General features: G+C 36.2%; 13 protein-coding genes and 2 long non-coding RNA genes across 20 annotated transcripts; 11 read left to right on the top strand and 4 right to left on the bottom strand.

Moving 5' to 3' along the window:
• The first annotated feature begins 15,057 nt into the window (after positions 1 to 15,057).
• LOC121248652 (xyloglucan endotransglucosylase/hydrolase protein 2-like) lies at positions 15,058 to 16,948 on the top strand. Its single transcript, XM_041147190.1, has 4 exons — positions 15,058 to 15,277; positions 15,701 to 15,801; positions 16,114 to 16,307; positions 16,454 to 16,948. Exons 1-4 carry the CDS (start codon positions 15,088 to 15,090, stop codon positions 16,866 to 16,868), a joined length of 900 nt encoding a protein of 299 aa, XP_041003124.1. The 5' UTR covers positions 15,058 to 15,087; the 3' UTR covers positions 16,869 to 16,948.
• Positions 16,949 to 29,189: 12,241 nt separating this feature from the next.
• On the top strand, positions 29,190 to 37,871 carry LOC121250317 (GPI transamidase component PIG-T). The gene is made up of 5 exons (XM_041149415.1): positions 29,190 to 29,687; positions 30,338 to 31,594; positions 33,843 to 33,992; positions 34,080 to 34,260; positions 37,477 to 37,871. The coding sequence occupies exons 1-5, from the start codon at positions 29,436 to 29,438 to the stop codon at positions 37,656 to 37,658; spliced, it is 2,022 nt and encodes a 673-aa protein (XP_041005349.1). The 5' UTR covers positions 29,190 to 29,435; the 3' UTR covers positions 37,659 to 37,871.
• LOC121249298 lies at positions 37,658 to 40,283 on the top strand. The gene is made up of 3 exons (XM_041148007.1): positions 37,658 to 37,666; positions 38,826 to 39,354; positions 40,161 to 40,283. Exons 1-3 carry the CDS (start codon positions 37,658 to 37,660, stop codon positions 40,163 to 40,165), a joined length of 543 nt encoding a protein of 180 aa, XP_041003941.1. The 3' UTR covers positions 40,166 to 40,283.
• Positions 40,273 to 58,994, bottom strand: LOC121250076. 4 transcript variants are annotated; one of them, XM_041149000.1, is made up of 5 exons: positions 58,984 to 58,994; positions 42,537 to 42,850; positions 41,560 to 41,694; positions 41,094 to 41,189; positions 40,368 to 40,676 (listed from the first exon to the last, which is right to left on the bottom strand). In XM_041149000.1, the coding sequence occupies exons 2-5, from the start codon at positions 42,835 to 42,837 to the stop codon at positions 40,540 to 40,542; spliced, it is 669 nt and encodes a 222-aa protein (XP_041004934.1). In that variant the 5' UTR covers positions 42,838 to 42,850; positions 58,984 to 58,994; the 3' UTR covers positions 40,368 to 40,539. The 4 variants fall into 4 exon arrangements, with proteins under 4 accessions (XP_041004935.1, XP_041004934.1, XP_041004933.1 ...); XM_041149001.1 differs by lacking the exon at positions 58,984 to 58,994 and having other exon boundaries at positions 40,273 to 40,395; positions 42,537 to 42,960; XM_041148999.1 differs by lacking the exon at positions 58,984 to 58,994 and having other exon boundaries at positions 42,537 to 42,958.
• On the top strand, positions 43,129 to 46,938 carry LOC121249297. Its single transcript, XM_041148005.1, has 5 exons — positions 43,129 to 43,146; positions 43,196 to 43,484; positions 45,960 to 46,020; positions 46,594 to 46,707; positions 46,795 to 46,938. The coding sequence occupies exons 1-5, from the start codon at positions 43,129 to 43,131 to the stop codon at positions 46,904 to 46,906; spliced, it is 594 nt and encodes a 197-aa protein (XP_041003939.1). The 3' UTR covers positions 46,907 to 46,938.
• Positions 47,137 to 48,310, top strand: LOC121250077. The gene is made up of 6 exons (XR_005937700.1): positions 47,137 to 47,252; positions 47,403 to 47,472; positions 47,578 to 47,651; positions 47,748 to 47,843; positions 47,935 to 48,030; positions 48,189 to 48,310. It is a non-coding gene; the product is annotated as an uncharacterized LOC121250077 (long non-coding RNA).
• Positions 51,873 to 56,484, top strand: LOC121250074 (bifunctional riboflavin biosynthesis protein RIBA 1, chloroplastic-like). The gene is made up of 7 exons (XM_041148997.1): positions 51,873 to 51,995; positions 52,255 to 52,639; positions 52,724 to 52,945; positions 53,648 to 53,970; positions 54,065 to 54,194; positions 55,242 to 55,538; positions 56,150 to 56,484. Exons 1-7 carry the CDS (start codon positions 51,949 to 51,951, stop codon positions 56,384 to 56,386), a joined length of 1,641 nt encoding a protein of 546 aa, XP_041004931.1. The 5' UTR covers positions 51,873 to 51,948; the 3' UTR covers positions 56,387 to 56,484.
• Positions 58,826 to 66,167, top strand: LOC121250072 (ATP-dependent RNA helicase DEAH11, chloroplastic-like). The gene is made up of 4 exons (XM_041148994.1): positions 58,826 to 59,890; positions 60,913 to 64,051; positions 64,597 to 65,871; positions 65,956 to 66,167. The coding sequence occupies exons 1-3, from the start codon at positions 59,003 to 59,005 to the stop codon at positions 65,808 to 65,810; spliced, it is 5,241 nt and encodes a 1,746-aa protein (XP_041004928.1). The 5' UTR covers positions 58,826 to 59,002; the 3' UTR covers positions 65,811 to 65,871; positions 65,956 to 66,167.
• Positions 66,168 to 66,727: 560 nt separating this feature from the next.
• On the bottom strand, positions 66,728 to 67,366 carry LOC121249296. The gene has a single exon (XM_041148004.1). It carries the CDS (start codon positions 67,364 to 67,366, stop codon positions 66,728 to 66,730), a length of 639 nt encoding a protein of 212 aa, XP_041003938.1.
• A 4,087-nt stretch (positions 67,367 to 71,453) lies between these two features.
• LOC121250075 (RING-H2 finger protein ATL2-like) lies at positions 71,454 to 73,090 on the top strand. Its single transcript, XM_041148998.1, has one exon. It carries the CDS (start codon positions 71,706 to 71,708, stop codon positions 72,873 to 72,875), a length of 1,170 nt encoding a protein of 389 aa, XP_041004932.1. The 5' UTR covers positions 71,454 to 71,705; the 3' UTR covers positions 72,876 to 73,090.
• A 2,668-nt stretch (positions 73,091 to 75,758) lies between these two features.
• LOC121250073 (putative pentatricopeptide repeat-containing protein At3g25060, mitochondrial) lies at positions 75,759 to 78,948 on the bottom strand. The gene has a single exon (XM_041148996.1). The coding sequence runs from the start codon at positions 78,685 to 78,687 to the stop codon at positions 76,861 to 76,863; it is 1,827 nt and encodes a 608-aa protein (XP_041004930.1). The 5' UTR covers positions 78,688 to 78,948; the 3' UTR covers positions 75,759 to 76,860.
• A 3,458-nt stretch (positions 78,949 to 82,406) lies between these two features.
• On the top strand, positions 82,407 to 88,326 carry LOC121249880 (probable methionine--tRNA ligase). Of its 2 annotated transcripts, XM_041148717.1 has the most exons (14): positions 82,409 to 82,910; positions 84,098 to 84,242; positions 84,639 to 84,792; positions 84,934 to 85,089; positions 85,269 to 85,499; positions 85,648 to 85,791; positions 86,194 to 86,284; positions 86,459 to 86,565; positions 86,644 to 86,758; positions 86,946 to 87,064; positions 87,193 to 87,258; positions 87,363 to 87,491; positions 87,604 to 87,747; positions 87,855 to 88,326. In XM_041148717.1, the coding sequence occupies exons 1-14, from the start codon at positions 82,763 to 82,765 to the stop codon at positions 87,918 to 87,920; spliced, it is 1,815 nt and encodes a 604-aa protein (XP_041004651.1). In that variant the 5' UTR covers positions 82,409 to 82,762; the 3' UTR covers positions 87,921 to 88,326. The 2 variants fall into 2 exon arrangements, with proteins under 2 accessions (XP_041004652.1, XP_041004651.1); XM_041148718.1 differs by lacking the exon at positions 84,934 to 85,089 and having other exon boundaries at positions 82,407 to 82,910.
• Positions 88,327 to 89,437: 1,111 nt separating this feature from the next.
• On the top strand, positions 89,438 to 109,135 carry LOC121249879 (GPI transamidase component PIG-S). Its single transcript, XM_041148716.1, has 13 exons — positions 89,438 to 89,717; positions 89,892 to 90,552; positions 91,478 to 91,562; positions 91,692 to 91,781; positions 93,182 to 93,255; positions 93,499 to 93,583; positions 93,678 to 93,767; positions 95,127 to 95,257; positions 100,839 to 100,920; positions 101,037 to 101,084; positions 107,976 to 108,048; positions 108,170 to 108,273; positions 108,704 to 109,135. The coding sequence occupies exons 1-13, from the start codon at positions 89,540 to 89,542 to the stop codon at positions 108,821 to 108,823; spliced, it is 1,821 nt and encodes a 606-aa protein (XP_041004650.1). The 5' UTR covers positions 89,438 to 89,539; the 3' UTR covers positions 108,824 to 109,135.
• Positions 109,136 to 110,217: 1,082 nt separating this feature from the next.
• LOC121248973 (ankyrin repeat and SAM domain-containing protein 6) lies at positions 110,218 to 115,296 on the bottom strand. Of its 2 annotated transcripts, XM_041147612.1 has the most exons (6): positions 114,962 to 115,295; positions 113,673 to 113,734; positions 113,299 to 113,564; positions 111,712 to 111,786; positions 111,536 to 111,598; positions 110,218 to 110,457 (listed from the first exon to the last, which is right to left on the bottom strand). In XM_041147612.1, exons 1-6 carry the CDS (start codon positions 115,069 to 115,071, stop codon positions 110,413 to 110,415), a joined length of 621 nt encoding a protein of 206 aa, XP_041003546.1. In that variant the 5' UTR covers positions 115,072 to 115,295; the 3' UTR covers positions 110,218 to 110,412. The 2 variants fall into 2 exon arrangements, with proteins under 2 accessions (XP_041003546.1, XP_041003547.1); XM_041147613.1 differs by lacking the exon at positions 111,712 to 111,786 and having other exon boundaries at positions 114,962 to 115,296.
• Positions 115,297 to 117,582: 2,286 nt separating this feature from the next.
• On the top strand, positions 117,583 to 118,254 carry LOC121248975. The gene is made up of 2 exons (XR_005937557.1): positions 117,583 to 117,951; positions 118,045 to 118,254. It is a non-coding gene; the product is annotated as an uncharacterized LOC121248975 (long non-coding RNA).
• The last annotated feature ends 4,565 nt before the right edge of the window (positions 118,255 to 122,819 follow it).

Below are 122,819 nucleotides of genomic sequence, written 5' to 3'. Positions count from 1 at the left end.
AAGGATGGGAGGGTCCACTTCCGTGGAACAACTGCTTAACTGGACTAACCTCCCTTACAGTGAGGAAGTAATGGCAGTACCCCTCCCACCCAAATTTAAGGTTCCTTAGATTGACATGTATGATGGGTCACGGGACCCACTAGATCACTTGGAGAACTTCAAAGTGCACATGACCCTTCATGGCTTTCTCAGGGAAGTGACTAGTCGGGCCTTCCCGTTAACGTTAAAGGGAATAGCACGGGGTTGGTTCGGGACTTTGTGTCCAGGATCCATTAGCAGTTTCGATGAGTTAGCCACACAATTTCTAACGCAGTTCAGGGTGAGTAGGAGGCGCCGAAGGCCAGTCGGCTATCTACTCACTATCAAACAAAGAGAAGGAGAGAGCCTGAAAGCATATCTCACCCGCTTCAACAAGGAGTAATTGACCAAGGATGATCAAGACAAAAATATTACGCTAGCCGCCCTCATAGGGGGTATATGGCTGCGGAGCCCATTCGTGGTTGAGCTGGCCAGGAGGACCCATCCACCTTGAAAGAGTTCATGAATAGAGTAGATGAATTCGTTAACGCTGCGAACATGTTGCAGGCTCTTTTGGAGCCCAGAAAACAGGAAACAAAGTCGGAGGCTAGGAACTCAAAGGGCACCAAGGATAAGAAGACTGGGTAGGGTCATCAAGATGAGAGGTGTGAAAGATATTCCAATCAATGAAAGCAAGGACATTGCCTCATCCACAATAATCTAAGCGTGCAAGAAAACAACCAGGCGGCTTGGAAGGAAGCACTCCTGTCGGCGAGAGGGCATTGTTATTGCAAGTACCACCAGTATGACATTCACTGGACAGAAGATTATGCAACATTAAAAAATAGGGTTTCCAGCCTAGCGGGAAGAGGAGAGCTCAAGCAAATGTTGGCCGATTATCTCAAGTCCAAGAGAGAAGCGGGTCCCAACTGTGAACCTAGACAAAGCAGAAGCCCCAAATAACAGAAACAAGTGAGAGAACAAAGACACAACACCCTTAGGCATCCATGTGAGTCGGACCAAGCTCCTTTTGGGGAAATCCGCACGATAGTAGGAGGGTTCTTTGGCTTAGGTGCAACAGCATCTAGTAGGAAGGCTCATGCTCACAGAGCAAGGTATCATGGGATGTATATGGCGGGAATAAGCCTCCCAAACATCCCAGACTAAATTCCACCCCTACCAATTCGTTCAGAGACAAAGATTGTCAAGAGGTTTTGTACCCCCATGATGACGCCCTAGTCGTCACCCTTCTGATAGCCAACTACACCACCAGGCGGGTCCTAGTAGAAAACAGGAGCTCAGCCGACATTTAATTGTTGGATACTTTCATGAAAATGGGTATTAGCCCTGATAGGTTGCGCCCTTCGCCATCTCCCTTGAAGGGGTTCTCCAGAGAAGCTGTCCAACCCATGGGTGTGATCATTCCAGCACTAATGTGAACACAAAGGCATCTTGGCATTCACCTTGGTTCCTTTCCCCATGGTCGCCAAGACTCCCGCCGCCAACTCGGTTTGGATCGGCCCCATCTCTCCCCTCTTTCAAGGATGACCCGCACCCCTCCCGGTGAGTTGTGGAGTCCCCATCACTCCAAAAGAAAAGAGGGAAGGGGAGAGAATAGAGACCCTCTCTTGATCTGTTGGCGGGGTCTCACCCCCCCAGGTGGTCTCTGCTAAGGAACTAGGCGTAGAATCCTGCCCACCACAAGGTTCGTCAATGTTGGTTTTGGCGCCCCCAACTTGAGGGGCAATAGCGTCAGGCGTGGCCATCCCAGACACACCCATAGAGAATGCATTGTAAATGTGTTTGCAAAAATCTCACCGACACTAGAAATCGAAGTTGAGGAGAGAAGGGATGGGAACTCGAAAGGGGGAGAACCCACTGAACCAGACTCCAGAGCATTCTCAATGGATTTTTCATCTTATCCTTTAAAATACATCACCAAAATTCACTTTTTCTGTTTTACATACTGACTTTTACAATATACTATATATCAGCTTATCTATTTTTTCTTTACATCATTTAAATATTATACTTTTTAATATATTTTATTCATTTCAAATAAAATAAAAAGTAAAAAGTAGATAAAGAAATGAATAAAGAGTAAAAAGTAGAGAGATAAATGAATTAAATATTTATACAAGTGCGAATAGTATTCCATAGATGTAGAGATGGTACCGTAGCAAACTAGATATTAATTATAAAATACATAATCCATTGGATAGGCTATATTGAGCTATTTCCTTCAAATTTTACAAAAATATGGGTTTTACATAACTCATTAGGAATGCTCTTAGAGGGCAAGTCAAAGTCGATGGTCATCGCCATGTCAACAAGGGCTTGCCCCATGAGCCCATTGAGGTCATCAAGACCTAGTGATGTGGCCGGCGACACCCTCATAGGAGAGGCTTTGGGCGACTCACAGGAGGTTTTGGACCAAATTTAGGACCAAACCGGTATGTACCGGTTTTGCATTTTCAAAAACCGATTATGCACCGGCTACCCTATTAAATTGGTATCTCCAGTTTTACCGGTTTAGGTCCAATTTTTGGATTTTAATAAAATGCAAATTTGTCATAAAAAATCTGTTTATAAAAAAAATGCTTTAAAAAAATCCGTTTTATTAAAAATCTGTTAGAGTACTAGCATTGAATTATCCAAATGCCAGTCAAATGCAAAATTTGATTCATTTTACATAAAAATTACCTGCATTGGATTATTCAAATGCAAAACATATGCTTTTAGCTACAGTATATTATACTCGGCGGTCATATATGACTCTCTACTGTACAAACACCAAATTATATTTCTCTACTATTATATAAGTGGCTATTTAATGTCATTAGACGGAAATTCTTATTTTAACGAAGCGGAAAGTCTTGTTTTAATGGCTATCAAATGGAAGGTCCCATTCTCTCAAAGCTTCTCCCCCTCCTACTCTCTCGCTCTCTCTCAATCCTCTATATATTTTCCCCCTTAGACCTACTCTCTCTCAGCTATCTCTGTTTTTTGCCGATTCTCTCTAACCCTCAACCTCCATCTGCTTCTCTAACCCTCCTCAAACTCACTCCACCTCTCTCTTTTGTAATCTATTTTTCGTCTGAAACCAGAGGTCTCTCTCTCTGTCCTCACGATTCTTCAACTGTGTCTTTCAAACCTCTTCTTTACAGACGTTTCCCATGTTTGGTCTCAAAGAAAATGAAGAAAACTGCAGCCTAGGTCAGCCAACGAAGAACACGGTTGTTCTTCATGGGAAAGGTGGATTTTTTTTTTCTTCTTCTAGTCTGTCTGAGTTTTTTTTTTTTTTTTTTTGCTTCTTTAAATCTGAATGTGAGATTCTTTATTTTTTATGATGGCAGCATACTCCATGGGAATCTGCTCAAAGGCTTTCGATTCTTCACATTGTGGTTCTTCCCTCTCTCTCATTCTTCCCCTAGAGCTTTCGATTCTCATAGCTTGTCTCAAAATTTTTTTTTTCTTGGGTTTTGTAAGCAGACTAGATGCTCAGAGACTAGCACAAGCAAGCTAAAGACGTTTTGATCTCTCTTGGAGGGACTTTTTTAGTTTTAAACCCTCTCGAGGCGAAAGTTTTGGTTTCTTGGTCTTCACTATCCATAAGAGGGATTTTGGACGTCAGACGTCGAGGAAAAGCTTCCTCTTATAGTGGTGTATCTTTGGGTTCCTCTTCTCTGTTCTTGTTGTCGGTGTGCTCTGGGTATGATTTTTATGGTTTTGTTTTTATTTTCTCTTGGTTGGATGTGAATTTGTGGGATGGTTTGGATTTTGTCAGGCAATGAAACTGACGTGTCCTTAAGTTTCTTTTGAAGGAACCATTGATATAAGTAACTTCCTTACAGTGTTCACGACCATATACAGAGATTGACTTTGATATCTACTAATCTTATTGACGATTTTGTTCCAATCTTGGTATGAATAATCAAGCGGTTAAAGCTGCCCAAGATTCAGGAAGCTCTTACAAAGTGAGAAGAGTTTGATATAAGGTAGTTTTTGGATTTTGCCTGTATCGTCATATTTTATTGGCAACCAAAATATCAACTATTTTTATTTTTGTTTCTTGTCACGGAAGGCTTCATGACATATAACTTATTAAAAAGGTTTCATGACACATGAACTAATGATTAGGTAGTAGAGTGGAAAAGATCAATCCCAGGCACAACGGAAATGATATAAAACATCTTATAGATATTTGCTGTGTTACTCAGGAGATCTAGGGTACATGGGTGGGATGTACTTGGTGCTACCCTGCCCTTTTTTTATATGTATGGTCTACCCCCTTTTTGTACCCAGCTTTTGCCATTTTATAGCGAAAAGAGATGAAGATAATTGATTGTTTTAAACACAATTATGGTAATGAAAAGTGATGAAAAGTTTTTTTTTTTTTTTGTTGGGGGGTGGGGGGATAAGAGTATAACATTTTTAGCAGGTGCAGGTAAGAACAATTAGGTTAAGGTGAAGGCTTTGTATGCCCTCGGGAAGGTGTATAAGGAATCGATAGATTAAACTGTTGGTGTTTTCCTAGCTCACCTCGCTTGTTGAGCTAGGCCATACTCTGCCAAGTTAAAAAATGATAAAGTTTCTTGCTTCCAACCACAATCAACTTTGGACATTTCAGGGCTTGGATGGAGATGCTGTTTACGAGGTGTATTATTATGTATATTTTTCATGCATGGCTCTCCTCAGCATGACATTCGACTAATGTGTTTGTTGATATTATTTTTCTTACTATGTGCTTTTATCTGTAGATATATAAAGTTTATTATCATGTATATTTTCACGCACGGCTCTCCTCATCAGCATGATGCTCAATGTATATTTATTGTGTTTGTTGATTTTTGTTTACTATTTGCTTATATCAACTGTTCTTTTTCCTGAATCTTAGGAGGAGCCCTATATCAATTGCAGCAGCACTCATTTACATTATCACCCAGCTTTCAGATGATAAAAAACCTCTTAAAGGTTTATACATTGCACTTTGTTTGCCAAGGTTTATACAATGTGCTGATATTGTAGGGTTGAACAAGATGATCGAACTTGGTTGATACATGCACAAGAATATATATATGTATATATATATATTCAGATTCATAATTATTAACTTTCCTTTCCTTTTTATTTTTTGTTTTTCTTGCATCTTACGACATGATAATTCCAAATCTGCCCTATTATGTTCCAGGGTGTCTCTGCGGTGGAAGCCTTTTATGAAATTCTGAGTCAGTCTAAACTAAATGTGCTGCATCCTGAAGGAAAGAAGCCTATACTGTCATCGAATGGAGGGAGGTAGCGTCTCTAGACTTACTTGTTCTGGTACTATTCATTTCAGTCAGAGATAAAATGTTTGGAGGATATCGTTGATCACGACCAGGTGAGTAGCATTTGCTGTTTTTTCGTTCTTTATAAGTTGTTTGGTTGATGAGAGAGTGTGGGAAATGAATATCTATATATATATTAAGCCTTTTTTTTTTCTTTGAAGATGAAAAATCCTCCTTAATATTATCATATGGTCGTGTTTGATATCCAAAATTTTAATCGCTTGTACGTTTACTCATTAGGTGTTAGAGATAGTTAATGTTAGTCTGTCTTTAGAGTAAATGTTATCATAAAGAAAAATGATAATAAACTATGGGTAATTTGGCTGCTCCAAAAGGGAAGGAATGGAAAGAAAATGAAGCTCTAAATGCTATGATTTAATATTATCAGGTTTGATGACAACAATCATCTAGACCTTTTTTTTAAAAAAAAAAATCTATTTATGTAGCAGGGTTGAGTGATTGATTACTTTTTTTTTTTTTTTTTTTTTCCATTTTTTGTTTGAAATTTACTGTTTGTTTTGTTTTTGTTCTTAATTTATTTGGTTTTTAGGTGCTCAGTTTCTTAACTATGGCATTTTATTATTGTGTTTCTCTTTGTTTCTTTTCTGAATACATGTTTATTTTTCAAATTTTTTCCCTTCCGTGTCTTACTCTTGAGTTTCTTTTCTTCGTGCATGTTTCTTTTTTGATATTTTTAAACTCTTCTGTGTCAGCAGATTTTGAAATAGGAGTTTTTTTTTGTTTTTTTACATCTCACCGCGTTTCTGTGTTATTATTTTTTCATTTTAATTGATCTGATTTATTGGTTTATTTTTTGCAGGAAGTATCCAGTTTCTGGTTTGCAGTTCAGTTGCTTTGAGGTTTGTATATGATATTTTGATTCAGTTTGTATATTGTTTTCAAGTTGAGAACTTACCAAAAAAAAAAAAAAAATTGTTTTCGAGTTGAGTATATATTGTTGAATGTGTATATTTTGTTATTAATTTGTGTGTTTATGGTGTTGAGAATCTCTTATGCAGGCCATTTCTATATTTCTATTGATGGGTACCATCTTGGTTCCTATCGGCCTTGTTACTCTTTATGCTTCCCAAAGTGTAAGCGTTCTCTGTAGTTACTTTTAAGCTTATCATGTTGCTGCCTACATGCCCTTTTGTACCTTCATAAGTGCAATGATTATTTATTTGCAATTTGGCTTCTAGGTTGTTGAAGTTATGGATAGATATGATGTTGAATGCATACCGAAAGCATTTAAAAGCAATAAGCTGGGATATATCAAAGACAACTCAATTCCCAACAATTGTTCTCGCTTTTTAAAAGTGTTTTATTTTTTATTTTTTTTATTTTCTGTTTGCCACATCTCATGACAATTCATCAAGGTTGGTGTTAGGGATAATTGAGAGGTGGTGGGGGATCTAACTATTTGTTAAGGCTTTGATGGATGGCCTATTCTTAACAATGAAAAAAGCTCATTGAGATATGACAGATTTTGTTTTGCATAGTCCTTTCCCAAACCAAGAATCCCAAGGTTTCACTTAAGAGTCTGGAAAGGGGGCATTTCTCATGTATTTGGATTTAATGTTGGTGGCCCAGAGACTGTTGGAGCCTACAGAAAGTTGCCAACTGAGTTTGGAGAGGAGGGCAAGGTTTAGGTCGTGCATCTTTGGATGCCAAGACCTCCAAAAGGCTTTGGTTGACAGATTGAGTCCCTGCTTTTCAAGAAAAGGTGCTTCTCATTATCCAATTTGAATCTCCACCAGAATTTCATTAGCATGGTGTCCAACCCAAAACAGTGGGATAGACATAAAATTTACTCAACCTTTGAATCAAATATCAATGTTTTAATAAGTGCTAGATCCGCCTTTGTAATAGTCCAATAGATGAGCTTGGAGCCCCGTCTCACTTCAAATAATGCTCTGTCAACCACATTCATTTTAAACCTCCAAACCCCTAAAATAAAGTTGGAATGTTTGTCTTTGGAATAAATAAATAACTAAACTATTACTTTAAAGAAGGAACCAAGGACCAATTCTGTTTTGATGTGTATTGTTGTATCCAATTTGGTTATTTGCCTCTCTTTCATGGGCACCGGTTGCTTCATTTTCGTGGTACTATTTGTAATCGGCTGTTTTGGGTGTCTTGTAGTGCTTTCTATTTTCCTCTTTCTCATGGAAAATGCAGTACAATTTGTTGCATGAATTTTTATTTCGTATGAGTTTTGGATCTATACAGTGATTCTAATTTTTATATATCAGTTATATTTGTTTTAGTTTTAATGCTTTACATGGATGACTGCCTTGAGTGTTTGTAATATCTTCGTGATTATACGATCATAAGAAAATGTGTATATATGATCATATTGTTTTGCTAATCTTTTATCTGGGTGTTTGCTTATGATTGGCAGTTACTGGGTGGTTATTTCTAAATCAACCTATGCATACAACTAGAGTTAAACATTAGGTGTTAAGCCAACATATCTATCTATGGGTTGCTTTGTGTTTGAGGGGTTAGCAGATGCAAATGGAGACGCATAGAATTGATGAAGTCCATTTCTTTCGTGTCTTGGAAATGGAGATTTGAAATAATTTGTTATTTTATTCAAGGACTTGCAAGAAATAGGTAGCTTCAAATTGAAATTCCATTATATTATTGAAGAGGCATAAAGATGAACATATTGACTCAGTTAATTGATTCAACATGAAATTATGTTGTGAAAAGCAAAACTATACTTCTCTTTTTTTTTTTTTTTCCTGAGTTTAAACTTCTCCAAAGCCTTTTTTTTTTTTGTTTTTAGCCTTTTTCTGTTAATAAATGTGTACTTCATTTTAAATGTGTTTTCATGGTGGTTGTACATTGTGCAATGCTTGGCTGTTAAAATCTTGGTTGTGCATTCTTTGAGTGTGTGGTAGTATTTATTGTGGTGGCAATGATGCTATTTTAATGTCTATGTTATTTTAATGTATTTTAACTTTAATTTTGAACTAATTTTTTTGTTTTTTAATATATCCAAATATGTAATTATTATACTTTACTGATCTATCATTATTCAAAAATATTTGCTAAAATTTATTTTTTTTGTCTCTAAGCATTAAAGTATTCATTAATCATTTTTAAAATCATATTATTTTTGTAAAAAACCTATTTAACCCAATTAGACAAACGTGCTTTGCACGTTGCTCCCGACTAGTTATTGAATAAACGTCCCGTTTGACCTCTCTCTTTCCCTCGAAATTCTATTTCCCAACCGAGCTTCCTTCTTCTCTCCGTAGTGTCCGTCCTACTCTCCCTCTCATTTTCACCATTTTCGTTCTGTCTAGTGTCCAGAAACCTGTTGAATGATTTCTCTTATCGTCCCAGTATTTTTCTCGGAGTCCCAGGTGCGTGTGTGCTTTTCCTTCCCTTTGCTTTGCTTCATTTCTATTTTGGAAATTTTCTCTTATTTTGGGTGTTCGTCGCACGTGGTTACACCACTCAGTTGCTAACTCTCTCATCTTCCCTCATCTTCCCTATGTCAGAATCGACATTAACATAGTGAATCTACATCTCGGTAGACTTGCTTGGTTTTTTAAACAAAAGAGTCCCTCGCCGTCTTGCATATGTCAACCCAAAAACCCTTGGTAAGATATCTTGCTTCTTCCTTCTTGATACTCACGAATTGGCTTTTGATACTCGTTTTGATTCCCTGATTTTGATAGACTAGTGGCTGGACAATGATTTTTGCTTTGTGGTTTGTGGTTCGTGCTTTTTGGTTGGGTCGTGATTTGTGGCTTTTCATGGTCAACTGTGTGTTTGTGCTTCTTGCTGCTTCTAGTTGTGGTTTGAAAAAATTTCATGTTTTTCATATGCTTGTCGTAACTATAGTTCCTCTATAGTGTAATCTTTCAAGGGAAATTTCAATGTTTTTCATATGCTTGTATTTCGTTTGTAGTTTACTGAGTTATTGGTGGAAGTGAAAATTTTCTTTCGGTGGAAAGGAAAAAGAAAAGGAAAAGAAAAACGTGGGATCATATGATCGCAGGCTGTGCCTACGATTTCACCCTTTACAAATTCTAAGTTTTTGAGTTCTTTTTAGTCTTTGCTGATGAATCAGAGAAAATTAGAAGAGAAATTGAAAATCCAAGTGCGATGCTTAGAGAATGGAAACCCATCATGAAGATTTTTGAAGTTTGCAATTTCATTTTTACTGTGAAATTGTCAATGCATCATTATTTGTCAGCATCTAATTGTAAAGGATTAAAATGGAATATCAGTAATGTTATCTTGAATTACATGCTTGTTCCCAAATATTGAACTCAATGATTTTACTTCGGGCTGCTGGTTTTCTTCTGCCATGTTACATTATGGCCCGGGCCATCAGTAAATTATAGTGGCGAAGGCCAAGACAGGTTATCACTTGGTTCTTTTTGGAAGGAAGAGAATTGCAACCAAAATATATAACTTGATAATGGCTAGCTGTAGCAATGAGATTGGTTTGGGAGTCATGTGCATGTTGATCTATTGCTGTTTGTATATTTCTGTTTTCTTCAATAACAGTGGTTCAAGGTTAAGAATGGTTGTTCATGGTGGCTTGAGCTGAACTAAGTAAAAATTGAAAGCTACTTAAGTCGATCACAAGATTGAAGGATATATAGGAAAGACTTAAGAGTTGACTTTATAAAAAAAAATCCCCAAAAACAGAATTAACATATTTGAAGTAAAAGGAAACTGTTTTAAGAAGTGCTGCACTACGACTTGGACCACACTTATATCAGGTGTGTAGATGAGATTTCTATCTGAGATGGTCAACATTCATTTTGACTCTCATTACATTTATTTTCACCAATATGAGAGGAAAAAATAAATTGACTTCCATGCTTTGTTGGAATGAAAGTTTCATGTTAAACTCTGCTCTGAAAGAACATACTCAAAACTCTAAATGACATATTTCTAGTGGGAAGCATTTGTAGCTACTTAGAGAGGAGATTAGTCACCTTAGAAGTTCTGAAGGCTATCAATTGTTGATCAACTAGTTTAGTAGGACTAATTCTTGTTGAGACGTAGTTATAATTGCAGGGCAGGTTGTGTTATGCTCTCTTTGGGTTTTTTTTGGCTTGTATGAACTAGAGGTCCCATTTTGATGACCTTAAGATAGTGTTTTCTTTGGATGCTACCAAATCCGTGGTTTTCTTGGGGCCTTTTTTTTTTTTTTTTTTATGTGTATTAGTTTAAGTTTTGTAATATTAAAATATATTATGGGACAAATAATAGATGTCAACGAAATTTTGATAATGCTTGCTACATGGAAACCTGAATATACCTCCCCTTCCTTTGCCTGCCCCCCTCTCCCAGTGCAAGGTTGTCGGTTGCTTGCCATTGAACCCAATTCTATGCTTGAGGATGTAGTCCAATTTGTTCACTATGTTATATTTAGAAACATTTTTTCGTAAAATCTCTTTAAGTTGAAAGATACAACAAAAATTGAAAAAGTGTAAATGATTTTGACTAGAGAAATGGTTTGAGATTGTTTGAAGTTGCTGTAATTTTTGCTGATTTGCAGGGCAGACCACAATGTGCAAGATTACGGGCTAGAATCTTCCCTTTTGTAAGGAAAAAGGCCAATGCACCTGAGGTGGTACACTCAGTTCCATTTTCAGGAAAACGGAAGGAGAGATCCATCTCTCCATTTAGGGCCAGCATACCTAGAATAAAATGTGTTGCAAGAAAGTGTCTTCCTCCACAGAATTAACGTACTTGAAGTAAAAGGAAAACTGTTTTAAGAAGTGCTGCACTAAGACTTGGACCACACTAAATCCAAGTCTCATATTGTATAATATTAATATTTCTATATAGTTCTTAATTTAGAAAAAAAAAATTAATAGAACAAAAAAAATTGAAAAAAAAAATGTTATTAAATTTATAATATTTTATTATTATTTTGACTAATATATAGATAATCCAATGTGGGAATAACTTTTAAATGGAATAGTCAAATGCAAAATCATGTCATATTATACAAATTTTATATTTGCATTTGCATAATCCAATGCTAATGCTCTTATTATTTACAAAAATCTGCTTTATAAAAAAAATATGTTATGTAAAAACAAATCTGCTATAGAAAACTGGTATAAAACAAATAAAAAACTGCTATAAAATGTTGTTAATATATATATTTTATGTTTAAAGCATATGATCAAATAAATTTATAACATATGATTAAAATTTTATGTTATAAATTATAATAATATTATCTTATATATCATTATAATTTATATTATTATATATGTTATATATAAATTTTATATAATATAAAAAATATTATATATAATATTAAAAAAATTAATTTAAAATATATAATATAGTGAACTGGTCTAGTCCAGTCCTAAAAAGCATAAAACTGGAACTGGACCGATATCGGCTTTTGAAATTAATCGGACCAGTTTCACAAGTTCGGTCCGGTCCGGTCTTCCAATTAATTTTTATACCCCTACCAACATCAACGTTAGAATCAGAAGTCATGGCCCCTTCTGAGTCCACTTCCACTTTCACAACGAGCTCTGTAGTTTCACCCTCACCGCCTTTACTATGATGAGGACATTTTTGGGGATGCTCAGCAGACAAAGAAGCATGCCTCTTTGCCTGAAGTGTCACGACCTTACGTTTACACCCCTTAACGTGGGCGCGATCAGGCACCACGAGGAACCTGTTGATGTTAGCAGTGGTCAGGAGTTGCTTGGTCCCCAGACCACCATCATTTTCTTTAGTCTAGTTGAGGACTATATCAACGCAAGAGCGTTCTTTATCAGTTAGCTCTAGCAAGAGGCTTTTGTCGTTAGGGACGTTACCCCAATTCGCACTAACAAGAAAATCTTGAATGTGTCTTTTGAAGGCGGAAAATTTCCAACATCCACCAAAAATAAAGAAAACTTTTCTTTGCCATTGTTTGAGCATTAGAGTGGTAGGGCTCAAACGCCGCCAAATGTTGTGAACGAATGCGGAAACTACAGATGTTACCTGGTAATCCCTTAATGGAATAAAAAGATAAGAATTCCTTCGCGGTCAAGTCTGGGTATGTCTCCCCCAAGGGCTCTAAGGTCATGCAGAAGACCATGCACAAGCACAATAGAACACGCCACACATGCGAATGAAGTTTAGCAGGAGCCAACCTCAAAAAGTTTAAGACATCACGGACTGAGTGAATGAAGGGGAATCGCAAGCCGTGTGCTAGGGCACAAACCAAGAGGGCAACAGATCCCGCGTACCCTTCCTTATCAACGCATCCTCCTTCTGGAATATAGAGCTCTACAGAATGGGGAATGCGATAGGTGGACCTCAACTTCGTTAGGTCTCGCTCAGTATGGGTGGAACGCCAAGTGAATCCTTCAAAGAATGGAGGGGCTTGGCCATCGGAAGACTCCTCAGCAGTGTGGGAAGAGGCCCTCGCCGGAGTCTAGGTCGAAGGTTGGTTAGGGGTACGTGAAGAGTCGTGGTTAGCCATGAGAGAGGGTGCCAGAAGCAAAATGAGAGAGAATGTGAAAAAACAAGAAGAGATACGACATAGATGAGAGAGATGAAATTAATCAAGAAAATGAAAGAGGAGAAAGGGTAATAATGAAGAGGTTCTTGGGAAGCCAAACGGGTGACAACACCGATGGTTACCATTCTTTTCAATGGGAGAGAATAAAAGTGTGCGAACTATTACGTGACCACATTTTTGGGGTACGACGACAAGTTTGGATCCACATCTTAGTTAATGTGGATCCTCAGTGGGGTAGAAGGAAAGGAAGTCTGATGGGCCGCTTACTTGACCCAAGCCAACGGGGTAAGATGCCTTCACGAGAATTAAAAAGATATGAAATAAATTAATTCGCTTTGTGCCAGCACATAGGAAATTAGTAGAGTAATTGGAAAGGATATTTAGGTCCATTGGTTATAAATTCACGACTAGTGGACAGGTTCAACCTCTGGGCCCAAGACTAGGGGGCACACTGTCCAAGAGCCCATACCCCCACTGTCTAAGGGCCCATGTGACCCACGGGTTTAACCGTGTGATATGATAACGCCGATAGATTAGGATGGTTATCTCGTCCGCTTATTATGGAATAACTAGTGTTTATCTATATCTTCAACACCTCTATAAATAATACTTAAAGGTAACACTAAACATTAACTTTTGCTTATATGCGCATATTGAGATCACGTTTCTCTAACTTAGGCATCAGAGCACCCCTGGGCGACCAGTGCCGCCCTCTCATCTGTTGCAGGTCATCCAAGCAGTTGGTGATATGAAACACGTCCTTTACAATTGCATTAAGACAATTTATAAATAGAGAGTTACAAGAAATCATTTGTGAATGTCAGAGCCTATTGATACAAAGCGATCTCATTCATCCTGCATTGAGCCAAAATGAAAAATATATTATTTGTAATTTCAATTATAAAGATCCGTGAGTCGTCTATATATGTTTGCAGAATAAAAATTCAGTAGCTGTGGCCTTGTATAATATTGAGGCAATTTATAAGTTGCAAGCTATATGGTTGCTATATATCTAAACAATCTGATTATTTATCTGTACGATATTTTGTTCTAATTCTTATTTGTATTTTTATATGCTACTCATCATTATTTTTCTATTTTTGACGTGGGAAGTGTTATAACTACAAATAGATCATATAAAAATAAATTTACAAACTGACATAATTTCATATGATACGTTTAATCTATTTTATAATTTAATGTACTACATCAAACCACATTAATTTATAAATTTATTTTTACAAAATCTATTTATAAATAAAACATTTCTCTTTTCATATTTGAATTTTGAATCCGTAAAATATGTACACATAGAACCAATTGCCCTCCAACAGATTAGTATTAGAATAAGAGCAAATGCCTGGACAAAATCTACTTCAAAAGATTAAATAATATTATAATAGAATCGATATTTTGAGTGATGTAGGGCCCTCAACCTCTTTTTTTATTTATTTATTTTATACATGAGACGTGTAAGACAGCCCAAGCCCTAATGTTTTTGTGATGTCAAGCCCATCACGGTGTGGCCCTACACTTTACTGATTGAGGGGCATGATAGCACCATATATAATTTGCTTTCTTGTTCGATATTCTCGACATACTTATATATTATACTACTTTTCAACTATTTACTTCAAGACCATCACTGCAACAATCATGAGCTGAAGTTTCTTGTTCTCTTTTAGCGTCTATCGTCTAAAAACAGTCTGTCTTGGCTCAAATCCTGATCACACACGCATATACATATATATATATATATAGAGAGAGAGAGAGAGAGAGAGAGAGAGAGAGAGAGAGAGAGAGAGAGAGAGGTTTGCATATAGACATGACTAATTGACAAAGGAGAAGATCCTAGATAACTTATAATCTTTAGAATTGTACATGTTCTGCATATATTAATTATATATATATACCCATAAACTAGATCGAATATATATATATATATATATATATCTACCAAAATGATGATATATTTTGTACGCTTTTTCCACTTGAGTTGCTTCCAAAAACTGCTGAAATGATGTGGTTGGTTATGGAGGATAGGGTAGAGTAGTCAATAGCGTGTGGGTAAGGTAGAGGAAATGATGCATGCATGCAGGCTGATCATCACGCCCTTTTTGCTTTATGATATTTCTTAGGAGAATGCCGTTCAGACCGTGTGTTATATATACTATAAGCTTCACAAACACTAGCTAGCTATTAATCAAGCCGAAACACTCAGTACTAAACATGGGGTTTTCAGTACCCGCTTTCTTACTACTGTTCCTCCTACCACTCCTTGATGATCTGGTGCTTTCAAGTACTGAAGGCACTGACATTATTAGCTTTTACGAAAACTATAATGTTACTTGGGGTTTTGATCACGTCTTATCTCTAAATCAAGGGAGAGAAATCCAGCTCTCAATGGATAGTTCTTCGGGTTATATATTCTCTCCTTCTCCTTCTTATTTATTATCTATCTTATTATTTTGTAAATAGATATTCTAATTATCGATTAATTACCTTTCCTCACCCCTATGTGTGTATATATATATATATATATACACTCTATGCATATGCATGCATATCTGGCCTCGGTATGCACACCAGATCATAGCTTTCCCCGAAAGCAATCAAGGGTATAAACTATATAAAACTTCTAGTCATTACATATGGTCATGAAAACTAAAACTAGGTAGATGATCTCATGTTCGATATATATAGGATTTATTCAATCAGCACTATTAATTAATTCAATCACTTAACCGCGCGTGCTTAAATTAATTTTCTACACACCAGCAAATTAAAACGGTGGCTCTAATTGCAGCTTCTCTCTATTCTATGATGTTTCTGTATCTTGTAGGGGCTGGTTTCGCATCCAAGTTAAGCTATGCCTCTGGATTCTTTCATTTGAAGATGAAGCTACCCGACAGGGATTCCGCTGGAGTAGTTACTGCTTTCTATGTGAATCCTAAGACCTTCTCTTATCATAATTAATTAAAAGAAGTGTTATAGTAGTAAAGAGTTCATTTCATAAAAGTAAATTCACAAATTGGCATGGTTTCATGTGATACGTTAGATCTACTTTATAATATAAATAACTTTACAATTTAACATACTATATCAAGTCATATAAATTTGTGTATTTACTTTTGTAAAATTTCTATGCAAGCAAAGTATTTCTCATTAGTTAAACTATATATGTCATACACGATGCATTTGATTCTCAGTGAAAAATCATATAAAGGTGATCTGTATCTATATATAATTATGCAGCTAACCTCTAATGGTAATAAGCATGATGAGCTGGATTTCGAGTTCTTGGGGAATAGGGAAGGGAAGCCGTACACATTGCAAACAAATGTATTTGTAAATGGTCAAGGGAATAGGGAGCAAAGAATTCTACTTTGGTTTGATCCCACGGCAGATTTTCATACCTACAAAATTCTCTGGAACCAACACCAGATTGTGTACGTACGTAGGAACATTAACAAGATATGATCTCGTCTGTTGATCATGTCTTTCTGTCTATATTCTTACTGTTTGTCTGTCCGATCGATGATCAGTAATTTTCTAGACATGATCCTTAATTTCAGACACTGTGTACGTACTGCAGATTTTTTGTGGATGATACGCCCATCAGAGTGTTCAAGAACATGAAGAGAGACATAGGAGTTGAGTATCCATCACAGCCAATGCAAATCGAAGCCAGCTTGTGGAATGGAGATAGCTGGGCTACCGATGGAGGCCAAACAAAAACGAATTGGAGTAATGCACCATTTAAAGCACACTTTCAAGGATTTGAAATCGGTGCCTGCTCAGTTGATCATGATCAGATCAACTCAGGCGCCGACTTTGAACATTGTTATTCTACCGGGTATTGGTGGAATACGGAGAAGTACTGGGAGCTGAATCATAAAGAGCAACGAGAATACGAGAACGTGAGAAATATGTACATGAACTATGATTATTGTTCTGATAGGACTAGATACCCTACCGATCATCTTCCCCTCGAGTGCCTTCACCATTAATTAATTAATGAAACAAGAACACTTGAACGTATGCAAGATATATAATAAATTAAGTTTTAGACACTTTGACGAGAGAGAAACTTTATTATCCATGCATGTAATACACTTCACACGGAAACAAGTCATGCAATTTATAACCTTGAGAAATAACATTCTCTATATATACTCCAGCATTAACTTTGATTTGCTTTTGCTTGTAATTAACTTCGCTTTACGTCTACATGGTGCTAAGGTATCCCAAGTTCAGAGAACCAACTCTCTCTCCTAAGATGAGTGCTCTCTACCTCGTATGTTAGTCATCCCCCTCTTAGTAGTCAACCCATTCCCCTCCCCCAACCTCTACCAAAACTTCCTCCCCTCTACCGGAACAAACACAAACCACAGTCAAAGCCAAACCAAAACCAAGCGAAATGACTTCATCCTCGTCTGATATCAACAAGCTCATCACACAAACTGAAGCCCTTTCATGGAAAGATCTTTAACTGGAATTAGAAATCATCCCAGTGAATCACTTCTCAAACCTCACCCTTGTCGGTAAGCTGATATCCATGAAACCTCTCAGCAAAAACACCTTCCACGCAACAATCAGAGTAGTGTGGTGTTTTGTGATTGGCCTCATGATTGAAGATATAGACACCAACATGTTTTTGTTCACATTTCCAAGGCAGCAAGACAAAGACAGGATTCTAGCCAACCGTCCATGGAATTTCAAAGGATTCCATATGGTTCTAAGGCACTGGCCCCCTGAACTCAACATCAATAAAATTGCTCTGAACTTTTATGCGTTCTGGATCCAAATCCATGGGCTACCAATGGATATGCCCACAAATAAGAATATGGAGAGGATAGGCCAAGTCTTTGGAAACCTAATAGAATCTGAAAGAGCCTCCATTTTCAGGTTGACCTTGAGAAGATATATGCGGCTCAAAGTAGAACTGAATGTCGAGCAGCCACTATCAGAAGGTTTTGAGTTAGCAGACCAAATGGAGAAGTAAGAAAGATCTTGATACTATACGAAAGATTATCTGATTTCTGTTATGGATGTGGAAGACTTGGCCATATAGTGCAAACGTGTCCAACCTATACATTTCCTCCAGATTCCTCAAAGTATGGACCATGGATGAGGGCGAAGAACACCTCAGCCAGGCGAAGTGATCAGAGGGGATCCCCTCAGCCCCCTTAAGAAGAACCCACTATACAAAAAGAAGTTCCAAGAGCTGTGCTCCTTCCAGTTCATATCCAAGAACCAACTGTTATCCAAAAGCCTGATGCACAATACTCAGAAGGAACCTCGAAAAGCAAAGAAAAGGGGAAGGGGAAAATGTACTCAGAAGGTATGCAGTCCTCCAACACAGAAGATGCAATGCAGCCTCTGAAAGAATTCCCATGCATGAACCAACGAATCTCAACTTGCACTAGGAACAAAAGGCCAGAACTCTCAAAGATCGAATCCAGGAAACGGGCTACATGGTTTCATAATGAACAGTAAGCCATAAATAATCCAGTGGCCCCAATAAATATTAGCAGCCCACTTTCCCTTCCATCATCTGTCAACCAAACATTGAGCCCACCAACAAAATATCCCCCAAGTCGGTCAGCACCTCAGCACCCAAAACCATCACACCAAGAACACATCTCATTAACCACCAACCTAACTCAACATCTAGTCTCACACAACACCCCAACCTTTGGTAGAATGGCAATAAATTCTATCATTAATGGCCCTTCAGTCTACCAGCAGATCCTAACACACTTTGAAAATCTATCTAGACCCATCTTCCTCAATGACCAACGAGAATTTGTAACAAGCGTGGGCCTTAAACCCTCATCTGATTCAAGCCCACCCGTAGACCTAGCATCAAAACCCAAACAACCTACCTTTAGCCCAGAGACTAATGCCTCTACCATAAACACTCCTCAAGCCCATAAACAATCCCTCTCATCATCACCAATCCGCAATCCCTCGGCACCAAAAATCATTCCCCAACCATCCAGTTCCATACCAAAAAGTCAAAGCAAGAATACGAAGAGGGAACCCACTCACAATGAGGAAGAGATGCCACCAAAGAAGAGAGCTGCAATTACCAATCGGAGAAAAATCCAACGAAGGAAACACAACTCAATGAAGAAGATTCTCAAACATTGTCAACTATGCTCCATGCACAAAGCACAAGAAAGAAGAAGAAAAAACTCACAGTGAAAGCAAAGAAATCGTGGAGCCTCCCAGATAACACAACTCAGTCCAAACATATAGTAACAATTCTTAGTCAATTTCCCAGACTCTTGTTGATCTCACTGACATGGCCAAGGTAGCAGGGCCCATCCTGCCACCAAATCAGAAATGAGGATCTTTTGCTGGAATTGTAGAGGACTTGCTCGTTCCTCTGCAATTTGGGAACTACGGGCACATATTAGGGACTCACCAACCTGATCTAGTTTTCCTTGAAGAAATAATTTTGTCTAGTGTACATGTTGTTGGTGTTGTTAACATGTTAGATTTTTCTTTGTATATGCATGTCCCTCCCCTGAGCAAATGGGGAAGGGTTTTGTGTATGTGGCATTCAGGGTTAGACGTAGAACCTGTTTTAATTTCTAGTAATGCTATGGTTTTTATGGTTTACTCGGATCCTGCTCATATGCCTTGGTTGCCCATTCTAGCATGTTGTTCAGCACAAAATAGCCAAAAACTAAGCACAAAATAGCCAAAATCTAACTTTTTGGGATAGGATTAGCACAATTATAGAATCATTTCCAGTGCCTATATTAAGCATTTGAGACTTTAATTCAATTATGAGCCAAAGAAAAAAAATTGGAGGCAAGGCCTTTGCCTCTCCCTCACAACCAAAAGGCCTCCAACACTTCATGAACCAATATGGATTGGTTGACGTAGGTTATTCTGGACCAAAGTTCACATAGAATAACAAAGACATGGGATTAGACACATTCGAGAAAGGCTAGACAGAGGAGTAACAAACTTTATGTGGACAATGCTCTTTCCAGATGCAACCATCATCCACCTCCCCCATCAATTCTTCAGACCATGCCTCTCTCCTGTTAAATACTTCTGGCCCAAAAAATTCATCCAAACCTTTCAAATTTGAGGAATTCTAGGCCAGGGACCCTTCTAGTCTAAAAGTGATTCAAAAAGCTTGGAACATTATCATTTTAGGTAACCCTACCTTTCTTCTCACTCAAAAGCTCAAACATGTTAAGAAAAATCTCATGATTTAGAACAGGGAATGCTTTGGACATATTCAGACAAAGATCAAACAACTTAATACTCAGCTTTCTTATATTCAATCAAATGACCCTATAAACCAATCCATCAGATTAGAGGAAAGCCTAATTGTGTGTCTTAATAAACAACTTAGGAGAGAGGAAATTTTATGGAGATAGAAAATGAGACTGCAATGGCTCACCATAACAGATTTGAATACAAAATTTTTTCATATGTCATCCACCATGAAAAGAAGAAGGAACCACATTCATTATTTGAAAAACCATAATAACCAGTGGATAACAGGTCCCATCAACATCCAAAATATGTTCGTTGATCACTTTCACAAGATTTACTCCTCCACTGAACCTATTTTTCCTGAGGACCTAGAAAATTTATTCACTGAAAAAATTTCCTACCTGGATAATGAGAATTTGTGCAGAATACCATCTAATGAATAAATTCTCAACACCATCAAATAAACTCCTTCTTCTAAGTCTCCTGGTCCTGATGGGTTCATAGGTCTTTTCTATAAGACTTACTGGGACATCATCAACCAGGACCTCTTAAAGGCCATCAAGAATTTCTTCACTAATGGTAAACTCCTCAAAGAAATAAACACCCACATTGTCCCCATTCCTAAGACTGAATTACCAAACACAATCCACCAGTACAAACCAATAAGCCTATCAAATGTCTGCTACAAAATCATAACCAAAATCCTTGCAAATAGATTGAAAAACATTCTCCATAAATTCATCTCTCAAAAGCAATCTGCATTCATCCTTGGGAAATTGATCCAAAAAAAATACCATTGTAGCACAAGAGATTTTCCATCATTTAAAACACAAAAGAGGTCAAATGGGTCAAATAGCAATCAAGACTGAAATGAAAAATTTTTTTGACTACATGAAATGGAACTTTTTGCTTACTGTCTTAAAATGTCTAGGCTTCCAAAGCAAGTGGGTTAATTGAATAAAAGAATGTATAACACAGTTTCCTTCTCAATGGTTATTAATGGGGAACCTAAGGGTTTCTTTAACCCAAAGAAGGGATTGAGATAAGGGGATCTCTTATCCCCCTTCCTCTTTATCATTAAAAGTGAGATGCTCTTTAAACTCATCACTAGAGAAGAACAAAAGGGGAATATTAGAGATATAAAAATCAGCATAAATGGCCACAAAATCACTCACCTCGCATTTGCTGATGACCTTATCCTTTTTGGATCTGCCACTATACACAATGTCAAACAATTCCAATATTGCCTTGAGACTTACTCATCTTGGTCTGGTCAAGTCATCAATAAAAATAAATCTTTCATTCAATTCAACAAGAATTCATCTGGCCACATTACTAGAGAAATTCAAAACTCTTTAAATTTCAAAGTTGCCTCTTCAAAAATCAAGTACTTAGGTCTCCCTCTAAGCTATGGTAGGCCTAACACTAAACTCTTCAATGACATGATAACCAAAATTCAAGCCAAACTAGCTAGTTGGAAAGCCAAAGTTCTATCTCAAGCTGGTAGGACAACTCTGATCAAATATGTGGTTAGCTCCATACTAGTTTATATGATGTCTACTATATTAATTCCAAAAATAATCACGAAAAAAATAGACAAAATGTGTATGAGATTTTGGTGGGGCTTGGACTCACACAAATCTCACATCTTTACCCCTGAATCATGGAAATCAATCTGTCAACCAAAATCCATGGGAGGTTTAGGGCTAAGACTTACATCTACTTTCAACAAAACCTTTTTGAGCAAACTTGGATGGTCCCTTCTTATCAATCATAAAAATGTGTTGAAAAACTTGTTTTTTGATAAGTATGTGAAAGATTCATCTTGACTAGCCATACTTCCTAAACTAACTGACTCAAGATTCTGGAAATATCTTTTGAAACAAAGAGACTTCATTGCATCCAGCTTCTGCTTTCAAATCAACAATAGAGTTGACACTAAAGCTTGGAATGATCCATGGATACCCACGCTCTCACCACCTATTCCTGAGCCATCTCCAAACATCTTAAGGACAGAACCCCTCATGTCAGTATCTGAACTAATCCTTGAGGAACCTAGACGATGGAATACAATACTCCTTCAGACTTTTTTTACTCCATCAACTGTCAATGAGATAGAGAAAATTTCATTAGCTTAGCACCATTTCAATAATATAAGAGATAAACTCAAATGGATTCATCACTCCACTGGAAAGTTCTCTGTCAAGTCTACATATGTGGTACTGACAAATTACTCCAAAAATACACCATTAGTGCATTCCTCAATAACTTGGAAGAAGGTTTGGTCCCTGAAAATCCAGGATAAGTTAAAACTTCTTTTGTGGAAAGTCCTTAGCAATATTCTACCAACTAGATCTCTACTCAAGGCCTGCCTCAATTTGAATGATCAAATCCTTTGTCCTCTTTGTAACACTGATGAAGAAACTACGTCCCGTCTCTTTCTGAAATGCTCGTATTCTAGAATCCTATGGAGACAGTCTTGGCCATTAGACATTTCTATTGCAGAAAGAAATGATATCTCACGCTAGACATTGTCAATCCTAGATCCTATAAACAAGTTGAATATCCTATTGGAAGATCTTCACAATTTCTAACTGTATGCAACCATTACAATGGACACATTGTGGTACTATAAAAACAGGAGAATACATGAGTGCAAAACCATTCTCATAGATCAGTTTGTGACACAAGTCCACAATACTTATAAAGATCACAACAAGGCATGGGAGTGGAAAACAACAGTCAACCTACTTGAAAGACCCCTCCCATCACAAGAGCATATCGCAATCAATTTTGAAGTGGCTGTAAGACCATGAGGCAGCATCTCAGAAACAATTGACATAACACACAATGGCTCAGTCCAGTTTGTAGTGACATCATTTTCAACTAGCAGCAATCCACATCTAGGAGAAGCAAGGGTAGCACTCATAAGAGTCCAAGAAGCATTATCAAGACAACAAAAAAAGATTTTCATAGTAGGAGACTCACAAAAATTCATAACAGCTCTACAACAGACGCAACCAAACACTAATTAGATAATAAATGGCATCATTAGTGACACACAGGTTCTACGAAGTTTCCAAGACTGGACCATAATAAAATTACATCATTTTTAGAATTGATGCACGCATTCCATTGCACAATGAGCAGTAACCAACAACTTGTTAGGTAGCATACCCCTGAATAGGATCCCCCAATGTCTCTTAGAAATCCACAGTGGAAAAGATCCACCTTTCTAAGTTGCTTACGTTATTTACTACTACTGTATTTTTTACTTTCATGTATCCATACTAGTTGTATTTAGTATTTTTAAGTTTCTAATGAAGCATACTTGTTGAAAGGAAAAAAAAAAAAAAACTTCGCTTTACATCTAATATAAAATGGAAAGTGTTAATGCATTATTCCAATGGGGTGAAACTTGGAGCCCAACAATACGGTTGAATCACTCACAATGATGGCTTGGGCGTTAATATAGTACTCGGATGTTCATCGATTAAATACATAAAAAATAAAGCATATAAAGTACAAATAGAGAGAGAGAGAAATAAAAATATACGTGGTTAGGCATAAAAGCCTACATCTACGGGTTGTTTGTGGGTAAAATCTACAATGTTTGGGTGATTTTATAGTCTCTCATAGCCTCTTATAGCTCTTAATACGATGGAGGAAATAATGTTGTGGTGAGGTTAAAGAAGAAGCATTCGATGTAGAAATCTAGAGAGAGCCAATGCAATAATCTGAGAAGTCTTTGTCTATCGAGAAGTCTATAGATCTGTAGATATTCTCTCATTTTATAGAGGTCTTTTTTTTTAGTAGTTGAGTCATACTTACCTTATATATGTCACTTTCACCTTTTTGTACCTGAGTCTTTTGGCTTGATCACTTCCTTGGTTTATCTTCTAGATTTATCTCTTCCTTGCCTTAACCTTTCTTTTATTATTTGTGATGAATTTTCAAAGGGTTGGACCTTGTTCATATTATATCCAACAGATGCCTGCACTTTTTAAGGTCAACAAAAAAGTCTGGAGAATCTTCAAGTCAACCATGATAGGAACTGCTTATGAAAACTGTAGAAATACAAATTTTGGAAACTTGTCTCTAGTTTTTTAGCGTCGCTTGATGCAATGAAGATCTTCGAGGGTAGACCTCAAAGAGACATGTAAGTCCTGGCAAGGGTCTTTGAGGATGGACCTTTAGGACATTTGTTTGTGTGAGCGTATATTTGATAACCGAGCGTAGGACCATCTATCATTAGCGAAGAGTGCGTATTTCGTATTTCATACTTGGTAATTGTTTTTGTTTTCCTTGGTGTTAATGGACTTCTTGCCCTCTTGAGGCAATTTTATGTTGGTATTAAGGTTTTAGTTAGTTTGTTGTAACTTGCACTTAGTGGTCAGAAAGCCCATCAACCCATGAGTCCATTTTAGGTAGTTGTCAAGCTCGTCGACTTGTTTCCGAAGGCAACCCCACAAGACGGTTATGGAGTTTGAAGGCTCTCTTCCGAAAATAACCCACCGACAATGGTTAAGGTGAGAGAGGTAGCCCCGGTCTCATGCGTGTATGCTAACACTTCTCGATAAGGTAACAATAACTTCACTCGACCATTGTTGTAGCGGGAGGCTTGCTTAACCACTTCGACGAGGTAGTGGGAGGATTGCTCAACAACTTTGCTAAGGCATAAGTGTTAACCCCGATCGCGCACGTGTGCGTTAACCTTGGTCACTTGTTTTGTAGGGGCTTGAGTGCTTATCTCTTGGAGTGGTCCCGATTTTTGTGCGAGTGTTAACCTCAGTCGCATAAAAGTGCATTAGCCCTATTCACCAGTTTCGTGGGAGGTCAACGTGCTGGACTTTAGGGTGGCCAGGCTTTCTTGTGCGAGTGTTGGCCTCGGTCACATGCACATACGCTAACATTTCTCACTTGGCAGGAGGCTTTCTCGACCGTGCTATTGTGGTTGGAGGCCTGCTCTATCGTGCTGCTACATGAAGGCATATGTGTGCCTTGTTTGATGTGCCGGGAGGTTCGAGTGTCTGACTCTAGGCAACCTGACTGTTCTGAGAAGTTTTCACCAAAAACCAAACTGGTTAGTTTAAATAATCCAAATCACAAGTTTGAGACTTGCAAACCTGAGCCATGACCAAATGTTTGGTGATAGTTTGATTTCTGAAGTGTTCAAGTGTGGCTCAAGAGACAACCCATTGTTAGGATTTTCCGTTCTCTCTCTTCTTTTGCTAGAGTGTAGCGAGGGCTCGAGTCACTTAGGTGAGCCTTGAGGACTTTGGTAAAGATTCGACACACCTAAGCGAGTGTTCTGGGGCGGTGTGTTCTGGTAAAGATAAGGAGTTGAGGTGCCTGAGTGGTGCTCGAAGGCGACCCCATTGTTGGTGCTCAAGGTTAGGTGGCTAGTTTCCAAGATTTTTGTATGGTAGGGGTTGATCGCCATTGTGCATCCTCTTTATTCCATTTGTTCACCCTAAGGTTCTTGTTTGGGATGTGCATTACCTTAACTTGCTTTTGGTTAAGACTAGCAAGTAAAGTGTGTTCTTACTTATTCATCCTTATAGATTCTCTTGGAATCTTAATGAGCTTTGTGGGGAAAACCTTTAAAAACTAAAATTTGTTAGTGAAAATAAAATCCAAACAACGAGTTTGAGAAAGACAAACCCAAGCCATTTAGCTGCTGCTTTCAATTTTTGCTTGACGAAAATTGTTTGCTTCTGAGTGATTTTTGCCTAATGGAGATTGTTTGCCATTGATTGATTTTTGTTGATGAAGATTGTCCATCTTTGAGTGGTTTTTGTTTACTGGAGATTGTCCGTCTTTGAGTGGCTTTACTGGATGGAGACTGGTCTTTAAGTTGTTTTTGCCTGATGGAGGTTGTCCATTCTTGGGTGTTTTTTTTATTCATCTAGCCTGCGTATTCTCTTGTGTTGCTTGCATGTATGGGGTCTCATGGTTGAGCCCAGGAGGCCTGAGCCTTGTTGATTTAGACCGACTAGCAAACTATGTTGTATGTAAGCTTTTCTATCGCCATGTTCATATTTGTTCATTTTCTTTTGGAGCCTTGTAGAATTCTAGGGAGGGGTATGGGTGGAATACTCAACTTCAAACTTGTTAGTATAAGTAAAATGGAAAGTTTGTGGGTGAGCCTCATTGCTTTGGAGCAGCCTTTATAGCTCACCAGTGAGCCCCTTAAGTGATCTTTAGTGCGTGTTTGAACCTCTCTACCCAGACACATTTTATTGTACACCTTGATCATTGCTTATCTGAGACTTTTTCTATGTAGGTGGGCTGACTGCCTTGGTCATTACTCAGTCAAGACTCAGATACTCGAGTCTCTCCATCGTTGGGGCGAGCTTCATTGCTCGCCCGAGGGTCTCCATGTATGTGCAGGTTGAGTGCTAACCTTCCGTAATTTTTCACTGGGACGAGCATTGTTGCTCGACTATTAGCCATGTGCTTTGCAAGTGGCGAGCTCCATGGCTCACCTGTGATGCCTATTGCATGGGACGGGCTAAGTTCCTACGCTTGTGCTTGGAGGCAAGCTACATTAATAGCCTACAATCCTTGTTGCTCAGGGTGAGCTAGTGGCCAGCTTGCCTGTTGCCTAGGTCGAGCATCATTTCTTGCCTGATATTTATTGCGTAGGTGAGCTAATTGTTTGCCATTTTGCGCTTGAGGGTGAGGCATTGCTCGCCCATGATGCGAACGGACCAAGTGCCTACCACGCCTTTTGCTCAGGACGAGCTACAATGCTTGCCCATTGGGGGCAAGGTGTCTGCCATCTGCTTACCTGCAATCCAGATTTGTTGCTCGAGTTTGAGGCGGGTACTTGCTCGTTATTCGTGATGAGCAGCATTGCTTGCATGTGTATTGCTCAGGGCAAACATTGCTCACCCAAGCTTTTACCACGTGATCCATCTTCAGTCTGGCAAGTGAAGTGCTTGCCAAGTGTGTGTAGCTTAGTGAGCTTTTTTGCATGCCAGGTGTGCCGAGCAAACTACTTGCCTAAAGCCTACATATTTTTTGGGGTGAGCATTGTTGCTTGCCTGTGAGCCATGCTTGTTGGGAGGGAAGCTTTATTGCTCACTCGTCGTGTGGGCAGACCAAGTGCATGCCACACTTGTTGCTCGGGGCAAGTCTCATTGCTTAGGTCCTAATGGCGAGTTGAAGGTTCACCCACTTCACATTTAACCTGCATGTGCATATATGCATCACGCCATGCACTATAATCAAAAGAAATACCCAATGAAGGAGAACGAATACTTATTTGCCTTTGTGGAGGAGATCTTGCAAGCACATCGATCATCTTTTTTGTTTTGAGGATGATAAATCTTGATCCCACAAACGGTGTCAAATTGTTAATACATTTTTTTTGACAGGATCAAAACCCAACAATAGGATTGAATGACCAATAATATGTTTGAATGGACCACGATGACGGCTTGAGTGTTGATATAGTGCTCATATGTTCATTGATGAAATAAATTATAAATATATCATATAAAATATAAATAGAGAGTGACACTGAAATTTACATGGTTCGTTATAAAAACCTACGTCCATGAATTGTTTGGGGTTGAAATTTACTATATTTAGATGATTTTATAATCTCTCATGACCTCTCATTTGTCTTAATACAATGGAGTAAATATGGCTTATGGGAGGTTGAAGAAGACACCTTTGCAGTAGAAATCTGGAGGAGAGAGCCAATACTATGAGCAACCTCTATCTCTCGAGAAATCTATAGATTTGTAGAAATTCTCTCTTTTTATAGAGGTCTTTTTTTTTCTTTGGAGTAGTTGGCAGTTGGTCATTGCCTTATGTTACTTTCACATTTTTGTATCAGAGTCAATTTCTTTTGACTTTGTCTCTTCTTTACATTATCTATTGGTTTTATCTCTTCCTTATCTTATTCATTCCTTTATTATTGGTGATAGGTTTCTAAAAGACTGGGACCCCTTTATATTATACCCAACAGAAAGAGTGATGCTTTGTCTGGAATTCTCATCAAACCTATTAGCATCAATACTCAGATTTACAAAAAGCATGGAGATCGGTTCTTATATTTTTACAAAATCTATTTTGTTTTACAAAATACAAATTTCATTGCAAGCAAATATTATCATTTACTGCCTTTGTAGGAGGTCCTTTTTTTATTCTTTTTACAAAAGAGAATATTTATCTTGTCTAGGAATTCAATTTACTTCCAAGTAACCAAAAGAAAAAAAAATGATCATATTATATCCATAAATAATAATACACTTGCACAACTTTTTCACAATTCATTCGTATCATTACGTTAAAGTTGAGTTTAATAAACTATCATTTATTTATTATAAAGTTACAAGAGAGTTGTAGATTAATTATTGTTAACACCGTGTTTTGCACATCGGTCATAGAGTTCAGTCTCTTGCAATACAAGGAAGGTCGGGGCTCGAGGTTGGTGAAACACCTATGTTGACTAAGTCAGTTCGTTGATCCTTAGAGAAAATTTTTTGTATATGAGAGAATGTAAGTTGTATTCTAACCTGGGATTTAGTTTTTATACCTCCTCCCGTGTTAGATGCGTTCGTCTTCCGTACTAGGTACTTTGTTATTGTCTTTAATGTAGTGTGGCTCTCTTAGATCATGTCCTAAGTGGCAGGTTGGTAAGTGCAGCCACCTTCTGTGCTATGTCAGGGATAGGGATCCTCGTCGGGATCTCTATCTACGTTTTGTATCTGACTCCTTAATATGGCATGGCTCTGCTACTACGTGTGTGTGTAGGGTCATGTCAGTGGATATGTCGTCCAATCTTTTCACGTCAACTCTCGTTATTTTTTAACCTCCTTCTTAACCTGACTCATGGGCTGACTATACTTCAGTAGCTAGGCCTCCCGGAATGAGTTAGGCCAGCTTGATTGGGGTGTAAACATCCCTTCCAATTATATTCTTATATCCAAAGTGTACAGCGTAAAGTCGTAAACATGTGGAGACTGCTGTTAAAAGAAAAGAGAAAGGTAAAGGTCTTTATTTTTTGGACTGTGTCTGAATTTAATTATGACAATATGGATTGTCCATGAAGCCCACTAATACCAGCTCTCTAATGGCTCAAGCTCGAGCCCAACCACTCGTTTTGCTTTGACCATTTGTCGGAGCTCCTGCGGTAGTCTCACGGCGGATCGCCGGATCCTCTATAGTTTGAATCAGGATCTTAGAGTCACTGTCACAACTCCTCTCTCTCTCTCTCTCTCTCTCCCTCCCTCCCTCCCACCCTAGTTACTAGACTTGCAGCCCGAACTCTTGATACTAGGCTCACTGACCCGGAGTCTGCAATCCAGACCTTCCTAATGGTCCGCCTTCCAAGACCGACTCTCTCGCTCTTCCTCGTACTCTCCTTCCAAATCATCTTCTCCGCAATCGCTTTCGGATCGGATTTTCAAGAATCAGATGAAGAAGAATTCTCGGAAGAGTTGCTGCTGAGACCTTTACCCGATCGGAAACTATTAGCACATTTCCATTTCGAGAGCAGAGCTCCGCCTTCTCTCTCCGACTCCCATGGCCGCCACCACCACCTCTTCCCCAAAGCTATTGCTCAGCTGGTACGTGTCTGTTCCCTATTCTTAGCCTCTGTTCGTTTCTAAGAAAGTTTTGGAGAGTGAGGTATGTTATAGGGAACAGAAAGTTAATCTCATGGATCTTGCAGTCTCGTGCTTTTGATTATGGTTTCTAAAACCCCAGCTCAGTAAATTTCTTTGATAATTGACATAAAAAGAAAGGTATTATCTATTAGTGCAAAAAATAAAAAGAGTGCGAGAGAGAACGAAAAACGAATGGCTACTGTTTCTTTTGAGGTTTATCAGAGTAACAACAACATAGGTTTATGCTATGTGACTAATGTTCTCCACTCAACTTCAAGCACTGTGTTATTGAATTCTATCCCCTAGCAAATGTGATTATATGCTATTTTGAAATTCAAGCTACGCATTTGCTCAGTTCATTTGGATGAAAATATGCCCTTCCTCTACTTGCACCTTTATTACCAGGCCAAATACATGGCAATACTGATTGGTTCCTCATAAAGTTTCAAATTATTTTTTGCATTCATAACACGATGTTACTCGCCTTATTCTCAAATTTGCATGTCCAATTTCTTTCTTCCATGTCCCCTAATTGCCTTTGTTTGGTCACCTTTTTTCTGGCTTTTTATTATTTGATATTTTTTGAAACTTTTGTCGTATTGCTTGGGCAGGTTCAGAAATTTCGAGTCAAGGAAATGGAATTATCTTTTACGCAAGGTCGATGGAACTATGATCGCTGGGGTGGATTTGACCCCATCTCAAGCAGCAATGCGAAGCCGCCTGGAGTGGAATTATGGGCTGCGTTTGATGTCCCTCAGTATCTGGTAGATGCTTCTTGGAAGAATCTAACCCACACTCTTTCTGGTCTTTTCTGTTCTTCAATCAACTTCCTAGAGTCTTCTACCTCTTATTCTGCTCCTGAATGGAGCTTTCATCCTTCTTCAGGCAGTCTGAGGTATGGCACATTGCCCCGTGAGGCTGTTTGCACTGAGAACCTAACTCCTTGGTTGAAGCTTCTTCCATGTCGAGACAAAGCTGGGCTTTCTGTCTTAATGGACAGACCTTCTATATATAGAGGATTTTATCATTCTCAGCAGTTGCACTTGACCTCACCTGAATTTGAGGGCAGGCTGGAATCAGGAATTGTACTAAAACAAACACTTACGGTTGTTCTTCAGCCTGATAGTCAAGGAGCTAGTAATACTTATTCCAGTGAAACTAAATTACAACCAAGCTGGTCTTTGAGTTCGATTTTTGGGAGGAAAGTCACCTCAAGGTGTGTTCTTGCCAAGTCTAGTAATATTTACCTTCAACTTGAGGGAGGTCTAGTAACTGAACTAGAGAATGTGCGGAAGGAGAATGTGATATCTTGGATTGATAATGTGGGCTCTGAAGGTTGGAGGACCAACCCTTTCTTTGATTTGTCTGTTAATCCCGATAGCGTGCTCAGAGAAGTGAATAGCTTGCATGGCAGTAGCTCATCTGTTCTTTACGAATATTCAGTTGCAAAGTACAGTGACTCTCGGCCATTTGATTTAGGACTTAAATGGAAGTCTCCTGTAGTTTGGTCGTGCCCACAAGCACCATTACATGCTAGTAGGTTCTTAATGGGTAGTGGGAATGAAAGGGGTGCTATTGCAATTTCCTTAATATCCACAGGATTGAATGAGCATTTCCTGGGGGCTAATATTGTTGAAGGCAGTTGTAAGTTGGAAGTTGACATTTTCCAAGTGGTGCCTTGGTATATTAAAGTTTATTATCATACTCTACGAGTCTTTGTCAATGGACAACCTCAGGCAGTCACTGATGTTGTAGAGAAAATGCGTGTTTCACCTTCTGAAGACAAGGTATCGCCTGGGGTTATGGAGCTGGTCCTAAAATTTCCTTGTGACGTAAAATCAGCTGCTTTAACATTAGAGTTTGATAAGGTACAAATCTATGATTTAGCATTTCCTCAACAATGTTTTATTGGATTATTTTTGGATGAACATATTCTTTTGGATAAGAGCCTTGCTGTTGTATGATTGAATCACATATCTTCTCAATCCAAAACATAATGCAATTTAGAGCGAAAGACTGCCGATGGTGTTATGGGTTACATAGGCGTAAAAAAAAGGTGTATGAAAAGTGTTACATGGTGTCCATGAAGTAACTTGAATATCTTATAATAGTGAATCTTTCTTATTCATTGAAATGAATTCATAATTTAGACCCAGACATGTCTGGTAATGTACTTAATAAGTGTAGATTGTCAAAAACTTCTTACTTGTTGCTTTGGGCTTCATCCATGGTATGGAATGGAGCGAGCTTTAATGACTTTTATGCTACTTTTCGTAGTGGGTAGTTTGTAATTAGGCTTTTTTCTTGTATACTTCATGGGTACTTGGGCATTGCCTATTTACGTTGATCAATAAAACTTATTACTTATAAAAATAAAAAAAATAAAAAAATAAAAAGAAAAAAAAGATTGTCAAATTCAGCAGTTTGAACTTTCATCAACCATTAACCCCTAGATGTTGGCTCAAGTGGTAAAGGCCTTGGGCTTGAGGGTATGCTCGCCTCAGGTTTAAGGTTCAAATCCCCTTGGGTGCAAACAATCTCTAGGGGCCATCGGACTGGAGGATTTTCCCCTTGAATTAGCTGATGTGCACTTGCGGGAAACTCCTTGCCGAGAGCCTGTGCACCCCCTGGATTAGTCAGGACACTGTTCCTAGACATCCGGTGCCAATCAAAAAAAAAAAAAAAACCTTCATCAACCACCTTAAAACAAAAAGAAGACAAAAAGGTAGTTGAAATGCTCTACTATTATATGATTTGTACTCATCAGTAGTTACCTCTCCTAATTATTGGGACTCAAAACTACCGTAAATTCAAACTGACTGCAATGTCTATTCCTCAACTCTGAAAACATGTAAAGCAAATGGAATTTAGGATACATGAAAAATGGGAAGGCACTCTATCAAAAAAAAATATGCAATATTTTTTTCACTCATATTTCATTGCCATGTAAAAGTACCATCTCTCTCTTAACCTGTTAAATGACCAGATTTATTTTCAATAATTTTGGAAGGGTTTTGAAGGTGAAAATTTGAGAAAGTCCTATTACTCGAGAGGCATCCTTCATTGAAATCAATTTTGATGTTTTCCATGAAGTCTGTCTTCCTCAATTCCTAGACTATACCAACTCAACAAAGCCCTATACCAATTTGATCTTTTCTCAATATGACTTTTTGTTTTAATTGTCAGGAGAAAAAATGAAAAGAAAAGACTAAAAAAATGATTCCAAAACTGTATAATATGGGGGCTATAGAATGGTTTTGATGTGATACTGACCCCAAAGAAGGCTTGTATTGTAGTTGAAAGCTTTACAACCTGGGATGCCCGGTATGAGTGTACATGGGGTTCTTGTTCCACTGCTATGACTGTACTTTTGGTGAGATTAATTTAGGGATGTACTCTGTTATCTTTGTGTTTGGTTAATGATGATTGTTTGATGAGAATAGCCTTGTTTCCGTGGAAGCTGAAGTAGGTTTACCCTTTCCATGTTGTGCTTCCATTAATTTTATTTGTTTTTGTGGTTATTTGTTTATGATTATGAGAAAATCTACATTATCTTTATCATGGGTATGGAGTTAACAATTCCAAATTTGAGGGCCTAAATTATGTAAACTTTTTGAACCTAATGATCAGAAATTACTTCTCTTTTATTCTCTCTCTCTCTCTCTCTCTCTCTCTCTCTCTATTTGTGTGTATAGCAGGAAAAAAGGAAAACATAGGTCTGTTGTGATGAATATGAAGAAGATGATTATAAGGAACATATAAGGGTCTTTAGTCAAGACTGGAAATGAAGCTGCGGAGTTTACTTATGCTATGAATGTACCTTCTATTTTTTGTTCATCTTTTAATTTTTGAAAACATGCCTTGCTCACCTGGCATAAGCTTCCTTTTGCAACTTGTATAAATTATCAGTGACCTTAGTGCTTCAATTTCATTTGAGCCTATATTGATATTATGCAAGACTTCTTTTCAAATGATTTGGCATTCAACATTGCAAGTTATGACATCAGAAACTATTGGAAGTGTTTATTATAACATGCAAAGTGCATCTTTATTGTGCATTTGGTTTTACACTACAAAATGGTTGATATTCTTGTTTACCATATGATGTCTCCATAGGGATTTTTGCACATTGATGAATATCCTCCAGATGCTAATCAAGGGTTTGACATTCCGTCAGCAATAATAAGCTTCCCTAATTTTCATGCAAGAACACATTATTTCGAAGATAACTCTTTGAAAAGGTCACCTATGTTGTCTAAATTGCAGGTATCATCCACTCCTTGTTTATCGTTGGTAATAAGTGTGCTTTTGATTTCTGACTGCTCTGATGGACAGTCTGGATTTTTGGTGCAGGAAAAGAGTCGTGTTCGATCTTACTCAGAAGTCTTGCTTGTACCCTTGACAACTCCTGATTTTAGCATGCCTTACAATGTGATCACAATTACATGCACAGCATTTGCATTATATTTTGGATCTTTACTCAATGTGCTTCGAAGACGTGTTGGTGAGGAGGAAAGATTTCTAAAAAATAGAGGTAACTCATCTGTTGGTGTTGGCCATTTTTTATTTATTTAAGATAATTCAAATTCGTAGGCCAATGAGTAAGCAACCACTTTTCATGATTTAGACGATAGTATTTATAATCCTTTGTATTAAATATAGGAGGTGGTGAATGGAATCCCACATTACCTAGAGGGAGGAGAAGTTCTTGCCCTTTATAATGATTTTAAGGGGCTCTGATTTTGGATGGGAATGAATGAAGAAATACTAAGTCGTCCCAAATTCTAACCTTGACTAATCCTTTTAGAGCACAAGTCTAGATGTGGCTTGTGCTTTTTTATGTTGTTGCGAATGGTATCAAAGCAATCATAGTTAGAAGTGTGGGACTTAAGCTGCCCCACCTATACGGAATGGCCTGACAAGGGCATCAAGTATTTGAGAGGAAGAGATTGTAATGTCCTGTATTGAGCATAAGAAGTGGTGATCTAGGATTTCACATTGCTTGGAGGGAGAACGTTTTTTTTCCCTTTCCAAGGAGTTTCAATTGTAATCTTGATTAGTTATTTTGAAGTATAAGTCCAGATGTGGCTTGGACTTTCATTGGGTTGGTACAAATAAGATTTTTTTTTATAAGTAATAATATTATATATATATATATATATATATATATATCAATAGGAGTAACCAAGTACACTGGACATATACAAGAAAACACCTAGTCCATACAAGAGAACCCCTAATGACCCAAAAAGCCCATGAAACCTACCCAAAATACCTCCCCAACCCCAGCCTCTTGTTTCCGTAAAACTAATCCTCTACCCAAACATCCTACCACGAGAATGTCTTCACAATGCCTTTAGTGTTCCCTCGACTTGAGCTATCTCCCTTAGCATCGTAATTGATTGCCCATGAAAGACGCTTTAACTCCTTACTTTTCTTAAAATTTGATTTGATTTCAAGCATGTGGCTCACCTCAATCGCAGTGAGTAGTGCTTTAAATTGGTCTTCATATTCTCCATGTTCTCCATATGAAAGCCCCAGGATTTGATGAAACCCATTAACTTTATTTAGAACCCAATCCAATGGTGAACCCGCTATATCGTATATCGGAGGAAGATAAGTCAGGGGAACGGCATTATCCCCAGCCACAGTACCCAACTGCACTCCTGACTCTAAACCTTACCCCACACGAGGCACCAACAACAAATCGATAATTTCCTTCCTACCATATGGTTGCTCGACAACTATATGGTTGTTGTCCATTGTTTCTATCACCATTATAGGTTCCTCCCCTTCATCAACATTGCTTGTATTTACTCCACCCCCCGACGATCCTTGCCGTGCCACTTTGTCTGACCCTACTGCTCCTTCGGAATAGAACAGGTAGGTGAAGTACTACCTTCTGTTACCCCGTTTGCATCTTCTAAAAGAGGCTTGACTGTTTCTTCCAAAGTACTCAAGACCCTGGAGGGACCCCTCGTCTTCAACTAAAAATGAACCCTAGACAGAAGTACCAACCCCATCTACAACTGGTGCTTGAGACCCTACAGCTCCCTCAAGAGGCATAGTGACAATGACATGGACAAAGATGCCAGCGTCCAATGACCCCATCTGTGACGGCATTGAAACGCGCTTTGTTGGCGCACTTGTGGCCTTCAAACACAAAGGATCTACCTCCCGCCCTCCCTCATCCATTCTTCACCCACCACCAAAACCCACGACTAGGTCCAGTCCATTATCCACTTTAATCATTAGATCTCTCACATACTCCATAACTCCATTTAATTGAGCTTTGACATCCCACAAGACCCCTTCCACCTCTCCCAATGGTACAAATAATATCATAACAATCTCAGCTAGAAGTGTCGAACTTGAGCTATGCCAGCTAGAACAAAATGGCCTTATGAGGTCCTCAAAGATCTAGGAGGGGAAATTGTAATACCATGTATTGAGTATGTAGGTGGTGAAGTTGGTGAATGATATCTTGTGGGAGGGAGAAGTTTTTGGCCTTTATAATAATTCCAAGGAACTCTAATTGTAACCTTGACTAGTACTTTTGTAGTATTAGCTCATATGTGATTTGAGATTTCTTTGTGCCACTACAGTATTGGACATAAACAGTCATCACTTGTGGTGGTGAAAACCATCTATGATCTAAGTCCATTTTGTAAGGTTGGGTTGCATGGAATCATTTAAGAATATATACATTGAGATTAATAAACGACTATTTTAGAACTTCTGAGTGTAAGTTTGTCCACGTATATCTGCTGGCTAGGATAGAAAAATCATATCATCAATCACCATTCAACTTGGCTCAATTCCATAAAACCTTAATCTTAGCGAATAGTTTTTTTTAGTTAGTGGAAAATTTTATTGAAGAAGAAGAGCAGCCTCAAGCATACAGCAAGTATGTAAGAGGACCACAACTATACAGCTAGAATATGAGAGGACCTCCAAGGGATTCCACTCTAACATATGAAGTTAGGATAACAAACCCAAAGAGAGAAAGATGGAAGACTGCCCAAGGACAGTCATCCATTGAAATAGCACTTGAGAATAATCTTTCAGCATGCTCAAAGGAAGCTCTGCTCCATTATAAGTCTGATTTTCAACTAAATGCTAAGAAGTTAAGAACAATACATATTTGTTTGTGTGCGCAAAAGAAAGATAGAATAAACAAGAGATCTTACCTACCTTAATTTATTGTGAACTATTCAACGAGTCTCAGTTAATTTAGTCTCAATGTTCTAGGATTTGGACAACAAATTATAGTGCAACACATTGTAATACCACTTTTTTCTTCTTACTTCATTCACTAAGATGCTTAAGTGTTTATTTAAGACGAATCACTTCCCCATTTTCCATTAAATGTAACCAAGTATCCAATAGATATATGAAGTGAATTAATCAACCCTCTATCTAAAAGTAGAGAGAAGAAAACTTTCTTACCCTGATAGTTCATCATATAGAGATTTGAAATTCCTTTAATGTTGCCAAATACAAGCCGTTTTAGGTATTTTCTTCTCTTGCTTATATCTAAAGAGAAACATAAGGTAAAAATGTTATGGGGTAACTCTGGAAATCCAATTTTTCTTCTCCCGCCGGAATTGTTGAAGTCATGTAGATTGAGTAATCATCATTCTTATCTACAGAACGAAGATGTAACTTATCCTTGTGATTAATGTTCTATAATTTAACTGGCTTGTTGTTATCAGCTTCTAATGCTTGCTTTTCATTATGCTGCTTGCAGCTGCCAAGAAAGCTGGTCGGCTTGCTCAGCTCCTATCCATGTTGTCTGCCAAGATTAGAGGAAAAAAATGGGAACATCCCCAGTCACCGTCGGCTTCATCATCATTCATCAGCTTGAAACTTATAGTTAAAGTTGTGTTAGTGACTGGGATTGCCATTGGTTGGCAATATTATTCCCAATGATGACATTGGTAACCAACTAGATACTTCCATGTACAATACCTGCATTTGAGTTTAGTGTACAATTTGAGCCTTCAATTCCAAAACTAACACCCAGATTTTTAGGAGTGGGTTATACACAGTTTTTTGAAAAACTCATATTGAATGAATTGGTTCATATGGAAATCTGGACAGTCTCGTTCAAGAATTTTCTTATTTAGTTACCAATTATCATTTCTTCTTCCATTTTCCTTAACTATAATCACAATTCTACCATTTAAGTTCCGAACTTTATCATATTTACAATTGAATTCATGATATTTAAGTTCCAAACTAGGATTTGATATTTAAGTTACAAATGAACAGTAATGGATGAAACCGACAATCACCGAAATTTAATATTAACCATATAAGGTAGTTATCTATGGACAAACTAAATTATTAAAGTCGTCTATCTGAATCTCTCACTTGAACGCGACCGGGCTTCATTTTCCTCCACCATGACTGTCAGCAAGCCAACAATTCTATAATTTTTCAACTCCAAAGTAGTCTCCATGCTATGAAGAACAGAAAAAGAGCAAGACGAAAAAAAAAAAAAAAAGTGAAAGATAGATAAGAAAGAGTTGTTTTATTATTTAGTTGTTATTCAGTCAGGTCAAAGAAAAGAGAAATTTAGATTGCGTTGGTTGCAAGACTCAGCTGAACTCAATCTAATTTTAAACTGAATCTAACATCCAAACACTCAATTCTCAAATTACTAAATTCATCTCAACTCAAAATCTCCTTACACGTGAGACTCATAACATTTTTCAATTTAACATATCTTTTTACATAAAACCGACATCTTTTTTCAACTTTCCATAAAAAGCATTAAACTCATCTTAACATCCAAACATACTTTAAACTCAGTTTTAATGGGTCACACATAACTCCCTCTACTACTCAACTCACTACAATTTATAAAAATTGATCTTAACTCAACATCCCAACGTAACCTTAAACTTATTGTCATTTTCTATTATAGGTTAGTGGAGATGTTTCAAATTTTAAAACAAAAATAATATTAACAATTTATATTATAATAATAATATTTTATTCAATTTTTAACAAAATATTTTATCTCATCTCATCTGAACTTTGTAACCAAAAGAGGTTAAGTAGCATCTACACAGTTCCACCTTTGGTCACAAGAGACTAGGCCAAACAACGTCAGATCAGAGATCCGAAGCTGCCCACAGGGTGAACCGTGACGAGCCAAGTCATTCCTCGAGGGAGCAAGTAAGTCCGGATCCAGAGTCCGTCTCAAAACATATCCAAGTTAGGACAGGGTTGGATCGACTGGCTAGATTCAAAGCCGGATCGTCTGCAACTATTGCATTGCCAGGAACTGAGTGTCCACTCGACCCTCCACCACACCCTGTATTGCCAGGAACTGAAGAGTTTCCGCCCTCCTTGCTAACTCCAGAACCTCCACCGGATCCTGTGCTGCTAATCTTGGCAATCGTTTCCATGTTTCTTGCCGTATCTTTGCATTTCTCTAAGGAGTACTGCATTCCAAAACCATCAGATATGGGTTGGACACTCAAGAGTGATGCCCGTGCTCATCATGATCATCTTGCATTGGTTGTCCTCTTCAAAACTTTGCAAAATCACGCCGTGGATATCAATGCACGATCACAACGATTGAGCAGCACTACTTCCCTTTCCATTTTAAGAAAGGAACAATTACATATTTGTACAACAATATTGAAATAGACCTAAATATTCACAAAAGTTAAAAATAGAGGGAATAAAATACTGTGCAACATTTAAATTCATCTCTTTAAATTTTTATTTCCTTAAGAATTTTTTATGCTCTTCGGGGTAGTTAGATAGTTGCAATAAATAAGAATTCTCTGATGAATCAAATATTCCTATGTCAGTAGAGTTGAGAATATATCCTCAACACCAATTTGCAAATATAATGTTCCTAGAATTTATTTTCCAAACCTCTGAACAAGTATTTTTAGTAATATGGCTAGTAACTTCTACCAAATTATTAGACGTAAAATTTGCTTTAAAGTACCAAACTTTTCAGCATATTCACACCAGATTGTTCCACTTTATAATTTGAGAAATTGGTCATAATAGTGGCGAAACAGAGCACAAAACTTTCTACCTTCCAAATCAAGCTGGCCAGATTAGGATTCAAATGGTGGAATGTCTAAAAGAATTTGAAGTTTGACATTTTTACATGCAGTAAGATCAAATAATCATTGATAAGGGCTATCTAAACCTGTACATGAATATCAAAAGCAAGCGCACCATAAGAAACCTAATCTTATCACATGCATAGTGTCTGATACAAGGAAAGATAACCAAAAGACAAAACTTCATCACAAACTGTGCAAAGATGCTAGTATTAATAATAATATACATATATACCTGGCCAGACCTAGCATTCAGTTAAAAGCCTAACCACAGTACTAAGAGCTTATTGTTGTCTCGAGGACACTCTTTCTCATAAATTTCGCTTGCATATTTCCAGTTAATAACCTGCCCTTAACAGCGGTGAATCGTGTTGCTAATTGTCATGAGGTTAATACCAATCAAACATCAGAAGGGGTTGCTTTCTTGCCGTATCATTTTCCCTCTTATCTTTACATCATAGAAAAAAGGGTCTCCAGTGCGATTGATTGCATATTCATGTATAACAGACATTGAATTTCATGATCCTATTAGGGCACGAAGAAAACAGTGTAATTTGTTTTTCCTGTCATATCTGTAGCAAAGGCAAACTTAGAAGATTTCACAAAGTTACAATCCTTTCATCCTCATCTACATCATTTACAAGTTGACATTAGGTAATTTGGACATCATCTAAAACAAAATAGATAAAAAGAAAAGAGAAAACAAACAAGGAGCCTCATCTAATCCTCTTGCAAGGAGAGGCTAGAAATGCCTCATCTTCTCGCCTCCTCTTCAAATTCTCACTCATGTAACTGCATGCAAATTCAGTGTGTGTGATGGCATTGGGGAGGTAATTTTCTCTCCCTTCAATATCTGCAAAATGGCTCAAACTGCTGTATCATTTAATTTTTTTTTTATTTTGCATGGCAAACTATATAGCGAACAATTATTTTGGATCTGGGTACGGGGTATATATTGATTGGACATTTGGAAAGATATCTGTCACTAGAAGATAGGTCAAGTTAGAAAAAACACGGGTGCCATAAAAGCTAGAATCAAATTAACCAAAAGTAGGTCTCATATCGGTAGACCACTGAGACTCGAGGGAGAAATAATGCTTTCATCTCAGTACGGATACTCAAAGTAAATCAAACAAAGACCACCCAGTTTTCATGTAAGGAGGAGGAAGAGAGAACTACTGCACGTGTGTTGACTAGAGTCAAGACTGACAAAGGGTTCAAGGCAATAATAATATGGATAAATTTGAATTTGCATGTCTAGTTAATGTACCTGAGTAAGTTTCACTTATATTCAACTTCTTGAGTAGCCTAACATCTTCGAACAACTGCTTTCTCTTGAAGCCAAGACCATGGAGATCTTTACCTCCTGAAAAAGTGGACCACAAGTTGGCGTGAATGACCGACCAGTTCACAAAGTGACAAAATTTGCTGAAAGCATATTTAAGAAGCCACAAATGGGTTTCAATCTCTAGATATCAAGAACATTCCAAATTGACATAAGGATCGAAAATATAGTTAGTAATTGCCATTAACAATTGTCCTTCATTCCCACAACTGTTAGGTATATTTGTCTTCTCTGAATACGATAAATGTTTTCACAATGATAATATCAACTCCAAATTTGGTTAGCATGCCTATCTTATGCATTTATATAAAAAAAATTATCATGCTAAGATAGCAGCTGAATAAAACTCTAATTTTCCATTAAACTCTCACAACAAAGTCCAAAATTTTACCTGAGCTTATTTCTTTCAGCCTTTTATTCTTTACCAAGTAGAGATCTCCAGGTTGTGGCCTTCTATTACCACCATCAACCTCATACTCTGTTACATAGCAACTTCCATTAACAGAATCTTGAGGGTCATGAGGCCCTGGAAAATAGCAAAGCAATCTCAATTTAAGAAATAAGTGATCTAATCATACTTGAAATAGACAACAAGTTGGGGCACTGTGTTTACGTGCACACTGGAAATTACACAATGTTGGGATAAAATCCTGAAAGCATTTTTTACCCAACCCTTCTTGCAATTAGTCCAACAACATCACAAACAACTTGATCCTTCTTGGTAATGCCAACATTAGTCCAATCTAAATGCAAAATATCAAACCTAATAGAAGAAAATAACATGTTATGAGAGTAGAAACTCCTTTCTTTTCCCATCTAAGTCTAGGAAACCAAAGATCTCGCTCTTCTTGATTTCAAAAAAATATACAATGAAAAAGAAGAGCACCACTGGTTTTGATAATGATGCCCATAATCATATTTAGGGATTGGGTTGTCCGTATATTGTGTTCAATGTCAGATTTTGATAGCCACTGGAAATCTCATCCACTTCGTGACTGTATCATTTTAAATTTGATGTAAATCTAGTGCATGGATTTTTTAAATGAAGTTCTTTATACTATCGAAAGAAAATTGAGGACATTTTAATTTTACGTTCATACAGTTTTAGGTGGCATCAGTTCTTTCCCATCAGTTCTTTACCTTCTCCATATGTTCTCGAGAACCCAACAGAGCATAAGACCCATTATCCAGCCATACAACAACATTAACAATTCCAACCGAAAGAAAGTAGGAAAAGAAGTAAAAGTTTATTAAATAATAATGTTCTTTCATTTTTCCACATCCTCGTGGAACCAAACAGAGCATGATCAGAAACCCTTCACACTTTCGAAAAAACAAAGAACTAGAAAGAGAGTAAAACAAATTTACGCTTCGTGCCAACTTTGACGAGCTTCCCATCAACGACAAGCGCGTCTTGATCGTCCTTCCCGGTGGGAAAGCCTCTGGCAGAGAAGAAAGACAGAAGGGAGTTCCAGGTGACTGAGGAGGCGATAAGATCAATCCCTCTGCCTATAAAGTGACTGTTGAGCTTCAAGGTTGCAGGGTCGAGCCCAAAGGTCGTGGCTATGGATCCCAAGTCCAGCCTCTGCTCTTCCCACACCACGAACGGGACTGTCTTGGCTAGCAAGGGGCAGAAAAGCCTTACGGTTCTTGCTTCGCTGCCACCCATTCCTTCTCTCTCTCTGTGTATACAAGTGAGGTAAAGTTGTTTTCTGATCGGTGAATAGGCGTTGCTGTCATTGTTCTAACGTGTTCTGGAACTGTCTGAAGCAAACTAGCATAGTCATCATCTAAACAGGAAAGGAAAATCTATAATCTTATATGTAATAAGGGCAGCTGTCGTCTATCTCTTATTTCTAATTTTGCCCTTTATTTCGTATTTCTTTACGTTTCTGTCCCTCAGTTCTAACATTTATACCAATTTCAACCCTGCTTTTGAAGCAGGCAGCTGTTGTCTAACATGTTGTTTTCCTATTTTGCCTTTCATTTTCTATATCTTTTCCTGCTCTGTCCTTGACTTCTCCTAGGTTCTGGTTTTATTTTTCGCTTTGGACCTTTTTTTTCCGTCGTTATCTTTAACTGCCCTTTTCTTCCCCTTTCCCAATTCCTGTGTTTTAATCTCATCTCTGATTTCTTTTTCCCACTGCTTCTACCGCTTCGTTTATTTTCTACTGTTTTCCTCTTATCAGATTCTATTTTGTTTTTTCTGTTTTCCACCGCCTGCCGCTTGGTATAAGAGTGATTTCCATCTCTTTATTGCCTCCCAAATCTGTTTCTTCGCTTTTGGGTTCGCCTCTCAGCTCTCCAGTTTCACAGGTATGAATTTTATGTTGATTATTTTGGTAAATATTTCTGACTATTTCTTCAGTTATTTATTTCTATATGCAATACTAAATTGTTAGAAATAAATAAAAAAAGTCTACTATAAATTTTTTTGGGATGAATGGACGAAAAAAATCAAAACGAAAGAACAACAATAAAAAGTTACTTGAATATTGGGATTTAGAAAACTAAATTTAGTTGAGAAAGAGATGACTGAATCTGATCAGGTTCGCCATTTTTTATTGTATTGCTGTTTCTGGCTCCTTTATCTAGATAAAAAAACAAAATAAAAGTAAGATTCTCAGATATGAACAATATTGCAGTGACATGCAAGAAAGAAATAAAATAAAAAAAATCAAAACATGTAATACATTTGTACATAGATTCGTTAAACTCAAAAGAAAACTCATACTAATAGAAAAAAGTTCATAGATCACAAAAATTTACCACCTCGATATAGTCTTAGATCAGACCAGAACAAATATGAGAACGAAATATCCCAAACCATATAATACACGTCTAGATGAATAAGGATTGAAACAAGAAAACTTTTCCAAACAGAGAACTTGCACAAAACCTCAAATGACAATCAAATCACTATGCTCAATATCGATGAAAAAATTGATACCAAAAAATGTATAACGAAGCAGAGATGAGATTAACAACAAATTTAGAGAAAGAAAAATAAAAGCAACGAAAATTACAGTTGTGCAAAAAAAAAAATAAAAAAAAAAAAAAACCTTGGACCTGTGAAGTTAGGGAAAAAAAAAAAAACTTCAATGAAAATACCAGCACAATAAATCACTATATAAGTAGTTGAAGAAATCATAAGAAAAACACTAGACAGACAGCAGCAACGAAAAGAAAATCTTTTGCAGATCTGGAAAATAAAAATTAGTACAGCAAAAAAGTTACATCTGCAGAAAAAATAGGAAATATATAAAACAACAGATCTGAAGAAAAAATTCCTCAGATTTATAGTAAAGCGTGTAAATATCTTTAGATTTATAAACGTAAATCTAAACAAAAAAAAAAAAAGTTTTAAGCATGGAGAATGGGAAGTAATGGATGCGATGTTCATCATCTCTGTTGCACAAAGAAAAAAATTGTTTTTTCTTGGCCGGGTGATATGGAGTCAGGCTGTGCAAAACGGAGCTGTTATGTTGGTGTCGCGGTTGATGCGTCTGAGAGTAGAAGCGAGATAAGGAGAGAAAGAAAGAGCTATGAGAGTGGAGGCAAAAGCAGAAGAGAAAGATAGAGAGGAGAGAAGAGAAAAAAAGTGTCAGCAGTGAGAGGGAAGACGAGAATAATTTATACCCCACATGTTATAGTTGGTGAAAAATATTTTTGGGCTACCGTACGTGTGACAAACTATACTCCACATGTTATAGTTGATGAAAATTTATATATTATTGAATATTATACTTGAAATCTATTAATAATTATTGAATATTATATTTTATATTATCAAAGAATTCTATATTTATGAGGTTATTAATGTTATTATTAATAAGACCATTAATAACAAATTCTATCTCCCACTGTATTATATTCTGTTTAATTTCCAATTTTATAAATACCCATGTTATTGATTATATATGTTCTCACGCTTAGTATTTTATTATGGCCTCATTCAATAAATATAATTTCTAATTTCATTATATTCTACGCTTTTATGTGTTCTTTGTCGCAGATCAGCTGGTTCTATTCTTATCTTGCTCATTATCATTTCACTATCTATTCATCTGCACCATTTCCACTATTCAATTATTTGTCCTCTACTTCGGTATTTTTTTTGTCCTTTTTATGCTAAATATGCTTGTTGTATTTATTCTGTAATAATTATTCTATTTATTCTAGCTCCATATTTAGATTATTTAATTTAATGGCATGCATAGATTTGTTTTTTTTTTTTAAATAAATGTTTATTTCTTCTGCTTTAAATATAAATAATTCTTATATTGTTTACATTTATATCTTCATGTATCTATATGTGTGTGTGTGTGTGTGTATTTGATACATAATGTTTGTTGTCATTCTTAATATTTTATTATAGTATCATTCATAAATAAAATCCTAATTTTATTATTTTTTGTTTCTTGATATATTATTTGTCATGAATCAGTTGGTTATGTTCTTATCTTGCTCTATGATATTTCACTAACTGCTCATCTGTGCTATTCCTACCATTCATTTATTTCTCCTCTACTTTGTGGTATTTTTTATCACTTTTATTTGAAGTATGTTTTTTATATTTATTTTGTAATATTTATTTTGTTTATTCATATGTCATATTTAGAATAGTTAATTTAAAGCCCCGTTTAGAGATTTTTTTAAAAAATAAATGTTTCTTTTTCTTGCTTAAATATAAATAATTACTATATGGTCTATGTTACATCAAATTCTGAATATATTGGATGGATCTTAGAAATCAATTAATGGGGAACTATATAATTAATTGAATTCTGGACAGTGGCTTGCTCTGGCTAAAGAGCGGAAGTAGCTCTCAGTTGAAACCACTGCAGACCAGGTATGGTCATCAGAGCTATGCTGTTTAAGTCATTGTTTAAAGAATATAGATGCATGTTATGTGCCTGAGTAGTTTGGTGCTACTTGCAGTTGAGACTTTAAGCACATTTTTGCTACTGTGTGCACGTTTATGTCAAAATGATAATTCAATGGTGAATACTTAAACATTTTAGGTGGTAGAAAATCTGGATGAAAAAATGTGAAATATTTGTTAGTAAGCGTAGTGTATTCTCAGCTTTTCAATGATTCCAAGGTGCATTAGATATTCTATTTTTTGTTCTTTAGATTTCGTTAGGGACTGATATTATGTTTGTTGACATAAATCTTTACAGGATCCACTTGTAACTAGAGGATGTTGAGAAGTACCTTTCCGGGTTCATAAAAGTGGACGACAATTGATACTCAATGAAAATCTTTTTTGAGATAAGGAAGCAAAAGTATCTTGAGGCATTGGATAAGTAAGCTTCCAAGTTTTAGGTTATTAATTATCTAAGCGTCGGTTTTATGAGAAGTGATTGTTTGTCTTTGGAGATTCTGTGGCATATAGCATGTGAATGAGACTGTTTTTTGATAGGCATGATCGTTCCAAGGCTGTGGATATATTAGTAAAGGATTTGAAAGTTTTTGCCACATTTAATGAAGAGCTTTTCAAGGAAATCACTCAGCTCTTGACATTGGAAAATTTCAGGTATGATGAATTTGTGTTCAACTTTTCCCCCTTACATTTGAAATCAACTATAGAAAATGTTGTCAAAATAGACTTGTTGTATCACAGAGAAAATGAGCAACTTTCCAAATATGGAGATACCAAATCTGTTAGAGCAATCATGTTGGTGGAGCTTAAAAAATTAATTGAAGCAAATCCTTTATTCCGTGATAAATTGTAATTCCCAAACCTTAAAAATTCAAGGTTACAGACTCTCATCAACCAAAAGTAACTCATTTAAAGATGCTTTAGTCTTCTCACCAACAAACCTTACTTCTTGGTTGGCTCTCTTTTAAAACCTCTTGATTTTATCTATAAATATTTAAGCTTGCTATCAAGTGTTGTAAATGTTATATTTCCTAACTACAAATGTTTGGTGTTTTATATCCATTGAATATTTTGCATGTTGTGTTTCAGTTGGTACTAATGTTGGGGACATTGGGTTGTGGGAAGTTGGTTATAGGGAGCGGTTAGTTTTGAGGAATTTCAAAGTTTGGGATCTCAGTGCATGTTCAATGCCTCTGCAGGTGTGTCCCTTCTTTTTTTTTTTCTTTCATTAACGATAAAAGTTAATGTTAGTGTTTTATCCTTAATGCCTATAATAGTAGAGTAATTGGAACTTGTTTACCAATAAAAAAATTGTAGAGTAATTGGAACTGATATTGATGAATTTTCAGGCAGCTCTGGTTAAAGATCCTGGTGTATCTGTTAACCGTGTGATTTGGAGCCCTAACGGTTCTTTGTTTGGTATGCTTAATACATTGGAGTTTTTCACTCCATGTACACAACTAATATATATCTTAAAGGTGAACTAGACAATTAGATGATGTCTTCTTTCTATTCCAATTACAGGAGTTGCATAGTCCAGGCACATCATTCAAATATATTCTTATCACGGGAATGATAATATACAGTAGTACCTGGAGGTATATCTAATATAAATTTTTTTGTTTCATTCTTTTTGCACTTTAACTTCTGTGGTATTTGAGATGCTATACTTTACTTTAAATTTGCTGATATAGATTGATGCTCATGTTGGCGAAGTAAATGACATCGCATTCTCCCATCCAAACAAGCAACTTTGTCTGATAACCTGTGGTGACGATAAGACCATCAAGGTCGGTTGGTCTTGTTGCATGTTTGGTCGTTTTGATGTTTTAAGTTGAGGTAAATTTGTCATTCCTTCCTAATCTTGTTTGGTAATTGTAGGTGTGGGATGCCACTACTGGTGCAAAGCAGTATACGTTTGAAGGTCATGAGGCTCCTGTTTATTCTGTCTGTCCTCACTATAAGGAAAACATTCAGGTATCATTTTCATTTGTGATTTTTTTTTTTTTTTTCTGATTGTTTTAGTTGAATGCTTTGAGCTTATTGTGGTTATTGGTTTGGCCTTCCTTTCATGGATTCTTCCTTAAGTCCCAATATTTTTGTTCCTAACATCATTTTTGTGCCTTTATGCTTAGTTTATCTTTTCAACTGCACTGGATGGAAAGATAAAAGCATGGTTGTATGACAACTTGGGATCTCAAGTTGATTATGATGCTCTTGGTCGCTGGTGCACGACAATGGCTTACAGTGCCGATGGTACCAGGTAATAAAATGGACCGGTTGTGTTGGTGCTGATTGTCCTTTGCTCTTTGGTGGGGGCATGGTCAACTAAATAGGGTTTTATTTTTTTAACCTTTGTTTTTTTAAATAGGCAACTTCCAATGTGTACTTTTACATCTGTTTTTTCTGTATTCTGAACTATCCATTGTTTGGTTGGTTTATTTTTTTTTTAGGAAATTTGGACTGTGATCCAGTTTTTTGGGTTTGGTCTCTAAAAAAAAAAAAGAGATGACTTTCAATTTTTTTTGCATGTTATGTTCTGGTTGTTTTTTTTTTCTTTACTTAATCTGATTTGTTGGTTTGTTTCTTGCAAGGAATTTGGACTTTTTGGTTTGAAGTTTATGCTGCTTTGAGGTTTATTCATAGTTCATAATTTAGGATTTTATTTTACTTTTTTACTTTGTTTACTCCAATGTTTGGTTGCTGAGAAAAATATAGGGAAATAGAAAAAGGTAATATCAGTAATGAAAGTGTGGTGTGTCTTTGTGTTTTGAACTTAAGTGCCTGTGAGGTATTTGACTGCTACGTTCCATCCTACTAACTGAATACCAAACAATATGCAGTTTACATACATATGTGCATGTTCACACCTTATAAAACACATCATGATATACTCAGTTCATTCTTTCATGTAGAGATGGGGAACGAGTACATATCAAATGGTTCATCAGATTCAAGTATCATGCTATCATACCAAATGGATGTGTTTGGCCTGGAGGAGCACTATAAATTTTTTATCCTAATTTGATCGAATAGATATGTTTCGAATTATGAGTATAAAATTAGTTGAAGAGGTATTGCATGTGTTGCTGGATCATAATGACCTTCCTGTCTTAAGATGATTGTTTTAATTTGAAGTACATAGTTTTTTATTGAACTTAAATTGCTGGTTAGACTTTCTTAGTGGTTACTCTTTGAGATTGATTTTTCCTCCCCGAATGGAATTCTGTATCACACGTAGAGAATGATAGAGTGTTTACTATATGGTGAACACAAGTATTTCGTCTTTGTTATTATGGCATGCATATTATTTTATTATTAGGTTATTTTCTCTTAATTTCTTATTACATGTTTTTACAAGAAATTTTTATTTTTAAGAATATTTTTCATGTTTTTGCAATTGGGCACACGTGCATTGCACTTGTTTGCCCTTACTAGTATTCTCTTGTTTGGGAATTCGAAAAATCCTCGAGTTTTCTTAAAAAATTTCAACCATCTCATTCATTTTTCACTTCCACGCGTGAGGAAAAATTTTAGAGATAAGCTCCGTATCACTATATATCACTTAAAAATATATAATTTTATTTTATTTTTTTTATTTTTTAAATATAAAATATAAAAATATATATTTTTAAATAATGTATAGAGATGAAAGACTTTTGTACAGTACAACTCAAAGTTAAAACACAACAACTAGGAGTGAAACATTTCCGATCTTGACCTAAAAATCAATTGGACTAAATGGTTTGGTCAGGACTAGACCAGATCGAAAATTGGTATGGTCGGTCCACAATTTGTGGGATCGAAGGGGTTCGATCTGGTCTCGGGGTCTATAAGTTTTGGATTAGACCGGACCGAAACCAACCGTTGGAAATATATATTTTTTAAAAATATAATATATTATTTTTATATAGTAATTATAAAAGTTAATTATGTAACTTTCATCTAATATATTATCATTGATAGTATAAAATGTTAAATAATATATGTTATCAATTAATAATGTATCATAAATTATATGATAATATATTTAGATACATAATACATTCATACATATTCTACTATTTACACTTAATTAAAGTAATTAAGTTATTTTTTTAAATACCTAAGTTGCAAGTAAGAATAAATAATCTATGTACAATGAAATTATTTGATATATATTAACTATATATAAAATGTAGAAAATTATTAATAATGATACATATTAAAGAGTAAAGTCTAAGTTTGTAAATAATAACTATCAATATCATAATATATAATTATAGTTAAACAACTTTTTAAGTTAGTTACATAATCAACGTTAATAATTCACTTAATCTTAGTAATTTAAATAATTTTTTTATTAATTTATTTGCAAGAAAAAAAATGAAAAAAATAAATAAAATAATTAGACCTAATCGAACGGACCGATAGCTAACGAACCAATTTACTAGGAGTTAGCACATAATTGGTCCGGTCTAATCTATCTGTTTGATCTACTACTTTGTATTCGCAATTGACTACCATTTTTATTTAGATAAATCATATTCAGCAGTTTTACATCACATACCTGCTTTTATATTTTATCTTTTTATTTATTTTCTCAGTAAGTATGTGTTGTAGAGCTAGTGAGTAGAACAACTCCTTTATTCTGTGCCCTAATTGAGGTAAGGTTTAAAAAGTAATCCTACACCACTCATGTTTTTAACTTTTATCTTTTTTTTTTTTTTTCAATAAATGTGTGGTGAGCTGTAGTAGAAGAACTCATTCAGAAAATTTTCAAACTATGAAGGAGTTTTCCTCCTTAATTTCCATTTAAAATACAACTGTTAATGATGTAGTGTTAAAAAAAGAAAAAGAAAAAAACACAGATAGGTAGGAATTCACGATTTTTTTACGGGAGTGTTTAAGTTTTATGCCCTTCATCGCATTGTTCAACTGTAAAATGTTTCAATTACTGCCCAAACTATCAATATTGTTTTTTTCAAAAATGAAATGTTTAGGGTATTGAGTGAAAAATAGATGATAATTTATCGGGAAAAGGTGTTACTACCCTATACTTTAATATATATATTTTTTTGTAAGCATAGCTTTTATCTTCTTATTTGTAAGTTCTTATGTTTTTTATGTTTTTTATGTTTTTGGTTTATTTTATTTCAAGTTTTTATTTAATATGGTTTTAAATTTTTAAAAATACTTTAATATTTTTGATGACATGCTTCGTAATATAATTAACAATTTTCTAATAATATAATGATGGGGGATCAATTCAATGTTTTTAAAATTAATATTAAAAAATTTAGTTAAAAAAAATAGAGATATTCTATTAAGAGATTTGTTACTTATCATCCCCACACATCATATTTATTTTTTTAAAATTTTTTTTATTCTTCCTAAATTAATTGAATTCTTCTACTCATAATCTATGCACCATATTTTTTGTAAGAAAAAAAAGTAAAAAATTATTTGTGGTGTATGATATGAGGATGATGAGTAGAAGAGTAATGTTATGTACAGTCGTGAAGTAAGTAAGCACCATACAATCATTTTGAAAAAAAATAACGTTTATTATTAAAAAAATAATTTTTTTATCATGTAAATTTCACATTTACTTACATTTTTTAAAATTAATTATACGGTAGTTACATAAAATTATGGCTGTAAATCTAATTTTTTGATAAAATATAAATAAATAAACCGTTTAGAATTTCTTAAAAAATTAAACCAACCAGAATCAGCGGCCACGTCAGCTGAAACTGGATGAATCCACAACAATCCACATAAGCTCCTCCCCCAACCATGATAAACATGCGCGGCCCTCTACCTCGCCCGGCCTCTTTACGTTCCATCTATACCTCTGACGCAATCACCCCCCTCAAAGCTCAGAACCCTCGCCCAGTCCTCGAAGTTTCCGCAATGGCTTCGTTCAAACATTGCTCTCCGATGGCTCCCTCCTGTTCCCAGTGAGCTTTTTCTTTACAATTCTCATCTCAAAACCCCCTTTAATTTCCCATATTTCTCTCTTTCAGTGCTAAATTGAAGAAGAAAAAAAAACACAACGAAATAATTAAAGAAAATAAGTAAAATATATGCAATTAGATCGTATGTTCTTAACTACACAAAAATTAGCATATAAAGTTTTTGTACGGGGTGACATGCGCAATTTACGTTCGTTTATGGCTAAGATTTTCTTCTTCTCATTAGGACTTTTTTATTCTTTAGAGGGCAGAGTGGTGTATATGGCGGTGCAACACCGTTTACTGCGAACTGGTATCCATGTGATCTTATTTTGGCAAATCAAACAAAAAGATTGTCTCTCAGTTTCAAAGTTAATGGAAGAGTGACGAGGGCTGCGTTAATTTCTGAAGGGCGAGACAATTTTGTGAGTAAACAGGTAGGTGAACCAAGTGGGATTCGGACACAGCCTGGTGAAATAGAGTTAGCGTTTGGAACATTAGCGGCAGAGACAATTGCCACAACAACAATAACTACTACTACTACTACTAGTGCCAGTGGTTTCTTTTCCAATGATGAGTATGATCTGGACCGGCCAACCGCCGGGTTTTCTTCTGTTCCGGAGGCGATTGAGGACATTAGGAAAGGCAAGGTTAGTACGATGGAAATGCAATACTTGTGTTTATTATTGGGAATGATAAGATAAGGTGATTAGTGATGCAGTTAATTTCTGCAGATGGTAATTGTCGTTGACGATGAAGACAGAGAAAATGAGGGAGATCTTATAATGGCAGCGTCAAAGGTGACGCCGGAGGCTATGGCATTTGTTGTCAAGCATGGAACTGGGATTGTGTGTGTGAGCATGAAAGGGGAGGACTTGGAGAGGTTGCAACTTCCGTTGATGGTGACGCAGAAGGAGAATGAAGAAAAACTTTGTACAGCATTTACTGTGTCCGTGGTATGTAGTAGACTGTTCATATATATATACACACGCGCGAATTGCTTTCCACATTGCTTAAGATGGTGTAGATTTTTTCAGAAGGCAATGGTTTTGGGGAGACAACAACATTCTCCTATTTCTTTTCTTTTGTCAATATATAGTTTTAGCATGTGAGCCTCTTCATCTTTTTATTTATCTTAATATTGGTGCATAATTTAAGTAAGGTGACCTTTCCAACCCTACCAATTAGAACATGTGGGCATGTTATTAATTTTGATGAACACTTAAGTGGCCACAATAAAGGTGACCAGATCTTGTTCCTGAACCTTCTGGTCAGTGTTGATTATGTGCAGGTGGATGCATACTTCCTTAAAGCTTAACTTTATGGTGTCCATTGAATTTCTTGTAGCGTTTCTATAAGGAAAATGGAAGAATGAGAACAATGTCTAGATGGGATTATTAAACCAATAGTTTGAACGGCTATTTGGTTTAAGGGAGGCTGACGTACCAAAACGGGCTGGTTTTGCTGATCCTAATCTACAATGGATGTTGATGGCAGTGATATAGTAGTTTATTTAATTCAAGTAATTGTTGGTTTTAATGTGTAAGTTTCTCAATGTTATTAAAGTAATATCACCTACTATATATGTCTTTAAATTGCTTGTTTCCTGTTCATAATGTTTATTTTGAAATCTGACTTCAATAGATTGGATTTCGTAGGATGCAAAACGTGGTACAACAACTGGTGTTTCAGCTCGTGATAGGGCAGCCACGGTATTGGCTCTTGCATCAAGACATTCAAAACCTGAAGATTTCAACCGCCCAGGCCATATTTTCCCCCTCAAGTACAGGGAGGGAGGGGTCTTGAAAAGAGCCGGGCACACAGAAGCTTCTGTTGATCTTGCTGTTTTGGCTGGGTTAGAACCTGTTGCCATTTTATGCGAGATTGTGGATGATGATGGCTCCATGGCTAGATTACCTAAGCTTCGCCAGTTTGCAGAGACAGAGAACTTGAAAATTATTTCCACTGCTGATTTAATAAGGTATCCAGTGAATGTGCATGTTTTCCAAAAGGAGTACCAATTGTAGATACCAAATGATCCTTTCCTCATAAAAGCTATTATTTACAATTGGCAGATACAGGAGGAAAAGAAATAAGTTGGTGGAGCGGTCTGCTGCTGCGCCAATACCCACAATGTGGGGGCCATTCCAAGCCTACTGCTATAGGTCATTGCTGGATGGCATCGAGCATATTGCCATGGTTAAAGTAAGCAGATTGTAAGAATCAGAATACATAAGTGCTAAAACTACCTTTCCTAAATTATGCAACACAAGCTTCAACTAACGTATTATGATAATTGTCAATTGAAGGATATTCCTGCAGTTACAACTGTGTTTTGAGTTATGCATAAATTTTTGCTGTATATCCTACCATCCCAATGCACACTCTTGTGGTTAACTTTCTGAAACGATTGTGCTTTCTATCCTTATTTTCATTGACTATTGTAGTTTGTATTCTGTTTCAAGTTTTGCATCTCATAGGTGTTCTTTTAATACATCTTGTATTGCATAGCATTAGTGCCTCTTTGTCACATATTTTGCTTGGTTGGGCCACCTCAAGCGGTTTAGTTGGACGTAGCCTATGTAACAGTGTACGCCCCTCTATCACATGTCTGGATTAGGTGTAAACATTGCAGAGCCACCACAGCCACAGATTATGAACTGCTTGTTTCACAAAAGACTGAAAGTGGCATTTTGTGACTTAGGGAAGTAAGATTGGAGCTAAAAAGGTTATTTGGTTTGGTGTGACGAGGTTTAAAAAGGTTTGTGCTTCTATTTACGGGTTTTACAAAGCCTTCTCATGTCTGTTTGTTTATGGGTTTGTGCTTGTTTCACATTTCTCATGTCTGTTTGTTTAAGCTTTCCATCAATACTTCGTTTCTTGTTTGGTTTCAGTAGCAGAAATCTGTCTTCTGTACAGAAACGAGGATCAAATATGTTTCTGCTCTGGCTAGATGCATGGGTTGGCCATTATTTTGCCATCAACTTATATACTCTACTTAGCCTATGTCCTTTCTTAATTTGTGCTCAAGTTCTACTCTGTCTGGGCAAAATATCTGCTATAATTCTTATTCTTTTTCTTCCTTGTTTTGAATAATTTACTATTATCTTTTCTCCCATCACATGGAAGAAAATCACCAGTTCACAAGTAATGGAAAATTGAATGTTCGCTTACAAATGAAAGGACAAAATTCTTTCTTTGACCTTCATTCAATCCTAGGAGTAATTTATAACTAGGTGCTGATATGAACAGGGCGAGATTGGGGATGGACAAGATATTCTTGTGAGGGTACATTCTGAGTGTCTCACTGGCGACATATTTGGATCAGCCAGATGTGACTGTGGAAACCAGTTGGCACTTGCAATGAAGCAAATTGAGGAAGCAGGTAGGGGTGTATTAGTCTATCTCCGTGGACATGAAGGTAGAGGAATTGGTCTGGGCCACAAGCTTCGTGCTTACAACCTTCCGGATGATGCACATGACACAGTCGAGGCAAATGAGGAGCTGGGTTTGCCTGTTGATTCTCGGGAATATGGCATTGGTGCACAGGTATTGTCTTCTTAACAATTTATTAGATCTCATCCATCCATGACCTCAGTGCCCATTTTCTTGCCTATCTGAATGGATCTATTCAGCACCCAATTAGTGGAGAATTGTGGCCATTCTGTTGCTTACTTTGTTGAAGAATTTCCACCATCTCATTATTATATTAGTCTCTTGATATTGGGATATGAAAATATTGGAAGAGATCATATTTTAACAAAAAGATTAAAAGACCTAATTTATATCTACGTGTACGCATGTCTTGTGTCTTTGGATTATTTAACGTCAGAGTTCACTTTCTCTATAATTAGGATTTCCACGCAGTTAAGTCTGATAAGGATTTACACACGTAGGATAGTGGTGTCTCTTTTATTCCTCCTTTTATTTGAATGTCTGGACCCAACAATGTTTTTATTATCAATCTGATTTTTCTTTTTCTAACTATGTAAACAATGATCTCCCTCAATAAGGTAATTTAGGTTGTTCGTGAGTTATATAATTTATGCTGATGTTGATGGTTAGACTTCCTTTATGTTCCCTCCCTCCTGGCCTTCCTCTCTCTTCCTCTTTTTTTACACAGCACCGATGCATCTTTAATCAATTCCGGTTTATTGCAGATACTTCAAGATGTAGGTGTCAGGACAATGAGGCTAATGACGAACAATCCTGCAAAGTATGTTGGTCTTAAGGGTTACGGTTTGACAATTGCAGGCAGGGTCCCATTGTTGACACCATTAACAACGGAGAACAAGAGAGATTTGGAGACTAAGCATAAGAAAACGGGGCATATCTATGGTTCGGAAAATAGTGGTCTAGTAAAAGGCATTACAGGAGAAAATGGCAATTCAAATTGAGTAATGCTAGATATAGTCTTAGGGTGTATAAGTTCCGCGCATTTCCTTTAAAAATAAGTGGGTCTATCATTAAAAAATGATTTTTTTTCACATGGGTTTTAGATTTACACCTTTTTTTCAAAAGAAATGCGCGAGATTTGCTCACCTTGGAACTGCAAATATAATTTCTTATTCAAATTTCAAGTATTAAGAGATTATCAGTGGTGTAACTGAGATATAAGCAGGTCCAGTCTAGTAGCCTCATATTAAGTGGGTACTTATCTTCCAAATATTCAGGTGGTAGAGAATTCGGTTCTATTTAATGAGTTGCAACTTTGGATCCAAATAGTTTCCAATATTATTTCTCAATCAAAGTGCTTGTTATTATTTTTTATTTTCTAAAAAAAAAATATTATTTTTAGGTATGCCATCAGATGGTTGTTTCTCTTTCAGTCTTTCTTGGATAATGGAAAGTGTATTTTCTCGCTCATAAAATTCGAATCATAGACATTGAATGGCAAGAGTATCCGATATGTATGCTCTCTCCATGTATAAAATTCAAAATTTTGGAAGTTGATAATTTTAGATACTAGATCCATTTAAAAAAAATTAATAATGCAGATATTTTCTATGCGCCCAATATTTAATCAAATAAAAAATATATATTATAATACAAAATTTTTAATGATTTTAGAGTTATTATATTATCAAGTCAGTGTGTAGAACATATAATTTATATTACTTAAATAAGAAGATTTGATTTATACAATTTAAAATTTAAAATTTAGCTTTTAAATTAAGTTATATTATATAATCATTCTATTAAATTTGCTTTACATATCAGCTCCAAAAAAAAAAAAAAAATCATTTTCTTATAAAAGAAAAAGAAAAAGTTATGATCATTAGTATTCTTTTTTCTTTTCGTAAAACGACGAACTTTGATGGACTACACCTTCTTTAGATGCCAACGTAAAGCTTATGTGGCGTGGGGCCGCCAATGGACCAATACAGGCAACAGCTTAGTGGTTAAGTTTTTTCAAGGTGCGCCTTTTCTTTTATTACATGTACTAATATTATGTTTGATTGAAGGATAGAATTTATGGCGTAAAAACGTTTTTCATATATGAATTGGGAACCAAATGAAATGCTTTTTCTTGCCTTTTTCTTTTGTTTTGAGATAAATATAGAACTTTATTAGTATTTATATAAACTTTATTTTTTTATTTTTTTGTTTTGAGATAAATATAAAACTTTATTTGATTACAAAGTAATTAAAAATTTTTTATTTATAAGTTAGTGTGGATATCGTACAAATCAAATATTGTCATGTTAACGGTATCGAGAGTGTGTTAACCACACTAGCTTGCAAGTAGAACCGTTCTAAGTAATTATCCATATCTAGAATTATACATAACCAATGAGAGGATATTTTCATCTAAACGATTATTCTTCACATCTCATCTCTTAAAACTCCAAATCACAGGCTAAAATAACAAATCTATCCATAGATGAATTGAAGGGTTCATATTAAATACTCGTGTGATTTTGAGGCATGATTTTATTTTATACCTTTAAATCTCCACTTAAACGAGTAACGATATCCATAATATTCTCGAGATTGTGTTTTTAATTGATATATAAAATAAGTTCATTTATAATAAGTGAATGCTTTCGAGAATAATACTATATACTACACTTTTATCTCATTTTTATCATATTATATAAGATGTAGTATATTTATCACATCAATAAAAGATCATTTAATGACGATAAATTTACCACATCTTATATAATGAGATGAAAGTACGATGATAGTGTAGTGTATAAAATTTTCCTATTTTTAAAATACGAAACTTGGAAATTATGTCTCACAAAGTTTTCATAAGATAAATACGAAAAATAAGTTTGTCTGACTTGTATTATTATCTAACACTATGTCATACCATTAAAATTAATAGTAATATAAATAAATTTAATAAAAAATGATATTTTGTGAGAAGATAAAAGTATCAGTATTCAATCCAACAACTAATTGTCGATATATCAAGTAAATCGTATCATGCATCATTATCCATTTGATCCTTATTTTTGTTTTTATCAAATTAGGATGTGAAATTAAAATTTTGAAAATTATTTATATTTATCTACTAATTATTCGATAATAATTAAAACAAATGAAGGAAAAACATTTGAACAATGGTTCGTAGACATACCGTACAAAAGGGAATGGAAACAAAAAATGTAAAAAAAAAAAAAAAAAAAAAAAAAAAGAAAAAAAAAAAGAGAAATATATTAGTAAGAAAATAATTACATAAAAATAAATTTATAAAAATTTAAAGTTATTTTTTGAAATTTATTTATCGACACAAGGACGTGACCGTGTAACTTCTTTTTAAAGTGAAAAAGGAAGTCTACTGCTCAAAAAAAAAAAAAAAAAAAAAAAAAAAAAAAAAAAAAAAAAAAAAAGAAAAAGGAAGTCTTCTGTTCCACTGCCCACAAACTTTCTTCACTGGCAATATGTCGATGCGCAAACCAACCCTTCGGTTTCACGTTTGTCACCTTCCAACTTCTCTCTGACCGTCTCTTTCACTCTCACTCCACTACTTTCTAGGGTCCCCCCCTCTCTCTCTCTCTGCCATGAAGAAAACTTACCCTCCCGATTCCACCTTCCGGCGAACCCCGCCGCCTCACGCCACACATGCTTCTCACTCGCCGCGCAATTCCCGGCCCGCGCGGCCCCCGTACCCGCACCGGCTCCCCAATTTCCCCGCTAACAGACGTCTTGACCGTCCTCCGGAGCGAACCGCACCTCCATGCCGCCCCAACTTCTTCCTCCAGCTACGCTCCAACCGGAGAAGTCCTCAAAACCCGAATATCGAGTCCGTGATCGCACAATGCAAGCCTTCGCCGGATAATTCCAAAGTCTTTCAATCCGGTTCCGTCGCAGGATCCTTGTATTTCTCTCAATGGACCGATGTTCTAGAAGCGCTGGTCAATCTCTGGGTCTCGCGCTTCGACGGCGCCCACGGTTTCGAGCCGAGGGTTGTAAGTAACGTCTCGGTCCCGTCTGATAGCGCTGAGCTTCGGGACCGGCTTCAAACCCTATTCACGGACCGCGTGCGCTGTCTTATGGACGGGGAAGAAGTGAAGAAATGGCGTCAGAAGCTCCAGCACACGTCGGACGAGATAAAAAAAGTCACGGCTATGCTGCGTAGACCGAAACCATTCTTGAGGCGGGACCACCTCTGTAATAAGCAGGAGGGGCTAGTTGCCGAGAGGGAGTTGATTGGGAGGCGGTTGAGGGAGTTCGAGTCTGCAATGTACTGTATACTGTCTCATTTGGAAGGAAAGAGGAATGCACAGGAGGAGATTAGCGAAGAGGGCGTGGAACTGTTTATGTTCAGTGAGGTTATCGATTGGAATCAGGTTTACAGCTTGATATCACGGGAGTGTCGGCGGCTTGAGGATGGGTTGCCGATTTATGCTTACAGGAAGGAGATTCTTCAGCAAATTCATGTCCAACAGGTTTTTTTGTTTCTCTTATGATTGTCAGTTCATGGAAATTTGAGGTCATTCTTAAAGTTCTAAGAATATTTGTTGTATTTTGGCATTAACATATCTGGAGGTAATCTTCTTCGTTAGTTAGACTTACTGCTAGGGAAGGAGTTGATCAAGTTCATACTTTTTTACGAGTGTCGAGGAATATTGGTGGGGAATAGTAGTAGAGGTTGATATATTACAGAATGGATCTTTGTGGGATGTTGTGAGAAAGATAATTAGATGATAATGTATTGTGTACTGGGCGCATGGAAGAGTGATGATGGGAGAATTAAATTACCCCTAAAGTGTCTTCCTGCCTCACAGTATGGACTGGTGATAACCCACTTTGTGGACATAACGAATAACAAACTAGTAAATAGTTATATATTACTTTAAGGCAGTCAAGGCAACCTTGAGAGGAGTCAGGGACTTTGATGTGTGCTTCTGTGAAATTCCCTTCTACTTCATACCGATATTTGAATGTTATTCTCTTGTCAGACATATTTCTCACCATATAATGGGAAGAAGTATTTTTCACCATTCAACGGGAAATAGTAGATATGAGGGAAACTTTGAGAGGTGTTCAAGAATTGTGGATGCATTGTTGGTGATAATTCCTTGAATAAGGTGAACACTATGTGCATAACATGGAGAGAAAGTGGTAACTAGAACGGTTGTAAAACGGGACCTTTTTTGAAAAATAAAAATTCATGCACTATTGCAGTTGTCCTATATTTTCAGGTATTTCACTGTCATTAAAAATGGATGATGAAGCATGCATTTGAAGGCTGAATCATTTGGATGGTTGCTTCTTTATTCAGAATCATTTAATATTTATGGCGTGCTGATTACGATTAAGTTTTTTCTAGTTGGAAATGTGGATTCCTGATTTCTTAACTGTCACTAGATAACCTTTTGTTTTTACTTAAGTGACTGTCACTAGATAACTGAATCGATTTGCTATTGATATCTGGTTTTGGCCTTTCTTCTGACCACCATTTGCACAGATAATGGTATTGATTGGAGAGACTGGCTCTGGGAAGAGTACACAATTAGTTCAATTTCTTGCAGACTCAGGAGTTGCTGGTGATAAATCCATTATATGTACTCAGCCTCGCAAGATTGCTGCCGTCTCATTGGCAGATAGGGTCAGGGAAGAAAGTATTGGGTGTTATCAAAACAAATCAATCATTTTCTATCCAACATCTTCATTCATTCGGACATTTGATTCCGACGTAGTATATATGACGGACCACTGCTTACTGCAGCATTACATGAATGATAATAATTTATCTGGGATATCATGTATCATAGTTGATGAGGCTCATGAGAGGAGCTTGAATACCGATCTCCTCCTGGCATTGATCAAGAGTTTATTGTGTCGAAGAATTGATATACGGCTTATTATAATGTCTGCTACTGCAGATGCAAACCAGCTCTCAGAGTACTTTTTCAAGTGTGGAATTTTTCATGTGGTGGGAAGAAACTTTCCAGTTGATATTAGATATGTCCCTTGTGCGACGGAAGGAATATATGTTTCTGGTTTTGTTGCTTCATATGTGTCTGAGGTTGTGAGGATGGCAACTGAAGTTCACATAAACGAGAAAGATGGAACAATTCTTGCATTTCTAACTTCTCAGATGGAAGTAGAATGGGCTTGTGGAAAGTTCAATGCTCCCTCTGCAGTTGCATTAGCTTTACATGGGAAACTTTCTTCTGAAGAACAATTTCGTGTTTTCGAAGACCTCCCTGGAAAAAGAAAAGTCATATTTGCTACAAATGTTGCAGAGACAGCGCTGACAATTCCTGGGGTCAAATACATAATTGATTCTGGCATGGTTAAAGACAGTAAATTTGAACCTGGCAGTGGCATGAATGTCCTGAAGGTTTGCAGGATCAGCCAGAGTTCTGCTAATCAACGAGCTGGGCGTGCTGGGAGAACTGAGCCTGGAAGGTGTTATAGACTCTACTCAGCTTCTGATTATGAATCTATGCCTCTTCACCAGGAACCTGAGATTCGAAGAGTTCACCTTGGAGTTGCAGTTCTTAGGATCCTTGCTTTAGGTGTCCAGAATGTACAGGACTTTGACTTTGTTGATGCTCCAAGTGCTAAAGCTATTGAGTTAGCCATCAGAAATCTTTTTCAGTTAGGAGCTATTACACGGAGTAATGGTGCTCTGCAATTAACCAACAATGGTAGGTCTTTGGTTAAATTGGGTGTTGAGCCTCGGCTTGGTAAGCTGATCCTGGGCTGCATTGATCATCGTTTGTGTCGGGAGGGAGTTGTTCTTGCTGCTGTAATGGCAAATGCCAGTAGCATATTTTGTAGAATTGGTAATGATGAAGATAAACTCAAATCTGATTGCCTTAAGGTGCAATTTTGTCATCACAATGGTGACCTCTTTACTCTTCTATCTGTTTACAAAGAATGGGAGGTTGTGCCTCAAGATAGGAAAAACAAGTGGTGTTGGGAAAACAGCATCAATGCCAAATCCATGCGTAGATGTCAAGATACAATCAAGGAAATAGAATCTTGTCTTCAACGTGAGCTTCATGTTATTACTCCCAGTTACTGGATGTGGGATCCTCATAGGTCGACTGAGCATGATAAAAATATGAAAAAGGTGATACTCTCTTCCCTTCAAGAAAATGTAGCCATGTACTCCGGGTATGATCAACTTGGTTATGAAGTCGCACTTACTGGACATCATGTCCATCTGCATCCTTCAAGTTCTTTACTAATATTCAGTCAGAAGCCTAGTTGGGTAGTTTTCGGGGAAATCTTATCAATTTCTAATGAATATCTAGTTTGTGTAACTGCTGTTGACATTGAGTCTTTGTCTACTCTCTACCCTCCCCCTCTGTTTGACGTGTCTATGATGGAAAGCCGGAGGTTGCAGGTGAGGGTGTTGACCGGATTTGGTACTACTCTCCTGAAAAGATTTTGTGGGAAGTCCAACAGTAATCTGCATCGTCTTGAATTGTGTATACGAACCGAATGCATGGATGATCGTATTGGCATTGAAGTCAATATTGACCTGAATGAGCTTCGGGTATTTGCCACTTCAGAAGGTATGGAAAAGGCTTTTAGTTTTGTCAATGGCGCATTGGAGTATGAACGGAAGTTGATGCTTAGTGAATGCATGGAGAAATGCTTATACCATGGACCTGGTGTCTTGCCTCCTATCGCACTGTTTGGAGCTGGTGCAGAGATCAAGCATTTGGAGCTTGAAAAGAGATGTTTGACTGTTGATGTGTATCATTCAAATATAGATGCAATTGATGATAAGGAGCTTATAATGTTTCTTGAGAAGTTTGCCTCTAGTAGTATCTGTGCTATCCACAAGTTCACAGGCATTGGACTGGATAGTTGTGACAAAGAGAAGTGGGGCAGGGTAACATTTCTTACTCCTGGTGCTGCTACAAAGGCTGCTGAACTAAATGGAGTTGAAGTCAATGGCTCTTTGGTAAGGGTAGTTCCTTCACAGACATCATTGGGAGGGGATCATAAAATGTTTTCATTTCCTGCTGTTAAAGCTAAAGTTTATTGGCCACGTAGGCCCAGTAAGGGGTTTGCAATTGTAAAAGGCGAGGTGCATGATGTTCAGTTCATGGTTAATGATTTCTATAACCTGCTGATAGGAGGAAAGCGTGTTCGTTGTCAACGTAGCAACAAGTCTATGGATAGTGTTGTGATAAATGGAATTGATACAGAGCTTTCAGATGCTGAAATTCTTGAAATATTGAGGTCTGCTACAAATAGGAGAATCCTTAATTTTTTCCAGGTGAGAGGAGATGCTATAGAAAATCCACCAAGCAGTGCATGTGAGGAGGCACTTCTAAAAGAAATCTCTCCATTTATGCTTAAGAGGAACCCTCACTCTAATTGTTGCCAAGTCCAGGTCGTCCCACCTGAACCAAAGGATGCTTTCATCAAAGCTTTTATCACTTTTGATGGAAGATTGCATCTTGAGGCGGCAAAAGCTTTGGAGCAACTGCAAGGGAAAGTATTGCCTGGTTGTCTTTCATGGCAGAAGATAAAGTGCCAGCAGTCATTTCATAGCTCCTTGTCATGCCCTGCGCCTGTCTATTCTGTGATCAATAAGCAACTGGAATCTTTACTTGCAAGCTTCAGGCATTTAACGGGTATTTTTGGGTGCATTTACCTTCTCATATCCCACCTTTATCTGTTGCTTTTTCTTGCTTAGTTTTCCAGTTTTTGGTTCGTTGCAAGTCTTGGGATTATCTATTTTTTTTTTTTGTGCTTCTTTCTCATTCTAGTCTTGATTCCATCTTATTCTTTCAAGTGTTTTTTCCTCTGAACAGCTGTTGTGATTTATTTACCAGCTACTTCTTCTTGTTATTATTGAGATGGCGAAGTCATTTATGTACACAGCAAGCTGCACCTGATAGAATCATTTCTATCCTTCTAGTTATGAAAAGAAAAAAGAAAACTTTCCGTGGTTTCAAATATTTTCAAAAGTTTGTCAGTGTAGATTGAGCCTCGTGAAAATAGTTTTGCGATTTAATAGTTGAATTATCTTGTGATTTAGGAGTTAAATTGTTATGTTCTATAAGATACTTTTTTGGCTGATATGTATTCTTGTTAGAGTTAGCTGCATAGTCATATAGAGTCAGTATGATCTTGTTCTGCAATTACTGGGCTAACAGTTGAGTTGTATTTTTTGCAGGTGCAGAGTGCACTCTAGACAAGACTGCCAGTGGTTCCTATCGAGTGAAGATATCTGCTAATGCTACAAAAGTTGTGGCAGAACTTAGAAGACCTGTGGAAGAGCTTATGAGGGGGAAGACTATAGATGATGCCAGCCTCACCCCAACCGTTATACAGCATCTATTTTCCAGAGATGGCATCAATCTTAAGAAGTCGGTGCAACAAGAGACAGGAACCTTCATTCTTCTCGACAGGCATAGCCTTAAGGTACGGGTGTTCGGTTCCCCAGACAAGGTTGCGTTGGCACAGAAGAAATTGGTTGAATCCCTTTTGGCCCTTCATGAAAGCAAGCAACTTGAGATCCATCTCCGTGGTCGTGATCTGCCTCCCAACCTTATGAAGGAGGTAGTGCAAAAGTTTGGGCCAGACCTCCATGGGCTCAAAGGGATGGTACCTGGGGCTGCATTTACTCTCAATACTCGTCGACATGTCATATCTGTTCATGGTAGCAAAGAGTTGAAGCAAAAAGTAGAAGAGATTATTTATGAGATTGCACAGATGAGATATGATTTGGCTGAAAGGTTTGACAATGAAACTGCTTGCCCCATTTGCCTGTGTGAGGTTGAGGATGGTTACCGGCTTGAGGGCTGTGGGCATTTGTTCTGTCATTTGTGTCTTGTGGAGCAGTGTGAGTCTGCAAGTAAGAACCAGGATAGTTTCCCAATATGGTGTGCCCGTGAGGGCTGCAGGGCTCCGATTTTGGTTACGGATATGAGGTCTCTCTTGTCTAGTGAGAAGTTGGAGGATCTCTTCAGGGCATCTGTTGGGGCCTTTGTTGCATTGAGTGGGGGCACTTACAGATTTTGCCCGTCTCCTGACTGTCCTTCAGTTTTTCGAGTGGCAGATCCTGGGACTGCCGGTGAGCCATTTTTCTGTGGGGCATGTTATACTGAGACTTGTACTAGTTGCTGCCTGGAGTATCATCCGTACCTGTCGTGCGAGAGGTATCGGGAGTTCAAGGAAGATCCGGATTCATCCCTCAAGGAGTGGTGCAGGGGCAAAGAAGATGTGAAGAGCTGCCCTGTGTGTGGCTATACAATCGAGAAATTTGAAGGATGCAATCACGTTTTGTGTAGGTGTGGGAGGCACATATGCTGGGTATGTTTGGAGGTCTTTGGAACCGGTGAGGACTGCTATGACCACTTGAGAAATGTACACGGCGCCATCATATGAGGAGGCTAAGCTGCTCTGTTAATAATATTACCCCTAATTCTAACCTATGGATTTAAGTTAAGTACGTAAATATAACTTCTTCATTTTTTATTCTTTTTTCTTCTTTCTTTTTTTCCTTTTTCCTTTTTTATTTTTTAGGTAATAAGTATGTAAATATAACTAGAGTGTACATAGATCGTATACCCTATCGTGTGGAAGGTAAAGGTTGCTGCGGATGCTTGCTTCTTTTCATGTGTTCGGCGGATGCCTTTTATCTCCCATCCGTTGTCTTTCTCATGCATGCATAACATGTATGGGATGTTGCAGATGCTTCTGTACATATCTTATCTAATACATGATTGCCTTTCTTTTCCTCTCTGGACAAGTGTTCAAAGTGGTTTCAAACCTTTAATCCCAAGGGGTTGGCTCAAGTGATAAAAGCCTTAGTGGTATGCTCATTTTAATGTTTAAGGTTCGAATCCTCTTGAGTACAAACAATCTTTAGAGTTTATTGGATTCCCAATGTGTACATATGGGAAGTTCTTTGTGGAGGGTCTGTGCACTCCGTCACTTGTGCCAAAGAAAAAAAAAAAAAGTGGTTTCACACACTTTAGTAAGATTGTTGAACAATGGAAAGACTCCCAATGGGCAATGTGATCTCTTTTTTTTGTTCCTTTTAAATAAATCCCTTGCCATTGGTTAGAGTTGCTATCTGCTCCCGGGTTGAACGACTGCAAATTAGAATGGAACATACATGATTCAAAGAAAGAATTACAACCATTATATTACAACTTATATTTAATCACAAGTGCATCAATGGAAATCACTGAAACACCTTTACATCATCACCTCCACAAAATTGCATGTAGAACTATATACAACACATTTCTCCTTGCTGCTGTCTATGATCTGTTTTAGCTGAGCCAAGGTTAAAACAATCAAAACAAGTATCCGTAACCAAATGCAAAGCCTACTCCAACAAATCCGAGACAAAATGCTAAAGCCACAAGCCATGTCACTCCAGCTCCATCCTCCCCCCCATCCCCTCCTTTCAACAATCCTCCCATCCCCTTTGCTCCGCCATAACCACAACGACAACCCTTCTGGTGCTCATGTTGCTGCAGCCATTGCGACTGCAACTTCGAAACATGAAGATCAAGCAATCTCACCCATTGCCGATAAGCAAACAACCGAGTTCCCTCCTCTACCAAAGCATTGGAGAGATAATCTCTCTCTTTAACCAAAGCCGCTGCTTTCTCTTCTGCCTCTCTTGCCCGCGTTTGTGACAGCCTCAACGCCTTCAAAAGCTCCAACTTCTCATTCTCAACGCCACTTCTTCTATACACGTTGAACTCTTCGTTCTCGACTTCTTTACCCGCCATGCTCAACATGCTATTCATGGACGAGATGACCGTCTTGTCCGATCTGGTAAAAACCTTCACCGGTGGCGGCAGATCGCAGTTCTGCATGAGGTCCATACCGGGCTTTTGAGAAACCTCAAGACCCATGATCACCATCTCGTTCGCATCCGCACCTTTAGCGTTCAACTTCGGGTTGTTCGATGCCCACCCTGCCATAGGGGACGACTTCATGCATACAATATTAGGTTGATTCTGAGCGATCTGCTTAGTGGGTTTGGATCAGAATTCCCGAAAGAAAAAGTAAAAGTGTTTGAAGCGTGGAAGAAAGGGGGGTTGGTAGGTGGAAATCTTTGTTTATTGGGGCAAAGAGATCGTGTTGTGGAGAAATTGGGGCAAGTAAATTCCACGCATGGGTGGGTTTGGTTGGGATTCTTACATTCCATATATTTTTAGATCATACTACTGGAATCGATTTTCCATAGAATAAATTATCACTATATTTGTAATTTCTTTTAAATATTTTTAAATATATTTTTAAAAAAATTACTCAAATACACACTTTCTTAATTTTTAAAAAAAAATTATTTTATACAATTACTTTTACGTAATTTTATACATTTTGATGATGTGATTGATTGTATTATTTTAATTATATTTTAAAAAAATAAAACGACCAATCATATCAACAAAGTGTTCAAAAAATACGTCAAATTGATTGTACATAAAACTTTTGTTAAAAAAGAACAGCGGTACATTTTATGGGTTTGTTTAGCATTTTCTAAATTTTAAAGACACAAGTTGCTTTAAATACGAAGGAAATTCCTTTCTTGCTCACTCCGAGAAACATGTGTTGCAGGTTTGGTTACTTTAGCAAGATTCCATCTAAGAAACTGACGCCTCAACCTTTTCCACAAGAGTCGAGAGACAGAAATTATATACAAAATCTTTCCACAATGAAAATTAAAATAGGAAAATCCAATTACGCTAAAATTTTGTTTTTGTTTTTGTTTTTTTTTTAATTTAAAAAAAATGGACTGGCTAATTTATTATTTACTCGTAGTTTATGTCCTTAGGTTCTGATTAATATATTAGTTGGAAGTAAAAGATCAAATTGGCTAATTTTGAAACCGAAATGGGTAATAGCAATTAGCAACCTTAAAAGATATCATCCACTTTGCTCATTTTTGGAGCATTTTAGAGGCCTTTTCTTGGTGATGTCGAAAAGAACGAAGCGTTGCTTCAATGTTCGTCTTGACTTGGCTTAACTGACAAAACAGTGTATGTTAAAGTTGTCATATTCAGTTCTAATTAGGATGACTCAACCTTCATGAATCCGTCCTCTTTCTTGGATGCGGCTAAAGTTACTTTTAGCAGCCATATATGTTAACAACACCTATGTAGTGATGGTCACTATGTTAGCATGGAGTATCGTTTCATTTTTAATTACAAAATTTGTCACATCAATGTTAGATAGATAAGAACTCGGATGTTGGATGAGAAACTCCGCCAAGAGGAAGGGGGAAATTGTTGTGATGACAAACAAGTGAAAGTAAATATATGCAGATCAATCACATGATATAAAATTAACGTGATTTGATAATGTACTTGCGTTCACAGTACTGCATTTTGGAGTTGCAAAATACACTTTTAAGGCAAAATCTTACTGTTCAAAATATTGAGGGCGTACTAAAATATTCATTAAATACATATTTATAGTATCATATGGCGAAAACTTAATTTTTCACTTTTCTACGTTATTTGCTCGAGCGAAACATCGAATGCAAACGTCGAGCGAGCAAACTTTCTACCTAGCACTTTTTCTAACTGCAAACAATGCCAAAGATTCTTGAAAATAAGTTAAAAAAACATAACAGATCATTGTCTCGTCGGATCATTAAATCGGGCCGACACACCAACAAAATCAGATTCCACAAATCCAACAGAAAGGAGACACGAGTGAAGTTTTAATCTTGTATATTGGACATGCTTTGGGGATTGTTGAATTAATTATATTAGTGTAAATTATACTTCTTCAATGCCATTCACCAAATAATCACTCTATTTGCAACCATTTATTTGAATTGAAATTTTTTGATAATGTGTTGTTATGTTCCCTTTCGTCAAAATCATGCGCTAATTTGGACTTGAAAAGTAACACGTGATGTTATTATTTGGGTTTGGACTGGATTCAATTTACTGTTAAAACTTGATCCATTAGATTAGATGAGAGACTAACAAGAAGATATAAGAGATACGCGTCCCTCATTCAATTCAACGAGTATTTCCAAATCAAATTGTGTTTAATATCATGCAATTTCCAATGTAGAATGAAAATCCTCAAGAAAACCAAACCTATCCCTCATCATTCATCATACAAGCATAAATGTTGAGTCAATATATGGTTTGGCAAAGATGGCTACGTGAGGACTACGTATTTCGAGACAGTTGGCCTTTTGACCGTTGGGTCACTGTACGAACTTGATGACAAGCATTTTTTTTATAAGGAAAATACTCTAACCGCGAAATGATTATATAAAAATAATCTCACAAACTGATATGGCTTGATGTGATTCATCAGATTGTAAAACTATTTTTATTATAAAGTAAATATAACAAGTTAAATAAAGATAAATCAATTTGTAAGATTGTTTTTATATAATTTATTTGTGAATATAGTAGTCTTTTTTTCATAATTTATCATGCATTTGAGTCCTTACATTCGACCTCACAGTTGTTAGCCAAGTGATTTTAACTCCTCTCTCTCTCTCTCTCTCTATCATCCCATTTCTTGAATTTGTTTTTAACAATTTTACTCTTTAATAATTTTAAATAAAAACTTACTTACATATAAGCTGATATGATTAAAAATGCTAAAATTTAAGATGAAAAATATTTATTATTAAATCACTTAACAATATATTTAAATCAAGAGTAAAAGAATGTTAATTTTTATAAAATTAAATTTATTTTTAATTAAATTATATGATTATGTTGGTTGATTAAATTAATTTTCTATTAGATTATGCAATAAAATTATGTTATGAGATTTTTAGTCTAAATTTAAAGAGAAAAAAATAATTAAATAATAAAAAAAATTGTAAGGATATCGTTATTACCCAATACTCTATGAAATTCAAGCAGTTGCAAAGGAGGATAAGTGGTTGGAAAAATGACACACTTCTCTGGATGGGTAAGCCATCTTTCGGTCAAAAGGGTGGTTTGGTTATTTAAAATTAAATTATTTTATCTTATATAATTATTAAAATTTTTTTAAATTTTTATATAAAATATAATAAATAATTTACTTTTTTTAAAATTTTTAAATAAAAAAATATATTATAATAATATATTATTTAATTTTTATCAAAACATCTCATCTAATTTCATTTGAATTACGTAACCAAACAGTCCTTCGTATTTTCTGTGAACTAACCAAACATTTTTCTTTCTTTGAGCGCAACTCTGTCCCATCAAACAACTGACAAAAAACTGAAAATGTTTACAATGTTTCCTCTCGACTCATTTTCTACGGAAACAAACACAAACACTCACTCTCCAATCGACCTCCAAACAAAGAAATTGATCATGCCTAAGCAAGTTCGTCTCAAGGGTACAAAATTATTCGTTACGTGGAGTTCACTTAAAGATAGACAATAAAAGTCTTTGAATCAGGCTACATTTTGGGATCATGTTCATGTAAGTGCAACAAATCTTAAATTTGCGAAACCCATAGCTTACGCTTGAATATAAGAATTCGGATTTACATTTGGATTTGAATTTAGATTTCCAAATAAGGATTTGATACAAACATAAAAACTGTATCTATTAGCTTATTGCCTTATTCCAAACATATTAAAACTATTTTTTTTTTTAAATATTAGAATTACGAGAAATATTATTCGATTAATTCATCCGCTATACTTTAAAATATTTAAAATATTTTTTTATTTAAATAATTAACATCTATGATAAGTAATTGATTTCGCTCGTGGATTATATATATGTATATATATATATATACATAATATATTTTTACAATATGTTTTACAATAATATTATAAGATAAGGGTAATTTTTTAAAAGAATATTACTTTTATAAAATTATCTCTCATTTAATACATTATTGTGAAATGTATTATAAAAAATATTATGTATAAATCATTTTCATATATATATATTCTTTACACGTATGAATTTTGAAAAGAGGTCTATTTACACGTCACTATCTTCATAAGAACCCTACAACTACGTTAACGCGGAAATGCATTGACTTCCACAGTCTACTAAACGGAGAAAAGGAAAGCTACCGAGTAAATGCTCCAGTCTTTCGTTGGAATCGAAATTTTCCAAGAAAGAAACAAAAGCATCGAGGAAAAGATAAAAAGAAGCAACCCCAAATTCTCCTCTTAACACCAATCAAAGCCCAATTGGTGTTGAAAAGAAAAGCAAAGCAGATTAGTGTCTGCTCTCTGTCTCTCAGTTTTTTCCATACTCCAAAGGTATGAGTTTTCATCCCTTGTTTTGATCCTCCTCTGGTTCTTGCTCTGTTTCCGATATGGGGCTTGATCATAGAAAACGGCTACTACATCCGGACTTATATGGCTCGGGATCACGAAGATTATTTTCTTATCCTCCAACACAAAAACCAGAAAGATCATGTCCTCCAACACAAAAACCAGAGCATCCGCATGACAATCATTACAACCAAATGCATTTGGTTAAGACTGGTATTTTTATCACTGCATGCGTAGTTGGCGGAGCTCTTTTCGTTGCAGTTGCGTTAGCAATTATCAAGAAGTACTACTCAAGGAGGAATAGTTCAAGGAGAAGAAATTCAGCAATACTTTTTGATACCCAAGAAGAGTTTCTTGATGAAGATCATGGACCTGTGATCGAACACCCCATATGGTTAATCCACACCGTTGGTCTCCAGAAATCTGTTATTGAATCCATCACAGTTTGCAAGTATAAAAAAGATGAGGGGCTGATAGATGGAGCCGAGTGCTCTGTTTGCTTGAGTGAGTTTGAAGAAGATGAAAGTCTCAGACTCTTGCCAAAGTGCAGCCACGCCTTTCACCTTCCTTGTATAGATACATGGTTGGGATCACACAAGAATTGCCCCCTTTGTCGTGCTCCTATAGTTAGCAACGCTGCCGGTTCTCGGGTAACTGCAACTGAACCTAATATGAATGTTTCAGGTCCAAGCCAAGATCAAACCCAAGTAGAGAATCTTGAGAATTATAGTGGGGTAGAAAACAACAGAGACAGAGAAGGAGAGATCAGTGAAGTTGGGGTTGGAGATGGAAAGTTCAGAGCTTTGGCAATTGAGGATGGCAGATGTACTGCTAATTGTCATTCTCGAGCACAAAGTAACTTGGCTGACAATCAACGAGTCATGGAAGAAGAAATACAACCAATGAGAAGGTCAGTTTCATTAGACTCAACTTCTGCACTGAAGATTTATCATGCTGTGGCAAATATTGTTACAGGTCAAGGAAGTTCAAAAACCCAATCAGTAGTACACCAAAAAAGTTCGGGCAAGAAGATTATTGTTGATAAGCCAGGGATCAGTGGAACCTCGAGCTTAAGCAAACTGGTGAAATGTTCTTCAGCTGGGCGTTCCCTACAGAAGGGACCGATTTCGATGAAAAGGTCTTTTTCTTATAGCAGAAGGTTCTTGTCATCCAGACATTTCAAAAGTGTGAGCTCAATTCCCAGCTTGTGAATTGCTGCTTGGACACGAAGAAGCTGCCTCTGGTATGAAGCTTTCCTCGACAGGATAGTACTTTTGGTGTCAAAATTCAAGCTCTTGAAAATAATTAAGAATATATGGACCCAAATTAGTGGTTTGTAATAAATAATTAGATTCTGGGTTCTGAAAGAGAATACTTTTTTGCTATTGTTATTACTGTTAAAATCTTGGATAGCTGATGTTTGGATAGTAAAGTCCTATTAACCCATTTTATCTCATCATCGTAATCTTCAAACCTTTTCAATTTCAAATCTTTTAACTTTTTCATCTAATCATTATATCATTATTATAATTTTTTTAAACTTTCAAACAAAATACAAAAAATAATTCAACATTTTTAAATCTCAAAATAAAATAAAATTTTAATTTTATAATATTTCTATTCAATTTTTTTATCTCATTTTCTAAAATCCCATAATACATATTAACTATTATTCATATACTATTTAACTCAAACCATTTTACTACTATTCATATACTATTTAATTATTATTTATAAATCATCTCATCTCATCATCCAATTTTAAATTTCAGGAGAAACATAACATATTTCAGAAATAACGATCTTTATGATAAGGGTGTTAAAACTAGTAGTTTTTATGCGGTGGGAACGCCCGTCTCTTCTGTTTAAACTCTTTTGGAAGTAAAAATTCTACTCACTTCTTTTCTACCATCAAATTAGTACTAATATTTTGGATCACCTAACTTCAGAATTCGAAATATTTACTTAGAAGAAATGTTTTCGCCACACAAAAATATTAAAAAAGTAAATTCACTAATTAATGTAATTTGATGTACTACATCATACTATAAAATTAATTTTATTATAACATAGAACAAATATATCAATGAAACTGTTAGAATATTACCATACTTGGAATATATTCATAATATTATAATATGTATGACTTATTCTCTATCATATTTAGTTTATTGTGTTAATCAATCAATATTAATTAGTCATATTAGTTTGTGAGTTTACTTATGTAAAATTTTTTATTGTTGTAGCAGTACTAATTAATTAATACAACTTGGAAATAACTTATGCTTCTTTTTATTTTATTTTATGTCTATAAAAGAAGAAAAGATATTTACAACCGTGAATTGTGCAACCGTCGCGTAATCGCTTTGAAAAAAGTAAATAGCACATAGGACTCACATGAAAAAAAAATTAGTTTTTTAATGGTGTACTCCTCTCTTTTCAAAGCGATTACGCGAAATTTACACATTTTACAGTTGTATGTAGAATTACTCCTATAAAAAGACTTATCCGTTTGGATACTAAAGTGTGCTGAAGTATTTCCCGATATTCTTAAATATTTTATTTTCAAACATCATTTCAACACAAAATATTTTTAATTTTTAATTTTTAACTTTTTCATCTAATTATTATTTAATCATTACAATTTTTCCAAACTCACAAAACAAAACACAAAAAATAATACAACATTTTCAAATTTTAAAACAAAAATAATATTAAAGAATTATATTCAAATAATTTTTTAACTTTATAATATTTTTATTCAATTTTTTTTTCTCATTTCTTAAAATTCTATAAAATATTTTAACTCAAACTACTTCACTTATACACAGGAATTCTGAGACATTTTAAGTATCCAACCGAGTGGAAATAACTTCAAACTTGATTCCAAATTGGCTTGATAGAAGACTTATTCAAGATTATTTTTAAAATCCATAAACTAAATAATTTACTGCACACTCGACTTAACAGTGCTTGGGCTTGTTTGGACGGTTAAAACATCAGTATTGGATTTACCATCATATTCTTTAAAGGGGCGGCGCCCCATTTTGACTGCTGGGCATACCGCCCAGCATAAATTTTTTTTTTCTTTTTTCTTTTCACATTTTTTTAACATATTTAAATATATTTAAAAAATAAAAAAAATACACCAATACACTTAAAATCACTTCCTTAACCATTAAGTAAAAAAAAATAAAATAAAAAAATAAATTTTGACTAGGTGTCAAATAGAGGTGTCAAATTAGGGAGGCAAAGTAGACTTTCTCTTTTTAAATTTTGTCTAATACATAACTTTTTTACTTTTAGCTAATCATTCAAAACTTAAAATCTATATTGGATTAGTCATTACACTCTCTATAATAATAAAATATTATTATTTATTATTTTTATATTTTTTATTTTTTAATTACTTGTTTATTTTATTTTCATAATCATCAACAACCTCCTTATTTTTACAATCCAACAATCTATAATATAATAATCTCATATGTATATAGATGATAAAATATCATATGTAAATAAAAATCTCATATATATAATATAATAATATAATATAATAATCTTAAAAAATATTTTTAGACTTGATATAGTTTTTTTTTCATATTTGAAAAGAAGAATGAATTTACTGTACGTTATATGTTGGATGAAAACAATTTAACTAATTCAATGTGGAGCAAATATGAATGATATTTGCTAAATTTGAATATGAAAAGACATTTAGCTAATCCAATACCAATACTATTAGATATTCTCAAAATTTGTTATAATTTTCTTCACAAGCATCATTCAAATATAAAACACTTTTCAATTTCAAATCTTCAACTTTTTTATCTAGTCATTATTCAAATACAAAACTCAATACATATTTTCTAAACTTACAAACAAAACACAAAAAATAATACAAAGTTTTTAAATTTCAAAATAAAAATAATATTAAAAACTAATATTTAAACAATTTTTTTAACTTTATTTTATTCAAAATTTTCTCTCATTTTTCAAAATTCAATAAAACATCTTTAACTCATACCTCCTTTTTTTTCTCCCTAGGCTCAGGCATTGGCCTTATAGAGTTTCATACCACTTGAAATATAGGATTTCTTGACATTGTCCTCGTCATTATTTAATAATAATTAACTGGCTAATTAGTGAGTGATCAAGAACTCCCATATAATGCTGATCACATGGATCAACATTGCGTAAATCCACAGAATCTATTCAATGATGGCTATGTTCACCTATTCAAACTAAGAAGCCCCACTACTCTTCTACAAAGTGTCAAGCAATTTTACATCGGGACATACACATACTACTGGGATGAGGCTTATACATCACACCACTGTGAAGAGCCTATCAGAGTTCAGCAGGCAATATCCACTAGTCTCAGCCACAAAGCATTCAGAAAAGTGAGGCAAAAACTTCAAATTGTGCCGGAAGTTTTCCGGAAATTGAGAATTAAGAACGGTGTTATCGTTGGATTTGGGCTTCTCTTTTTTTTTTTTTTTTTTTTTTTTTTTTGTGCCTGAAGGACATAGCTATGCTAAGAATGCAGGAAAACATATGGATAAAGAAAGAAAAAAATCATCCATGTCCTTTTCTGTGGTGTCCCTTCGAGATTTCAAGCTTCCAAATAAACTCCATTACAATGAATGGTAAATAGAGCCTTGCTCTTTGAACTCAGCCGAAGTATAGACTATAAAAGGTCAAGGGGAAGCTCGTAGGGTGGTTGAACAATAATAGCGGACTAATTTCACCAAGCATCTGACAATGGATTGTTGAGCCTGAACATTTGAAGCCACACTTTTTTGGTTTCCAAGCTGCATCCAGACTCTCCTAAAAAGGTTGTGCCAAATGATATGCTCGTCTCTTCCATTACCCTCATATAATATTTGGAACTCGCTTTCTGGCAGAGGCGAGATTTCACCTGATATTCTCACATCTCAGCTGTGACAAATTCAACTAAGAGAGCAAATATGTGAACGTCTACTTTACCAGTATTCGCCACATGAGCAGATTCCATTCTCGAAGTGATGAAATCGCTTTACATCCCTCACAACAATCTCTCTGTTCACAACTTTGGTTATGAATTTCGTAGCTTCATGGCAATCCCCACACATTCTAAGATTCTTTGTGATCAGTAATCTGGTTCCTGGAGCCATGTTTAAAAGACCGAAAGCAATAGCAAGCCTCTCACTGTGATTACTCCGACATTTTTTCTTTTACTTCCTCTTCGAGGTCATGCAAGACAAATTCAGTCTTTGGGACATACCCAATAGCTCTCATCTCATGATCCAACTTATCCAAGAGTTGCATAATATATTCATATTGATTGTGGCTCTTATCTTCCATGAGAAAAGCATGGAGCTTCCCTTTCACATCCACTACACTATACCCCGGTACTTTCTTCATTCCGGTCTTCTTCATGATTTTTCTAACACCAGCTACTTTGTCCCACTTCCTCACCTTGGCATAGTAGTTTGATACCAAAGCATAAATTCCCAAGTCATCAGGATTTAACTCAAGTACCTTCTTTGCCGCAATCTCTCCAATCACTAAGTTGCCATTTTTGCAGCAACCTGCCAGAAGGGCAACCCAAACAGTAAGCCCTGGTTCAGTATTCATGGAATCTATTACCTTGTGAGCCTCTTCTACTCTACCTGCACGAGCCAAAAGATCAACCATACAAGCATAATGCTTTTCTGCTGGAGGTATGTTATATTCACTAACCATGAGATTAAACCAGTATTGACCTTCTTGCACAAGACCCGAGTGACTAAAGGCCGAGAGAAGAGAAGCAAAAGTTGCATGATCTGGTTTTAGATTTGTTTTTGTCATCTTTAGGAAGAGTGACAGAGCTTCTTTCCCATGACCATGAATTCCATAGTTGCTAATCATTGCATTCCAAGAGATCGAGTCTTTGGAATCTATCTTATCAAAGAGAGTACGTGCCCAAGAAAGAGCTCCACATTTTGAATACATGTCAATTGCAGCAGTACCTAAAACTTGATCAATATTAAACCTTCTCAAAGTATATCCGTGTATAGACTTTCCCAATTTCAAAAACCCAACTTGGGAACATGCTAAAAGTGCACTCAAAAGAGACACTAAATCTGGTCTGTATCCACAACTCTGCATCTCTACCAAGAATTCAAGTGCATTCCCTGCAAAACCATTTTGAGCAGAGCCAGAAATCAATGCACCCCAAGATGCAACACTCTTATAAGGCATCTTCTTGAACACACGATGAGCAAGCTCCAACTGCCCATTCTTTGCATACATATCCACAAGGCCAGTTTGAACAAAAACATCCGTAGAAAGAGCTCTCCGAATCAGATATCCATGAACCGAAGGACCCAATTTTGAGTCTCCAAGAGTCGCACAAGCCTGTATCAATCCCAACACAGCAACCCCATCTCCTTCCATTCCCTCCTTTTGCATTCGCCTGTACATATCAACCGCTTCTATTGGCTGGCCACTCCGTGCAAGCCCACTTATCATAGTTGTCCAACAAACAAGATCCCTTCTCGGCATCATATCAAACAGTTCGATCGCTCCATCCATCTTCCCACACTTTGCGTACAAATTCAAAACAGAAGACATAATAAACACATCAAACTCGTACCCACAATCCAATGCTCTATCCCAAATCTCCTCCCCCGTTTTCAAATCTGACAGGCGCGTGCACGCCTTGAGGGCCACCGTAAAAGTCGAGCTATCAGGTCTAATACCTTCCAAGATCATCTGACGATAAAGATATAAGGCTTCAACAGGGAAATCATTACGTGAATACGCAATGATCATTGCATTCCACGCATCAGTTCCTCTGTGAGGCAATAAATCAAACACTTTCCTGGCAGATACAATATCGCCTATATTTGCATACGATGCTATTAGTCGGCCATTAAAGCTTAAATGAAGGGAGAGACCGGTCAAGAGCATGAGAGCATGGACTTTAGCTATGGACGCTTTGTCTTTACAGGCCAGGAGAAGAGGTTTGAGGCGTTTTAGCCATTGAATTGACTGCATCTACGTGTGGAAAGCCTAAAACGTTAACTATGCGCTGTTCCCGTAGAGAGTGTATACATATAGCCGTTTGAAAAAGAACAGAATATTGAGAAACGGAGGGAAAGAAACTAGAAAGTACGTCCTAATTTGATGAAAAATTCTTATCGTCGCTTACTACTTGTTATCTCATACTTTATATCTTATAAAAAACATTCATACATTTTATAAAAAATACTCACACATTATATAAAAGGTTATAGGTGTGGTGTATGATATGAACAAGGTCTGGTTTGTAATAAAAATCTAATTTGATACGATTAGATTATTAAATCGACTTGGAGAGTTGTTATAACACTCTTAAGGGTTTATGAAAATAGATTTCATTTCATTTAATGAATTGAAATTACAGCTGTGACTTATCAATACAGAAAAAATCTTAATTACAAGCCAAACTAATGCATCTACTCTGGGGTACCTTCACACATAAATTTCTTTGTGACGGACATTATCTTAACTTCTAAAAACCCTCTTAACAGAGATGAGCGTTCTGTAAAACAGAACTAAACACTATCTCTTCCAAAGAAAAGAAGTATTGTCTTCATCCTCCCAAAGAGAAGGATTACTATCTCTCTGACTCCTTCTAAAGGAGGAACGAGACTTTACTATTATGGATACTAAGTTAAATAGCCTATTTCTTTTTATTATTAAGAAAAACAAAACACCAAAACTAAAAAATACACGGAAAATAAAAACACTGAGAAAATAAAACTTGAATCTTATAAATAAAATAAAATCTTATTATTTATGTGATATGGATAATATACTTTACATTGTAATTTTAGAATAAAATAACTCATAAATAATGCAATTCATATTATAGACACTCTCAAGATAAATGTTTTAAATTTCTTATTGTACCGGTCGGTACGGTCGAAATTTTTTTACCGGACGCTGGGCCGGTACATGTATCCTATATGTTTTGTACCGGCCTAAATATAGACCGGTACCGATTGTTTAGGCCTCAATTTTGGTCTGTACCGGCTTGTACCAGCCGATATTTCGGCCTTCATTTTTTTTATTTATTTTTTATTTTTTCAAATTACAAGCTTATTTTTTAACCTCAAATTCAGACTAGGCTATTTATAATTTATATATAATTTATTCATATATAAACTATTATTTTAAAATTTAATTTATATATATTTATATATATAATTTATTCATATATCGACTATTTCGAAATGGTACATGAAACGGTACCGGTATTGAAATATTTTGTTCCAGTGCCTTGACCGGTACGGCTTCCGATACGGTATTCAAAACATTGCTCAAGAGTCCTTTTATTTTTTATTTTATTTACTTACATACGAGCTAATACTAGCAGACCACGAGGGCTTGGTAAACTTAGATCAGTTGTTTAGGAGAGGTTTGGATACCAAAAATTAAAATCATCTAACTCATTTTATCTAATCATTATAATTTTTCTAAATTTATAAATAAAATATAATAAATAATTTAACTTTTTCAATTTTTAAAATAAAAATAATATTTTATTTAATTTATAACTTTCATCTCAATTTACTGCCCAAACCTTCCAATTTCACATGTCTTATTATTTACAGGTGGTATGAAATATTCTTAATATCTAAGTGAACCCTCAGGAGGCAAAAGTGATACGTGGGCTGTAGCTTTCATTATATAATTTCCTAACATTTGCCTTTATTTTTTCTTTCCTTTTACCAACCTTTATCGGTTCTAATTTTGTTATCTCCATAGGTTCTTTTAACTATTTGATTTAGGGCTGGAAAGTGAATAAAATGGGAGTTTGAAATTTTTGCATATTCGTAATTTTTCTTTATTTTTTTAATAAAAACTGGCAATGTGAATCTGAGGCCGATATATATAATTTAGAGAATAAAGTACTTTTGATTCCTCTACGGCTCTACATGCAAAATCAAGGAGGTTTTCCATTAAAAAAAAAACCAAGTGCTCGGCTGCTCAACACTAGTATCTGTTTATAGTGCAATGGCTCAAGCCTCAAGGTCATGCCAGCTTAGTCACATCCAAGGTTTTTTTAATTAATAAATTTAATTTATAATTAACTATAGTGATTTTGATGTTTGGCATTAAAGTAATTCTTTTAGTTGTAAATGTATTTATAATAATAAAATTATAGGAATTGGCTCAAGTGGTAAATATATTGGACTTGGATATGCTCTCACAAGCCTGAGGTTTAAATTCTCTTGAGTGCAATCAATGTCTAGGGGTCATCGAATTGAATGATTTTTTTATTGAATTACTCGATGTGCACTTATGGAAAACTTCTTGTCGAGGACTTGTACACTTTCGAGATTAGTCGATACGCTATTCCTGAACACCCAGTGTCAATAAAAAATAGTATATTTATAATAATATACATTGTACAATTATAGTATTTTTACAATCTTTTATTTAATCAAGTTTGAAAATGATAGTATTTTTAAAAAAAATAATATTCTTTTTATAAATTATTTTATCAAAATACTTTTCAAGTAAAATATGATTGTGTAAATAATTATAAAAAAGTTTGCATGTCTATATTTCTTTTTTATAGAAAATATATAAAGAAATTTCACAAAGAAAATTAAAGAAATTTCCCCGAAGTAAATTAATAAATTCGCCTGATGCGTTATAGCATCGCGTTCAATTAAGCCAGTTTTTTATTTTTTATTTTTATTTTTGAGGAATCAATTACGTCAGTTTATTCTATAAAATTCGCTTACAGGAAAGCATTTCTCTTTTCCAAGCTTTTCCCTTTTGGACATGACACATTTTACATCTCAAAACGAATTTGTTCTTTCTTAAGTCTAGAGATAATTCATGAAAGAAAGCAAAAGTAGCAAAAAAGAGATGCAAATCTACTTGGATTCCCAAGCCACTTGATCGCAAATATGGCTGAAAATAAAAATTGATAAACCCGCTCGAATCGGACCGGACCAGTATACTCGATCAGGTACCGATTTTAATTTTTCAAAATTGATTTTAAACCAGTCCGATTTCGGTTTTGATTTTTTTTACATCGGATCGGTTTTTATTTTTATTATATATAAATAATTTTTATATGATTTATTTATATTATATATATTATATGTTAAATTTCTACTTAATATAATATGAAATTTTAAAATCTTAAAATTCATGCATAATAATCTAATAATATAAAATTAATATAACATTTGATATAACATAAAATAAAAATTAATCTTATAAATCTTATTATAACATTTGATATAATATATAAATTTTCATTTTATAACATAAAAGTAATATAACGTAAAATATTATAAATAACATAAAATTAATATATCATAAAATCTTTTAATTTTAATTTTAAGTAACCATCGTATTCTCACTAACATTTATTAACATTTATGAACATATATGATAATATGATTCTCACTACCATAATTCCTATTTTTTGTTGTATATCATTTTTATATTTAGATAATTTTTTTTAATTTATCGATTTGCAGTTGTTCCAAGCTCGACTTTCTAAATGCCCAACCTTACTAGTTTATCGGTATGGGTTTGAATCGGTCGGATATCAATTCTCCAATTCTCAAAAGCTATCCAAAAAAAAAAAAAAAAAAAACCAGACTACACCTACCGGTTACACCCCTCGTCGCAAGTCTAGTTTACCAGTTGAAATCGATCGGAACACTTGCATGTGTGAAAGATAAGTTTCCATCACCCCGGCAGTCGGGGCAACTGTTGAGAAGAAAAGCTTCCTGCAGTAGTACCTATACGGATCGAATTTCTGATATGTTTATCCAACTCTGATACTCAGATAAAGCAGTGTTAAATACCTTGGATTTGAAAGAGATATATTCGTTATTCTAGATTAATTAAGCAGTGTTCGGTTTGGCATCAACAAATCAAAGTCAGCTTCGATCCATGACGTTGATGTTCCACTGGCTTGGGAGCTCTCATAGTCATGGATATAGTATTTATTCAACCCCCCCACTGGCTGGACTAGTCGACAAAACCTGGCCCTTAAACCTGTTTCTTCCTTCAACCTCGGTCTGTCTGCTTCTCTCTGAGACCCAGAAACAGCATCATGGGAGACCGCAAGGAAGACATACGAGGAGAAGAGGAAGGTTGTCAGAAAATTCCAAAGTTGCCTATACCTGGGAAGAGGAACATACTCATCACAAGCGCTTTGCCTTACGTCAACAACGTCCCTCATCTCGGAAACATCATCGGCTGTAAATATTTCCTACCTTTTCTTGTTCTGTCTACCTGCATGTTTTTATGTACGCTTTTCTTTCGATATCCCTTGTATAAGCGTACTTCAATGAAACTGGTTAATTTTTCATGATTTGGTCTATCGTTCATGCGAGATAGAGGGAGGAAGGTTTGTACGACTAATATAGAATTATTGAGTATTTGCCGCTTAAGTTTTCTCTTTCGTTAAGATCTAATACACATCTTTTTAGCTAAAACATGCCATGATTCCCTCGTACTTTAAAGTGATCCTTTAGTATTTCTGGAGTAATAATATATCTCCTCTCTCGTAATGATGGATATCACTTTTCTTGAATGGTGTGGTCTGCTATTGCTTCCGAAGTATTGCTTACTTTTTGAAGTGCATGAGTACAATTCGGAGCACAAAACGGAATTGAATTTATGTTAGTAGCACGCTCTAGAATATGGGGTTTGCGTGTCATGCGCAATTTTCTTTTTCTTTCCTTCTAATTTGTTCTTCTCATTCTTACTTACATTTAACAATTGTGTAATCTTTCTCCTTGAATGTCTGGTTCCTTGTCTCTATGGCTATTTGAAGTGTATCATAACTCCGACTCCATGAGGTTAAGCTCATGTGGGCTTAGGATTTCTGAAGTGAAGTGACAAGGGGAAAAAAGTATTTTCAGGCCTTGGTGAGTGACAAGTGTTAATTTGACGTGATTAACCAAGATCGGGATAGAATGGCATTTTCACTTGTGAAAATTTACAAGGGAGAAATGATTTTCTATTGTGGAGCACACAATCATGGAGAATTTGTGAAGTTCAGATTGGCTATTTTCACAAGAAAATTGCATTGTGATGTCTAGAGAGGTAAATCATTATGTTGCTACCGTTGCTGGTGTTTCTCAAGACTTGGACCAAAAAATCTGGCCCTTCATCCATTCCAGCTCATAAATATGACCAAACCATTGCTCGGTGTTGTTCCGTAGTTTTTCCTTCACATTGAAAGGTTTTTCCACCTAAATCTTGGTGTTTTTGTTAGTGACTAAGTTGCAATGTGATTGAATAGTGTTCTTAGCTTGAGTGTTTCATATAGAATAACTTTTTAGCTGAGCTTGATTTGTTGAGTTCTTTCATAAATATCTTTTTGTTACTGAAATTAGCTGAAGTTGTGGCCCAAGAAGCTAAAGTGTCATGCATAATGTAGGTGTTCTAAGTGCCGATGTGTTTGCTCGATATTGCCGTCTTCGTGGCTACAATGTGATATACATATGTGGAACTGATGAGTATGGAACAGCAACAGAGACAAAGGCTATGGAGGAGAACTGTACCCCACAAGAGATTTGTGACAAGTAAGCAAGCTGTTCATAGGACATGTTTTATGATTTCAGTTGAAGTTTTGGTTATTGTAGGTTTATTTTCGTTTGCATACTAAAAAAAAAACATGGTATGTAACTCGTTTACTGATTGGCACTGTGTAACATTCTTCATATAGTTTGTATAAAGTACATTAAATATGATGCCATTTTTTGTTCCAATGATGATTGTGGTGAGGCAGACTGGTCTTACTTTCCCTTTAAATTTGTATAGATGGTAGTGGGTTGCTTTTTAGATCTCTAATTCTGTGTCATAGTGCATTTAAATACTCAGATTCTTCTTAACCTTTGCTCTTGGTCGATGGTTTTAATAATGTGGCAATGATGTGGCCTTAAAGTCTAAGAAATCTCACCTTGTGTTTTGCATTACAGATACCATGCAATTCATAAGGAAGTCTACAATTGGTTCAACATTAGTTTTGATGAATTTGGGCGCACATCAACTCCTCAACAAACTGATGTTTGCCAAGACATTTTCAAGAAACTGATGGAGAACAATTGGCTGTCTGAGAACACAATACAACAGGTACAAAGTTTTGTTCAGCTGCTATGATGGTTTTGTTTGCATGTAAAACTTCTCCTTCTCTTTTCTGGCTATTATTCCTTTTTTGTTGAGTACTGCAAACTTGCAACAATTTTTTGTTTTTAATTCAAACAAAAAATTCAGTTCTATTGTGACAACTGCAATCGATTCTTGGCTGATCGGCTTGTGGAAGGCACCTGCCCATTTCCAAGTTGTAATTATGATTCTGCACGTGGGGACCAATGTGAAAAGTGTTGTGAGATGCTAAATTCTACCGAACTTACAAATCCTAGATGTAAGGTATGTGTGTCCTCTACATTGTTGTAACTGAATCCTTTTTCCTCCCTTTTGATTAATGGTCTTTGCTAAAATGTAGTTAAAATAGTCTCACTTTTTCTCTCTGCAAATGGGAAATGGGAAATATATAATCGTTTCTTTTGAACATTTCTCTGGTTTCAGAATTAAGTTGTATTTAACAGGTATGTCGGACAACTCCACAAATTCGTGATACGAACCATTTATTTCTAGAGCTCCCACTGCTGAAGGATAAATTGGAGGAATATATCAATGCCATGTCAGTTGTAGGGTCTTGGAGCCAGAATGCCATTCAAGCTACATATGCATGGCTTACAGGAGGCCTGAAGCCCCGATGTATTACCAGGGATCTTAAGTGGGGGGTTCCTGTTCCGCATGAGAAATTTAAGGATAAGGTTAGCACATAACCTTTTGTTATTTTTGGAAATTCACCTTTCTGTGGAGAAATTCCTTTTGATAGTAACCCTAAAGAAGTTTGCAGCTTGACATCCGGTCTTTTTGGTTTCACTGATTTATCTTCTCTCTTCAATTTATGATGATAAGGTTTTCTATGTATGGTTTGATGCACCTATTGGTTATATCTCGATCACTGCATGCTACACACCTGACTGGGAGAAGTGGTGGAAGAACCCTGAAAACGTGGAGCTGTATCAATTCATGGGGAAGGATAATGTGCCATTCCACACTGTAAGAGTTTTCAACTGTTATGTTCTAGTTTGCATGTTATGTTCTAATTTGCAGATTTATAATCCTTAAACTACAACTGCTTGTGTTCTCTGTACGTATTTTCTTGTTGTCATGTTTTTGTTTGAAAAAATAGACCAAATAAATCATTCCATTAAGTGTAGCATCATCTGCATGGCCTCGTGTTAATTGTTCTACACACAGCCCAACTCTTGTCAGACTTTTTCTTCATGCATTCATAGTAATTGACATGCATATAAATTATATTAACATATATGATGGAGTCCATTGTAAGACTAGTAAGTGATTTCTTTGAAGTTAGTATTGATACAGTGTTATTTCATTGCAACAATACCAGTAGATTATTCCCATTATCTGCTTATTTGCTTAATGATCTGATTCCAGGTGATGTTTCCATCCACACTTCTTGGAACAGGAGAAAGCTGGACGTTGATGAAGAGCATTAGTGTGACAGAATATTTAAACTATGAAGCAGGTATATTTTTGGCAACCCAAAGTGGTTCTTGCTATGCCACACCTTATGGTGATTAGCATGTGATGATTTTCTTATGAAAGTTTTAGATTTTTTTAAAAAAATATCATCATGATAAATTATCATTAGCATCAGCATCGGCATCAGTATTGTTATCAATCTTGCATGTCATTGCAGGAAAGTTCTCTAAAAGCAAGGGCACGGGTGTTTTTGGCAATGATGCGAAAGGTACCAACATTCCCCCAGAAGTGTGGCGATACTACTTGCTGACTAACAGACCGGAGGTAAGTTGTGTTGATGAGGCTTCTGGTGATTCTTGATTTCTTTGCACTACTTGCAAATTCTAAGGGATTGATTTTCAGGTCTCGGACACATTGTTTACATGGACAGACTTGCAAACAAAACTAAATACCGAGCTACTAAATAATTTGGGCAATTTCATTAACAGAGTACTGAGTTTCATTGTCAAACCTCCAGGTTAGTAAGCTGATTGCGGACACCTTGTTTCAGTGAATTTTGTATGGTAGGAGTAGAACACCTTATTTTTCATTCCTGCATCTTAGCATTCCGTTCATTTCATACTCATAACCTTTTGGATCCTCATACGTTCAAATTTTGCATTCCCTGTTCCCTTCTTTTTTGTAATGATAATTAATTGTTTCAGGACTAGGATATGGATCTATCATTCCTGATGCACAAGGGGCAGAATCACATCTCTTGACAAAAACATTGGCAGAAAAAGTTGGTAACTATGTGGACCAATATGTGGAGGCAATGGAAAAGGTGATTAAATATAGTTATGATCAATATAGTTTTCATGAAATAGAATGTTCTATTTGCGGACCCATTGCTTAATTATTCTCTATGCATTGTTTACCTAGAAGGGGAATTATCTATGTTTCATGTGACAGGTAAAACTTAAGCAGGCATTGAAAATCGGAATGAGCATTTCTAGTGAGGGGAATGCATATCTGCAAGTAAGCTTGTTAAAGATGAGTGGTTGTAAATTTATTGATATTCCAAATTTTCTTGATAATTCTCACTATTTTTAATTACTGTTTGTTCATCGATGTTAATGTAGGAGAGCCAGTTCTGGAAGCTATACAAGCAAGACCAAGCTTCCTGTTCTGTTGTTATGAGAACTTCTGTAGGGCTGGTTTATCTTCTTGCATCTTTGTTAGAACCTTTCATGCCATCATTTTCTGTCAAGGTATGCTTCACATTCTGCATTCAGCGCATCACATTCAGAAGTACCTTCCAAATCGTTGTCTCAAGATGTTTTCTTCATGACTGAATGGTTCTGCTTTTTTCCGACACTCAAGGTGCTAAAGCAGCTTAATTTGCCTCCCGATAGAACACTTCCTCTTTCCGACGAAGCTGGAGATCTTGGAAAGGCAAGAAAACCTTGGGAAGTTATACCTGCTGGTCATAAAATTGGGACACCAGATCCTCTGTTTAAGGAAATGGTATTTGTTTGATTTTCCTCCTCCCACTAATAATTTTCTTTTCCTATTTCCCCTCTCTCTTGCCATTCTAAATAATTGTATCCTAACCCACCTTCTCTTCTGTACAGAAAGATGAGGATGTGGCATTTTTTCAGATGAAGTTTTCTGGAAGACAAGCTGATAGGGCTGTATAAATCACAGAGGCTGAATCAAGGAATTGCCAAGAAATTACAAAGACATGGAAAGTTTTCCGGAGGAAGGTTTATTGTGAAGTTGAAGTCAAGCTGATATGGTAGTAAAAGGCAGGAGTAAAGTTGAAAGAAAATAGCAGTGAGCAATAAGGGAAAAGACAAACATGTTTGATCTGTTTTTCCTGTTACATGGCTGGTACTCTAATAGACATTGTTGATATCCAATAACACTGTCATACCAGAATGTTTGGAAGGTTTATGTCCTCACCCTATGCTACTTGAAATTTACTGTTTATAATGTTTACTTTATTAGATAATCTGGGAAATGACAACTGTGATGTAATGGAAGAGGAGCTCTGTCAATGATAAATAGCCTCACAGGATCCTCAGCTTTCCTTCGAATTATTAATATCTGCCCTATTCAGACACTATATTTTGCAACATTTATTAACAAGGCGAATGTTGTAATTTACTCTTCCCAACAATGAAGTCACTGTGAAATTTGGCTTTACAAGTTCCTTACAAAGCAAAGAGATTTAGGTAGATTTTTAAATGATACAGCATATCAAATTGGAGTCCTTACTTCAATTTGAAAGAAAAAGTAGAAAGAAAGGAAGAAAATTGTATGAAAATGTGAAAAAGATAATCTATAATTAAGAAATCACCAATTCAAAATAAATATAATGTTTTTAATGAGTTTTTTCACTTAAAAGTCGGTGTACGAAACAGTCTCCGTTTGATTGATATAACAATATTTAGTTTATAAAAAATATTAATTTTAAATTTCTCTAACAAATTAGGAGTCATTTGATCCAACTCATTTTATCGTTACAATTTTTTTTAAAATAATTTAATTTTTTTAAATTTTAAAATAGTAATAATATTAAAAAAATAATATTTTATTCAATTTTTAACTTTTATATAAAATTATCTTATTTTATCTCATTTAACTGTCTCTCATTGTCCAACTTAAAGATTCGTTTGGAATTTAGATAGTGAGGTATTTTTAGATATTCTGTGAATAATAATAAAAAAATAATGATACAATATTAAATAATAATAAATATAATAATAATAAATAAATAAAAAATAATAAATAATAGTGGATAGAAAAATTCTAGACATAAGCTTCACACTTACACACTTATTTAAAAATATGTTATTTTACTTTTTATTCTACATAATGAAAATGATTCCAGATATGTTTATAAGTAAAATAGGATAAAAAAATAAAATGACATATTTTTAAGTGGATGTGCAGGTCGTAAGGCTTATGAGTAGTACGGCTCATATCGAATAGAGAAAATATATTTGCAATCGTAAATTGTGTAATCGTCGCATAATCGTTTTGAAAAAAGTAAATAAAATATAAGATCTATATAAAAAAATTAATTTTTTAATAATAAACTTTATTTTTTTTCAAAACGATTACGTAATATTTATATATTTTATAGTTGCAGGTATAATTACTCAATCGGATATTACGGTAATACGAGTTCTCACGCTGAACTTCGAATAGGATTTTTCATTTCTAATTTATTGATCATAGACGCTCGAGCTCTTATAAAGTGCTCAATCAGAGCAGGTAGAGCTCGAAGCCTTTCTAACCAAAGAAGCTTTCAATGCGTTCAAGGATGGCTGGCATCACCGAAGCTCCAGGCGAGACGCACCAGATATCCGAAACCACTCACAAAGCAGAAGAACCCGAATCGGACTTCGATCCCAAAACCATGCGAAATTCCAAACCCGGAATCAAGCGCCTTATTCTCACCCTCTCAGTCCTCTTCTCATTCCTCCTAGGTCTACTTTCCCCACCCTCTCTATTTACATATGCGTATACATACATATGTTTTTTCCCCCTGGGAGTATCATTACTGATATATTTATATGATGGTACTTAGGAAGTTACCTATGCTCCAGTTTCTCAATATATTCTTGCTTTTGATCGCCATTTGTAGTTTTGATTTTTTGCAGGGTTCCCATTCCTATGGAAATCAGTGGAAATCTATCGTGCTCCGCTCCCATTCCGTGAAATCGATATGCTCTCTGCCCGAATCGAATCGAACCCCTTGTTGTTCCCATGCCATTTTCAAGCAATCTTCGTAGGTTTCGATTCCAAACCGTCCATGACCCCAGACGCCCTAGGATCTTCCATTCTCAGTCAAATGACCAAATTGACCTCCAAGCCCCCACAATGCGGCACTTGCAGCACAAACTTCTCTATTGCTGTGACTGTAGATTCTAGTTCGGGTTGTATACAGACTCGAAATCTTGAATATACGTCTTCATGGAGGTGTGGCTTGATGGGGACCATTGATTTCAGTGATGATGAGGGTGTTGATAAGGCTTTGGCGGATTCGTTGGGTGGGAAGGTCTATAGTGTGGTGGTGGTGAATGGGGATAGGGAGGAGGTGAGGGCTGTAGTTGGGAAGTATAGGCATGCTTGGGTTGTTGGGAGGGTTTCGGAGGCTGAAGCAGTGGCGAGGGCGGCAGAAATTTTTGTTAAGGTGTTTATGAATGGTGGGAAGGAGGAAGGCTTAATTCATGGGGAGTTTATGCCTGTGGGGGCTGATGGGAAAATCGTGCTTTCGTTTAATCTGCTTAATTCGGATCCTCAAGATTGGGTCTATGATTGGTATGAAGATTGGTTTTTTTTTTTTTTTTTTTATTATTATTATTGAGAATTTTCTTGTTTTGGAGTATTGTAGCTGTTTGTTTATATGTTTGTTTGTACAGTTTTACGTTAAAGGCGTGATAGAGCTGTTTCATTTTTTTTTCAGTTGTGTTCTTTTTTTTTTTTATAAGTAATAATCTTTATTGATGTGAATGAAATTAGGCAGTGCCCAAGTACACAGGAAATATACTAAGAGAGGCACCTAATTACATTCTAATAGACTAGAAAGAAGATAAGAACTCATGAACATTCCCTCCCCTCAATACAATAGCAGAAAACCACTGGAAAATAGAGAATACAAAAAAGTTCCAGATTTCCCCCATTGCACGCTCCTTGTTATTAAAACATCTGTCATTCCTTTCCAACCATAAACACCACATTAAGCACAAAGGAATCATCCGCCACACGACTGCTAATTGGGCACTACTATGAGACCTATTCCAGCATGCTAATAGGTCCACCACACTCTTGGGCATAGCCCAACTTAGCCCAGCTCTACTAAGAATACCAGCCCAAAGCTCCCCAGCCACCTCACAATGTAAGAGCAAGTGATCTACCGATTCTCCACTTTTTTTACACATGTAGCACCACTCCATGTTCTATTATAGGAAACAATATGATAATGAGCTTAAAGTTAAGACTCTCCTGTTTTTGTTTTGAGTTTGCTCGATTTCTGTTTGGAGTGAGTATTTGTTGCGTGCAGTAATGGAGGAGATTCTGCAAACTTTGTTTTTCAACCATATTGATCTTTAGGGTAGGAAACCTACTCTAACATGTTGACCTTCAGCCTATTTCAATATCAATAAAATATCTTCTTATAAAAAAAACATGTTGACCTTCAAAGATATTTATTCCAGCTTGTGCTGGCATTCTCTTGTTATGACAGGGATTTCCAATCAATAGATGAGACCTTACTGGCCCCTGTAATTGAGGCTCTGGAGTCTGTAGCAAACATAAGTGTGGAAAGTCAGGTAATAGATATTCCAGTGCTTGGAAAATGATTATTGTTTTTTTATTAAATCTTTTTGGTCGTATAGCTTTCTGGATTGATTCTCGTGTCTGAGATTATTATTTGATTATATTTTCTTCCTGACTGGCAGGTTTTATACCATACACCTAAGTCTTCATTTTCTCATTGGGATGATGAGCAGGAGAGCTACATCTTTAGTGCCAAGGACCTTCCTTTTTTTGTATGCGTCTTTAAATCTTTAACCTCTCATGATATGATTCTGAGGTAGAAATTTAGAAGATTATTACTAATCACATTTAATTTTTAATTTCACTTAAGTCCGGAAGTTTCTTGGTGCAACACTCAAAGAAATTTCTAGTGTGGGTGAGTATGCATGAATATATTGAGCACGTGTTCACTCTCCAAGGTCAAAATGGAGGAAAAGGAAAAAATATAGACGTTACATATTTACTCTTATGTAAAATTGATTAATCTAAAGTAGTGTTTTTGGGTTTTCCCATGGGATTTTAAATGAATGATTGTAGTGTAACAACCCAAGAAAAGTCAAAGACACATATGGGCTTGTACTCCAAAAGGTCTAGTCAAGGTTACAATGGGAGATCCTTTTTTCTAATATATAAGTAGGAAGAAGTAAATTGGGAAATCCCATGTACATAGGAAGTATAGGAAAGCAAAAACCTAATTACAAGTTAGGAACTAAAAAAAGACACTAGAAATTCGTGAACACAGTTCCATTGAATACAACGGGAGATCCTTTGAATCATTATAAAGGGCAAAACTTCTTCCTCCTGAAAAATGTGTGATCCCAGTTACCACCTCTTGGAATCAATTTGACGTATTAGAACTCCCTTGTTAAATGCCCGTGTTCTCCTTGATTATTCTGTTATAGGTGGCAAGACTCAAAATCTAGACATTGCTTTAATAGAATTTGCAACAACTGAAGAAAAGTCTAAGACACATATGGACTTATACTCCAAAAGCATTAATCAAGATTACATTGGAGCCCATGGGAATCATTATCAGGGAAATAGCTTCACCCTTACAAGTAATGCAGGATCCCATTCATCACCTGCTATACCCAAACTAGGGTATTTCACAGTAATTTTATAGTTAAAACAAAATTCTAAAACATTATTTTTTTTGTAAAGTCAATTTTATTAAAAGCACACAGGGGCACAACCCAAGTACACAAGGTGTATACAAGAGAAAGCACCTGACAATATGCTAAAAAAGATTATGAGATATCATTTGTTGCACAAATTACAGAAACATTTTTTTTGCTATAAAATAGGAAATGCCTTATGAATGGCGGGAATAATGTTAGAAAAATTTAATTCCAAACCAAAGAAAATTGTCGGTTGTTTAGTGACTTTTTTATGGTGTTAGTGATGATAAGGGTGGCAACTTGATGGTGAGTAATGGTGGTATGGGAAATGGTGGAGGCAATAATTTAAATATGTGGGAAGTATAGGAATATCGTAGTCTGGGGCCATTTCCTTATTTATTTGTCTGTGCGGGTGTGTTTTTCATATGAAATATCTCATTTGCCATCTTGTGTACTTTTAATTTTAATTTTAATTTATTTCTTTTTTATTAATGTTATTTGCCTAATTTAATTAGGTGAATTCAAATGAGTGGCACTTGGATACTTCTATTGCAGCAGGCGGGAGGTCAAAGATTTTGCAATTTGTGGTGTATATTCTTTAGCTCGATTCTCTATAATTATTATTGCAATGAAAGTATTTTATCTGATTGTTAAATTATATATTTAGTGAAAATGTAATGCGTGTCCATCCATTGACCATGCGATATATTATAAGCATCTGGTGATATGTAGCTTTTAGTTGATGGACATCCATATACTGAACCCAGTGTCCTGGGAAGAGATTTCCATTCTCGACAGCTTTAATGTCAATTTTATTTTTCTATGTTGTCAGCTATATACCATCTGCAAGGGAATGTCCTCTTTTACTACAACTTCCAAATGGAGAGATTTCTAAGACGAATGGGTTCATCTCTCCAGTGAGTTATCATGTCTTCACACTTCAGTATCTTCATACTTGCTGTTCTTTTTCAATTTCATAAAATTACTAACTTGGATGATGACACCATGTAGATGTGGGGAGGTGTTCTTGTTTGGAATCCCAAGGACTGTCTGAAGGACTCAGAAAGCCAGCATCCTCTCTGGCGCACAATTTCCCAGCAGGTTAGTTGTTTGTCTACAAAGTTTTCCTGTTGTGTGTATTCCATATCTGTCACTTGAAATGGACTTAAAGTGCTGATACGTTTTGTCTGTTACATTGCATGTGTTTTATATTATTCTTAATGTAGATTCCTGGTATAATGTAATAGAAACCAAGTGTAGTGATGCTAAATTCTATTTGAGAATATTATATCCTTAGTTACACAGGAAGTATACAAATAGTTCTCTTACAATTTAAATTTTAAAAGAGAAACAAATCCAACAAGAGTAGTACTGCTGAAGGCATGAAACCCTCATACAGGGATTCGAGAGTAATAAATCTGATTTCAATAATAGACGTCTCAACGTAATTAAACTTGAGATTCTTCCTTTATTCAAGTTTTTCAATTTGAGGAAAAGTGCATGCGAATTTCTTTTGAAACTACTTTCTCTGCTAAAATTACATTTCTCTGTGAGATAGAGTTAATTCATTTTAGGCATTGCCCATTGAACTGAGTCTGTAAAGACAAGGATCTATAACTCTTGCACAATAGAACAATGGATCAACGGATGATCAACCAACTTGCAACTACATTTGCTCACAAAAAAATAAAAAAAAAAACTTGCAACTACATTTATAAGTTGCAACATCAATCCACTACACTTTGCCCCAGTCTTTTTGTAGCGTAAATGAACCTTATGATAATCTGAAGTCCCAAACAGAACAGATGTTGGACCAGTTTCAGTAAACTGAATGCCTGCATGTTGAATTAAAGCCCAAAGCTAATTTATTGTGTATTGTTTCCTTATAAAAAGATGCTCTGCAATTTATATAGGGTTCAGATACAATAAGAAAGTCTAGAATGAAGATCTGCACTGTTATGAATTTCATGAACTAGTCTATTTACTAGTTTGACTTTTAGGTTTCAATTCATGAGTTAACTAAAATTCTATATGTCTGCATATGAAGTTGAACTTTTCATGACATTAGGCTTCACTAGTGAATGCAATTTGCTTAATTTCTTCTGAATCGCATGAACTAAGTATCCAAACTTGTTCTGGCATAATGTTTGGGTCTTATTTGTATTGTTGAATGGCATTATCCTGCATTATCTCCATTTTTGCTGTAATGTTTTTCTATTCTGCTTGTCTTCATTTTCTTTTCTTTTTTTGCATGGTACTGTAGATTAGAAGTTGGTGACAGAACAACATTATTTACATTTTTATCTGCACCTCAAAAACAAAAGTGCACCATTTGTCTTCTAAGCAATAAATTTTATAAGAAATAAAAAATGAAGGGCAAACCTTAGAAGTCCATGTTATATTGTTGCAGATGCCTGTTAGTTAATTTCTCTAGACTGATGAATCCTCATTCTGAAACAGGATCTTCAGGAGGTTTTTGAAGTTGTAATGGGGCAGTTCCGGCAACTTTTTGGTCTTAAATCTAACCATGTTTATGTTGGTGCATCAGGCACATCCTCTCTTTTAGCTAGTGAAAGAGGCTTCACAGAATGGTAAGAAGATTGATACTTTTCCAGGCCTATCAAAATGAAGGGGGTAGAGCTGCTTTTTTTTTTTTTGATCGGTAAATGATTGTATTAATAAGAATAGGCATAGCCCAAGTACACTAGATGGTATACAAGAGGTAACACCTGTCTAGGAAGAAGAAATAAAAACAAGAAATCATGAAAATCAAGACCACTGAAATCAACAACTTTGGCCCATAAAAACAAAGCTCTAACAAAAAATAATCTAAGCTCCTCTAATGAGCACTCCTTGTCCTCAAACGTCCAGCCATTTCACTTCTGCCATACACACCACAGAATACAAATAGGTACCATTTTCCACATAGCTGTGATTTGTGGAATACCGCCTAGATTTGTTCAACTGGCCAAAAGCTCAATCACTATAGCAGGCATGACCTAGGCTAGCTCTAACCGTCTAAATACATCTTCCCATAGTGCTCTAGCAACCTCACAATACAGTAAAAGATGATCCACAATCTCACCACTATTTTTGCTCATACAACACTAGTCTATTCTAATCACCTTGCGTTTCTGTAAGTTATCTATCGTCAAAATCTTACCTAGAGAAGTTGTCCAAGCAAAGAATGCCGTTTTGGGAGGCGCCTTATTTCTCCAAATCCTTTTCTATGGAAAGTGATTGTTCGACGATTGTATGAGAGACTTACAGATAGAGCGAATCGAGAATATACCTTTACCTCCGAGTACCCACCACAACTCGTCAGATCTTTGAGGGCCGTTTTATGGAGTACAAGAGTCTAAAGAAATCCTCGAAGTCGTCAACTTCCCAATCTTGAGCCGTCCTAGTAAAGTTCACATTCCAATGAACTAGGTCACCGGATATCTCCATGTGTTCAGCCACTTAAACTTTTTTTTTTTTTTTTATAATTAATAATAAATTTTATTACCAAGAATAGGCACAACCCAAGTACACATAATGTATATAAAGGAAATACCTACTACACTCTAAAAAGCAAGAAAAAGGCTAATACAGATTCAATTCATTAGGATCATTCCTTAACAAAATCCTAGCTCACAAACACAAAGTAGAAAAGAAAAAATTCCAAAGTTCACCCAAAGAACACTCTATCTTCAAAACATCTCCCATTCCTTTCCAGCCAAAGACACAACATTTTATTTTTTTGATAAGTAATAATATTATATATATATATATCAATAGGAGTAACTAAGTACACTGGACGTATACAAGAAAAACACCTAGTCCATACAAGAAAGCCCCTAATGACCCAAAAGCCCATGAAAACCTACCCAAAATACACTAAGTCTGAATTGGAAAACTATTGATACACCTCCCCAACCCCATCCCCTACATCCCACTACAAGAACGTCTTCACAAAGCCCTCCCTTTAGCCTTCCCTCGACTTGAGCTAGCTCCCTTAGTATTGTAGTTGATTGCCCAAGAAAGATTCTTTAACTCCCTGCTTTTCTTAAACTTAGATTTGGTTTCAAGTGTGTGGCTCGCCTCGATTGCAGTGAGTAGTGCTTTAAATTGGTCTTCATATTCTCCCTGCTCTCCATATGAAAGTCCCAGGGTTTGTAGAAACCCATTATCTTTATTCAAAATCCAATCCACTATTGAACCCACTATATCATTAATTGGAGGAAGAGAAACCAAGGGAACAACATTATTCCCAGCCACAGTACCCGACTACACTCCCGACTCTAAACCTTCCCCCACACGAGGCACCAATGACAAATCGATAATTTCCTTCTCGCCAAATGGTTGCTCGACAGGTATATGGTTGTTTTCCCCTCCATCAGTTACCATTATAGGTTCCTCCCCAACATCAACATTTTTTGTATATGCTCCACCCCTCGACGATCCTTGACGTGTCACTTTGTTTGACCCTGCTGCTTCCTCAAGAGGGGAAGCACTACCTTTTGTTACCCCATTTGCATCTTCTAAAAGTGGCTCGACTGTTTCTTCCAAAATACTCGAGACCTTGGAGGGACCCCCGTCTTTAACTACAAATGAACCCTGGACAGAAGAACCAACTACATCTGTAGCTGGTGCATGAGACCCTACAGCTCCCTCAGAAGGCATAGTGACACTGGCATGAACAAAGATGCTAGTGTCCAACAACCCTATCATTGACACACCCTTTGCGTGCACACTTTCTGGCACACTTGTACCCAAGACACAACATTAAACACAAAGGAATCATTTTCCATTTGGTAGCTACACTTTGCCTTCCCTCAAAACCTCGCCAACATGCAAGAAGATCCACAATTTCCTTAGGCATCATCCAATATATACCTGTCCTACCAAAAGCCTCATTCCACAAAGTCTTTGCCACCTCGCAATGAAGAAATAGATGATTTACAGATTCAACATCCTTCTTGCACCTGACACACCAATCAGCTATACACAGTCAATACTCTCCCTAGAACTACTAGCTGAAGAACGCTACCTTAGTAGGTACCTTCACTTTCCAAATGCTTTTCCAAGGGAATGCACATCCAGATTAACATGTCAGCGCCTTATAAGTCCACTAAAACTTCTTTCTCACTTGCAATCCTGAAGATTGAAGGAAATGAGTCCTTAAGGGTGTTATCTCTACACCATAAGTCATACCAGAATTTTATTCTTGAGCCATCTCCCAGCACAAGTCTAGTGTGACAAGCTCATCTAATATGCCTCCAAACTCCCACTCCTAGGGCTGAGCAAAAATCCGACAATCCAACTCCGAATCCGACTCCGCTCCGACTCTTCACCGGCTCCGCTCCGACTCCGACGAGTCGAAGTCGGAGTCGGAGTCGGAGTCATTGATGAACCAACTCCGACTCCGCTCCGATCCGACTCCGACCCTCCGCCTCCGAATCCAACTCCGCCTCCGCCTCCGCCTCCGACTTGGCCCTCCGACTGCGCCTCCGCCTTTGCCTCCGATTTTATACATATTTTATAAAAAAAAATGTGTTTTTCTATATATTAATCATTTAAATTTTATATAACTATATCTTATATAGTTAGTTAAACTCAATAATATACTAGTTAAATAATATATTTATACTATAATATATAGACTAAATTGACTAATAATAGTTTAGTATATGACTATATGTAAATATCATACTATTACAAATTTACAATATTACTAATTTACTACCATGCAACACTAAATTACTAATGTATAAATATAATAGCATGTAATACTAATGTATATATAATATACTATAAACACTAAGATGCATAATAACATCAACATGTAATACTAATGGATAAACACTAATCTATAAATTTATAATAACATATAATACTAATGTATAAATTATAATAACTAAAGTATTATTCATAAAAATTTTATATAACAATATCTTGTATTACTTATATTTTTTGACCTAATAAATTCTCAATATATTCCTTTTGATAAATATATTAGTAATACTATATTAGTAATACTAATACACACTATACATTAGTATAATAATTAGATTTATGGCCTAATACTAATACTATTAGTAATCCACTTTAAGTCTATATATAAATTACTATATAAATCACTATAATATTAATTACTAATGCTATATTACTATATGATACTATTAACTATAGTGAATCAGTGATATACTAGTATTAGACTACTAGTATACTAATACTATCAGTGATATAGTTAGTATAATATTTATACTAATACTATTATATAGTTATACTAAATTAAAATCACTATAGCAAATACTAATATATAGTTATGTTAATCACTATAACTAATACTAATACTAATATGGATTATAGTTATAACTTATAGTATTATACCTATACTAAATCACTATAACTTATACTAATATATTATATTAAATTTATATAGTTATACTAAATCACTATAACTTATACTAATATAGTTATACTAATCACTATAACTATATATAGTATTAATATCACTATTAGTATAATATATAGTATTAATATATATTACTTGTTTTATTTAGTTGTATTTTTTGTTATAATCAAAAGTTTAATAAGTTTAGATTGTAATTTTGAGAAAATTGAAATTTGAAAGCCCACAATTTTTTTTTTTTTTAAAAAGTAGGTCAAATATGAAGTTAGAAAAGACAAAAAAAAAAAGTCTAAAAATCCGACTCCGCTCCGACGAGTCGGAGTCGGAGAGGATTCGGCACAGTTCGGAGTCGGAGTCGGAGGTCGGATTCGACCTCCGACATAGTCGGAGTCGGAGTCGGAGGATGGGCCCTCTGACTCCGAAAGGGTCGGTGCTCAGCCCTACCCACTCCATACGCCCCTTGTACCTCCCTAGTGCTCCACGTCCCCCACATACCTCCATACTTGCAGTCAATCACCAACTTCCATAAAGCTTCTGGTTCCTTATTGTATTGCCACAATCATTTCCCAAGAAGGGCCCGATTGAAACCCTCAGGTTTCTAATACCAAGCCTACCAGAAGAGATATCCCACTTACCCAGATGGAATTTGAATTCATCCCCTATACCACTCCAAAGGAAATCGCGATGAAGTTTCTCAATAGGGGTTCCACACTCGGTGGATTGGGAATAAAGATAAAAAATAGGTTGGTAAATTTGACGGCTGCCCTTGATTAAGATGATCCTGTCACCTTTTGACAAATACAATCTCTTCCAACTTGACAATCTATGTTCAATCTTCTCAATTATTGTATCCCAGATAGATATAGCCCTTGAGGCGGCCCCACAAAGGAAGACCATGGTAATTGATGGGAAGAGAGGAAACCTTACATCCAAGAGTGCTAGCTAGTTGTTGGATGTTGCGAACATTACTAACTGGAACCAATTCTGATTTGGTTAAGTTCACTTTCAATCCGGATACAGCCTCAAAACAGAGTAGAAGTGCCCTCAATGGTTGAATCTGGCTTTGTTCTGCCTCACAAAATATTAGAGTATCATTTGCTAACAAGAAGTGAGAAATGTTAAGAGTACCCCTATTGGTGTCACTGACTGGAAAACTAGCCACAAAGTTGCTGTTAACCAAGGCTGAGATCATTCTACTAAGCACCTCCATGACAATGACAAACGGGAGAGGGGACAAAGGATCTCCCTATCTTAGACCACGAGAGCTGTTGAAAAATCCACGGGACTACCATTCACCAAAACTGAGAACTTCGCCGTTGATGTGCACCACCTGATCCTTGAGCACCATCTCTCCCAAAAGCCACACCTCTCAAGCAAGTAAAGTAGGAAATCCCAATTGACCTGATCGTAGGCCTTCTCCATATCCAACTTACATAAGATATCCAAGTTGCCTGATTTTAATCTACTATCTATGCATTCGTTGGCATAGGGATAGAGTTGCTTTTACTGTACAAAAACAATGCCCCTTTTTTTTTTGGCATGGCAAATATGACATTGACTATTACTCTTAGTCTGGTGAACATGTTCCAGAAGCTAGAAATGCATTTTCATTTTATTTGTATTCATTCCCATACTTTTCTCAATTTAGTAGTATACTTGGGTCCTCCAGAAGCAAAGTTTAGTGGATTTTGAAGGCTTGTTGTACTCTTTCAAACTTCTTTTTACCTCATATGTATTTTCTTCATATCATTTACTTGGCTTGTATTGCGCCTCAGGGAATTGGATGTCTTGTCTCGGCAGCATACATGTTTCAATCTTCATTCATGTGCTACAACTCTTGGATCTCTTTCCAGATTGGTATGTTCATTTTTTCTCCACATTTCATTTTATTCAGTTGAGATTAGGCATTAAGAAATAAATCTCCTGATTTAAGAAGATTCATTCTTATGATTGTGTTAAATATTTCAATGTAGGTTCAATCATTGCCTAGGATGATTATAATGGATGAGATTGGTAAACAGGTGAGTTATCAGGATGAATGCTTATCGATTGGTCTTCTGTTTTATTTATTTATAATTTTTCTGCAATTCTCTTGGTAATTTGGTGGATGTTTTTCTCCTTCAACGGGTAGTATAAACAGTTAATTGGTTCATTGCCTATGTTGTTCAAAAGGCATCACCTTCCTTTCTGAATGAAAGTTGTAAAAATGGAAGAAAAGAAATTTTGCTGTTGTGAATGTGGAAAAATAATATGAAGTGACAACATCTGCATTTGTGTGAGATGAAAGAGAAATCAGAGAGAGCATGGATTGTATCTGTAATTTGATGCAGACACCCAAATTGATGCGATCTTGAATTCTCCCAAAATCTTAGCATAGGAGCTCATTTACTCGTTTCACTTTATTGTCAATTCTGCACAGGAGAACAGATTCGTTGCCTATATTATCCATTTAGTTTTTATTTTAGTAAATACTGTTGTAATGAGCATGGGAAAGAACTTGATAGCTAGGCCTACTATAGTTACTTAATTTACTCCTCTCTCTCTCTCTCTCTCCCATCTGTTTCCTGTCTTGAGCAGCTTTATGAGGGACTCCTATCATCATTCATCTATCAATTGCTACCCTTTTTGTCTCTTGGGTGGACGAAAAGGCTATAAGGCCTATGGATTAATGGAATTCAAAACAATGTGTCTTTTTACATACCATGAAATTTAGCATCTTCTGCTTTGTGTCTTTTTCAGAACACAAATTATAGGTGTCAGAAAAATCTTCAATGAGAAAGGGTGAATTCAATACACTAGCTCTGTTCTACAAGAAGCAGGGAAGAATGAATAGTCAGAAAATTCATGATGAAGCCTAAAAGATGTTCTAATATGTACTTAGAAGAGAAAGTTCGTGATTACAGAAGTTATTGTGCTTCATATTCAATTTTTGCCAAATGGAAGTGATTACAGCCATGATATTTTCTAGCATTTCTATTTTACTCAGACCTGTTATAAAAAGGCCAAGGCATTTCGAATTTGTTTGTTGATATTACACCAATGCAGAAGATGTATGTAACCTCGTTCATTCAAAGTTTAGATCTATAGTCCATCCTAATAACATTTGAGGGTTTGATTGGAGCTTTGGTCAAGTTTTCAATCTGTTTGTCTTTTTGTTAATATATCTTTTGTTAATAGGGATAGGCAATGTTGTGGGCCTGGCAAAGGGGCACGTACACAACATGCTGTTAGACGTGAAGGAGCAACTCTGTTTGCTTCAGGACAGAGTGGACTTTTTAATACGGTGTGAAGAGGAGCAAAGAGTTGTGGGTGTGGGCTTGGAGGAAAGGGGCTTCGAAATGGGCTTCAGTGTGGAGGAACCTGGCCTTATTAGAGAGAGGTAGCTTACAAAGGGCCAAACGGTGTGGGAGATGGGCTTGGTTATAGGAGGAAGGATACGCGTGGCCTGGTTAAAGGAGGGCTACGCAGCAAGCTTCAAAATACTATGAGCCACTACAATGGGGGCCCAACAGGAGACAAAGGGAAGGCAATCCTGGGCTTGGGTCCAAGATCTGGGCCGCAGCTTGTGAGCCTACTAAACCTCCAGAAACAGGCTGGCCCAGTCTGGAGGAGACGAGACCCAGCCCTTGCAGGCCCATCGACAGGTGGATACCCGCTGGCACCATCTTCAACAGTGCTGGAGATGGTGCTGATGGTCTGGTTGTAGGCAGAGGATCCAACGACGATGGAGGAGAGGGAGGACACGTTGACGGTGAGGGCTATCTCGATAGTAGTCACGAGTTTTCAAAAACCCACATCGGTGGTAGTTCTTTTGGACAAAAGTTGCTGACGGGGAGTAGAGATGCAGGGGTTGACCTCATGGTGGAATCTCCTCTGGTGAGCCTGTCTGTGGTGGATTGTCCTCCAGCGAGCCTGTCTGTGGTGGATTGTCCTTCGGCGAGCCTAGTTTTGGATAACCCACTTCCCGTAACGTTGGTCGATTGTCCTCCTGCAGAGTGTGGTCATAATGAGTCGATCGAAAGCATAGAGGGGGAAGTCATTGGAGAAACTTTACAGTTGACAGATCCTTTGTGTGAAATTATGGATAGGCATCCTCTTGCAGAGGAGGAGACAAGGTTGCTGGTGGCATCAAAGTGGGCATCAAAGGAAGGGGTTGAGATGGATGGGGAGCCAATACTGTTGAAATCTATACCCCCATGTTAGAACATTGTTTCGGATTGGGTTATGGATAAGGTGCAGTAAATATAGCGTCGTGTGGGGATTGAGTGTGAAGGTTTTGAAGAACAATTTATGGCTTTGTTAATGGCGATTGAAATTGGAAATATTTAGATCAAGAAACGGCGCAAAAAAACAGCGGGAGCTTAAGAGATTAACTTGTTCTATCAATTATGAGGGCAGCTCAAGTTGAGAAAGATCAAAAGGGAGGGGGTCGACTTTGTCTCCATGAAGTCTAAGATTATATCATGGAATGTCCGAGGCTTAATGAGATAAATAAGCACCTACGGATAAAAAATTTGCTTTGAAAGTGGAAGGTGGATAATGTGTGCTTGCAGGAAACCAAGATGGAAAATATTTCAAGAAGTATTGTTAGAAGCATGTGGAGCTGCTCATATGTTGACTGGATTTTTTAGGCTTTGATTGGAGCATCAGGTGGAGTACTAGTTATGTTGGATAGAACGGTGGTGAAAAAAATAGAGGAGTATATTGGGAAGTACACAGTGGCTTGCTCATTTCAAAATGTGGAGGATAATTTTAGATGGATGTTTGCTGGAATATATGGGCCGACATTGGACAGCAATAGAACCCTTCTATGGGAAGAGTTGGTTGGGTTATAGAGCTGGTGGAAGTGGTGAAGGCCTTGGTCTTGGGGTATCACTCCCTTCAAGATCCAAGGTTCAACACCTCATGGGTGCAAACAATTCTTCATGGCCACACCTCTTAGTGAAAAACTAGTGATTTAACCAGTTCCGTGTAGGGAATCTTTCAAGGGTGCGGTGTACGGGACCGGGGTTTACCTTGTAGGGGTGGGTCCGAAGGGCCCTGCCTTGGAGAGGTTCCCTGACATAAAAAAAAAAAAGGTGGGGATTTTAATGTTGTCAAATTCTCATGTGAAAGATTGGGAGATAGCAGGTTGCGGCTAGCAATGTCAAATTTCTTGGACTGCATTTTTGAGCTGGGAGTGGTGGATCTTCCTCTTATGGGTGGTGCATTCACATGGTCTAATAATCAGTCGTGGTCAAGATTAGACAGATTTTGTCTCCCTGGAGTGGGAAATTCACTACCCGTAGGTATGTAAAAAAAGATTGCCTCGCCTATGTTTTGATCATTTTTCTATTTTGTTGGATTGTGAGGGAATTCAAGGAGGAAGGAGATACTTTAAATTTGAGAATATGTGGTTAAAGACAGAAGGCTTTATGGAACGGGCTAGGTAATGGTGGTCCTCTTACCAAATCCAAGGTACCCCTAGTTTCATTCTTGTTGGAAAATTGAAAGTTTTGGAATGCGCAGTCATGTGGTGATATAGGCAATTGCAAGAAGTCACTACTGGAGGAGCTTCATGAGCTAGAAAGGGCACTGGAGGGACGAGCCATTTCATTGGAGGAACTTGCTCGGAGGACAGAATTAGTCTCAGATCTAGAGAGGTTCACCTTATTGGAGGAGATTTCTTTGCGGTAGAAATTTCGGGCTTTGTGGCTGAAAGAGGGTGATCGTTGCACAAAGTTCTTTCATAGAGTGGCAAACTCCCATAGGCGAACTAATGCCATTGAGATGCTGAATCTTGATGGAGTTGTTTGTTCAAAGATCCCGGCGATCCGAGACCATGTGGCTGGTTATTTTGAGCAGTTACTTATTGAACCTGAGGAGTGGAGGCCGAAGATCAATGGGCTAGGTTTTAAGTCCATTGAATAGTAGAATATCACCTGGTTGGAGAGGCCGTTTTAGGAGGTTGAGGTTTATGAAGTGGTAAGAAAGATGGTAAAAGATAAAGCACTAGGGCCTGATGGATTTTCTATAGGTTTCTTCCAAACTTGTTAGGAAGTGGTGAACGGAGGACTTAATGAATGTGTTTCATGAATTCTTCTCAGTGGGAAAATTTGAGAAAAGCCTCAATGTCACTTATATTATACTTATTCCCAAGAAGATTGGGGCATAAGAGATTAAGGATTATAGGCCCATTAGCCTTGTGAATGGGGTGTATAAGATCATTTCTAAGGTACTCACAAATTGGCTGGGAGGAGTTTTGGGGTGGATCATTACGAAACCTCAAAATGCATTTGTATGGGGAAGACAGATCCTGGATTCAGTTCTCATAGAACACAAACGGGTAGGCTAGTTCTCTTGTGCAAGTTGGATATGGAGAAGACTTACGATCATGTCAACTGAGATTTTTTGTTGTATTTGCTGGGGAGATGTGGTTTTGGGGAGAGATGATGCATATCGATGGTGCGGTTCTCAGTTTTGGTGAATGGCTGCCCAATTGGCTTTTTTAACAGTTCCCGAGACTTAAGGCAAGTGGATCCCTGGTCCCCACTTCTCTTTGTCATAGTCGTGGAGGCACTTAGCAGAATGATCTCAGCGATGGTTAATAGTGGGTTTTTGGCTAGCTTTTTGGTCTGTGACACACATTGAGGTACTATCCACATTTCCCATTTATTGTTTACAGATGATACATTTATTTTTTGCGAGGCAGATCTAAACTAGATTTAGGCACTAAGGGCACTCCTACTTTGCTTTGAGGTAGTCTCTAGGTTGAAAGTGAATTTATCCAAGTCAGAACTGGTTCCAGTTGGCAACGTTCGTAATATCCGGTTATTGGCTAGCACCCTTGGTTGTAAGATCTCTTCTTTCCCTATGAATTACCTTGGGCTTCCTTTGGGGGCCAATTCCAGGGCCAAATCTATTTGGGATATAGTAATTGAGAAGATTGAACGAAGATTGGCAGGTTGGAAGAGATTGTATTTGTCGAAAGGTGGTAGGATTACTCTAATTAAAAGCAGTCTTTCCAATCTACCTACCTATTTTCTATCATTGTTCCCAATTCTTGCAAGTGTGGTGGCTCGTATTGAAAAACTGCATCGTGACTTCCTTTGGAGTAGGCTTGGGGATGAATTTAAATTTCATTTGGTCAAGTGGGAAACGATATGCTTCCCAATCTCTTCTGGTGGTTTGGGAGTTGGAAACCTGAGGGTGTTTAACCGGGCTTTACTTGGGAAATGGCTCTGGTGCTATAATACGGAACCCGTAGCTTTATGGAAGTTGGTGATTGATTATAGATATGGTGGATTGTGGAGGAGATGGTGCTCTAAGGAGGTAAGCGGGGTTTATGGAAGCACATTAGGCGAGGGTGGGGAGTCTTTTCTCGTCATACTAGAATTGCAATGGGAGATGGCTCAAGAACTAAATTTTGGCATGACATATAGTTTTGGCATGACATATAGTGTGGAGATAGATGTCTCAGGGACTTATTTCCTGTAGTGTTCATACTTGCACGTGAGAAAGAAGCTTTAGTGGCAGATCTCATGGAGATGGTTGGGGATTTATTCTAGTGGAATGTGAACTTCACTAGGGCGGCCCAAGATTGGGAAGTCTGCAATTTTGAGAATTTTTTTCAGCTTTTATACTCCATAAGACCGCACACTCGAAAAGCTGATAGTTTGTGGTGGACACCTACCAAGAAAGTTACATTTTCAGTTCGTTCTTTTTGTAAGGCTCTCACACAACCACAACAAAATAATCACTTTCCATGGAGAAGGATTTGGAGAAACAAGGCCCCCCCAGGGTGGCATTTTTTGCCTAGACAACGTCTCTGGGGAAGATTCTGACAACGGATAACTTACAGACTCATGGGGTGATAGTGGTGGAATGGTGTTGTATGTGTAAACAAAGTGGGGAGATTATGAACCATCTTCTACTCCATTGCGAGATTGCTAGAGCATTATGGGTCGATGTATTCAGAAGGGTAGAACTAGCCTGGGTTATGCCTGCTACAGTGGTCGAGCTTTTGGCATGTTGGGCGAACCTCAACGGCATCCCACAAATTTCGATTGTGTGGAAGATGCTTCCTATATGTTTTCTATGGTGCATTTGGCAGGAACACAATGATAGGACCTTTGAAGACAGGGAGCGTACATTGGAGGAGATTAGATTATTATTTGTTAGAACTCTCTTTCTTTGGGCCAAAGCTATAGATTTCAATTGTCTCGATTTTCTTGTTTCTATTTCTTCCTCCTAAATAGGTGTTATCTCCCCTGTGTACTTGGACTTTGCCTATTCGTATTAATATAATTTAACCATTTACTTATAAAAAAAAAAAATCTTTTATTAAAAGATACATAACAACTTAAGTATGTGGAGTGTATAGAAGTGACCCCTTGCTGCTACAACCCAAAATATAAAGTTTGTATGATCAACAATAACTTCCAGAAGGAAAGGGAAGGAAGTATTTCTAAAATAGAAATTGAATCAAACTTGACATAAAAAACATAAGAATACGCTTACTTCATGTGACCTTGACACAATGAAAGATCTGGTTATTTTGTATTTAAAATTCTACTCATCCTCCTCACACTACACATAATTTTTTATTTTTTTATTTATTTTTTTCTCTTACTAAATGTGTGGAATATGGATGATGAGTAGAAGAATTCAATTAGTTTGAGAAGAATAAAATAAAAAAAAAAATTTAAAAATAAAAATAAGTGTGGGGTGTCGTGTGTGGAGATGATGAGTAGCAAAGCTCATTCTGTATACCGTGACTCTTGTTTCTAAGTATATTTCATTGGTTCTAGTTTATATGCAAGTATGCGTATGCCTGCATGCACAGACACAAACACATATTTGCTCTTGCAATGTAATTTACTAAACACATATATGTTCTTTTAATGTAATTTACTGCTTTTTGCCTGGACCAGGTAATGTATTCCCTTGAGGCTGCAAACTTGGCTCGAAGTAATGCCTCCCTTGGACTTTATGATGCTTCAGCTGGTATCTTACCACAACTCTTAAGTGGTAGTTTAGTTCAGCTCAGTGGAGGATTCTGTCTGTATTTCTCATTGCAAGGAAACCTAATATGTAGTTTGCTTTTTTTTTTCTCATTTCTTTTCAGTGTCATCTAGGCAAGCAAGATCTCTGGCAGAGGATGCCTTTTTTCACCCATCAATTATGTCTGTCAGCTACTACTCATTTGAACATTGTTTTGCTGTCTATTCGGTGAGTTATTTAAACATTTGCACTCTCTATGTTCCATTTAAAAGACTCAAATATGGTTAAAACATCTTTAATTGATCTGTACGTAGAGTTTGTGCATTCTATGTTCCATTTAAGTTTTAAATTGATACAATACACGTGTAAATGTACTCTGCATTGCATAGATACAAGACTCTGTATGGTTACATAAGAAACCTGTTTATTTTCTTCAGACAGTAGATACATGTAAAGACAAATGTATGATTACCCCATTCTCAATTCCCAAATGCTGGTGGTAAACAGTTGAGCTTATAATCAATTTTTAAAGATTTATTTGAATTGGAAAAAAAGATTTAGTTGAACATTAATATTTGCAGTTAACTTGTACATTACTTACAGAAAAGATTATGGATAAACATCATGAAGCTTATATTTCCTGCCACTTTTTGCACAGCCTTTCTTTCTGCCAGTTTCGATGCATGTCCTCTTAGCAGCATTAAGAGAATGGAGGAGATACAAGCAAGAAAATAAGAAGTATTTGGCATGGAAGACCAAAGTGAAAAAAGATTCTTAATCATTTCCCTGAACCTGAGTTGACACGTAGGAAGGCTCCAATTACAGCCAAGATTGCACGGCCGAGACACTGCAGCAATTCGGCTAGTGTAACAATCATAGATGGAGCCAGGTGGTGGATTGTATTTTCTATTTGCCTTTAAACTCGGGTTTGGTTGTGATTCCCTTCGGACAAGCAAAGCTCATCATACACAAATCAATACCATTGGTTTTTCTTTAGTTGTAAAGAATTGTAGACAGCGTGACGTCCAAGATTTTTTTCCAGAGGCATTGTTTCTTACTTTTTTTTTTAAATAAAAACCTTTTGGGATTATTGTTCATCACCCAGTCATTTTCGGTGTATTACGTCATTCGTTATAAAAAGGTGTATTTAGGAAGCAGTAACCAATGTGATCAGTAGGCTAAATTAGTAAAATTAATTACTTACGTTTCATGTGTTGGTATGATTGAGCCATTGGTGTTGTTACATTAGTAATTAGTATGATCCTTTTGGTCATTTATCTCAACTTTCAGCCTTGCCACGAATGAATACTACTTAACTGTGTTGAATTGTCTGGGTTGGCAGTAGCCTATAAGTTGTGAACAACTTGATCCAAGGATCTCTTGTTACACAAGAAGAGATATGACAAAAGGGGGAATAATTATGATGAAACAATTGGAACCCAATAATTTTTTTCATTGGGGTTAGCGGATGTGTTGTGAAATTTTGTATATGAGTGTCTCTGGTAGTCTTCTAAAATATATTTATATCATCCGACAAATAAAATAATAGAAAAAAGAAAAATTAAAAGTTTTAAATATAGAGATGTGCACAAGTCCGGAATGAGATATCAGGAACAACGTTTATATAAGTAATACAATAAACAATAATTCTAGGAATTCTAGGTGCTATCTGTTTCTTTCGAATTAATCTATTCAAACCAGATAAAAAAGAATTAGAGAAGATGAAGATCTTGTGGATATTATACCCAAATCCCAATCATAGTTGAGGATTGCGTCATTGTTTACTCTTCGTCTTTTTCATTTGAATAAAATTTCGAGATTTTGACCAAAAAGAAGAGAGAATGAGCTGCACTAGTATCAATGTTTATCGTTTACTGTTCCCCCCCCGATTACACCACCTTAAAAAAGTTAAGTTCATTGCTCTTTTGCGTAGCAATAAGTAAACCGAATCTAAGATCACAACATCAATAGAACCATATGTTTCAAGTAATTCTCGGATGTCCTCTACAGAATAAGTAGCAACGGCAAAATATACTATATAAGGATGTTGCGGATGCTACCAAAGCCAATTTGATCACATTTTGATCCGAGTCACTTGATGTGCCTGACAAGGGTTGCACGAAGTTTACAATTCTACCCTTTGTACGTAAAAAAAAAATTCAAGAAAATCCGAAAACAAAATAGCTTCATCAAATAAACCAGTAAATTCATTACATTAGAGATTCTACCTCTGCTGAAGGAGTACAAAAAAAAAAAAAAACACTAAAAAAGAAGAATAGAAGAGTTCACATCCAGCCTGTTGACATGCAAGTGTGCCTGATGCACGAATAGATCCGGCAAACAACCTGCTTGCTCCCATCCCATATGTCAGGCTCTTGATTCCAATGCTAACAGTATCTTCTTTCTTGGACCCTGAAACCACCAACACAAACCCCAAAACACTTAACTAGTGTATTATATAGTAACCAAAGGTTGCACATCCCACCACACGCCCAACTTTGGGGTGGGCTATATATGCTCTAGCATAGCTTGCCCAAAGTCAGTGAGTAAATTTTTAGCAGTAAAATCTATAATACAGCTATTTCTCTTAAGGAAGTTATTAATCTATGAAATAGTATTAAGATGGGTCTGGCATGGGGAAACCCCTCTCCTTACCATCCCTAACACATAGCTCTAAAGCAAGTATTTAGAAAACCAATTGAGACCATCTTTTCAAACAACTTGGGAAACTATTAACCAATTCTCAACAAAGAAGAAAGTTAACACATTGAGAAAGAAAGAAGTTCGAACATGTACAGACATCAAGATAAATTCATAAATGTAGGACTTTAGAAAATCCAGCACTATTATAGTAAGATTTCTTGATGAGTTCTCCACTGGGATTTGATATGAAGGGGGTTAGGAATGGCTAGGCATGAAAAAGATTGGGTCTTCACGACCTTTGTGTTATTCAATCAGAAATCACGGCTGCAAAATTTACTGGAAGCTGGTTAGCCTAGGCAATTGCACTTAGGTTTCCTAAGCAATCATACCTAGGAAGGGGAAGGAAATAACTTCTTAAAAGCTTGCAAAGCCGCTGAAAATTTTTATTGAACTTTTTTTTTTTTTATAAATAAATGATTTTTTTTATTAAACTTTACTCTATCACAAATTCAAGAATGCCTTTGTATTTGCTCTTTCAAGACCTTTTCCTACACGGGCTAGGATTTACAAGGACAAAGAAAAAGTACCCTAGAAATATTTTAAACCCAGCACTAATCCCACTTTATATGTATGAAAGAAATTCCAAAAACCCAAAGTCAGCAAATAGAACACAGATATTTACTTGTCTACTTCCCATATACCAGGGTTGTGCCCTATATTGCGCTACTCTTCTTAATGCATTACTTAGAGAGAGAGAGAGAGAGAGAGAGAGATCTTAAGATACTGCTAAAGACAAACAAAAAAAAGATGAAATACACATGTAGTGCCCAAGTCTCATTGGGTTTACCATCGGTATTCCTAAAGCCTTGAGGTCGTCGTCAGTCATGTGCAATAGAGCAGTCATATCAACCTGTGGAAACCAAAGGGGGTCCAAAAGTTAAGGCACCTGAAATTAAAGATGCAAAACAGAAAAGAAAGTACACAATTTTGCAATACAAAGGAAGAAGTAAAACAGTTCCATACTTCCTCTGCTTGAAAAGTAATGAGATACTTTTCTAGACCCAAAGAGTGCAGAAATTCATCCACTAATGTACCGGCCTGCACCAAAAGAAGCAGGACTCAGAAACTATAACAATCTGATATAGTGTATTTATCCATATATAGGTGGCTTAGACAACTAATTCATTTCAATTGTTCAGGTCAAGAAAAAGAAAATATTTTTAGTTGGAACTCCAGGTACAAAGATAGTCCTAATAGCTCTCCACTTTTAACAGGCTTGATCCCAAGATTCTTATTTTCAAGCAAAGAGAGGTGTTTCGACCATCAAGCTAAATTAATAAAGAAACTTGCATGGCATACTGGTGACAAATGTCTTGTTTCTCAATTCCTTTCAAAATTATTTGAACCATTGGAAAGCCCCACCTTATGTGCTACCTAATTGAAGAACACCCACTGCTTACCCATGATAATAGTAGGATTTTAATGAAAATTTCTCCGGTATAACCCAAACATGTACCATGACAAATTATTTTAAATTAAACATATTTCAAGGGAAATACAATGCTGAATGAGTAAAATAAATTCCTGATCATAGTCAAAGCGCTATTCTCCCTCTAAATAGTATAATACACTATGCAAGCATTAATCTGTTAGTGATTATTTTCCCTCATAATTATGTTTTTCTTCAAGTTAGATATTAATAGAGTTGACATTTTTAGTTGCTAGTATGATAGGTAATGACACAACCTGCCCCCTCTTTAGTCCAACACAGTCATTGGATAACAGCAAAATAAAATTTTTATTTCAGAAGCGGGATTTCATCTAATTTTGTTTTAACAGTGACAAGAACCTTTCTTTGATCAGACTCTTTTTAACAAGTTCTTTGCTCAGATTGTTAGCAATAATGTTTGCAATGCAAGCTAGGTTTGATACGTGGACCATTCACCCATAACATTTCTTTTTGAAGTGAGGGTTCTATTGTTCTTCTCTAACTAATGAATTTCATCACACCACTCCACAGGTGACTATGATTACAAACAAACTGAAACTAACATATTCTCCTTCAAGTCCCCCACTTTTTTCACTGTAAAAATCTTTGACAGGGAATCCCGAAGACCATCCACACGCACGTCTTTTACCTGGTTAAATCCCAGGCCCATGTAACATGTCCCCATCACAGTGTAAACTGTGTCTCTCCCTTCTTTTGTCTTTTTCTTGTCTATAGATACAGCTACAATCGTTACCACGCCATACATCGGTCCAAACCCTTTTATTCTACTCTACATTATCTGATATAACTTAAAGCATACTATTGAAGTTAGCAAGCAACCCCAGCATAATTCACTCCCATTTAGAATTTTTTTAAAGCAAGTCCCAGTGAAACATGCACAATTACATGATGTCAAATCAGATACTTCTTAATTAGAAAAACTATTCCCTTCCCCAACCGCCAAACCCATAAGATGATAAGAAACGGTGTCTGTCGTGAAAGAGTTCAGATAAAACTGTCACCTAAACTGAAATAATAAAACCTAACCCAATGCCAATACATTAATCTTCTCCGTGGATTGATTAAAAGGAAAGAAAACGAGAAAGAGGATGGATTCATGCCTTTTGTGGAGCTTTTTTTCGAGAAGCGGGGTTTGTGGCCTTTTTGGCCTCTGGTGCAGGGGCTTCAACAGCTACACTTTTCCTGGCTGGTCTAGAAACTTCCAGTTTTGGCTTTGAGGGATCAGTGTACACTGGTTGTGTATTAATTGGGCCAGAGAGCTTTTCACGTAGATCCCTAACACCTGAATGAGGCCCACTTTGAGAAGCTTGTTGAAGACTTTTCCTTTGGAGCTTTAAACGGAGATCTCGAGCCCCAACCGTGTGATCTTCACAAGCCATTAGAACCAGTCAAAACCACATAAAGAAGATTTAAGTGATATCCCACGATAAGCAAGCTTTCGTTGCATGTCATGGCATCAGAGAGAGTTCCATACTTGAAATATGGGGCCCGTCATCATTATAAAGATCATGTTCCCACTTGTCATCTTGCCTCTGCCTGCAAAAGGTGTGCCATTGACTCGATTATTGATATCTTTGGCCTCAGAAATTAGGAGAATTCAATCATATAGAAAAACAGAAGACCATAATGGAAGGGGAATTATCTAAAAACTAATTGCCACTTGATGAACCAGAAAGTAAGTTGGCACTACCGTGCAATAGAAAAAACTTCGCAATCCCTCTCTAAACCAGAAACATATAAACATAAAGGAAACCGGCGGCATACAAGACACAATCCTAGCGAGCTTACACACAAATCCTCTAGAACGTCCAGTGAAAAGGTAAAAAACACCATCTGTTAAGAATATTCGTAAGGCTTGATTTGCAATACCAGATAGGTAGTTTCTAACTAAACACGAAACCTTTGTGGCAGGATTCCAACATCTCATATAGATTATTCAGACAACCTCATGGATAGCAAAGGTGCATAAATGTAGTGTTAGGCCTTCACCCAGATTGCCTCTCACCGCTCCAATCTTGGAAACAATGGCATTGCCAACAAAAGCCTCTCTCCTGCTCGTGAGCAGACTAAAAATGAAAAGCATTTTAATAAGGATTTTGACTAATGAAAAAAGACATTGTTTCGATTAAATTCGCATATAATAGCAGCATCGGCAACATTATCAGAGCCAATCACAGGAACCCTAGGATTTTGGTATTACAAAAAATATGCAAAATAAAAGCCATATAGTCACACTTTAGTCATGCTGGCGACTGCATTTATACACCATAAAAATCTGTTTTTATTTCTCATAAAATAAAGACTACTTGATTGAATTTTGATTCAGAGGAACGAAAGCATGGGGCAGAAATAAGAACGACAACGCCCACATGGAAAGGAATTGCTAAGCAGATAAAACTGATATTAGTATGAATGCAAGGAACCAAAGATACTACAGCCATAGAGTTTTCTCCAAGTAAAATACCCATTGAGATTTGAGTTCATGTATAAACCCAGAGCAAGCTATGCCTCCAATGCAAACAACGCAAAATGGTTCCCAATAAGCACCGAAGAAGTAAAGCCCCAAAATGATTAAACAAAGATAACAAAATTCACACAACTACGCTAGCAATCCGAACCAGCGCGAATCTAAACGCCGTTAAACAGTCAAGACTATCTGGTAAAATAAGCTGTTAATCAAATAAAAGGGAGCGATTTCTAATCGAGAGTTTGCGCAAAGTTGCTTTTATGTGGAAACGAGGAAACTAAGGAGAAGAAGCGAACCTCTTTCCAGTGACACTGACATGTCGGCGCCGAGCATCACCAATGGAGGTCCCGTTCAGCCGATCTTGTACTGACCTCTTGCCTTCAGCCTCCACTCGATCAGCATACATCTTCTTATACCTTACTAATTAAATACCAAACAAGAAAGTACTATCCGCAGCCCTAATTGAGGATAGAAGAACAAGAATCTGCTGGAAGCGGAGGATTTGAAATCCTAGAGAGGAACAAAACCCTAATTAACCACTTCTTTTGAGAGGGAATAGCTTTGTTTGGGATTCCGGGGGGTGAGAAAAATCTGTCGAAAAAGATCGGTTCGAGTCGCTTTGCATCTCTTTTTTTTCATTTATACTCTTTTAATTATAGTGGTCGAATATTTTAAATAATTTCATAAATTAATAATTCAAAAGAAAATTCACATAATCACATCAACTAATTATATGTAAAATAATTTTGTATTATTGGATAAATTACTAATTAATATAATATTAAATTTTAAAATACTATATTCTATTATATTAATAGTTATATTAAAATTATATCACTATATATTATAATATATTGTAGTATATTATAATATTATAATATAACAAAAAAATAAAAAAAATAGGATAAAATTGGATGAAATCGATAAAATTAAAAGTACTGATTTAAGAATTTAACCAGTGCAGTATTGATTTTTTAAATTTAAAATTGATATACATCGATTTGATTCTAAAATATATTTAAAATCAAATTGAATCGGACCGATTAGATTTATCTGAAAGGTAAATGAGTTTAAAATGAATAAATTCATTTATTAGATTTTTCCCATAATCAGTACGAGGTGTACATTGATTTTATCATGGTGTCAGCGTCACGCAACTAAAAAATAATTATTATTATGTAAACAACTTTAATAATTTGTCATTTCTTTATATGATTATATATCACACATTAAAATATTTAATAATTTTTACTTAGTGCCTTGCGACAAATATATAAAATTCTTACAAATTTGTTTTCAGAAATTTTTTTGAAGAGCAGAGATTAATGATGCACCTACAACTTTTATACAATTATGTATTAAATTTGAAATTATATTATATAAAATGATGTTATTTTTATAAATTATTTCACAAAAATATCTACATTTAACATGTAACTCATGATAAAAATTGTAAAAAAAAATTATAATTGTATCATTTTCTTTCTTTTTTTAAATTATGTTGACCAATCAGCTTTTATATTTGGAGGTAGTCTATCACTAAAACCTACAAAATTCAATTTCCTTTGACAGGAAATCTAGCCACCTCTTGCCTAGGGATTTGCTAGACCACCCTCAAGGCTCTGGCTTTGATAAGTGGTCCGGCTATCAAAAGTGGGGTACCATCGATTTTTTATTTTAAAACTCAAATTAAGAATAATAGTATTTTTGTAAACAAAATTGGGATTGAATATCTTGAAAATATTACTTCAATTTCTTTAAAATAGTTATTTTTTCGCCCAACAAAATAATATGATTAGATATTTTCATATTCCAAAAGGAATGGGAATAAGAATTCTTATTCATTTAGGAATTAGAATTTCCGTTCCACGAAGCAAATATATCATAAAATAAAAAGATGGCCCAACTGCATCTTCTTCCCTTTCTTATTGAAACAGATTGTAATTGAAAGTTGAGAGCTTGTATTTCACACATTCATAATAGATTTCATCCTAATATGTTAAATTTTGGTGTACCCTTTTATTTTCAGTAACTCATTATATTAGCAAATTAGGAATGGACATCACACCCCTATCAACGCCACTTTTATGGATTATTTGAATAAGAAAAATTCTATATAGAAGTCTTAAATCACACATTTTCACTTAATCAATATGTAATTTATTATTTTTATCTTTCTATCTTAATACTTAAATATTTGTGTTTGAATATAAGGACACAAATTAATAAATCACGTGTTGATTAGGTGGATGTGTATAGTGTAAAGCTTCCTTATAACATTTTTTTTCAAAAAATTGTTAGCCATTTAGATAAAAATATAACGTCCATCATGTTGATTAGCTAGAGTCTTTCATTTTCTTATATTCCTAAAGAAGAGCTAAAAGAAAGGTTTCCTGAGATGAGAAAGTGGCCTCGTTTGTTTTCAAAAAACATCTCATCTCATCTCATTTCACTTCATTATTATAACTTTTTTAAATCTCTATATAAAATAAAATAAACAATTTAATTTTTTCAAATCCTAAAATAAAAATAATATTAAAAAATATATTCTAATAATATTTTATTTAACTTTTTAATTTTAATCTCATCTTTTCTAATCTCATCTTTAAAAATAAACAACCAGATTTTTCACTTTTCCACTTTCAGCGGTTTATTATCAGCCTTGTACATATACAAATGTTAATATTGCAAAATATCCTCCATCTGTTGTATTACTTGGCAGTCGGCTATTCCACACGTGTATATAAACAATTTCTTGTATTTTTACTTTTTACACATGATAATATCAAATACAGTACTTCAATTTTACTTTTTTGATTCCAGAATGATATCAAGAGAAAAGGAAAACTTGCAGACTGGTCAAGCTGTTATTCTTCAATAAATAGCCCTCCAATAGTTAGGCGCCATGTATGCATTTTATTTTACTTAGTTTGAGTTTGTCTCCACCAGATGAGACTCCATACAGTCGTCCCTCACTTCTTCGTCTTCCCCTCCATACACTCATCCCATTCCCAAACGATCTCGACCACTCATCCCGAAGGGAACTCGACCCCACAACGGAACTCGACCCCACACTCATCTCGTCGGCAACTCGACCTCTCGACGGAGCTCGACCCAGACGATGGCATGGAGGAAAATTGATTTCCAGATCTAATTGGAGACCCCTTTTTCTCACTTGATCCTCATCACACTTCAGCAGCGTTGTCCCGTTGTCCCATTTCAACAGACCACCCTAGCCAATAGCGCCAACAACCTGCCGCACGTCGTCGACTTCACAGTGCCGTCGGTAAGGCCTTTGGTTCTCTTATCTCTCTCTCTCTCTCTCTCTCTCCCGGTTTATTCTGTCTTCATCTCTCATCCCGAATCTCTCTCATCGAAGACGGAGTACCAAATGCAGGGGTTGAAGACGAAGTGCCGAAAGCGGAGGAGGAAGCTTGAGCTCTGAACATTGTTGATGTTGTTTGGGTAGTGGAAAGATGAGAAATTGGAAAATTATGGGATCTCCTTAAGCAGATGGCGCCATAGAAAGGGCAATAAACTAGATTTTCAAAGAATCCAGAAAGTTCTTGATCAGAGAACATTTTTTTAATTTTAATTTTTAGTTTCCGACAAGTATGTGAAAATCTCTGTATATTTCTTCTTATGTCCATTCCAGAATTCAGGTATGATAAAGTATGAATATAAGTCTGCTAAATTAAGGCCTCTCCATCTCTCTTAGTTTTGTGTCTCTTTTCCTCTCTCAGTCCGCTCTGCACCTCACGCCCAGCTGCTCCTCACCGCTCCATTTTTTTTGTTTGGGATGAGCTGCAAATGTGAGAGGGAGATGGAGTGAAGTGATAAATTCTCAATGGTTGGGCGATGTTGTGTTAGATAGATTCTTTTAAGTGTAAATCTGTTACTTGGTTGTAAGTGTTATTGTAAACTGGTGAAGAAGAAAGAGGAGAACTGATTGGAAGCCTAAGAAAATGCCATGCACAGAAAGTGTTTGGTAAAAGTTCTAAGAAGAAAAATTATGCTCAAAACGACGACCTTAAGGTGGTGAACTGGTGGCGGCAAATGCTTGTGATGGTGCTTTGCTTGGCGACGCACGCGGGCTTAAGATGAAGACTTCAAGTCGTGCGTAGATGAAGTGAAATGTTTTGCAGTGTTTTGCAATTCAATCCAGTGTGCATGAGTCTAGTCTCATTATGGTATAATTTCTGATGTGGCGCCCTCTCATTGGAGGGCTGTTTTTCTTTGAAAAACAAATGGACCGCTTAGCAGCGGCTCTGATCTCAAAGAAAGATTTTCACAGGTCAATGGTTCTCACGTTTTTCAATTAAAGAAAGATATTTCCAGTTTGGTTCAAGATCATGATTCTGTTAGATCCTATTTCACTCGTCTCAAAAGCTTCTGGGATGAAATGCAAATTTTTTGTCTAATGTCGGAATGCACTTGTGGAGCATTGCAAATTGTTCTTGATTATCAGCAACGAGAGTATGTTTTGCAATTCCTGATGGGATTAAACAAGTCATTTGGTAGTGTTTCTAGTCATATCTTGCTTATGGATCCTTTGCCCAACATAAACAAAGTTTTTTCATTTGTTCTTTAAGAAGAACGTCAACAATCAATCACTATCTCACAAGAATTCCAGAACCTGCTGTGATGTTCAGTAATAATAGCTAATAAAAAAACTTTTAAGAAATGTTGTTGTCTAACAAATACCATTCGAATTAATGTTTACATCATTAAATGATTGCCTACGCTATTGTTGTCTAACAAATACCATTCGAATTAATGTTATTCCAGAAACTACGTTCTTATCACCACTTTAAGGTTTTTGGATATCTCTATTATGCATCTATACCTGCTACTCATTGTTCAAATGGTGCAAGGGCAGAACCTTGTGTCTTTTTTGGTTATCTCCTGGAGTAAAAGGATACAAATTATTTAGGTTACGTTTGAGTATCAAGAGTATTTCAAATACTTTCACTACTATTATTTACTTTATTATTACTTTTTACCTATTTTTTTACTATTCATTACTTTTTACCTGCTATTCATTATTCTATTATTACTTTTTCATTACTATTCACAAACATTCTCAACACTTCTCAGGTATTCTCAACTTTAGAGATGTCATTTTTCATGAGGAATCTTTACCTTTTCAATCCACATTACAATCTTCTTCTGCTTCAAATCCATTTCTAGTTATTCCTTCCCCCATTATAGAAAACATTAATCTCTAGTCTTGTAACATCCGTCTTTGTGGTAAGACTTTTTATAAAATATTTTTATAAAAGACGACGGAAATTACCATTCAATTTAAAATTTTTTACTTGCATACCCAGGGTGCAAGACTTTACGTTTATGACATAAAATGTACTTTTAGAATAAAAGAGGTTTACATCGGAAAACATTAATCTTACAATAAAAATGTCTCTCGTACGATTAAAACTCGTGCCTAGACTTCCGTGCTCTTTCCCATGGGTCATGTCCGTCCTTTTTACTCAGTTCCTGTGAGGGGGAGAGACATGCATAAAAACTAAAATGAGTCGATGACTCGTAAGCATTACTTTATACAGTTAAAATATAACAACATATGTTTTCAGTCATGCATTCATCATTCCATATATACTATACGCACATGTGTGCATGCATACGTGCGTTCATTTGAAAATAGATTTTCTTTTCATAAAACGTTTCCCCCGTCAGTGCCTTCATTTCTTAAAAGTTCGTGCGTTCATGTGTACGTGCATTCATACGTATATACATTCTTTCTTATCACTTTCATAGGCCAGTACACATTGTTACTCCCCTTGTGTTGGGGTTAGCGATCTTCCTTTGGACTCGGACTCCGTCCGTAGCCACGAGTTGGGAATCCCTTTCATAGGGGGCAGCACTAGACGCACTTCTAGTATTACTTACCCGGCATTGCAATCTGTCCATTCATTGGTACTCTTTCATTCATTCATATGGCCGTTACGTGTCTTCATACAATTCATGCTTTCATGTCTTTTCTTTGATTTTCATTCGTTCGTGCCAGCTCTAAAAAGAGCTGAAACTTTCATTCAGTTCTTTCCTTTCATTTAAGATTCAGTTCATGAGAAAACATTCATTTTCATGAGAAAACATTTTTTTTCATGAGAAAATATCATTTGGGGCGTAAGCCCAAAAACATCTTTCCTTTTTCAGTTCATTTCAGTTTTATCCTTCGTTTAACAATTCGTTCATGGAAAACATCATTTTAAAACATACATGAGCTTAAACGTCGGCTTTCATGGCATCCATAAGTGTCACTTTAAACGTCATTCTTCGCGGCATCCATGAACATCACCTCATGGCACACATGAAAGCCTCGGTTCGTAGGATCCATAAAATCGTCTGTTTTCATGCCTTTCGTGCAATTCATAGATTTTCTTAGAAAATACATACAATAGATACAGTGTATAGTCATCCATTCACATGCGTACAATTAATACATTCGTTGCGTAAAAAGGGGTTGCTAAGGAGGGCCGTACATACGTATACCTTTGAACAATTAGCATTTTCTTTCATAAAACGTCTTTCGTGTCTTTTCGTAAAGTATCGTGAGGAAAATCGTTTCTTTTCGTTTCTTTATATTTTAAGAAGACTCTAGAAGAGTATGAACGTAACACTTACCTAGATTCTATGCTACTTGCATATCATGCAGTCCATTCATGTGCGTGTTAGATGGTAACCTACATGCATACACATCACTTTAACGTCATTATTTATCTAATGCATAAATAACTTAAACTAGAAATAGAACTACACATCACTTGAAATACTCTCATTCTATCTCGTACACTTACATGCCCTTTACTATGCTAAATCCTTCGAGGACCACTTACGGTCACCACATCTTCCAACTCAAAGTCTTGCCTTGAGTGCTCATCCACTAAAGTGAACTCATGATTAACCTTAGGATTAAGACACTAAGACATTCGTCTTACTCTTCTTACGAACCACATTCGACGCATAATTCCGACCGATGGAATCACGTATCTCAATCCTAACAATACACCCATTACTACCTTCATGTACCTTAGCCCACACTAAATCTTTATTCTCATCCATACAAGCCACACAACTCTAAGCTAACTCTGAGGCCTAAGTACTGTGAAACTATGCTCAAGACAGATTATTCATTACATATGGTGAATCCATCCGGCACATGTGTCTAACCAGATTACACATGTACCTTACCCCCTTATTATCTAAGATCAACATATAACATGTTGATCACCTGCTCGCAAAGATAAGGGTCATACTCCGATACCAACCTTCTCTTAACCTGGCTAGCATGACTATTCATGCTATCCGTCCATTTTGACAGTTCATCCCAACACTTAACATGACAAGACTCCATTCACTATTACGTCTTATGTCACATCATATAGCTCGAGATTACACCTGAGCTATACCATGACCTTGTCACGTCACCTTACATCCCGCTATGTCATTTCTTACATCAACGCTTAACTCATCACGAATACGGTTCCTCACGTACTCCTATTATATCGTAACATCTCGTCACATTCCTGCTACACCATTTCTACACTTACTCCTCATCCATTATAAGCATGACCGTCAGTAACCACGTCACTTCGTGACATTGCCCAGTCATGCTTCCGCTGCGTACTATTACATTTATTCTACTACTTCACGCATACTCCTAGCCATAAGTCCATCACGGTGACACTTGTCACCTCAGACTATAGGCTATGCCATAACTACTTCGGGACACTGTTCCACAGTTCTCGATACTACTCATCACATTCCACCCTCATCAATCGCACAACCATCCTTATCTCTGTGACACGCCACACGAAGTGTCGTTGCCTGGTGGAGTACACTCCACATATACTCCATTTTCACGTGCTACGACCCATCACCATTACGGCATACGCGCCACATGGTGCATTGCTCCACTACATAGAGTACACTTCTCTTGCACTCCTTTTACACACATTACACCATATCACCATTATGGCATACCCGTCATACGGTGCATCACTCTACCACATGGAGTACACTCTGCGTGTACTCCATTCACATGCACTACGCCACATCACCACTATGACATACCCGCCATATGGTGCATCACTCCACCACATAGAGTACACTCCATGTGTACTCCCTTCATACACA

This window comes from Juglans microcarpa x Juglans regia, chromosome 2D (genome assembly GCF_004785595.1).
Source record: "Juglans microcarpa x Juglans regia isolate MS1-56 chromosome 2D, Jm3101_v1.0, whole genome shotgun sequence".
NCBI classification, from domain to species: Eukaryota; Viridiplantae; Streptophyta; class Magnoliopsida; order Fagales; family Juglandaceae; genus Juglans; species Juglans microcarpa x Juglans regia.
The sequence above is the reverse complement of the archived record's forward strand: the minus strand, read 5'-3'. Positions and strand labels throughout refer to the sequence as shown.

Bases quoted from the DNA above. Each gene is read 5' to 3' on its own strand.
- LOC121248652 (XM_041147190.1), top strand. From the start codon at position 15,088: ATGGGGTTTTCAGTACCCGCTTTCTTACTACTGTTCCTCCTACCACTC. The intron at 15,278-15,700 runs GTTATATATTCT...TGTATCTTGTAG, and splicing joins CTCAATGGATAGTTCTTCGG to GGGCTGGTTTCGCATCCAAG. The intron at 16,308-16,453 runs GTACGTACGTAG...TACGTACTGCAG, and splicing joins TGGAACCAACACCAGATTGT to ATTTTTTGTGGATGATACGC.
- LOC121249296 (XM_041148004.1), bottom strand. From the start codon at position 67,366: ATGGCAGGGTGGGCATCGAACAACCCGAAGTTGAACGCTAAAGGTGCG.
- LOC121250317 (XM_041149415.1), top strand. From the start codon at position 29,436: ATGGTCCGCCTTCCAAGACCGACTCTCTCGCTCTTCCTCGTACTCTCC. The intron at 29,688-30,337 runs GTACGTGTCTGT...TTGCTTGGGCAG, and splicing joins CCAAAGCTATTGCTCAGCTG to GTTCAGAAATTTCGAGTCAA. The intron at 31,595-33,842 runs GTACAAATCTAT...ATGTCTCCATAG, and splicing joins TAACATTAGAGTTTGATAAG to GGATTTTTGCACATTGATGA.
- LOC121250072 (XM_041148994.1), top strand. From the start codon at position 59,003: ATGAAGAAAACTTACCCTCCCGATTCCACCTTCCGGCGAACCCCGCCG. The intron at 59,891-60,912 runs GTTTTTTTGTTT...CCATTTGCACAG, and splicing joins AGCAAATTCATGTCCAACAG to ATAATGGTATTGATTGGAGA. The intron at 64,052-64,596 runs GTATTTTTGGGT...TATTTTTTGCAG, and splicing joins AAGCTTCAGGCATTTAACGG to GTGCAGAGTGCACTCTAGAC.
- LOC121250075 (XM_041148998.1), top strand. From the start codon at position 71,706: ATGGGGCTTGATCATAGAAAACGGCTACTACATCCGGACTTATATGGC.
- LOC121249879 (XM_041148716.1), top strand. From the start codon at position 89,540: ATGCGTTCAAGGATGGCTGGCATCACCGAAGCTCCAGGCGAGACGCAC. The intron at 93,256-93,498 runs GTATATTCTTTA...CTATGTTGTCAG, and splicing joins AAGATTTTGCAATTTGTGGT to CTATATACCATCTGCAAGGG. The intron at 108,049-108,169 runs GTATCTTACCAC...ATTTCTTTTCAG, and splicing joins ACTTTATGATGCTTCAGCTG to TGTCATCTAGGCAAGCAAGA.
- LOC121250074 (XM_041148997.1), top strand. From the start codon at position 51,949: ATGGCTTCGTTCAAACATTGCTCTCCGATGGCTCCCTCCTGTTCCCA. The intron at 52,946-53,647 runs GTATGTAGTAGA...TGGATTTCGTAG, and splicing joins CAGCATTTACTGTGTCCGTG to GATGCAAAACGTGGTACAAC. The intron at 55,539-56,149 runs GTATTGTCTTCT...GGTTTATTGCAG, and splicing joins AATATGGCATTGGTGCACAG to ATACTTCAAGATGTAGGTGT.
- LOC121249880 (XM_041148717.1), top strand. From the start codon at position 82,763: ATGGGAGACCGCAAGGAAGACATACGAGGAGAAGAGGAAGGTTGTCAG. The intron at 86,759-86,945 runs GTTAGTAAGCTG...TAATTGTTTCAG, and splicing joins TTTCATTGTCAAACCTCCAG to GACTAGGATATGGATCTATC. The intron at 87,259-87,362 runs GTAAGCTTGTTA...ATGTTAATGTAG, and splicing joins AGGGGAATGCATATCTGCAA to GAGAGCCAGTTCTGGAAGCT.
- LOC121250073 (XM_041148996.1), bottom strand. From the start codon at position 78,687: ATGCAGTCAATTCAATGGCTAAAACGCCTCAAACCTCTTCTCCTGGCC.
- LOC121250076 (XM_041149000.1), bottom strand. From the start codon at position 42,837: ATGGGTGGCAGCGAAGCAAGAACCGTAAGGCTTTTCTGCCCCTTGCTA. The intron at 41,695-42,536 runs GTAAATTTGTTT...GCTATTTTCCAG, and splicing joins CGTCAAAGTTGGCACGAAGC to GGCCTCATGACCCTCAAGAT. The intron at 40,677-41,093 runs GTACATTAACTA...GCCATTTTGCAG, and splicing joins TATAAGTGAAACTTACTCAG to ATATTGAAGGGAGAGAAAAT.
- LOC121249297 (XM_041148005.1), top strand. The intron at 43,485-45,959 runs GTATGAATTTTA...ATTGAATTCTGG, and splicing joins TCAGCTCTCCAGTTTCACAG to ACAGTGGCTTGCTCTGGCTA. The intron at 46,021-46,593 runs GTATGGTCATCA...GTTTTTTGATAG, and splicing joins TTGAAACCACTGCAGACCAG to GCATGATCGTTCCAAGGCTG.
- LOC121248973 (XM_041147612.1), bottom strand. From the start codon at position 115,071: ATGTATGCTGATCGAGTGGAGGCTGAAGGCAAGAGGTCAGTACAAGAT. The intron at 113,735-114,961 runs GTTCGCTTCTTC...CACCTTTTGCAG, and splicing joins GTCAGTGTCACTGGAAAGAG to GCAGAGGCAAGATGACAAGT. The intron at 111,599-111,711 runs GTATGGAACTGT...TGGTTTCCACAG, and splicing joins TTACTTTTCAAGCAGAGGAA to GTTGATATGACTGCTCTATT.